This window comes from Rhineura floridana, chromosome 5, assembly GCF_030035675.1.
Source record: "Rhineura floridana isolate rRhiFlo1 chromosome 5, rRhiFlo1.hap2, whole genome shotgun sequence".
Taxonomy (NCBI): Eukaryota; Metazoa; Chordata; class Lepidosauria; order Squamata; family Rhineuridae; genus Rhineura; species Rhineura floridana.
In genome coordinates, this window is record NC_084484.1 from 152,055,563 (window position 1) to 152,199,741 (window position 144,179).

Consider the following 144,179-nt stretch of genomic DNA (forward strand, 5'->3'; position numbering starts at 1 on the left):
GCTTTTCACCTCTTCCACTGACTGAGCTTTGGCACTACTCATCCACTTTCCAAATATATCCATCAACTTTGCTCCCAGTTCCACAAAAGACCTCCCTGTCTGTATCTGGCAGTTTCTGAAAAGCTTTCTAAAATAATCAGGCCCCAGTCTGAATCTTTTAAACACTGCTTCTTTGAATTCAGCATAGGTGACGGGCCTGTCTGAGGGGAAATATTGGTATACCTCAGCCAATTCCCCTTTAATCAGGTTTGATAAATACTGCATGTATTTATCTTCAGGTAGCCCCCACAACTGAGCTGCTTTTTCAAAGGTGCTGAGGTAAATTTGAGGATCTTGACCAGGCTCATAGACAGCAAAGTCCTTTGGAGTAATTTTTATTTTTGCTCCATCTCTGTCTTTCCTTGTCTCCTCAGAGTGAAATTTCTCTCTATCAAATTTTAACTTTCCTACTTGTAATTCAGCATCCACTGCTCGTTGCTTCTCCCTCTCCTCAAACCCCAATCTCATTCTCTCAGTTTCCATCTTCAACTTCTCAGCTTCCATCCTCAATCTCTCAGCTTCCAACTCTCGCTGTTTATCTTTTTCCTCAGCCTCAAAGACCCGCTGCTTATCTTTCTCATCAGCCTCCCTCATCAACTTCTCTCTCAGGTACTCTATATAAGTGGGATTGCTTAAGTATCCTTCTGGGGTCTCTTCTCTGACAGGTTGTTTTTGCTGGGCAGTAGCAAATCCTATAAGTGCTACCCTCAATTCATCTACCCCTTTACCCTCGTGAGGTAAATTGAATGTTATGCACTTCTCCACCAGCTCCTCTCTTTTCATTTTTATGTATTCAGCCATGGTGTTTGAGTTCACTCACTCTTTGCCACACACTCTTTGCCAGTCACTCTCACAAGTAATCTTGTTTTGTTATTTCTGTTTGCCACACAACTATTAGGGATTGTCTAGTATTCATATCTCACTGCTACAGCCAACACCTGTGACGTAGTCTCCTTTGTCACCACGTGTCTTTGGGACTCTCTTTGGTTCGTATCTGGATTCTCTGTTGTTCGTATCCCACCGCTACTGCCACCACATGAGATGCGTCCTTCCCTGGCTCTCCCTGTCAGGTTCCTACCTGCGCGTGGCTACTGCCTGTCACTAGGCACCACCAGGGACTCCACCAGTCCGGACTGTCCTCTTGTATTGTTTCTCTCCCCGCTCTAGCACAGATCTCAACAGATCCCCCTGCTAGGCAACCACCAGTAACGTCCCAATACTAGTATTCCCAGAGACTCTGAATACTGGTATTGTTATTCTCTTCACCGCTGCCACCATTTGTTACAGTTCCCCTTCAGCCTTGGTCATTACCTTACCCTCCCTTCTGGTCTGTGAAACCCCAGCCAAGGATCAGGCCTTTGGTAAACCAAATTAAGTATTTATTACAGATAACAAAGCTAACAAGATTAACAAGATTTCTTCTTAAGGCACATAAGCATATGGTTTTACTCAATATTAATCCGAACTCCACCCCCCTCCTTCTTCACTCTCTCCTGGCAAACAACTCTCTAAACCCCACCAAGCAACCCACTCAGTTCACCTCTCAACATCCACCTCTTTCTCTTCTCCCCCCCTGATTCCACTCTCACTCTTCCTTTTATACGTTCAGCCATTTTAAACACTCAGCCAATCATCTAGCATTCTACTGCCCATTCACTCCCCCTCCTCTTTCACTACTTACCATATATCTTCTAAACAACCAACACTTACCATATATACATTAATATAGGAACATCACACTACTCCCTTCTGTTTTTCCCAGCATTATTATCTTTTCTAGTGAATCATGTCTTCTTGTTTGTAAGTATGATAACCACAGTTTCATCATTTTAGCTTCTAATGATAGTTCTGGTTTAATTTGTTAATACCCAGTTATTAGTCTTTTTCCCAGTCCATGGTATGTGCAAAACTCTCCTCCAACACCACATTTCAAATGAGTTGATTTTTCTCTTACCCACTTTTTTCACTGTCCAACTTTCACTTCCATACACAGAGATTGGGAATACCATGGTCTGAATGATCCCAACTTTTGTGTTCAGTGATACATCTTTGCATTTGAGAACCTTTTCTAGTTCTCTCATAGCTGCCCTCCCCAGTCCTAGCCTTCTTCTGATTTCTTGACTATTGTCTCCATTTTGGTTAATGACTGTGCCGAGGTATTGATAATCCTTGACAAATTCAATGTCCTTATTGTCAACTTTAAAGTTACATAAATCTTCTGTTGTCATTACTTTAGTCTTTTTGACGTTCAGCTATAGTCCTGCTTCTGTGCTTTCCTCTTTAACTTTCATCAGCATTCATTTCAAATCATTACTGGTTTCTGCTAATAGTATGGTGTCGTCTGCATATCTTAAATTATTAATATTTCTCCCTCCAATTTTCACACCTCCTTCATCTTGGTCCAATCCTGCTTTCCGTATATGTTCTGCATACAGATTAAATAAATAGGGTGATAAAATACACCTCTGTCTCACACCCTTTCCGATGGGAAACCAATAAGTTTCTCCATATTCTGTCCTTACAGTAGCCTCTTGTCCAGAGTATAGGTTGCGCATCAGGACAATCAGATGCTGTGGCACCCCCATTTCTTTTAAAGTATTCCATAGTTTTTCATGATCTATACAGTCAAAGGCTTTGCTGTAATCTATAAAGAACAGGGTGATTTTCTTCTGAAATTCCTTGCTCCGTTACATTATCCAATGTATGTTTACGATATGACCTCTGGTGCCTCTTCCCTTTCTAAATCCAGCTTGGATGTCTGGCATTTCTCCCTCCATATATGATAAGAGCCTTTCTTGTAGAATCTTGAGCATTACTTTACTTGCATGGAATATTAAGGCAATAGTTCGATAATTACTGCATTCCCTGGGATCCCCTTTCTTTGGAATTGGGATGTATATGGAACGCTTCCAGTCTGTGGGCCATTGTTTAGTTTTCCATATTTCTTGACAAATTTTTGTCAAAATTTGGACTGATTCAGTCTCAGTAGCTTGTAGCAACTCTATTGGTATTCCATCTCTTCCTGGTGATTTGTTTCTTCCAAGTATTTTAAGAGCAGCTTTTACCTCACAGTCTACAATTTCTGGTTCTTCATCATACGGTTCCTCCATGAATGAATCTATCATCCTTGCATCTCTTTTATAGAGTTCTTCAGTGTATTACTTCCATCTTCCTTTTCTTTCATCTCGGCCAGTCAGTGTGTTCCCCTGTTGATTATTCAACATCCCTACTCATGGTTTAAATTTCCCTTTCATTTCTCTAATCTTTTGGAATAGCGCTCTTGTTCTCCCCTTTTTGTTGTCCTCTTCTATTTCTATACAATAACTATTGAAATAGTTCTTTGTCCCTACGTACTAGTCACTGTATTGTTGCATTTAGGGTTCTGACCATGTTTCTATCTCCATTTGCTTTTTCTTTCCTTCTCTCTTTAACCATTTTAAGAGTTTCTTCAGTCATCCATTGAGGTCTTTCTCTCTTTTTCACTAGAGGTATTGTCTTTTTGCATTCTTCCTTGATAACGTCTCTGACTTCACTCCATAGTTCTTCTGGTTCTCTGTCAACTAAGTTGAAAGCCTCATCTGTTCCTTATTTGATCTTTATATTCTTCTGGGATGTTATTTAAATTGTATTTTGGCACAATGACTACTTTGTTGTTCTTCTTTAGCTGTACTCTGATTCTCGATACGACCAGTTCATGACCTGTATCGCAATCTGCTCTGGTCTTGTTTTTGCAGAAAGTATGGAACTTCTCCATCTTCTGCTGCCAAGTATATCATCAATTTGATTCCTATATAGACCATCTGGTGATGTCCACATGTACAATCGTCGTTTTGGTTGCTCAAAAAATGTGTTTGCAAGAAATAAATTATTGGTTTCACAGAATTCAATAAGTCTTTCTCCTGTTTCATTTCTGTCTCCTAGGCCCCATTTCCCCACAATTCCTAGATCTTCTCTGTTCCCTACTTTTGCACTCCAGTCCCCCATGATTATCATATCTTGTTTTGGTGTGTGATAAATTTCCTCCTGTACTTCTGCGTAAAATCTCTCCAGTTCTTCTTCTTCTGCGTTTGACGTTGGAGCATAAACTTGGATGATGGTTATGTTAATAGGTTTCCCATTTAATCTCATTGATATCACTTGCTCAGACCTTGTGTTGTAGCTCTTAATTGTTTTTGCTGCATCACTTCTCACTATTAAAGCAACCCTGTTTCTTCTTGATTTCTCATTTCCTGCATAAAATATTTTGTAGTTGCCTGATTGAAAATGTCCCATTCCCGTCCATTTTAATTCACTCACACCAAGTATTGTAATATTGATACGTTCCATTTCTTGCTTGATGATTTCTAAATTTCTCTGGTTCATGCTTCTCACATTCTATGTTCCTATTGTGTGTGTTGTACAACTCTGGACTCTCCTTTCGCATCTGTGTGCATCAGCCTCTGGGCTTCCTTTCGGCTTTGACCCAGCTGCGTCATTAGTCACAGTGCTACTTGTACTTGTCCTTTGTTCTTCCCTAGTAGCTCGGTGAGTGCCTTCTGACCTGGGGGGGTCTCATCTTCCAGCACTATCTCGTGTTTCATTTTGGATACTCTGTTCATAGAGTTTTCATGGTAAGAGATATTCAGAGGTGGTTTACCATTGCCAGGGACAGCTCCAGGAATGCTGGGGCCCTTGGGCATCAGCTTGCCCTGGGCCCCAGCATGTGTGCGCGTTCACATTCGCGTTCGCAGGAGTGCGTGCGTGCAGCCCACCTCACCCCCACCTACCTGTCTCCTGTCTTTTACTATTGCCATTAACCAAGATGGCGGCCACAGTTTCCCTAAGGGGATGAAGCCTCCGCCGCCATCTTTGTTGATGGCATGTATGCATGCTACGTGTGCGCATCTCTGCCATCAACTAAGATGGCGGCAGGGGCTTCAGTACCTTAGGGAAACCATGGCCGCCATCTTTGCTAAGGGCAACAGTAAAAGACAGCAGACAGGTAAGTGGGGGGGGCACAGATCACGGAAGGGGAGCAGAGGGGCCACTGAGGGGCCCCCTGTAGCTCCAGGGGCCGTTGAGGGGCCCCCTGTAGCTCCAGGGGCCATCAGGCCAGTGCCCAACCTGGCCGCCCTTTAGAACTGGCCCTGACCATTGCCTTCCTCTGAGTTTGGATGCATCTTAGTCTGGTGTCTCAGCTTTGACAATTCCGCCTTGGGTGCCCCTGCTAGGAGTCTAGCCTCTTGGTCTAGACTGACGGCTTCTTCAACACTCTCAAACCCCCTCACCATGTGAGGGGGCCTAAACAGCTTAGGTCCCAAATATCTGAAAGACCGCCTCCTTCCCTACAGACCCTCTTTTGTGCTGAGATCAACAGAGGAGGCCCTTTTGGTTGTTCCATCACCCTTGAATGTTTGGGGTGGTGGTGGTTCCGGGAGAGGGCATTCCCTATAGCAGCCCCCAAGCTGTGGAATTCCCTCCCCACCGAGGTGCTTCTGGCAACTTCATTGTACAACCTTCGGTGAATGCTGAAGAGACACCTCTTTACCCTGGCCTTTGGTACCTGAGAAGTGTATTTTTAGGACCCACCCTATTTTCCGTGATGTTTAGGTTGTTTTTAACTGGTTTTAGTTATGTATTCTCAAATTGTTGTAACCTGCTCTGGGACCTTTGGGTGAAAGGCAGGTAATAAATTCTAACAACAGTAATAATTACCACAATGCTCACACCTTTGGGGCAACTAATCCTGATCTTCAATGTATGTGGCTCAGAACCTTCAACAGGGTGTTTGTGTGTGCAGGTTAGAAATCTAACTTGAAAAAAAAGATGAGAGACAGAATAAATCCCCCCCCTCCCCCGAAAATTATTAACTGGATCCAGGCATGTGGATCAAGGCATGTTGCCTGGACATGTGCATCAAATCGAAGGAAGAAGAGCTGTACCGAAAGGATGGCTCGATATTTGTATTTTAACTTATGTTTTTCTTCTCATGGAGGAATCTGTCGATGTGGTCTGGGCGATCATGAACGCCAGGAAAGGATAAATTAGGTAGGCATGTTCTTCTTAGCTCACTCTTTCCCCCAATTTACTGATTTTATTTGCTGCTTCAAGAGCCTTAATTTAGTCTTCTATCCAAGTCATCACAAAGGAACATTTGTAGTCCTTTTGTAACATCTGTTTTGGAGAAAAGTCCCACAAAAATATATTAACATTCAAAATATCACAGGATTGAAATTTAGTACTTTCCTGGCAGAATTCTGAAACTAAGAGAGTCTCTGTGGCGCAATCGGTTAGCGCGTTCGGCTGTTAACCGAAAGGTTGGTGGTTCGAGCCCACCCAGGGACGATAAAGTAATTTTTCTTCCTTTCTCTCCTTGGTTATCAAACTTAGTCGGATCGTTAGGACAGAAGTTTCATTTTACCAAGAGGTTCGTGTTTGACAAAGGAAGCTTTTAATTAAGAGAATACATTCTGATATCTGGTTTTTACCAGGAAATGCGTTTACCAGGAGTTGCGTGCAGAGAGAATAACGAGGTTTCTGTATTTTCTCTGTGTCTTTCCTCCGTCCGATGTAGTTAAGAACCAAAGTTTGTGGAGGGTTTTGAACTGGTGTTTTAAAGGCATGAAGAAATGCATCTGTTTAACGTAGTACAGGAACCTTGTAGAGGAGCCATTTCCAACAGCAGTTTCCGTAGTGTAGTGGTTATCACGTTCGCCTAACACGCGAAAGGTCCCCGGTTCGAAACCGGGCGGAAACACTTTTGTTAATTACGCTGTTAGGAAACATTTAGATCAGTAACCAGCTCGGCTTGTATTCTTTCATACTAAATATCTCACTGCTAAACATGAACGTGATGAACGGTCAGTGAACTTCAGTCGTAGATTCTTAAAACTTGCACAGTTCAGTCACTCAGCAAACTTTACTGAACCACGCTGCTTTTAATTGTTTTCCTTTTGCTTTTGTTATCAGATGGGTGGAAAACGTTTGGATTATTAAATGCCTATTTTAGGAGGATTATGAAAACTGTGTTTGCTTCTGAAGTTTTAACTGCACAAAGCGCAACAGAATTCACGTAAAAAGTTCTAACAATATCTCAAGGCATAATTGTGCTGAAAACCTGCACTGAGTCACGAGGGAACCTTTTCCTCCGTGTTTGAGAAACAGACCCCCTCCCATCGATCCATCGATCACCTCTCTGCACTTCTGCTCCCGTTATCCCCAGCCCGGATAAAGCAACAAATGGCACTGAAAAGTTTGCATTTAGTAGCGTCAGCCTCTTTGTACAGTTCTGTAATAATTTTGTATCTAATTATTTTTCATGTAGATCAACACTGGGAGATAGGTGAACTCTAGAAACTTCCGGCCAGTTTTGCTAAACCTTTTGTAAAACTTCAAAGCAGCAACAAGGTGGCGACTTCTACATACTCCAGGCACTCTCCAGGCATCCCAAAGAATAAAAGGATGGGGGGGGAGAAACACCACCACCCCATGGCCCTATAAGCACCAGTGAGCTTCCACAATTTCCAGAATGTTGGTTACAGTTAAACAGAGATAATATAATATCAAGTCCCAATATAGGAGTAAGCCCCAGTGATTTTTTCCCAAATAAACATGCATGAGTATGTTGTTAACATTTCTTTGAGAGTGTGTGTGTGTGTGTGTGCGTAGTATGCAAGGGAATGAGGAACCTAACTCCAGCCAGCATGGCCAGAAGCCAGGGATTATGGGAGTGGTAGTCCAACAGTTGAAGGGCCCCACAGGTTCCCCAGCACTGGTGTAGACGTGCATGCTGGCTCTTCTCCCAACACTCCCATTTTATGTGTGCCACCCAACTTTTTTTGCAAACTATCCAGTCATGAATCCTGCTAGCAGAGAACCCTATCGCACAGCGGCATCTATCAGCATTCAACTGAACATGCTTGACAGCCCCCTCAGGAGTTTAGCAAGACAATTTTCATTGGAGGGGGGGAGACAAAAACTGCGGGGGGGGCAAAAGGGTTGGGGCAATGATCACTATAAAAGAGGTTTTTTATAAAAGGGGGAAAGTCTTCATAGGTAATGACAACAAATTCCAAAGGATTATATCAATACCTTGGTACAGTCATTAACCAAAATGGAGACAATAGTCAAGAAATCAGAAGGTGGCTAGGACTAGGGAGGGCAGCTATGAGAGAACTAGAAAAGGTCTTCAAATGCAAAGATGTATCACTGAACACTAAAGACAGGATCATTCAGACCAATCTTTATATATGGATGTGAAAGTTGGACAGTGAGAAAAGCAGATAAGAGAAATACAACTGATTTGCAATGTGGTGTTCGAGGAGACCTTTGCGCATACCATGGACAGCAAAAAAGACAAATAATTGGGTGTTAGAACAAATTAAACCAGAATTATAATTAGAAGCTAAAATGATGAAACTGAGGTTATCATACTTTGTTTCACCCACCTTTTTATTCTACAGCATACACATGTAGCCTCCCACCCAAATTTAAACCAAAGCTGTCCCTGGCCACATTCACACCAGACTGTTATTTCACTTTAGGCAGTCATCACTTCTCCCAAAGAATCCTGGGAAGTGTAGTTAGTGAAGGGTGCTGAGAGTTGCTAGGAGAGGCCCTGTTCCCCTCACAGAGCTTCAGTCAGAGTGGCTGACTGTTAAACTACTCTGGCCACTGGAGCTCTGTCAGGAATAGGAGTCTCAGCACCCTTCACAAAAGACACTTCCCAGGATTCTCTGGGGGAAGCCATGACTCTCTCATGTGAAATCTAAGTCTGGTGTGGGTGTGGCCCCCTAATTAGCCAAGCCAATCAGCTGTGAGTCTGGCTTTTAGAACACTGACAGTTGGTTCTTACTGAGCATGCCCAACATTATAGAGTTCAAGCCAAAATTTCTTAAATTAAAAATCAGCTAGGCACTTTTTAAACTTTTAAACTGCAGAAGAAGATCAGAGCATGGGGCACGGTCAGTAACAGGATTACAGGCACTCTGTGAACATGGCTGATTTTAATGAATTTCAATAGATTATGAGAACTCTGACAGAAAAACATCAAAAAGGGGTGTTTCCCCCTCTCTTTTTAGACTTTGAACTCTCAATTCTCTGTTTTGTGTATCACCATGAAAATTTACAGAGTTGTTAAGCAAGCGTTTCTGAGTTCAAGACTGTAAGTTTCGTACGGTTTTGTTTTGAAATGAGCTTATGGGAAGCATCAGAATGGCATGAGGGTATTTTCACGCTGGTCTATGACTGAAATTCACTAATACACAAAAAACCTTGCGGTTTAAGAACGTACCTATAGCCCACAGATATTTCTACCAGACTTTAAAAAGCAGGGAAATTGGGCAGCTATAGTGAATGCACCAGGGGAGAAGACCTGACCTCCTCTCTGAGATATTGTACTGCCCTACAAAGTTGTCAAAATGCAAACACCATTTGGGTTGGTCTTTCACAGTCCAATCCACTTGCTGTGAAGCTTGGAAGAATTTGGTAACATGTGCCTCTGAGCATACGGTGATTGGTGGCAACACCTGCCATTTCCAAAGATGGAGAATTATATTTTTGTATGTTTGTTGGTGTTCTTCTTACTTTGCTTCTTTCCTGTGTTACTAATGTTTCTACAGAGAATCTAAACCAGAAAATTTCCCCCCTCCTTATTCATCCTAGAAATCTGTGTCAAATGTATTTTTATTAATTTCAAAGCCTTTTTATTGGTCATTGTCATGTGATGGTGAAAACAGCCTTTTGTGTTTTATATTGGAGGTTATGTTCTATTTCTATTTTGGGTGCATTAACAGTTGAATCTGAAACTGCAGTTTGATGTAAAATCAGACTGATCACAATATGTTGCTACTTCAGCAATGACTCTAGCTGTTGGAAAAAAGAGGATGGATATTTTAAGCCTGCTATGTTTAAGCAAGGTGTTCACGATCAATTAAAAACATAGAGCACATCTAGAATTTTGCTAGAATATATTTCACCTTCCACTGTCTTATCTTATGCAAATTGAGATACTTCTGAGGTCCACTGGAGACTATTTTGCAAAAGTCAGTGCCATTATTCCACAATTATGTTTGGAGTTTTTTTAGTATAAATTTTGCAAAGTGTTGCTGTACTTCACATATTCATAGAAACAAAAGCAAAAGAAAATGATTTTGTGATGTTCCTATATTAATGTATATATGGTAAGTGTTGTTGTTTTAGAAGATACATGGTAAGTGGAGTGAAAGAGGAGGGGGAGTGAATGGGCAGTAGAATGCTAGATGATTGGCTGAGTGTTTAAAATGGCTGAATGTATAAAAGGAAGAGTGAGAGTGGAATCTGGGGGGGAGAGAAGAGAAAGAGTGGATTGCTTGGTGGGGTTTGAGAGAGTTGTTTGCCAGGAGAGCGTGAAGAAGGAGGGAGGTGGAGTTCAGATTAGTATTGAGTAAAACCATATGCTTATGTGCCTTAAGAAGAAATCTTGTTAATCTTGTTAGCTTTGTTATCTTTAATAAATACTTAATTTGGTTTACCAAAGGCCTGATCCTTGGCTGGGGTTTCACAGACCAGAAGGGAGGGTAAGGTAATGACCAAGGCTGAAGGGGAACTGTAACAAATGGTGGCAGCGGTGAAGAGAATAACAATACCAGTATTCAGAGTCTCTGGGAATACTAGTATTGGGACGTTACTGGTGGTTGCCTAGCAGGGGGATCTGTTGAGATCTGTGCTAGAGTGGATAGGTAAACCATAAGAGAGTGCGGTCCGGACTGGTGGAGTCCCTGGTGGTGCCTAGAGACAGGCAGTAACCACGAGCAGGTAGGAACCTGACAGGGAGAGCCAGGGAAGGACGCCTCACAGATTTCCTATAGGAAACTTCACTAAAATTGCAAAGTAAATCAGACATATTTAAAGTGACCATCTCAACTATATCAACTGTCTTAATAATGTTGCTTCCTCCCTGCTAAAACAAGATCAGCACAGGACATATCTTCTTTCTATTATTTGGATTACAAGTGTTGCCACCACTCACCATATGCCCAGAGGCACATGTTACCAAATTCTTCCAAGCTACACAGCAAGTGGATTGGACTGTGAAAGACCAACCCAAATGGTGTTTGCATTTTGACAACTTTGTAGGGCAGTACAATATCTCAGAGAGGAGGTCAGGTCTCCTGCTTCCCTGGTGCATTCACTATAGCTGCCCAATTTCCCTGCTTTTTAAAGTTTGGTAGAAATATCTGTGGGCTATCTTAATATCTTAAATATTTATTAATATTTAATAAATATCTTTAAATATCTTAAACTGAAAGGTTTTTTGCGTATTAGTGAATTTCCTTGCTTTTTAATCTGGGTGGTAAGAAATGGAATCCTGCGCAAGTTTGCTGAGAATGGATTGATCATTTGCATGCTTATTGAGTTAAGTGGGATTTACACACACACACGGCAATCATGCTTAGGATAGGTGAAACTGACCACAGGAGATGGGGAAGGGAGGAGGGGGAGGAGGGAGGGGTGGAAAGGCAGAAGGGAGGACTGGGATGGGAGCAGGCAGGAGGGGGAGGGGAGAAGGACAGATGTGGTCATTTGCATGTTTATTGAGTTCAGTGGGATTTACTCCTGTGCAATCATGCTTAGGATAGGTAAAAGTGACCGGGGGGGGGAGGGATGGAGGGATGGAGTGGGCAGGGGAGGCGAAAGAAGGAAGAGGGGAGGGGAGGAGGAAGGGAGAGGAAAGGGGAAGGAGGGAAAGGGTAGGTCTGATCATTTGTAAGATTGAGTTGAATCGGATATACTCCTATGCAATCATGATTAGGATAGGTAAAACTGACCAGGCTGGGCCTGGCAACCAAGACGTCTTCTGTATCTTTCAAAGTTGGGCAGGGGAAAGGGAGAATTCTGCCTTGTGGTTTTTCCAATGTGGTTTTTCCATTTTACAATGCTGCAAGAACACCTGCACTTGGCTGACTTTCTCTTCTCCTAAAGATACAGGATCAGTCTCAGGCCATGAACCTGGCAACCCTACTTCCCACCCAAATTTAAAACAAAGCTGTCCCTGGCCACATCCACACCAGGCCTCTATTACACTTTGGATAATCATTATTTATCTATTTATTTAGTGTATTTATATACCACCCCATAGCCGAAGCTCTCTGGGCGGTTTACAATAACTAAAAACATTAAAAATAAATATACAAATTTAAAAACACATCTTTTAAAAACAATTCAAAAGAATTTATCATGGCTTCTCTCAAAGCCATGGCTCAGCCAATCATGGCTTCTCTCAAAGAATCCTGGGAAGTGTAGTTAGTGAAGGGTGCTGAGAGTTGCTAGGAGACGCCCTGTTCCCCTCACAGACCTTCAATCAGAGTGGCTGACTGTTAAACCATAATCTCAGGGGAATAAGAGTCTCCTCTCAGCACCCTTCACAAACTACACTTCCCAGGATTCTTTGAGGGAAGCCATGACCGTCTCAAGTGAAATCAAGTCTGGTGTAGGTGTGGCCCTCTTATTAGCCAAGCCCAGCAGCTGTGAGGCTTTTAGAACACTGACAGTTGGTCCTTACTGAGCATGTCCCGCGTTATAATAGGCTTCCAGCCAAAAGTTCTTAAACTAATTAAAAATCAGCCAGGCATTTTTTTAACTTTTAAACTGCAGTAGATGAAGATCAGAGTATGGGGCAAGGTCAGTATTAGGATTACAGGTACTTTGTGAACATGGCTAATTTTTAATGAATTTCAACATATTATGGGAACTCTGGCAGAAAAAAGTCCAAAAGGGCTCTGAGGTTTTTCTCTTTTTAGACTTTGAACTCTCGATTCTCTCTGTTTTGTGTATCGCCATGAAAATTGAGAGGGTTGTTAAGCAATTGTTTCTGAGTTCAGGACTATAAGTTTTGTAAGGTTTTGTTTTGAAATGAGCTTATGGGAAGCATCAGAATGGCATGCGGGGGTATTTTCCATTTAACATTGCAGAATGTGAAAAATCCATGCTGGCTATAGTATACAGCCACTCTCGTGGCTGTATAATAAACAAAATCAATCAATCATCGGGGGTATTTTCCATTTAACATTGCAGAACGCAAAAAATCCATGCTGGCTCTAGTATACAGCCACACATATATATAGCTGGCTACCTGAGAACAGGATGATGGACTTGATGGGTCTTTGCCTGATCCAGCAGGGAAAGATGTATTGTTTATACGAGGATACGCATTGTGGAATCACCTTATTAAATACAAACAGCAGTTCCTCATTGGTGAGGCAAGCATATTCAGTGAATGCACAGACCATTTATTTCTGAGGCTTATAGTTCTAATCATCATATCTCCTTTGGTGGTGCTTAGGCTGCATCAGTTGATTGGGTAGAATATTGCCTGCACATTTTCCTTCTCAGTCAGCCAATTGGCAAGGTAAGTTTAGATACCTTTAAAAAATAAGCACACCACAGGATCTGGAGACTTGACTTAAAAATCATTCTGTCATTGGCTCATTGTGTTGTGTTGAGTAAATTATTCTAGTATCCTTTCAGTCAAAAGGGTAGCCAACTAGCCATGGCTTACAGCAGAAATGTAACAATAGTCAAGTAGTACTTTAGAGACTGTACATAGGAACAGAAATGTAAACAATGAAAAAAATACAAGAAAATATCCGAAAGTAGATTCATGAAATGCATAATAGCGGAGGCAGAGGGTGAAATTTAAGTATTTGTAAAAACCACCAGATTCTGACCACAAAATGTTTGATATCCACTTGATTTCCCACTAGAGACAGCAAAATTCACCACCAGACATGTGCCTAAGAACACCAGATTTTAGGGGGGAAATCATTAAATTGGCAACAATGGGGGAGATGCTGTGTAATGCATAATACTGTCCTTCCTGCCTTTTCTTCCTCCAGTTGCAAACACTTAGGTTTGCCAGTTCCCCTCATCAAGATGTGTTCACTTCATTCACATTTTAACTTATATTTGCTGCATTTGGTATTCACCCCCTTTTATCCACGAGACAAAGATACTGTGGATTCTCAAGAATTTTATTGATTACATCCAGTCCCATTCTTAGCCTAATCCCTCCTGCCCCTTTTTCCTCTTCTCCCAGCTCATCTTCTCAACTACTGGGCCCGGCTCAAGACAAACTTCTTAAACTCAAACTTATTATTAAACAGAATACAACACTGTGTTTGCATTCCCTCGGTAACTTTGCCCTGCCCCTCTTTGGATGCCTAAACTATTTCTAAAAGCTCTAGTGAAGTTTTAAGTTGCTGCAATGCTAGAAATTTGGGGACTGAATTAAAACTTCATTTGAGGTTGCAGAATTATCATTTGGGGGCAACACCCTCATTCTCCCCCCCCATTGCTATACCCCTGGACCCCTTCACATCTGCTCCATGCGCAAAAGGCTATGATGGAGATGGGGCCTTGCAACCCACTGCTGTCTTCATGCTTTCACTCTGAACACCTGAAGACAGCTACAGTCTGCCTAACTGCTGGTTCTTCTCTAGCCCTCTTGATATATATATATATTTTAAGTGTGTCTGGTGGTGGGCACCCCTCTGACCAACTGTCTTCCCTGCCTGAAGTTGTGTTTTAATACTGAGAACAAAGCTAATAATGCCATCATTCAGTGGCAGCCCTAAACATTTAAAGCCCTACATGGGGATGAGAAACCTCCTGCCTAATTAGGCCTGGCTGGAGTTCTAGCTTGTCCTGCAAGGCCATTTTCCCCAAACCATGCCTACCTACCTTATCCTGATGTTGTATGTGACATAGGTGTGAGGCAGGTAAAGGCATGGCTGCCATCATTTTGAAATCCATTTACAAGCAATTGTTACTGAAACTACTTGCAGACTTCAAAAGGCAAGCCCTTCAAGTTGTCAGGCAATCATGACGACATCAGGTGACTGACAGATGGGCAGCCCCACACCTGTCAAAGTTGGCCCAACAGCAGGTGGGTAAAAGGGTGGATGGAGCCTTCTGGCCAGATTCAGATCCCCACCCCTGCCCTACATGACATGCAACCTGAGTATCTGTTAGACTGCCTCTTTCTACATCAATCTGCCGCTATATTCAGATCTTTACCCAAGGCCTTTTTCTGGTGTCCCTGCCATCTGGTGGCAACTAGAAAGCCTTTTCAGGTGTAGCTCATCGACTTTGGAAAGCTTTCCCCAGAAAGGGCTACCTGGCACCCTCACTACTATATTTTAGGAGCCAGGCAAAAATGTTTGCTTCCCCAAGTTTTTTTATGACATCGAAGTCTACCACCTTTAACTTAGAGCATTGTTGATTTTTACTATTCAAATGCATTGTTGTGCAGTTTGCGTGTCTTATTTTCTATTTTTACTGCAACATACTACTATGTAAACTACCCTAGGAACATAAATTTGTTAAAGGTACAAGATATAGATGGTGCAAATATTTAAAGCACGGCACAGGACCAGAATACCTGTTGGAACGCCTCCCCCGTTATGAACCTGCCCGTACACTACGATCATCATCAAAGACCCTCCTCCGAGTTCCTACTTATAGGGAGGCTCAGAGGGTGGCAACGAGGAAGAGGGCTTTTTCTGTGGTGGCCCCCGAACTGTGGAACTATCTCCCAGAGGAGATACGCCTGGCGCCAACGTTACTATCTTTTCGGCGCCAGGTTAAAACTTTTCTCTTCACCCAGGTTTTTTAATGTTTAGTATGCGTTTGACATTGTTTTAACTTTTTAACATTTAAAACTTTTAATGTTTTATATTGTTACATGTTTATTGTATTTTTGATGTTTCTTGTCTTGTGAACCGCCCAGAGCGCTTCGGCTATGGGGCGGTCTATAAGTTTAATTAAATAAATAAATAAAGCGATCAGGTTAATGGGGGCAGGTCCCACTTGCAAAGAGCACTCTGTTCAACAATTGCTAACAGACTGATCCTAACTTTGGTTGCCCAGAAATCAGTCTTTTGGACTCAACTAGAAATTTCTCTTAACTATATATGGATAGGATCAGACCCGTAAGCTCCAATCCAGGGACTTTCTTCACTTACTAGAACGAGTTACATTTCAGTGACACAGTATCCTCTGCAATTTTCTTCTCACCGTGACATTCCATCTACAGTCTGATCTGATTCTCTTTGAACAGCCAGATGAAATATAAAAAAAGGTAACATAGTTCACCCCTTTATCCATCAAGCTTTAACGGGGCAGCAGATGCTAGGTTAGAGGAAGGTACATACTTTTCTGCTAGAAAGGACGAGGAAACAGTTCTGCACTGTGTCTAACACTGCAATAACCAAGGGGTCTTGATTCTGCAGTGGCCTGCAGACTTTAAACATTTTATTATCATGCAACCTTCTTGCCTTAGAAGTGGTTAAGCTCTATAGTAATGTTAGCATTACATAATAAGGATCTCAATTATGGAGCACATGCTTTTAGGAAGCATGAAGTCATGAAGTAGGGTTGAAGATCAGCTGACAAATAAATGCATTTTCATTCCAAGAAATTCTGTCGTCAAGCAGCTTAACAGTGAACCTTTTTGTGCACCATGAATAAAATAGCAATACAACATAATTATATGAAATATACAGCATATCTTCTTGGAAGGGTGCTTAAAACAAAGACAAGAGAGAGACATAGCAATTTTAGACTGCCACAGCTTTTGAAAACCATTTTATTTTCCCTTTGATTAAAACTCTGGGGAAAAGTAAACCTTGATTGAATAGGATTTGCTGAGATCACTGCTTTATCAAAACTGACTCAGAATTAGCAGTGCCTCCTAAATGAATCTTAACCTCATAACTCATCTGTACAGGAAGAGTGGTCTGGTTTCACACTAAGGCATCGTCTGTTTAGCCAAATTATAGTTTGTGAACATCCGAAACCAGCCAATTACACTAACTATGATCTGAGAGTCTGACTGAATCCAACAGTCTTGCTAAACCATGGATTGTTTGGCCAATCTATCTCAAGACACTTTGTCAAGCTACAGAGGCACAAGCAGCTGGAAAACAAACCAAGCTTTGGAGAAAGAAGCCATATTGTATTTGCTTATCTGTGAAACAACTCACAATTTGTTGAACAAACCATAGTTAACACACACGATGGTTTAGCATTATGCATAAACAGAGCATTCACAAAGGACTATTCTTTACTCAGAAAGGGTGAGCTCTAACAATTTATGGTGCGTTCCCATCATTTTAATGAACTTGCTTCCAGTTAGGTATATTTTGGGAACAGAAACTTGTTTTTCCTCAAGTGTAAGATAACAATAACAAAAAATTAACACAATTATAGAAAAGAAAAGAAATTTAACAGCTCTTTTTTTAAAACACTTGGCTATGCCAACTGGCAAGTATTTTGAAATAAGCATCTGTTAGCAACTATGCTGGCACACTACCATGAACATGTATGTGTGTACACACACTTAGTCATCGCTTACCAAATTTCTGTAGTTCAGCAACTGAGCATCTGAGTTCTTGTACAAATGCCACTCTGGCTCAGCAAACTTTACTGAAGTTTGTAAAAACTACCCTTTATCACCTCTATTTTAGACACAAGATTCAGATTATCTCTTCCAGCTAATACTTGTCTTAAAGGAAAAATACAAACTTAATTTATTAATAAAAACAACAACCTTGTAGTACAAATCTTTCATATTTAAAAAATCAAAAGTAACACCATGTGCAAAATTAGCTTGTAATATTAAGTTATGCTTTGTTTTAAAGCCAACTAATAGAAACATATGAAATTGTTAAAACACAATTCACCAAGTTAACAGAGTTTCATCAAAATGATGCAAGTCTTCAGTGTCAGCCATTATTGAATTCAACATTGAACTAGGTAACAGTTCTTCCAGAATATCTTGTTTTGTAGGACTATCGAAGTTGAGTTTCTTCAGGGGTGATTTAAATGCCGAAAGGTCTGTATGACCTTCATATCCATTTTCCTTTAATGGACTATAATTATGGTCATGATTTGTGTCCTGTGTGCCATCGTATGTCTTATTTGGCACTGGACTGCCACCTATTTCTAGATATCTACATTCTTCTTCTTGTGGAAGTTGTAAAGAAGCAACAGATGTAGCTGGAGACAGTAGCTCAGATAAAATATCATCATAACTTGAACTGCTGCACTGGGACATACTGGTGCTTGGAGAATTCTCAGATTTACCATCTTCAACATCGATCTGGTGCTGCAGTGCATTTAACAAGCTCTGCAGAGACTCACTTTCCTTCTGGAATCCAAGCTGTGACTGGTCCTTCATCCTTTTCTTAGGAGAATGCCTATTTCTCACCTGAGCCTTTGCCAGCCTATCTAGTGAAGCTAGCTTCTCCTTTTTAGCTTTAAGCTGTTGAAGAAGTTGTAGGCGCAGTTGATGTGCTCTGACAACACTTGACTCATCAACATTTTCAACAGATGTAAAGCTTTTATTTTCATTGTGGCTCTGTTTGGGCTGAATCTGGCTATGCGAAGTAACCAGTGAGCCTGCACTCTTAGCTACAGTTCCCTTACTTTCACCAATGTGATGCTTTTCTATAGAGGGATTTGCAATAAGAGAAGTGGTAGGGGCTGATGGAAGAAGAGCCTCATGAGAAGAACCAAATGCCCTTTCAGTTATTGTCTTACTTTGTTTGTTTGAATGTTTCACCTGGAAACCACGAAAGTGGCTTGCCTGCCTACCAAGTGAACTGGAGTTAGTCTCTTTTTTACTGGACTTTTTAGAGATCTCTATTGCATTATAGGTGGAGACACTCTTAGGTATAATAGGATATTTTTCAAGTAAACCCTTTACCCAACTGCCTACAAATGATTTCCTTCCATTTTTAGGGAGTGATTGAGAAGAATTACTTGAGGTAGATGGAGCACAAACCTGGGAATTTGCTGTTGCTTCTCTTGGGTGTTCTACAATATTAGGTGTTGTCAGTACACTACTCCCTACTTTTGTTCTGATGTTTTTGTTTTGTGGATTTGCTGCGTCCAACCTGCTGCTATCTTTGACAGGAGCTTCAGGTTCTGCTCCTTGAACTGATGTTTCTGGTGAGTAATTGCTATTGCTTAGAGAAACTACTGGCATTATAAATGTGTTACTTGCATTGTTTTGCTGTCCCTGATACAAGGGAGCATTGGTATTTTCTGGTAACGTCCACTCCTTCTCAGCAATGTCTCTTTCAGAAGTAGATGGAGGCACACTGACTTCACCTGGATCTTGCAGCTGCAATGTGTCTGTTTTGACCATCAGGTTATTTTCCACTACATGGCTGTCTTCCAGTGGTTTACCTTTCAAGTCAAGTGGAACACTTACAAGAGTCAAAGTTATAACATCATCATCGGCCAGATTTTCCAAGCCCCAAAGCAAATTACTTTTGTCATTACTAACCAACTTTTGTGTCTCATTTGTTTGTGCTTTCAACATATCCTCACTATGACAAATTAAAGGTGCAACATCTACAGCCTTGTCATCAACATGTTTGACAGGAGAATCTGGCTGCGCTTTCTTCAGCAGAGAGACATATGTAGCTCCTCCTCTTTGTAACTGCAAATCCAGATCATTTGATTTTCTTTCCCAGATGACAATGTGAACTTCTGAAGGGGGAACTCCAAAGTTTTTGTGCCTTCTAGAGTATGAACCCTTTAAGTCATCACACTCAAGCCACGTTTCTGAAAACAACATATGAACAGTTCAGAATCTTAGGAAACATAATCCCTCATCACAATTCCATGGAGATCATTGTCATATTCGTTTCAGAGAACATGTACTCTTTCACCACTTACTGGATAAGAGCCTTAATATTTTTTTTAAACTAGCCTGCCTGCTCACACATACTTGTGTAAGCCATTGATGGTCCTCAAGAAAGAACAAACTAATTATCTACCAGTTTACAACAGCTTTCCCACCTGGTTGCCTAGACACAATTTTTACTCATCACAGAAGATGAGAAAAGGCTGGTGTAAGCATCCATTAAGCTGCAGTAGGAAGTGTTTCTAATGATGGATATGAGAAGTACAGCTTCTTTTGATTAAACTGATTCAAGCAAGCATGGGATGGTGTTTTCTTTCTCCAATGACTAGTGTGCTTAGATCCACAATTGCATGGAGAAACTTTAGAGTGAATATTCCACTTACATGGGATGATGGACAGCCATTTCTGTGAATGCAGCAATCTGAAAAGGGGGGTTGAAAACAGACGTAGATGTGGCTTTCCTGGGGCAAGCAGCAGGTCTGTCTGAATACCCACGTAAAATTGACAACAGGTACTGCTTTTTTTTTGGTGAACCCTTATTCTGAAACTGTAGTCCAAAGTGGGAGCTTCCAGAGGTTGTTACAAACAATGCAATGATGTCTTGATGTAGCAACAGTTTTGGAGCTCCTTCTTAAACTAACCTGGGACCACCACACAGTAGAAGACAGTAAAAACATGTAATGGCTGGTCCTCTCTGTGAATGACTGGAGGACCCCATTACTGTGGGAGGCTCCCAGATGCTCCCAGATGCCCATTACTGTGGGAGGCTCCCAGAGGCTCCCAGATGCCTTTTGGTACAGGATGGGTGAACCCAATGAACATGGGTGTGCTAGAACTACCTCTTATGAAACTGTGACAGCTTATGTATGCTGGGATAGAAAAGCATAAAACTTCCCAAACCACACAAAACCGGCTATAATACTTATAGGTTCCTAGTCCTTTGATTTTAGAAAGAGAAAAGTGTAAGGTTATCAACCAGTACAGATAGGCATTTATTCAAAAAGGATAGATACAACAGAATACACTGTACTTACCATCTGAATTCAAGATCCATGTTATGAAGTGTTTTGCCTCCTCCTGATATTGAACAACAGCTGTTATTTGGTAGGTATCTTCTTTAAAGTGAAATGAGTAGGTCTTCAGATCATTATGTCGCAAGCCTTCCACAAAGTGCATCATAAGTACAGAGGAGACACTACCAAAAGACACAATTTGTAGTTTTAGAACTAAATAACTCATAATATTATTAATACTAATGACACAGTCAACACACAACAGGATTAACAGGTAACTGTACGATAATTGTGAATATTTTGACAGAAGCCTCAAAAAAATTCAAGAATTATTTATACGCCAACTGCCCAAATAAGACTGTTTTAGAGCTTATAGAACATTATCCTATCGAACATGGTTTTCAAACAGCAGAAACATGGAGGTAGACACAGATTCCCAGCTGGGAAATTCATATTTACACGATGGGACCCAGGAAGGCTACTATTGTTGTCTGAACTGCATTTTGGTATAACACAAATAGCAACTCATTGTTATTTTCCCAATAGCAATGTAGTTTTACTCACTTCGGGATCTTAATATGGTTCAACACTTACTTTTCTACAACCATTTTTCTTCTCTGAGATGTGTGATGACAATTATTACAGGGAGCAATATGAACAGCATTCAGTGGGTGCCATTCTGGGATTATATTTGTAAATGTTGTCAATGTCTTCCGATAGCTGAAAGAAAAGTAAGAACTGATACATTACTGTGAAAAAAACTCTTGCAAAGCTGAACTCGGGATAACCAGAAGAGTCACTCAAATAAATGATCCTCACTCAAAAATGATGTGAATCTGGCACAACCAGAAGGTTAAAGCCAATTTTAAGTTCAGGCTAAAGTAAGTGGCAAATTCATGCAAATTGTAGGGACTGTCAGATTGGGACAGTTTACTCCACACAGCAGTCCTACAATGCTACAGAAAGCTGCAGGAGAGAGCCTCCATATATTGCTTGCAGGTAGCTGGACTTCCTAGCACAGCCTAAAAAGGATTCACTGGAGCTGTGGAGAGGCTCCAACAGAAACTTAAAAGGTATCTATGGCTGTGCACATGATTCTCCCCTGAAGCTTTGGACTACTGCAGCCAAAGTGTGCTGGCTGTTTGGGCTGGCAAACAGCTGTTGGAAGGGACATCTGTCAACACGGGAAGAGATATGCTCCTGGGCTTGGTGTCTTATCAGGGAATAGAATCAGGTAGAATGGAAATAAAACTGAGTGTATCTGGGGGCCCAATTTATGCTGAGACTGAACATGATGTCTGGAGTACTGTCATTTTCTAGTGTTTAACTTTTTAATGTACACTTTAACTGGTAGGGTCAGTTCTGATCAACAGCAAGAAAAACTGACAAATTCTCAAGTATTGCAGAGCTAGCCTGTCCCTTCCCACAGCAAGCACAACATTTTATACTAACCTTTGAAAGAAGATACACAGCAAGCTAAATGCATGCATGTAAAACCCCATCAACCCTGCAAGGATTCTGTTTGCAAAAGTAAATATAAAGCTTTCCACACTGATTTGAAGATTAACATTGTATTAAGGAAGACAGAAAACAAAACCTCTGCAGAAACTAACCTTTCACTGACTTGGTGGCCACACTGTAAACATTCAAACTTCCATGAATAAGAATGGAGAAATAGTTTCTCTATTTGAGGATCATTCTGTAAAAGCAGAGGAAAAGCAAACACTGGACTTTCTTCCTTACCTTTGAAGAAAAAGAAAAAACACAGCACATGACAACCCCATACAAGAAAAAATATTTTTATTTAAAAGGAAAGAAAACCTTGCTGCACATAGCCATTTTATTCACCCGTAGCCAAGATCTACTGGCTCTTCCAAATATGTATTTTAAGATTTCAAAATGCAGTCATAAGGGCCAATTCTTACAAGTGTTTGTGCACAGGCTCAACTAATATATAAAGTATATTTTGGCCTCCATTCATACAATGTAAGTATGAAGGCCAAAAGGTATAGGAAGGTTTTTGCATTGAATTATACACCTTTTCAATAATAGAAATACTTGGGAATTATGTATTTTGCTTCCTATATTAAAAAAGGCATTTTATTATGACATTTTAGTAACTGTCAGCAGAAGCCTATGCACCTCTACTTAGAACCAAGTTCCACAGGCCTCCCAAGTAAGTGTGCACAGAACTGAAGCCTTAATGGATATTTCTTTTGATGCAGAGAAATGGGTTACACATTGTAAGAAACTGTGAGCACTTCCTACATAGGCAAAGATATCTTAACAAGGAACAGAAAGTAAGACTATAAAAAAACCTACGTCCCTACTAATCACATGGAAGTTTACAGCAACTATAGAATAAACATAAGAAAATAGATTTAACTACTTATTATTCTATTTCAGCTTAACACAAATTAATAATCAATTAGTCTGGTTTGTACGTCACAGTAAACCATAGTTTGAAACTTATTTTATGTGATTGAGTAGTAGGCTGGTGCATGCTACTCAGAAGTCCATGCTTTGCCCCATCTCTGTTCCTATTGTGCTGGCGAGTCTGGTGTATTGTTTTTGTGTGAACCAAGACTTGCGGTTTCTTTCTTTCCACACAAACCATGAACAGAAGCCAAGGTTTGTTCATAGCTTACTGTTTGGTAGGAGAAAAACAAACAGTAAGTATGGGTTCACGTATAACAAGCCAGACTCTAGTTTGTTTCCTCCCTGGTACAATAGTTGAGGAGGTGGAGCGAAGAGTGGACTTTTGAGCAGCATGCACCAGCGCACTGCTTGTTCATATTAAACCATAGTTTATTTTAATCATGGTTTAATGTGATGTGCAAACCAGGCCGTTAAATCAAAACTTTGGTTTCAGATGCAATGCCAAAACAAGGTTTGTGCTACAAGAACAAGCTCTGATGTAGTCTTGGGGTTTGGATGCTCCAACCCCTCCCTTACAGCAGTCAGCTCCCTCTTTTTTTAGTTTGCCATTTTGTTTGAACTGCGCTTCCCAACTCACCTGGATCAATCAGTGGTTTTGAATTCTGATTTGTGGGAAAAGCAGAAAATATAATTTGCTGCTTCAGCTAAAATGGCATACTATGGTGTGCCTCACACTCAGAAAGGAGGGTAGGATCACCATGTACAAAGGTAGGACAGAGGGTTTGGATTGTTCATGTAATGTCAAACCTTGGCGTTACAGCTGAACCAGTCCTTGTGGATCTGGATCTTCTGCTGTTATTTATCAGCTTCCTGTTTAAATGGCTTCTCTCCTTTCCAGTTGTTTTACAGGGTCAATCACCTCTCCAAATATTAAATACTACCTGCTTGCCGAATCATCCTTCTGTCATCTCAGCTGTTAAGCTAAAATCTTTATTCCTGTACAATAGCCCTGCAAGATGGCTCCTTATATTAGCAACAATTAACTTAGGCCAGTTTCCCCCCCCCAAATGCTACCTATCATGTCCATGACACAGCACAGGGATCCTGTGTGGGCAGACCAATGGAGAAATTGCAACAGCTCCATAGTAGAGCACATGCCTTACATGCAAAAGGTCCAAGGTCCAAGTATCTCCTGGTACTGTTGGGAGAAAAAATCCTTGCCTGAAATCCTGGAGAGTCACTGTCAGTCAGTGCAGAAAATACTGAGCTAGATGGCCCAATGGTCTGACTGTACCCTATGTTAGGGAAGGGTTGTAGCTCAGCAACAGAGCATCTGCTTTGCAAGCAGAATGACCCAGGTTCAATCCCCAGCATCTGCAGGTGGGCCTGAGAGAGAACCCTGTTTGAAATCATGGAGAGCCGCTGCCAGTCAGTGTAAACAATACTGAGCTAGATGGAACAATGATCTGACTGGGTTTAAAGCAGCTTCTTATGTTCCTAAATGCAATCTCCATGCTCAGAGGCTGCATAACATTCAATATTAGTCTGAGGGGCAAGAGCAGGGGAAAGGTATGGACTTCATGCTCAGTTTCAGAGCTTCCCAGGGGCATCTGGTTGGCCTTTGCTCTGATTCAACAGTATTCTCCTTATGCTTAACAGACTAATCAGCAGCATAGAAAACAGCTAAAATATTCATAGGTATTGTATCACTGAAACCAGAATCTTATTGAAGCTAATGACAAAGAAAAGTGGTTTTCATCTGATGGTCAGACCAAGAAACAGAATAATAGTATGAGCATTGTAATATTTTAGCACATAACTCTGAGAACGTGTCTCTCTGGAACCATAAAGAAATTAGACAGAAAAGAAAGCATGTTTGGCATTGGCCTAGTTTACCGCCACATGTTTAGAAATTTAGTTCCGTTATGTTAAAAAAAACCAAAAACCTAAAACAGTAATTACTTACCCAATGTACACTTAAGCTGAGGCTGAAGTTGGACAAAGATTGTATTTCTGATTTCATTCAAGTGTGATTCAGCTCTCCATAGAACATCCAAAGGAACACGTTCACCTGTACAAAATAGTTTGTTAATCTATCAACATGTGATCTCCAAAAGCTGCCATTTTCTAATCTGTACCAATAGCAACTGAATATTAGAGCATTTATATATTGCCTTCCAGGTTGTCTTTGAGGCGGTGATATAATTAAATAAATGAAATTATATAATTTGTTTTGCAGAAGATATGGCAATACAAGTAACCCAACTCCAGATATTCACCAATATCTGCTAATGCTGCTAAATCAGATTAATGCAGTCATCCTCAGAACAACCACCCAAAGCTAACTACATGAGCCAATCAGCTAGTACATCTCCAAAGCCAAATGTGCGTTTTACCTCTCATTAAGTGGTTTTCAAGCTGCATTCTGGAAAACCTTGACAAGCTTCACTGAAAAACAGCTTGCCACCACTACCAATCTTCCCCTGGAACATAAAGCTCCAAGAGTTGGGTGTGTTCTAGAGTGAACTCTCACTTCAAGCGGGGCTACAATGAGGCTCCACAGGTCTACCTAGTACTCTACTTTAACCAAGGCCTGCCTGCATTCTTAATCTTACAGACTACAAAAGAAACATCTGCACTTTCAAAAGCTCAGAGTTCTATACATCCCACTAAAGTTCTTCTTTTAAAAATTATTATAACAAAGGGGAAAGTGACTTGTGTTTAGCTTACCTTTTTGGCAAGTATTCACAAGTGCAGTTGCTTGGTTGTACTTTGCAAATAAACTCTGGATTACCGATACATTTTTTAAGACTGATCCATTCAGAATCATTTTTAGTGTTTCTAAATGCACTAGTGTGGTCAGAATACAATCTAACCAGCAGAGAGCATACGTATTCCTCCACTGAAGCCACAATGGCTCTGGCAGAGATTGTTTGTCTTGATGCAGAATTTTAGACACTGATGAACCAATTTCAGATTCTGACAAAAGCTGTGCCTGAACATTGAAGATCTCTGGTGAACTTTCTTGAACTGCCTTTTCCATGTCCATTTTCTGCTCCATAGACTCAGTTGCGCTATTAGAGTCCGAAAAGTCAGGTTGCCCTGACCGAGTCCCAAACAGACTATCTCCATTGCACTTGGAAGCGAGATCAGGTTTGAACATCTTCTCAGTGTCCATCAAGTTATCAGTCCTAGTTAATTTTAAGCATTGTTCAACAGGAGAGGTCACCAGGCTTGTGTCAAAAACCTTTCTTTTCCTACAAGTCCCCTGAGAATTAATGGGAATTATAATGTTGTTAAGTGGTTTAAACCCCAGAGGGTAGATGCACTGAAAGAGATGGGGGAGGGAAAGACAAAACACAAGGTCATTTGAGTAAATTAGTAAAATATAATGCAAATTTTAGGGATGAAATAGAGGACTGTCCATAGAAACAGCAGCAATGCTATGATACTATAAAATTGGCTCAATGAAACTGGAAACCTTTTTAGAAACATAATTGGCTCAGAAGAGGGTATCTATTCAAGAACGTTTGGGTTTTCTCACAACTTTTTAAAGGATTTTTCTGGACACTGATATTCTTATTGCTGCTATTGTGCCTTTTTATGTTTTACGTAGAGGAAGGACATTTCTAGCTTTGTTGAATTAGGGCTGGATTAAGCAGTGAATAGGCTATGCACCCTTACATCACCCACTGCCCTAAACTCTTACTGATTTAACCTGTCTTCCTCCCGCAACAGCTACTTTTCTCGCCATGTTCATCCCTAAGCACAAGCCAGAGATATGACTAGATGTTGTAAATGCTTTCTTTTTCTTGGAACCTATGCAATCCACCCTACTCTTATCAGAAGTGACAGAACAAAAGGTGAGGATAGGCTTAGGATCAGAAAGGTGTAGACACTGCCTCATATCCAAGCTTTTCCTCTCTCTCCTTTTCATGATTTTGTACAAAGCCACCTCTGAAACTTGTAATTTAGTACATTATGGAGGAGCCATGGGATAACTTCCTCTTCCTCCTGAAACATGAAAGACTCTCTTCCCACACAAGACGCTAGGACAGTAGCAAGTAAGTCGGAGGGACCTCTACAAATAGGCATTGTGACAAAGAGCAAGTATGCAGTGGTCATGATTTAGGGGTAGTATTTAGAATAAGGGACCCGTATTCTTGAATTTGGCAGTAATATTTTTACCTTTAAAAAAATCGATGGGGACACTAGTTTCAGATATAATCCAAAAACAGGCCTAGTAATCCCTGAGCATCAGGACCTGCAAATGGAAATGGTATAGGCTACCTTGCTTTCTGCATCTGCTTCCTTATATGTTGCATGACACAAAGCTTTCTTTGTGGTTATATGTATTCAGCCGTATTGTGCTTGCAGTTTAATGGAACCTGGATAACCCAACACTGGTTTTGTATGCCAAAGAGCCACCCTATTGTAAGTGTTATGGCAGCCACTTAGTAAATTAGCAAACAATGCCTACATTAATATGTGGTAGAGCAATATTGGACCAATTCCAACTCAACAACCAAAAAATGTGGAGGCACCTGTGGATTTTCACATAGGAAAATTGATTCTTTGAAACTGATGCGATATATTCTTAAAGCTTGCACCAGACCCTTCTTTTTGCAAGCTGGGCAGCATTCCTCTGGAGTTACTTCAGCAGAATTACAGTCCTAAAGTGATATAAAACAAACAACAGATGCATTATTCCTGAGGGGCCAAATATTTTAAACATAGCAAAATGACTTTCATACCAGGAAATCATTTATGTGTCGCAGAGTTAAATGTGATAGTACTGAAACATAAATCAAATATAGATATGAGAGTGATCCTAACATTAGAGCAAACAATACTATACATAACTTGACCTTTATTCTGCTGTTGGGCTATTTACACTGAATGAAAACAGCCTTTACCATTAGTTTGAACTCTAAAATATAACCAAAAATAGATCAAATGTTTTCATAAACTTATCCGTGATAGGAAATATTTGAAAATAGTAAATCTTTCGCCATTTCAGTAAAATTTCCGTGGAAAAATAAATTTACCAAAAGAATTTAGAGAGGTAATATAAATTAGACCAATAGAAATGAAAAACTCTCTCAAAACTGAGGAGGAGGAAAGGAGAAAAAAGAACTTTGCACAATTTCAAAGAGAACTGAACTGACTTTTCCCAAATACCCCACCATGTGGAGTGCAGATGCCCCTATACCAGTCACTTGCAAACCATTTCCAATCTTCTGGTAATCCATCATTCTGAGTCACTGGCTAAATTATCATGTCACTTGCAATTTTTTCAACAGTCCTAAGGATTTTTTCCCATATACCCTGAAAAATAAAAGTAAACAGGAAAAGTTAAATAAGCATTTTTTCCAATAGTAGTTCTCAGAAAGCACACTAATGAGGAAAGGTGATTTTTTTTTAAAGTCGGACAGAAGTAGATGCATTTACTTAAGTCAAGATTATAAAGGAACATAGAAGCGTTTGCGTGGACAAACAAAAGGATATAAAATAAACTAAATTTGAAGTTTATTTATTTATTAAATTTATATCCCGCCCTTCCTCCCAGAAGGAGCCCAGGGTGTCAAAGTTCATGTTTGTCATATAAACAGATTGATTAATAGCCCCAACAGCTCTTGAAAACATTGTTGCTGTTCCACTTGCAAAGCAGTTAAGCCACTTGCGGCACAAGCAAGAGAGGACGACAAGAACTGCATCATGTCATCCCAGCTATGCTCTACCAGTGCTCTATGAATACCGCGTGTGATCCAAACACGACACAATATAGGTTCACATTTTGAGCCTAGGTAAATGGGCTATAACGCCTATACAGTGCCACCGAAGTTAGGCACAAAGTCTTGCCTGTAGTGTATGCACCATAGAGCAAGGCCACTATGGGTGATGCAGATATAATGATGCTTGATCTCTTAACTATGGCAAGAATGGGAGCCCCTGCAGACATGATCACATGTGCATCCACTTCTTCCCTTTCCATTCTCTGGTTAATGATCAGCCAGCATTAAGTCCAAGCCACACTCAGCTGTGCTCAGCAACTTCTGGAAAAAGTCTGAGGAGGAAGGCATTTTTAAAAATAAAACAATTTAACAGACTTAACAGTGCAAGACATATAATGACTTTACACTGAGATTCAGAACTGCATTTAGCCTGGAGAGTTCACAGGACCAAGCTCTAAATAAGTTCTTAAGTATCCTAAATAGACCTAGAAGATACAGAGCTTCTTATTCTCTTCCATGTGACGGATCACCGCTATTACCCAATTTATGTCTAACCTGGGCCATTGGGTGTGTGCCTGGGGGGAGAGTACTTGAATATGCATTTCATCTCTCCCATGTTAAAATGCACTTAACACATGCACAAGCCAATGTGTATGTACCAATAGCATTCCAGCAATCAAGAGCATAGGTATATGCAGGCTACTGCCATGTTAGCTCATGTTACAAACATATGGGCTGGATAGTGTGATGTGGATTTAAATATGCTGGGGCAGCACTTGGAATGCTTACACAGGTAAGCACTTTTCCTGTTGTCTAGGTCACACAGAAACTGGGTCTTTAAGAAGTTAGGACAAACGTGACAATTCACTAGCTACTATTTAGCTCAGATAGTCTCTTTTCTTTCTATTGTACTTTGCCTTCCAATATTTTAATGGAAGGTCAGATATACTTTCACAGCATCCACTGCAGAGAGAAAAAGAGAAACAATAATAAAAATAATACATCTGTTTTGAAAGGATCTGCTTACAAACTGTGCACAAAAGCTAGTTAGTTCAGAGCTAGCTTGTACTACACTAAAGACACTGAATTCAGAAACAGTATGTGAGCTTATTCTTCAGCTTTTAAAATCAAAGTCAAGAGCAGTCACAAATTGTGACTAACAATCCCTACCATATAATTTGTCTTTGCCATTACAGCTATTCTGAGTAAATGTTTTCAGTGAACATTCACCACCATTCCAAGGCCACTTTCCTTGCCAGTTCAGACTTCATCAGTATAGATGTGAAATTTGAATTTTTTGCCCAAATGAACATCACTTGACACTTACTTGCATTGAATCTCACTTGCCATTGTTACCCATTCACCCTGGTTGGATCCTTCTGGAGCTGTTATTACCACCATCCTGAATAATTTGGAGTTATGTACAAACTTGGCCATCATTGCTGATTTATGAACAAGTTAAATAGCATTGCTCCCAATAAAAGTTCTTGGGGAACCTCACTTCTTACTTCCCTCCATTATGAGAGCTACTTTCTTGTACTTTAACCAGTTACTAATCCGTAAGAGGATCCATCCTTTTATCCATTGGCTGACAACTTCTAAGTGGGTGCCTTTGGTAATGGACTAAAATATTTTTAGAAGTCCACACTTCTAACATCTAACAGATTACCTTTATCTACATGCTTACTGACACAATAAGAACAACAACAAAAGGTTGGTGAAGTAGACCTTCCAAATGCAGAAGCTATACTTACTCTCACAGCAAGGCCCGTTTTTATTTTTAATCATGCTTTCCATCAGTTCCTCTGGGCAGAGGCTAGCTGGTCTATATGTTATTTTTTAACGTAACATACAGTGGTCTATAATTTCCTGGTTTCCCCCAGATCCCCTTTCAAACACTTAAGAGACCTGACAGCAGCCCAAGATGGTCAATTTGAACATTCAGAAGAGTTCAAACCCCCACTCCCCCCACTCTACCGAAATTACAAAGCCTGCTGGCTATCATTATACCAGATTTGTCTGCATTCATATCCAGTCAGCTTGGTCACATATGAGCAGACAGGAACAGAGTAGGCAATGAAACAGAAAGACCTGCCCAATCTTTATGTATGAGCGAACTATTTTGAAATATTTCATTATTAAAATAAGTAAAGTTCTAACAGGCATGGAACACAGTTCACAACTATGACCCCAGAGCTGCTTTCAACCAAGCTATGAAGCACTGTGCTAAAAATGATGTAACCTATGGAAGCACTTTCACTGAACCAACAGCACAAGCTATTTCATAACAGTCTAATAATGTACACATATTTTTATTTTAGCACTACATATGGAAGTAACAGCTCAGACACTGTTCCAACTAAACCAATGCCCTACAACCTTGATTCCTGGTTGAGTTCTATAGATATCAGCTATTCTGAAGATCCTCCATTCCCGTAGAAAGAGTCCATGTTTAATTTCAGGATTAGCAACATTAAATGGTAATTAAGAAATCATATTACTTTTTAACATTTTAATTATTTTAATTTATTCATTGATAATGAATCATTTCCCTCCCCAAGGAGCTCAAGGAAGCATGCATGGTTTCCCCTTTTATTCTCACAACACCCCTGTGAGGTAGGCTAGGCTGAGATATACACAATGCAGTCCTATGTCAATACACAACATAAATTTTGGGGTGTAAAAACAGTCTGGTAGCATCTGAAAGACTAACAAATGTATTGTGCCATTAGCTTGGGTGGGGCAAAGAGTCCATTTCTTTTGTGAAGGTACAGTTACATAAATATACTTTCTAGAAAAAAATTGCAATTATTAATTATGGACTCAGTTGTTGATGAATTCATCCACAGGATTTCAATCACCATTTGCATGAGTTATTGTGAAAGGATCTATGTCTTGCATTGCCAGCAATATTTGTATCCTGTCCGCTGGCAAATGTATTTATTTGCATAATACACAAATATTTATACATTTTTTGTTTTTTTCACTTCTTCTATTTTTATGAATCCAGACTTGTTAAGAAATCATCTGCAATTTTCTTTTTTATATAAAACCAGAAGGTTGCTGGATCTCATGGTCAAATGATACTGACCTTGTAACCAATGACCTCTATTACAAGGGAAATGTTTTGCTGCAAATCTCTCAAATCCAGAAACACTGGATTATTATAAAGCTCTTTCAGGTGTTTTAGGAATATTAATAAAACTGTTCTCCCACCGCCCCTACTTCAATAAAAAATAAAGAATTTGGAGGGTTTCTCTGAAGACAAGGGAGGAATACCTGAAAAATAGGTACAAGCAAGGCTTTTTGTCGATTCCATATATTTTGATGTGTTGAGTAGAAATCTATCAGGACCCACTCACAACTCCTTGAGTATATCAATAAAGATCAAATTTATTTATCATCCAGTACCTTAATATGTTACATGTGTTCCTTTGCAAGAAAGAGATATTATAACCCTTAACTTTTTTTTAAAAAGAATCTTTAAAAGAAATCTTATTTCAGTATACTTTTTAAAAAGGAAACATTTACCTAACAGCATGTAAGAGAAAAAATTACAGTATTCATTGCAGATCTGTAGCTGTATCACATAAATATGGAATATTTGGGCTCATCTAGATTAGTTTCCAAACTCTATGCTCATTTTGGGAAATATGCAGAGGCTTATGACCTTTGACACAATGCTGAGAAAATTAATATACTCTTCAGGCCTAAAGATGCTTTGGGGTATTTGAACTACACTGCCTAGCAGGTTTTCACACATTAGGGCATTATGTATAGGAGTAAAGAAAATGCTTTCACCTTTGATGCATGATGGCAAGTATATGCGACTTTGATAACTTGCTTTCACATCTAGATGGGTTGGCTTGATCAAGCCTATTCCTCAATGTGGCCAATTTCCAATGCTGTGTAAGTGGAAGACTGGCTAATGCAAGGAATCTCTCTTTCCTACCCTCTAGCTTTCTGTAACTCCACTCTCAGTAAAAGCCTTTCTAGAGCACCTGAAGGATTTACCAGTATTGTGGTCTGAGCTGTACAGTGCTGGGCAGAATAATCCTGCATCGGTGGAATACAAGAATCCTCTGCCCAATTTTCTGAGATTCCCCCCTTCTACTGCAGCCCAGTGCGACTCAGCCCACAAAGTCTAACAAGTCCCCCTGATGCTCTGGAGAGACTTTCCAACAGATAATGGTTGCTTCAGGAGAGGAAATGTTGTGTGAGCTGGTATTCTGCTCATGGGACACTGGATATCACCCACTCTATGTGCGCAACATGAAGCTGACTAATTTCTAAGTTTATGAACAATGGAAGCAACGCTGCCCTGCCTCTTTTGCAGCAGGACACTAGAACGATGCAAACTATCCCTTATGCTACCTTTAAATTATGGAGTATCTGGAACCAGAGATTTACAAAAGGCTCTTTATAATGCAGGAATGCGGACACAGAAACAGTTATGCTGAGAAAAAAAGTATTTACAGGTTTTGGGAAAAGTCCTTGATACAGTTATAGGTATAAATGTGCAATCATCAATAGTAAAAACATGGGTGCTACCAGTTCATACATGTGATCAATTTGCTAATGATACAAGACATACTAGCAAAGCTACAGATGAATCACACGGAGATTGCCACAAATCAATGAGAAAAGTAATGGATTTCACAAACGTTCAAACCTTTCAGCATTCCCACAGACCTGCATGATCATCACAAGCAAATCAAATGTTCATGTTGCTACTGCTGTTGTCCTTGGCCTATTAAAGACATTTGAAATATTCTGGCCACAAGGATTATATGTGCCTTGATAAAGAAGGTGCCACACAATGCAATCAACCAAGATAGAGCAAACAAATATTTATTAAGACTGAATCTGTCAACATAAGGCAGTGTAACTCATACTAAATTGTAATTAGCATGACTTTGCAACTATGTTTGGGTCGGAGATCTGTGCTGCTTTGGCCTCTATTAATGACAGAGACATGATCATGGCTCCTCAAAGCCTGAGAAAATAAATAAGGATCCAGGCATCTTTGAGGTGTAGACCCATTAATATAGCATTAATTACACTTATTGATACAAGCACTCTCATGTGGCATGTTCTTAAGGGTTAAGCTACAATTTTTCAACCTCAATGTGATAATGATGTTGTTTTCAAACAGCCTGCTTCTGGACCAATGGCCACCATGTTTTTAAATGTTTAAATACGAACATAGGTAGCTTACTCTGATAGAATATCACATATCTCCAGAACTGAAATTGGACCAAAGTACAGCAATTGTAGAGCCAGAGGTATGTTTTTCCATACATGACGGAGTTGTCCTAAAGTTTCAAATTTTGGAGGTGACATTTTGATTAAGATTAGTAGAATTGTGGCAGCTAGGTTTCTAAGGTTATAGGGATAGATGTTTGCTTAATGCTGTCGAAGAAGCATTGTTTTGTACATGTGTCTGTTAACTTTAAATCACAATAAAACATGAGATAGTAATAAAATATGCACCAAAGGCTAAGGAATATGCTAAAGGCTATGATATTTCTTTTAGAAAATGTTTGCAGTTACAACTGAGTGTGGATGTTGTCCAGAAATATATATGTACATGGCAAAGCAGAGGGGCGGTTATATTTAGTATCTATTAGTACAACAAATGGCATAATAGTTAAGACAGCACCTGATGGATTCAAATTCAGAACATTAAAAACAAATGGAAACAAGCACAAAAAGTTACTTGTACCTGTTTCTCAGGTTCACTAAAAAAAACCCCAGCATTTTATGCCCCAATTACAGTGTTCGAAAATAAGGGGTGCCCAGTGAAAATGAGACCCAAAGTCATGTTCATTAGCATAAATACAACAGGGGGTTCACACAACCTCCCCTGTACATTAAGGGATAGCAGATTGTGCTAGCCATGCCCCCCATTGCTGACACCTGTGCTGACTGCATGATGGGGCTTTATGTGTATACCAATTAATATGCATTAGGGGAAATTCTGGGCCAATCAGGATTCTCCCTTACGTGGAGGAGTCCTACAGTATGTACATTTGCACATGTGTAAGACTATTTCACATGGCCAAATGTGTGGCTGGTATGCATATAGTCAGCAGAAGGCAAGGCTAGCCCACGATTCCCTCATATATGCTTTCAGCATGGCAGAGTTTGTGTGAGTGCTCCCAGTACCACAAATTTGAACTTCTTGTTAAATAGCCTGGCATTATTACTGCCACCACCTGGTTCCTTATCACAAATTCCAACAGAACACTGTCACCATTCTATCATAACACACAATGAAAAAAGGAGAGGAAGCCTCCTGATTTTAATTCATTAACAACGCTGACTGTAAGTACAACAGAGCGGTAAAGTGAATTAATGCAAAACTTATGTTTGTTAAATGATCTGGAATATACCATTATAACTCTACAGCAGGCGTGGCTAATCAGTGGCCCTTTAGATGTTGTTGGATTACAACTTCTATTATCCTGGCTGGACCTGATGGAAGTTGCACTCCAACCTCTGGAGGACCACAGCTTAGCCCTTCAGGCAAATCATTAGGTCATAATATTATACAACCCTTTATTTATCTAATATAATTTATAGCCCACCTTTCCATTTAGCTACAGTGTTTGGAGTCTGAGGAGAACCCCCCCCATAATAAACTAATTTAATTGCAGTTGTTAAAGTCAGATCCTGACATGGCACCTGTCCCTTTAAGAGTAAAATTTAACTAGGTGTGGGAGTGGTATAGGTGTATGTGTTTTAAAACAGCCTTACTAATGTGGTAGGAAAGCAGGCCCTAACAAAATTATAACTCCTGCAGGCAGATCCTGTGTATATTCAGCTATTGAGACTTATGGAATTCAACAGGGTTAACTCCCAAGGAAGTGTATACAAAACATTGCAGGATCCCTCCCAGGATCTGGAGTTACTATCAACCTTATATCCAGTTTCATGACTTACTACTAATGGATTGTTAGATGAACAAGATACAATAGAAGCCCGTCCACTAGTTTTCATAGGAACACATTCACACATTGCCAGTTTGCTTCTAAGTAAGAATCTGTGACTACACTGTATGGAAGTATTTGTGTATACAGCAATGTGAATATTGTCGTGTGCAAACTGAAGCCACTCAACGCCCCCCCTAAAAGCCTGATAGAGGCGGTCCCCACGTGCAATCATACATACAGCGAAAAATACAAGTGTAGGATAGCCACTTTCACATATGACTCGTCAGACTCGGAACAAACTGAATATATCACCATGTGTGGAGCGGCCCAGCCACCTATAAACAAAGAGAATTAGGAGAGGCACCCCGACCTCGCCATGCAGCGAATAAAACATCGGAACGCTCATAACGTGGTTGGTACAATGCGGATGCCGGCTACCTCCTTCCCCCCCCCCCCGGAGCACCTTGTACCCGGGATGTTTAAAGCCTCACCCTCAGGCGTCCAGTGTGGACGGAAGGCAGAACTGGCGCCAGGTCGGGCTGCCCGCAGGGAATAACCTCCTCCGGCTCCTCAAGCAACGTTAGCCGCACGTCTAGGCCGGCTGAGGCCTTGTGTAGCTTCCGGCGCGTCCTCTTGAAACCATCCCCCGCTAAAGCGGTCCATGCTGCGGCTTGCTCCTCCTTCTTCCGTGCTGTGTATTGAGGCGGGGCTTCGGGAGCTTGCGTCGGAAAAATGGCAACCGGCGGGTGGTGCTTTGAGTTTTTTTCCCGGGAGGAAGAGTGTCTCTGTTTAGCGAAGGAGGGTGTCAAGAATTAGGAGCCTCGTCTTTTAGGTTATAGGGAAATGGTGAAGAGCTGAGGCGAAAGTCGAACTCTTTATTAGCTTTATGGCAGGGACAGTTCAGATCCTTGCCATGCAAACGCTGGAGTAGCGGGGAAAAAATCTCTTTGCGGAATTGATTGCTTGAGGCTGCAACGTTAGCGTTTGCTTGGGAGTGAGGCTTAGTGGCCTCAATAGAACTATTATAGGATGGTGCTGAGGCGTTTCCCCGGCTCCAGGCTGTCCCTTGCTCATTTTATCATCTCAAAGCTGTGGCCTTCCAATTTTACAGCAGATTGTAATGGTTATCCCGAATTTACACTTAAACTTTTCAAAGCGGTAGTCATGCGGCTCAGTGCAGAATCTCTTCATAGTAGTCACAGCCACACACCCTTCTGGGATTATAGAGTAATTTGGCGAGGTTTGAATACTGCTTCTCTGCCACTGTCACCATTTGACTTCCCTTTCTCACTGTCAGAGATACCGCTTGATTTGCTGAAATCTGTGTGCAAGTTTAACTACCTCTGCTACCAGACTACTTGATGGTGTAGATGGGATTTATTTTTTTATTTTATTTATTTATATCCCTCCCTTTCGCCTGGCAGGAGCCCAAGGCAGATGCTATCATCAGGGCAGAAATTACAGAATTCTCATTCTCCACATCCTGGCTTTTTGAAGTAGGAACTAATAAAGGCTTGCTTGCAATTGATGCTCATTGGTGCCTGTGTACCAGACTCAGAAAGCCCTACAGCAGTAAAGGCTCCCCCCTTCCTTTCTGTGGAGTCTTTTTTGCTGCTAGGTTAAAGACTAAGCCTGTTTTCCCCAAATGAAAACATTCTCTAAGCAGCCTACTCATTTTGCATAGGAATTTGTAATCTTTTGAACTTTACCACCTTCTAGAAGGTTGGAAGGGATTTTCCACCTCCTTTCTATCTCCCTGTGTCACTCCCTTCCTCCTTCCATACGTACCTAGAGTGTTAGAAAAGTAAGAGATTTTAGCCCATTCAGGCACTTTTTCACCATTATCATCATGTTGTAAGGCAAGGAACTTCATTTACTGAGTTTTCCTTCTTGACTGCCATGCTCAGACTCAGAGTAACTGTATTTGGGCAGAGCTTATGAAGTTTAGGAGGAAACTTAAGCATGGAAATTCCTGATCCTGACCTCTGGTGTCAACTGCACCACACACACATTGATTTGTATTTCACCTTACCGTGCACAACACAGATATTTACAACATCATTAAAAGCACACACACTCTCTCCCTCATCCTTGAATGTATTTTTCTCTATTTTCCTTCTCTATTCCTGACCTTGAGCTAGAACAAACCACACATCTCTTCCCTCCCCCTTTATTTTTGCTGCTGGGTTGAGAATGAGATCCTTATCAGCAAAGAAGCAAACTGGAGGATGTGCAGTAGAGAGAGAGAGATCCCTCTTTGGCCCAAGTTCTCCTCTCTCTCCTTTTCCACTTTCCCTTGTCTTCTGTTATCCTGGTTGTGCCCACCCACCTCCTGCACAAACTCCATTACTCACTTGCTCTCTCTCATTGTTTCTGTACTCTTCAGTCCTTCCCACGCGCACCTTCTCCCACAACAAGATTGGCCTAGGAGCCAATCGGCATGAAAAAGGAGTGTGTTGGGGGGACTTCCGGGAAGGGTGACTTCGCTTGTGCCTGTTTTTGAGACGGGCTCCCGCCTCAAAAGAAGCTTATTCAGATATAAATCAGTCAGAACATTTTTTTTTTTGACTGATGAAATTTCTCCCGGGCAGGGAGAAACGTAGAGATCAACCTCAAAAGCCTGTTTTTGTTGGGAGGACTGGATTTCATTAATTTATGAGAAAAGGTCCAGCCAGCAATGCCGGACGGACTTCCTAACAAGCTCTATCTGTTTAATGCGATACGTTTATCTTTTCTTCAAAGAGAAAACAGACTAACAGGCAAGCACCCTTCTTTCTATTATTTTTTTTTACTTGGTTTAAATTGTTGCAGCAAAAAGAGATTTGTCAATTTAATCAGCTTTAAAGAGCTTCTGGGTGAGCTATAACTCTTCTCTGTTATTCACGAAATTAACAGCTTATCTCTGTTTCTATTGCAAAAAGCTGTCCTGGAAGTGCATTCTAAAGATATACACAGAAGAGGGATTTCTATTCCGAGGAACATTATATTGTCTGGGACTATTCTCTTTTTGGTCTATTTTATTTTGACGAATCTGCTTCTTCACGACGCCGCTAACTGTTTTGATGCTGGGAACTAAATTTGTTTTGTATTCTTGAACATAGAGAGATAAGGCAGGCTGCTCTGTTTATACTGTGATGTCATCAAGCCTGGAATATTAACCCAATTGTTGCTGAAATAAGAAGTGGTTCTTCTTTATTTTTGTTTTGCTTTGTTTTCGTGGTTTTAAAAAATGGCAATTAAGAAAGTGGCTGAGAATCTGGAAGTAATTATGTTTCAGAAAATAATGGATGAGATTGAGATAACGAAACAAACCCTGCGACAGGGCAGTAAGGAGCTGAAAATTGAACTGAGCAAAATGACGCAGGAGCTTAAAGAAATAGGGGATCCTGTGAGAGAGGAGAATGAGATCAGAGATGAGAAAAGAAAAAGTAAAGGGAAGATACAAGCCCTGGAGATTGGAACAAATGTGGAATTGGAAAAAGATCTGGAGTTTATGGATATTAGAAATAAAATCTACTGTTTGGAATTTAACGTTATCTCTGAAGAAATTAATGAAGATATTAGAGATAAAGTTATCAATGGCTTGGATAATCTTCTGGACTGGAATGATGTGATGGAGCTTGATATAGAGAAAATCTATGGAATTAACAGCAGCCATGTGACAATGGAAAAACTCTCAAGAGATGAGCCAGTGCATTTTGTAAAAAAGAAGAACAGAGATATGACTTTACAACAATATTTCAGCAACTTATTCAGAATTGATGGCAAGAAAATATTTGGGATAGAGGAAATTCCCATCAGACTCTTATTATATGACTATGGCTATGACAGCAAGATTATTATGGAATACTGATAATGGAAGATTGGACACTGAAATTACTGGACTTAACAGGACTATTGAAGATGGAAGATGGAATTAATAGGGATAATGGAATAATGGCTATTGAAATTATTGGACCTAACAGATTTTGATGAGATGGATTAATCGAAATGTTTATTTGGACTATGGTTATGACAATAAGATTACTATTATTATTAACGAGATGGATTAATCGACATGTTTATTTGGAGAAAAATTGATAGATATATTTCTTAAAGAATTGAAACCTCTCTTTGACTTTTTGTGGAAAGAATAAAGTAATGTTTATGAGATTTGATGATTAATTAAGATAACTACTGGAGGAAAGTGATTTTATAATATAATTTAAGAGACAGGATTGTTATATATTGTAGACCTATAACTGATTTGATCTGCAACAAATGGGAAGTCAACATTTTTTTTTTGTTTAATCATTTTTGTTTTGTTTTGTTTTTTGTCTTTGAATGTTTTATGATTTTGTTTTGTATGTTTTATGAAAATTTGAATAAAAATTATTGTAAAAAAAAAAAAAAGGAGTGTGTTGGCTACTCAGCAGTGTCACCTCATTTCACTCTGATTGGCTCCAGTTAGCAGGAAAGGACAAGAAGCAAATTAGAAGACTCTTCTGAGTGGCTAACACAGAAGATTGGAGGTTGTCATTTATAAGAATTCTTCCACAAAGAGAGATTGTAAGTTTTGTGGTGTGAAATGTGACAAAGATTGTGTGTTTTAGTTTAAAAATAGTAGACAAATACTTCTTTCTCTGTGATACGGGGTGGAAGGCCATTGTGGCCATGTGTACAGGTATTTGTATGAAATACAAGTTTTCTGATATACCAGATTTGCACATAAAGCAGTAAAATAATAAAAGTAATATAATTTTTTTCATGTAGCTGTTTTGTGCAAGAGCAATTCTGCTCAAAAGAGCTGTTTTTAAAATAAAAATACTGTGAACATGCCTTCAGCAACAACCACTGGAAAAGGGCAGGCTGTATCCTTTCCTTTGGGCTGATGGAAACAAAAAAGAAGTGGTAAAGGGTGGTGATAGACTGCACCCAGTGAAATGTCACCACACGTAAAAAAATCTGCCCACACAATATGCTTCAGTACATCCACAGGCAGTTTATACTGGATTTCTTTCCCTAATCGGATTATTTGTGGATCAGAAAAATCCAAATTTAGCAGGGGAGGGGGGACTGCAAGCTGCCACTTGGAAGAGGAGGGCATTGTATGAACAGTGGACACGAAAACAAAAAACAAAAAAATAACAAAATAGTTTCAAATTCACATTTACATTAAACTCCAGTGTGACTGAGTACTGTGCAGTGGTGGCTGGTGGCTCCATGTCAGTGGGGCAGTGAAATCGGCTCCAGTTTTAGTCCGAACTTTCAGAGAGCTATCCAAGGTGCTTTCGGGATGTTAAAAACACAAAATGCTGCCAAAAAACTCAGACAACAAATCTGTTTTAAATGGCCATGACATAAGCCAGTGGTTTTATTTTAAAGATGTATGTGGCTCTAAAGTTTAAGGAGAAATGCTTATCATGATAGATATGCTGATTAAGTTACGTTTTGTTGTGGCTTTGTTTCCATTTCATCCTTTGCAAACGTTCTTGCCATTGTTGATTCCCCACAGTCACCAGTCAACCTCTGACCAAGAATCTATATAGGACCTGACTCTTACATGATCTCAGACAGTGTACCCTATAGTGGCTCCTTTACCTTGAATTCCTTTAATAGCTGCATCCCCCCAGCATGGAGTGAGGGGAAAGCAGCTCTTGTTGAATTTTTGCCTTTTGTACAGTTTGGGCACTTTGTTATGGTTTCTCTCCCCGCTCTAGCACAGATCTCAACAGATCCCCCTGCTAGGCAACCACCAGTAACGTCCCAATACTAGTATTCCCAGAGACTCTGAATACTGGTATTGTTATTCTCTTCACCGCTGCCACCATTTGTTACAGTTCCCCTTCAGCCTTGGTCATTACCTTACCCTCCCTTCTGGTCTGTGAAACCCCAGCCAAGGATCAGGCCTTTGGTAAACCAAATTAAGTATTTATTACAGATAACAAAGCTAACAAGATTAACAAGATTTCTTCTTAAGGCACATAAGCATATGGTTTTACTCAATACTAATCCGAACTCCACCTTCCTCCAGGTAAACAACTCTCTAAACCCCACCAAGCAACCCACTCAGTTCTCTTCTCCCCCCCAGATTCCACTCTCACTCTTCCTTTTATACATTCAGCCATTTTAAACACTCAGCCAATCATCTCGCATTCTACTGCCCATTCACTCCCCCTCTTTCACTCCACTTACCATGTATCTTCTAAACAACCAACACTTACCATATATACATTAATATAGGAACATCACAGTCCACTCAGCCTTCCATCCATCCATGGTCGGTAAAATGAGTACCCGGCATATGCTGGGGGGTAAAGAAAGGCCGGGGAAGGAACTGGCAATCCCACCCCATATATACGGTCTGCCTTGTAAACGTCGCAAGACGTCAACCTAAGAGTCGGAAACGACTCGCACTATAAGTGCGGGGACACCTTTACCTTTTACTATGTAATCATTGTCGTGTGTATACTAATACCAATCTCAAGTCTTCATGTGCTTGCGCTTATGTAGCCAGAGCCACACCTCTAACGCACAAGAGGAAGGTATCAACAGATGTAGGTTAACTCTGAGGTTTGCCGAAACATACACCTACAAAAAAACCCTTAAGGATAAAGCAAAGGGACATCCCCCTGTAAGCAGCCCAATGACAGCTGAGTGCACTCAGTGACAGAGAGTGTTCTTGCACTCGGGTCCTGCTTGCGGGCTTCCCCCAGGCACCTGGTTGGCCACTGTGAGAACAGGATGCTGGACTAGATGGGCCACTGGCCTGATCCAGCAGGCTCTTCTTATGTTCTTATGTTCTTAACGGAATGCTGAGGGATTGTTGGGGTCCCCCAGAAAACCGAACAGAAGGATGGAATGGAGTGGCTACAGGTCTGAATAAAAGCACTCAATAGTGCAACATTTTGTTGCAGGCCTCTCTTGTGCTTGGTTGAGCTGGAAGTATTAAAAACAGAAGGTTTCTTGCTGTCTGCCTCAGTAGCCCTACTATGTAGATTGCCGAGGCAGCTGTTGTGTGTGTGTTTTTTTTAAAAAAACCCAAACAGCTGAAATGTGGAGTATATGTTTTCTTAATAAAAATAATTAAATGAACAGGAGACTCTTTTGTTCCCTTGTAAGAGATTCTAGAATAGGAGTAGCATAGGTCTTTTGATGGACAGTGAGGGTTCTTTGGTAAGTACTGATTTGAGATGCTTTTCTTAGATCACACAATGCCTATATCAAAGAAAAAGGAGCAGAGGAGGACAGGTAATAAAGTATGTCTCTGTTTAAGAAAGTAAGATACTGGAGGCTTCAGTTTCATGTGTATGATCTCAATGTGTACAAAGTAAAACTAGTAATTAGTAGGATTCAAGAGCTACACATTAGAATAATGTGAATGAATCAAATTATCCACTCGCAGTCTTCTTTTGTAAGTAAAACTATTATTGACTAAAACAGTTAATTTGTTTTACATATTTTTCTCTTCCCTCAAAAACAAGTGGGTGGATTTATCCCATTTCTGAACTTGAAATATACTTTTGAATGTGCATAGCAAGCTTCATTTTATTTATCTATGTATTATTACATTACATTTATATCCTTCTTAAAGTAGCATACATAGTTCTCTCCCCATTTTATCCTCACAACAACCCTGTGAGATAGGTTAGGCTGAGAGAAGGTGACTGGCACAAGGTCACCCAGTGAGTGATTTGAACCAAGGTCTCCCATGCCCTAGTTTAGCACTCTTAATCACAACACTATAATACAAAAAAAAAAGTCACATTACAAACAAATAGTGCTGAACTCTTAAATTAAACCAAGGCTTGACATTGCTCAGTCAACAAACTATAAACATAGCATAATCTTTTTTAATATAGATTCACACAGCAACAAGGATACTTACGATTTTTAGTACTTCTTGTTGGCTATGCAAAGAACAGTTTCTTTAATAACTGTCTTACGCCAACTGGAGTTGTGTATGTCATAGTGCAGAGCTGCAAAATTCAAGGCATTTGAAAGAACAGTTTTTGCCAGGAAATAGTTCAGGCAGCAGAACAACCTTTGGTCAAGTTCAGGTATCATTCCTTACAATATTAAAATTGCATTATTTATTTATTTATTTATTTATTTATTGTACTTATATACTGCCCCATAGCTGAAGCTCTCTGGGCGGTTTACAGTAACTAAAAACATTAAAACAAATACAATTTAAAACACATCTTTTTAAAAACAATTTAAAACACAATTTAAAAATTTAAAACAATATAAAACTATTTTTAAAAATACATTACAACATTGTTCCAGTTTAGATATATTTATTTTGCTTGAAATATTTAATATCCCACTCTTCAATCGGGAAGAATGGTTGTATAATGTTTTTGTAAGCCATTTTAACAAGACAGTAGAATATAGGAAATTAATGCAATAAAAATAAAGAAGCAACATGTTCTATGTTGAAATGGAGTTTAAAACAAATAGGTCAAGAAAGATTTCAAAATCTTCGGAAATTAAAGGGTCTTCATCCAACGTCAAACAGACATCAGACTTTGTGCTAGGTGAGCTTCCTGTACATTGATCTTCCTGAAGTTCTGTTTCCTGTCATTTGACCTGGAGCGGCTACGAGATCTGGAAAATGAACTGGAAGGCTTATGATTTCTCCCCCTTGACAGTGATCTCTCTCGCCTTCTGTCTCTAGAAAGGGACCTGCTGCAGCTACGGGTGAAGCTTCTCCTTCGAGGAGATTAGTTTTTGGTTTCAACAAGCTAGAAATGGTGAGGTGAGGTTGCCGGACTGATATGGAGCCTATCAGCTTTGTAGTGAGCAAGCTAAGTATTTTTGTTTGTAAATTACAAGAAGGAACAAAAGCTACCCTCCCAAATGGCTTAGCACAGCTCATTGGCTTTCAGGTACTATGGAATGTTTAAGATGTCATTGGGGATGTGGAAATGGTGGGAAAACCTGGTTTCTTTGAGTCCCTAACATATGGGTCGGGAACCTTTTCAGACTGGCAGGCCAGATTTTTTTCTCCTCAGACCTGGCAGGTCAAATGTGATGTAAGGTCACTATGACATCTGCTGATGTTGTGCTTTGACGCCCCAATTGTTGGGACTTCAATGTGCAGCATTGGCTTTTTGCTATTTGCAAAAGGGCTTTCAAACCTTCCTGCCCTGCTGTATGAACCTCTGAATACAGGCAGATGGAGACTATATCAAGGCCAGCTTAATTCAAACTGTCCCATCTCTCCCACAGGGGCAGCAGACATCATCTGTCCTTTGGGAGGGAGAGAGTGGCGGAGACTAGCAATGACAAAATCTGGGCTTTCTTCAGTTGGACTGCTCCTCACAAGAGGGACAACGTTACATTGTATATAATTTATTTCTTGTAGTATTTTAAAATTGTAAACCGCCTTGAGTGTCTTGGCAGAAAGGTGGTATATAAATTCAATAAATAATTTTCTCGCTTGGCTAACATAAATAATATCATTTTGCTCTTTCCTTCTGCTCTCTGCTTCACAACCTGTGAGCCTGTGTCAATTTCAGCTAGTGCTGGAGACAGAACCAAGTAACTAACTGATTTTATATTTTCATAAAAATGAGAAAATAATCATTTTTGTTTCTGTCTCCAGGGAGGAAATAGGCCTAGGTGCATACTAGAATACTGCTTGTTTCAGTAACCCTGGATGCTTACTGAAATCTGTCTGACTCTGGCACATAGGCAGACATGACTACATTAGCTTCACTAATTCCTCTGTACTCAAATTTTATAATCTGCAGACTTTGTGGCAGCAACATGCACCACTACTACCACCACATCCAAATTTCTCTACATACAGCCTGATGAAGAGTTCTGGAGGATTTGAAAGTTTGCTCACAATTTTATGACATTTTGGTTAGTCCTAATAAAGGTATAACTATATTGGGACTCTTTTGCTAAGGGATTTTTTCTAAGGGATTAATACAACTATCTACAGTAGTTTTCAAAAGAAAGAGAACATGAAATTTTTAAACATTGTTGGGGAAGACAGTAACCTCCCGTTGTCCTCTAAGGATGAGGTTGGCCTTCCTAGGTATATGCAGGGACCAAATTTCTCTCTTGCCCTTTCCAATTATTGCCTTGGGTGGGTCAGTAGACAGAGAGTTAACATGTATTACTTTTATAATTGTTTTTGTTGTTGTTAGTGTTAGTGTTATTCACCTTCTACAATAGTCTCAAGGCGATGTACAATAAAAACAGCTATAAAAATAGTTAAAAACACAGATACTGGGTATCTGGCCCAGTAGCAGATTGACAGCCAGTGTAAATCCTAAAAGCAAGGGGTTGCATGCAGGTGATATCTTATTTTATTTATTTATTAAATTTATATCCCGCTCTTCCTCCCACTAGGAGCCCAGGGCAGCAAACAAAAACACTCAAACACTCTAAAATATCTTAAAAATATTAAAACAAAATATCTTTAAACACATTAAAAGAAAACATCTTTTTAAAAAAAGCTTTAAAAAGATCTTAAAAAGCAATTCCAACACAGATGCAGACTGAGATAAGGTCTCTACTTAAAAGGCTTGTTGAAAGTGGAAGGTCTTCAGTAGGCACCAGAAAGATAACATAGATGGTGCCTGTCTAATATTTAAGGGGAGAGAATTCCAAAGGGTAGGCGCCACTACACTAAAGCCAAGGTTTGTTTCCTATGTTGTGTGCAGCGGACCTCCTGATAAGGTGGTATCTGCAGGAGGCCCTCACCTGCAGAGCATAGTGATCAACTGGGTATATAAGGGGTAAGACAATCTTTCAGGTATCCTGGTCCCAAGCTATATAGGGCTTTGTACACCAAAACCAGAACCTTGAACTTGACCCTGTAGCTAATGGGCTGCCAGTGCAATTCTTTGCAGGGTAACATGTTGGCAATACCCTGCCCCAGTGAGCAGTCACGCCACCACATTTTGCACCATCTGCATCTTCCAGACCAACCTCAAGGGCAGTCCCACATCTTGCCCCCACAAGCAAGCTAGCTGCCTCATTCTGCACCAGCTGCATCATTTGATGCAGAGCTTGGAAAAGTTACTTTTTAAAACTACAACCCCCATCAGCCCCAGCCAGCATGGCCACTGGATTGGGCTGATGGGAGTTGTAGTTCAAAAAAGTAACTTTTCCAAGCTCTGATTTGATGCATTGAGAACTAGTGTGAGGGAAGTTGAAGCAGTCTTCTATTTTCCACAAGTTTTTTGAAAGCTTATGGTGCCTCCCATATGCATCTCATTAAAGTATACTATGATCTCATGCAGTTGTACTTGTTCCACGTTCATGTGTTGCATTTTGTCTCTCTGGGCTGAGGACAAGAGTGCACATTTTGGTCTTCCTGTCTGTTGTTATGCTAGGATAAGCCAAAGTTTGTCTTTCTTTCTTTTTTGTCTAACAGTTTGAGAATCTCTGGTCAAGTGTATTGGGCACTGTTACAAATAAAGCTTACAAAAGGAAATTGCAGCAGAGCATACTATCCAAAAAGTGACAATAAAACTTGTCTGTGGATGGATTGTGGGTGTGTTTATGAACATGAGAATTTTAGAGAGCTGAAAGGTAAGGATGGTGTAAAAAAATGCGACCTAGAGCTGCTTCTCCTTGTACAAGTTCAGCTTAAAAGCAGAAGGGATTGCAATAGAGGAAGTAAATAGTTGCAGACATGTCACCTCTAAATGGTACCTCTGCAGCTCTGCATAGTAGAGGGAAGTGTTTTCAATAGCAGGAGGTGCTGCTATATAACGTGACAAAAATAGATGTAGTAACGGTTCCTTATTTATTTATTTATTACATCTATATACCTCCCCTTAGCCAAAGCTCTCTGGGCGGTTTACAAAAAAAATTGAGAATCAGGCTGTAGTACTATGCACAGTTGGAAGTAAGCTCCGTGGAACTAATGTCATAGTAAAAGTAACGTCTTATAGCACTTTAAATACTAACAGATTTATTATGGCTCAAGATTTTGTAAACTAGAGCTCAAAAAATGCATAAAGTGTTATTCTCAGTGGGCTACACTTGTGTGTGCATGCACAAACACATTGGTTCAGAGAAAACAAACTAAGCGTGGGGTGAAAAAGGCCATGAAGTACGAGAGATAAGTCAGTCTGTGACATTTTTATTCAGAGCCCAAATGTATGAAAGATAAAAACAATATTCTATTCCAATAGCAGTCAATGGTGATACTAACTTCCTAGCTACATTATGCTAATTTAAAATGCTAATTTAATACCTGTAGTAGCATTCTGTTCTATTCAGACTTAATCAGAATTGTGGGTTTCATGCACAGCTCTGATTAAGTCCAAACTGAATAGATGAGAATGAAATTTGCTGATTAATTCTAATTCACCCAGTTGAGACTCCTTGTGCATTTTACTGCTGAAGTAGACTGACTTGGAGTTAGAAATAAAATGTCCTGGAAGCTTGAATATTCACCCACTGGTTTCTGAATGCTACTCTACAGACAGACAGACAGACAGAGTGGTTCTTGTCCATGGAAGCTTAAGCCACAATAAATATGGTAGTTTTTAAGGTGCCACAAAACTTTGTAGCTTTTGCTGCAACAGACCATTGTGGTTACCTTTCTAGAACTTGTCAATTCTGAATAAGCACAGAATCATAGAATCATAGTAGAGTTGGAAGGGGCCTATAAGGCCATCAAGGCCATCCCCCTGCGCAATGCAGGAATCCTGACAGTCGGGAATGGTTTGTTTGGATTCCTGCATTGAGCAGGGGGTTGGACGATGGCCTTATAGGCCCCTTCCAACCAGAGGTTGGAAAAGTTACTTTTTTGAACTACAACTCCCATCAACCCCAGCCAGCATGGCTACTGGATTGGGCTGATGGGAGTTGTAGTTCAAAAAAGTAACTTTTCCAAGCTCTGCTTCCAACTCTACGATTCTATGATTCTATAATTCTAGGACTCTTTGCTGGGTAAGAAAGCATACGGTCACTTGTGTGCAAGGAATTAGGAGAGTAAGGTGTTTATTTTATGGGTACAGTCACAAAATGAGGAATGGCATTTGTCCTTGCGTGGGCTAGAAATTATTTGTTGTCATTGTCTTAAAGAATATCCCAATTCAGAATGCTTAATATTGGGGTGAAGAAAGGTGCACAATATCATGGGATTCTGAGAAGCAGAGAATTTGAAACTTAAGAAGATTACCTGTATTTCTAGCAACGTTCTGAGAGTGGGGAGAAAGAGTGTGGAGACAAGACTCAGCGAGCCAAAGAGAAGGGACTTCTCAGATAATAAGAATGTTGCAGATGTGCTGTGCATCAATGGGCTTCTGTATTTTTCACTTTAGAGATACAGTCCCAGCAGACAGCTGTGTGGCACAGGACTGGGGCACTTCCAGACTGTCGCTATTTCTTGGGTGGAATTCAAACACACCCCAGCAAATTCAAGCTGTACAATTAAAGTTTATCTGGAGCTGTTGTGCTGCAAACGTGCTCCCCCATCCTAGACTTTTTGCAATAAGAAAAATGATGGGAAAATGCCCTGAAAAGTGTGGGATAACATAACCAGACAAAATGTTGTCCAACCTCCCCATAAACAAATTGAGATAAATGCTTAATAAATGGATTATCTGGAAGCTATTGGTGTATAGTTGAACAACACAAGAGTATTTTCTGCTTTCATCAGGAATGGTGACATTGTGTGGCTCTGCCCTCTTCCAGCCTGTCACTTTAAGACTGCCCAATGTCTTTAGTCCTCCATCATGTTCAAGTGGCGAGGTCGTGTTAGTCCCATCAAGTTCCCAATACACAAGCTGAGGAAAGAGTACTGTCTTAAAACTTTGACTGCCCCACTTCCCAGAAGAAGAAATAAAACAGGTCACCTTTTTATTTTTATTTATTCATTTAGCAAAATTTGTACACCTCTTGAATGTAAAGCCCTTTAAGCAGTTTACAAAAAAACATTAACATTATCAATAAAACAGTTAAAAGCAATTAAAACATATTTTAAACAATTAAAACAGCTACTAAAAAGGATTAAAATAGATCAATATCTACGTGTCTGGAAAGGCTTACCTAAACAGAAAAGTTTTAAGCAGGTGCCGAAAGGAATACAGAGGAGGGGCCTGCAATAGACAGGGAGTTCCAAAGAGTTGGTGCTGCCACACTAAAACAGCGGTTTCTTATAAGTGCGGAATGAATATTATGTGGCACCTGTTCCACAAATTGACGTGCTCGAGTGGGCATATATGAGGTAAGGTGGTCTCGCAAGTAAACCGGTACCAAGCTGTAAAGGGCTTTATATACTACTCTTAACATCTTGAACTTGGCCCCGTAACAAATTGGCAACCAGTGCAGATCTCGGAGTAGAAGAGTTATATGCTAACATTATCTCACCCCTGTCAGCAATCTGGCTGCAGCATTCTGCACTAGTTGCAATTTCCAAGTCAAGTGCAAGAGAAGCCCCACATAGAGTGCACTGCAATAATCCAGTCTTGTTACTAGTGGGTTACCTTACTGCAGGGATGGGGAATCTGTGGTCTATGAGCCAATCTTGGCCCATCAGGGATTTTCATTTTACCCACAAGGCCATTTTTAAAAAAACACTCCCATCTACTAATCAGCTGACATCACTTTGATGTGTACTAATGTGCAGAGTATGGGAAACAAAAAGGACAAACTTGAACTCTTAATACAGGAGGGTAAATACAACTTGATAGGTATAACTGAAACTTGGTGGGATAACTCCCATGACCAGAATTGGAGGATTTAACTTGTTCAAAAAGAACAGAAATGGAGGCGGAGTCACGCTATATGTTAACAATATATATCCCTGCACAAAAATACAGGAAGATGAACTTGGAGTTCCAGTATCTGGATTAAAATAAATGGGGCAAGAAATAAAAGGAACATGGTGGTTGGAGTCTACTACTGACCACCCAATCAAGAAGACAAGGATGAAACTTTTGAAAAGCAAATTACCAATGTTTTGAGGAGACATGTAGTAGTAGTAATGGGGGGACTTCAATTACCCCAATATTTGTGGGATACAAATTCTGCCAAACGCAGCCCCTATGTTGGAAATAACTTTCTCCTACAGAAAATGGGGATCAGCTAGAGGATCAGCTGTCCTTGACTTGATTCTAACTAATAGAGATGACTTGGTGAATGAAGTGACAGGATGGGTGGGTATTTCTAAAAAAGGAAATTCTAAAGGCACAATGGCAAAAAAATCCAAAATGGAAAAAAGGGAGAAGACAGCAAAAGAAGCCAATGTGGCTTCACAAAAAGCTTAGAGATGACCTGAAAACAAAAATGACATATAGAGGAAGTGGAAGGAAGGCCAGGCCACAAAGGAAGGTACAGGCAGGTATCACGGGATTGCAGGGATGGCATCAGGAAGGACAAAGCTGAGAATGAACTGAGGTTAGCGAGAGATGCTAAAAGCAACAAAAAAGCTTTATTCAGGTACATCCATAGTAAAAGACAGAGAAAAGAAATTGTGGTATAGCTACTCCTTGGGGATGGCAAAATGATCAGATGACAAATAAAAGGCAGAAATGTTCTACTCCTACTGTGGCTCAGTCTTCTCCCAAAAGAGTGTCTATGACCCTCCTGGGAAATGTGAAGTTGAAGGGGCAGAATTGTGACTTGAGGTTGGTAGACAAACGGTCAAGGAATACCTAATCACTTTGAATTAGTTCAAATTTGCAGGGCCCAATGAACTGCATCCTAGAAGGAACTGGCGGAAGAATTATCTGAACCAGTCTGCATCTGTGTTAGAATTGCTTAATATGTTTTTTAATAATGTTTTTATCCCTTTTTAAAATATTTTTTTCCTAAATGTTTTTAACACTCTTTTGTTTTCATGTATTTTAAGATCTATTTTTATGATGTTTTAAAGTGTTTTTAGCGCTTTGTTTGCCGCCCTGGGCTCCTGCTGGTAGGAAGGGCGGGATACAAACTAAATAATAAATAAAATAACTAAACCACTTTCTATTATCTTTGCGAAATCGTGGACGATGGGTGAAGTGACGGATGACTGGAGGAGGGCTAATGTTGTCCCTATCTTCAAAAAGGGGGAAAGGAGGAACCGGGGAACTACAGACCAGTCAGCCTAACATCAGTCCCTGGAAAAACTCTGGAGCAGATTATAAAGTGGTCATTCTGTAAGCACCTTGAAAACAATGCAGTGATTACTAAAAGCCAACTAATCCTATCTCATTGAACCTCCCCTTGTAGACTGTGGGGATGCTGTGGACATAATATATCTTGACTGCGGCAAAACTTTTGACAAAGTGTCCCATGACATTCTGATTAGCAAGCTAGCTAAATGTGGGCTGGATGGAACACTATCAGGTGGATGCACAGTTGGCTCCAGAATTGTACTCAAAGAGTGCTTATCAGTGGTTCCTTCTCAAAGTGGAGAGAGGTAACGAGCAGGTTACTACAGGGCTCAGTCCTGGGCCCAGTGCTTTCCAACATTTCTATTAATAACTTGGATGAGGAGGCGCAGGGAATGCTTATCAAATTTGCAGATGATACAAATTGGGAGGGATAGCTAATACCCTGGAAGACAAGAAACAAAATTCAAAGTGATCTTGACAGGCTGGAGCATTGGGCTGAATACAACAGAATGAAATTTAACAGGGATAAGTGCAAAGTTCTGCACCTAGGAAAAAACCCACCAAATGCACAGTAATAAGATTGGGGATACTTGGCTCAGCAATACTACATGCGAGAAGGACCTTGGAATTGTTGTTCATCACAAGCTGAATATGAGCCAACAGTGCGATGTGACTACAAAAAAGGCAAATGCTATTTTAGGCTGCATTAACAGAAGTATAGTTTCCAAATCTTGTGAAGTATTAGTGCCCCTCTATTCAGCCCTGGTTAGGCCTCATATTGAGTTCTGGACACCACACTTTAATGTGGATGTAGACAAACTGGAAGAGGTTCAGAGAAGGGCAACAAAGATGATTAGGGGACTGGAAACAAAGCCCTATGAGGACAGAAAGAACTGGGCATGTTTAGCCTTGAGAAGAGAAGACTGAGGGGAGATATGATAGCACTCTTCAAGTACGTGAAAGAGTGTCCAGGGAGAGCCAGGATCTCTTCTTGATCATCCCAGAATGCAGGACATAGAATAATGGGCTCAAGTTTGAATCTGTTGCTGGGAATAGGCATGGGAAGTCAAAGCTCAGTGTGGGATTGTTTGAGAGCCCTTTTGCAAACAGCCCCGTGCTGCTCTTTAAAACTCAAACAACCCAGAGGTTTAAAGATCAGCATGGGGCTGTTTACAAAAGGGCTTTGAAACAGCCCCACACTGCACTTTGAAGTCCTGACAGTCAGGACTGCAAAGCACAGTGTCACCTGATTTCTCTGATGTCAGGTGATTGACAGGTGGGCAACCCAACTCACCCATCAAAGCTGGCCCGCCAGCCAGAAAAGGTTCCCTAACCATGCTTTACAGTGTTGATCCTGGAGTAGGATTATTTCACCCACATCACATTCATGAATATAGTTCAAACAACAACAACAACAGAACTGTGGAACCTTAAAAGACTTGACAAATTTATTATGGTATAAACTCGGTGAAGTTGACTCTAGTACATAAAAGCATTTGCCATAATAAATGTAATAGTCTTTAAGGTGTTATAAGACAAATTGGTTTTGCTACATCTAGGGATGGAAGGATTTGTCAATTTCCATTCTCTCAGTTTCTCATTTTTCCAATCTTAAATTCAGTTCATGACATTTCTGCAACAATTTGTGTTTTTTTTAAATCCTCATGAAAATTCTCTAGCATTTTAGTGAGAATTTTTCCTACTAAACACATTTTTGTATGTAGGTTTGACTAATGTACACATTTTTGCAAACAATGTCTCCTAATATAATGCATTTTTGTAAGTTATTTTCATCAATATATTATTTTTTATGCACACTTCCCCCTAATATATCCTTTTTTTCAAACATAGCTTGGTTGGAGAACTGCATCACAAAATTCGGGTAAGTGCAAGTTTCAGAGGATGGCTGTTGTGTTTCAGTTCTCATGTTGTTTTGAAAAGTGCAGATTTGATAAATTTGGCTTTAAATGCAAACCGAATTCAATTCCTCCTCTGTTCCTAGCTGCAACAGACTAACATGACTAACCTTCTGCTGATCTAGTTTGGTACTTCTTAGCAGTTCTTGTTGCAGATTCTCATAACAGATTTATTTCTCCATGTTATCAAACACCATTACATAGATGTCTGTCACTGCAGAACTGCCTGGTCTTTGGTCTTCTGTTTCCAGTAGACTTGGATGGATTTGGTGTACTTGCTGCCTACATTCAAGTGGAGACTCTAGCACTAAAAGGATATACTCAGAACTTTGCCCATTTTGCATAGGCCAAACAGCTTGCAACAAGCCAAGCTACAGGGTGATATAACCTAGAGGTGATGCATCTTGTTCTGTGGGTGCTTCCAGACAACCTGTTTATTGAGCATGCAGATTTGTTTGTGGGGGTGTAGACACTGTTGCAAAGTAAGTGTTATCACACACTTTCCAGCACATTTTTCCATCACTTTCCTTATTGAAAAAAAGTCTGATCTGTTGAGAAAGTGGATTAGTTGCATAAGATCTCCCAATCAACTATAATTGCATAACCTAAATTTGCCAGTATGTGATTGAATTCCACTTGAAAAGAATTACAAAGAACCCTATAAGAGCCGAAAGCAAGAAATATGGATGGGCAACATAGTTTAGAAAGCTGGAGAAAATTGAAATATTTTATTTTTGTCAGTACCAAACATTATCATATTAATTGAGTTTGGAAATTATATAACTCTGCTTCCCAGTTCATCAGTGCACCTTTTAATCAATTAATCAATTTATAAAATTCAATCTAATGGATTAATGAATTAAACATTCCAGCCTTACAGATAACACACAAAATAGCCCCAACCAGATGATTTCATATAGGTGCAATAGAAAATCATTCTTAACATGTAGAGAAGCTGTTAAGAAATTAATGCATCCAGGTCTTCATTGTGCAAAAAAGTATTTCCTAGAGCAGCTTTTCAACCACTACCACCAAGGTAAAGGATCATGGAAAAAAATGGGGAGGGGCAATAACTTCATTTTATTTGTAGATTATGTTATCAAACTCAGTTAATACATCAGAAAGGCAGAATCCCTTATGGGAAATTTGACCAAGGAACACTTAACCTTGATCAAAATAATGCCCCTGTGGAGGTTTAGGTCACCAAAACTGGGTGAGAAGTTCAGGCTTAGAAAAGCCAAGATACTGTGGGTAGGGGTTTATGGATCATGAAGATTATATTTGACCTGTATCAGATGGGATTAAACTCTCATTTAAAATATTAGGTTTGTAATTTGCAGGTACTTCTAATTTCACCCAGCATTGCTTTTGGATGCATCTGACATCTGTGGCATGAAGTACGTTTCATCAGTTTTGCAGCACCAGTGCTTCTCATTCTGGAACACAGTATTATCTTGCCACAATTTCCCGTGCTTCGGTAATATTGTCTTGATTACTCTAATGCAGTGGTGGGAATACCACTGGCCCACAGGCTGGAGAAAGCGCTAAAGCCTTTCAATTTGTCCTGCAGTGACCCAACATGCACATCCCTCTCCTGCTGCAATTAGGCTTGTAAAAGGCCTTTTACTGTAGGTTTTTTCAAGCCTAATTCTGCTGTGTGGGGGGGGACTGGTTTTTTGGGGGGGATATAGCTGGAGAGGGAAGAGATAACTCTACCCTCCCCAGCACTCCTCCTCCATTGGCCATGCTGGCTAGCTTTGATGGGAGTTGGAGTCCAACAACATATATGTTCAAACTAATGCATTCTATTTAGGGTTGCCTTTAAATCATCTTTGGAAACTTCACTTTGTTCAAAACACAGCAGCCAAGTTGTTACCTGGGACTTGGCTTAATGAACATCTCTCTTCAGTACTTAATGATCTTTACTGGATTCAAGTTTGTTTGCTGTCGCAGATCAAAACGCTGGTGCTGATCTACAAGGCCGATGATCTGAAAGGCTGCTTTTCTCATATAAGCCAACCTAGTGATCGAAGTATGCATCAGAGGCTGTTCTCCAGGTGCGGCCATCTTCAGTTGTTTGACTAGTGGCAACCAGAAAGAAGCATTGTTCATTGGAAATTGTAGAATTTCCACCCAAAGCAGATTCACCCAGTGTTATCTTTATTCCCTCTTAGATTCCAGACGAAGTTGGCCCTGTTTGCCCAACTTTTACCACTGTTTAATATTTATTTGCTGAAAGTGCTTTATTGGTGTAGACCACAGCTTGATTGCATTCCTTACTCTGTTTTAAATTTCTTGGTGACAGTGGAAAGAGGGATATAATCATTTTTTTAAATTAAAAATTCTAAATAAAATTCTAGCTGTGACATTGCTCCTTGTCTTTCTTGATCTGTGTAGACATTTATTGATTGATTGATTATTGATTTATATCCTGCCCTTCCTCCCAGCAGGAGCCCAGGGCGGCAAACAGAAACGCTAAAAACACTTTAAAACATCATAAAAACAGACCTTAAAATACATTAAAACAAAACAACATTAAAAACATTTTTAAAAAGCTTTAAAAACATCTTTTAAAAAAGGGTTAAAACATATTAAAAAAAACATATTAGAAAGCAATTCTAACACAGACACAGACTGGGATAGGTCTCAACTTAAGAGGCTTGTTGAAAGAGGAAAGTCTTCAAAAGGTGCCAAAAATACAGCAGAGATGACGCCTGCCTAATATTTACGGGGAGGGAATTACACAGGGTAGGTGCCGCCACACTAAAGGTCCATTTCCTGTATTGTGCAGAACAAACCTCTTGATAAGATGGTATCTGCAGGAGGCCCTCACCTGCAGAGCGCAGTGATCGACTGGGTATATAAGGGGTATATATATATATATATAAGAGAACATGGCAATTTGAAGGTCATAGCTTAAAGTGCAGATTGTAGAATTAAATGTGGCTTACAAAATAACATTCTCTTGGATTAAAAGCACCACCAGCACTCTCTTCTGTTACTGACTCTGTAGAACCTGGATTTTCATAAAGTCTGGCATCATTGATTGCAGAGTTAAAATTAATAGAAAGTCTTTCCTTACCTGGAATCTCATTTAATGAGAGAGCAGAAGCAGAATGGGAGCAATCTCCACAATACATTGAAAGAGCCTGTAGCTGTTAGACATTTCTTAAAGATTTCTGAGAAATTCTGGAAATTCCTCATTCTTTCCATAAACTAAGGTTAGAGTGTTTGGAGCTTTCCAGCATGGGTTGCTGTTGTGCTGCCAGACAGAGAGCTGGTGCTTGCTGAGTTGAACCATTTTCACTGCCATTCTCTGCATAGAAATAAATGTCATTGAGTTTGGGCTGCTGCAGCAGTTTACTGAAATGCCATTTTGGAAGGCCCAGTTCTGATTCCTAGCATATCCATCTTGAATGTATGACTGGAAAAAGCTCACCTGCATGACAGGTACATGCAAGTTACTCAAGTGCTGTAAGCAAACACAGATTCTAAGACTTAAGGCGGGGTGGGGAACCTTTTTCGTCTAGCAGGCCAGATCTTCATCTCCCCCTGCCTCCATGGGCCAACTTTTGCAGGTTAATCATCTGACAACACGATGATGTCAAAGTGCAGTCCTTCCCAAGCACTCAATAATCAGCTGGTTGTGGGGCACTTAGGAAGCACTGCATAAGGGGCTTTGCAGGCAATGCTAACTGCCAATATTATGCCAGGTGCAGGGCAGATAGGTGCAGCTTGGCTGAAATGGCCTAGCGGGCCATATGGGGAGGCCTAGTGGGCCAGAGGTTCCCCATCCCTGATTTATTTATTTATTTATTGTACTTATATACCGCCCCATAGCCGAAGCTCTCTGGGCGGTTTACAGTAACTAAAAACATTAAAACAAATATACAAATTTAAAAACATCTTTCAAAAACAATTTAAAACACAATTTAAAAATTTAAAACAATTTAAAATATTTAAGGGTACAAAAAAAACTTGTGAACTTTTACAACACAATTCACTATACATCTACTGATAGTTCGTAGTATTTAACAATGAGTACTTTGGGAATACTTTCTAGTAAGTATATTTAGGACTGAATTCTGAGATGAGAATGAATTTACCGCACATCATCAGGCACTAGATGACCACCATGGTAGAAATGTCCTGTTTTGAAAATACTATATGCAGCCTAGATCTTAGAAATATTCCTGCAAACAGTATTGAGAGATGGTTTCCCCCCTAGGGGTTATGAAATATTCCAAGATATATGTGTGTATTTTCCAGTGATGCGTGCCAAGAATGGGACGGTCAGGTGGCATGCCCAGGAAGCTAATTGCAGACATGCATTGGGGCAAGGACTGATATTGAGCTGTGGAAGAGGTGACTACGGACTATTAATATCTTATTTATTTAAAATACTTATAACCCACCCTACATCACAAATCTCAGGGTGAGCAATGGTTTAATTTTGCAAACAAATGCATAATCCAACCTACAACCCCTAAATGTTTTTTATTTTGATACTAAGTGGATGCCTGTTGCAAGCTGCTTTGGGTACAGCTCACTGTGGAAAGATGGCACATGAATAAACTGAATAAAATCGAACATGAGGCCAGTTAAAATTCAGTCAGCATCAATCTTAAAGCTATATAGTAGTATCAGTTAAATAAATATAACAAATCCCAAAGCTGAACAATAAACATTTCCAAGCGCTTGGGGAAATAACTATGTTTCTGCTGGTACCAAAGCCAAAAAATAAATGTCATTGCCAGCCAGACCTCTGAGGGAAGAGCAGTCCTCAGCAGGGTACCACCATGGGGAAGGCTTTCTCTGTGGAAATTCTTAAGAAATTCTTGGAAGTTCTTAATATCCAAGCAGGATAATATAATTGCACTACTGAATTGAGAGGGGCTTTCTCATAGCAATGGAATAACTAATAAGGCAGACTGTGTTTATTTGTGTGTGTGTGTGATGTGTGTGTGTGTAAAATATATACACACACACAAATTGTTTTCTTTTTTTAGAACTTGAGTTGATCTAAATAAAAAGAAGTAGATGAAAAAGTGGACTTTAAAAAGGAAGCAACTGAAGAATGAATCAAGGAGTTATAATTGTACCAAAAAAGGTGAAATACACAGCATGAAAACATTTGACACCATCAAAAAATTGTGAGAGGACTGCCTGAAGGTTTGCCAGGAGAACATTGAGACTATTGTAGCAAACAATCCCATAAATGAAGGTTGGAGAGAAAATAAAGTTATAATATTTTTTTGAAGAAAGGAACGATTGCTAATATATACATAAATAAAATTAAAAATAATTGAAATATTTAATATCCCCCTAGAAGAAATAATGGGCTGTATCCAACTAAGTTCTAATCAGAGTAGAACCATTTAATGTGCCTACATTAACCATGTCCATTAAATTCAGTGGGCCTACTTTGAGTATAATACAACCCAATGTTTGGATCCTGCCCTGTCTCCCAGGTTTTTGGCAAAGCATACTTTGATTGATTTATTGATATGAATCGTACCTTTTTATTGAAAAGTACACATCTTCAAGCAGAGGGATCCTTTATCTATTGTGTTGCAGCCCTTTAAGGTTGATAAGTAGAAAAAAACACCATGCAGCAAATGAGAAACATGTACCCTGCACACCCTCAGAGAAGCATAATCTTTAATGATGTGACGTTCCAGGCCTGGCATAAAGTTATGTTTTATTATTGAACTTTAATGCCACTTTGTGAACTGTCCCAAAAAATTAAATTGAAGAGCAGTATAGAAATCTTTCATATAAATAAAATATGCTTTTGGCCCAGACATGATGTGACAAGCTTCCCCTTCCATGAATGATAGTGATGGGGGAAAGCTGAACCTGGTGGATTTCTGCCTGCCTCAATTGTCTTAAAGGCACAGGTCCTATGTTCAGAACCAACATCCTCAGACAGAACCTTGACATTCTAAAGCATGTTTTCTGTTTATTGCCCATAGAATGTTCTATTACAGGATGATAGATAAATGTAATAATAATAACTAATATATACTGTACCTTGTTTTGTGACATTTTTGTAACCTGCCCTGGGACTATTTGATGAAGGGCAGGCTATAAGTCATTTAATTAAATTAAAAAATAAAATTTAGTTTTACCACTGATTTCAGCTGAAGGACAAATTCTCAATTATGGTATATGGGAGAGTGCTAAAATGTTTTCGCAGTACAGACCTGAACTTACAAGATCTGAACAGAGTGGTTTATAACAGATGCTATTGGAGGTTGCTGATTCATAGGGTCGCCATAAGTCATAATCGACTTGAAGTCATATAACAACAAACAACTACACAAGGATTGTAATGTTTGAATTACCTCAACTGCATAGACAGTCCCTACTTACACTACTATTTCCTAAGAATGTGGGGTGCTGGCATAATTATTCTTCATAAAGTTATGGTGATATGCATAGTAATTAGTTTTGAAATGTTATGCACATGGGAGCCAAGGGCTGCATTCATATTGTACATTTATTTCACTATCATTCCACTTTAAACAGTCATTACTTTCCCCAAGGAATCCTGGGAAGTGTAGTTTGTGAAGGGCACTGAGAGTTGTTAGGAGACCCCAATTCCTCTTGCGGACCTGCAGTTCCCAAAGTTCCCTGGAAAGAGGGACTGATTGTTAAACCACTCAAGGAATTGTAACTATCTGAGGGAAATAGAGGCCTCCAAACAATTCTCAGCACCCTTCACAAACTACACTTCCCAGGATTCTTTGGGGGAAGCCATGACTGTTTAAATAGTGGAATAAATGTATGGTGTGAATGTGGCCAAGGTGAACCAAAGCTGGAATACACAGTAGGGCCCCACTCATGCGACGGATTATGTTCCAGATCCCAGCCTAAAAGCGAAACCCTCCCAAAAGTGGAACTCCGTCAATAAAATGGCACCTGATGCCCAAAAAATGCAGTAAAAGTGGAACAAGTGCCGTATGAGTGGGGCCTTACTTTAATTGAAAGCCGCCATGTTAGCGGAACGCCGAAAAGTGGGCCACCAAAAAGCAAGGCCCTACTGTAATTGAAGTAAAATGGTAGACTGTTGACTGATATTTAGTACTTTGAATAATCTTAACAAACTTGAATGTAGCCCCATAGCCAGGAATCTTGTGTGTCTGTGAAAGACAGTTGAAAGTTCATCAGGTGAATTTGGAATATCCTGTGGCTGCAGCTCTGCTACTGTGGCAGTAGTTTTAATCTTGTTCAAATGTACTGGCTTACAAAATATCACCATAGGAATCCAAATTTCTGAAATTCACACCTGACCTGCAGACCTGAGAGCCAATTATAAATGTCTTCTATAATTCAGTGTTTTTTGTATGTTATTATTATTATTATTAGTTTATTTATACCCTGCCTTTTGGCCAAAGGCCCTCAAGGCGGCTTACAAAAAACACAAATATAAAATACAATATAAAAATGCATCAATAAAACAATACAAAATATAAAATACAATCTGCAAAAATTAAATAACAATACACGTAATAGCTCTTAATGGTGGCTATATCTGTGGTACAGGTAACTCCATTTTCTGTGTTAAAATTCTGGTCTCCTCAAAGCCAGCTGAATTGCATTTGCAACCAGGTCTATAGTTTTGAGATCGTGCCCTGCGTGTCTGATCCAGCAGCCAGGCTCTTCTTATGCCCTCAAGAACCAGGATTAAGTTGGGAGCAAGGATTCAGCCAAAAGATCATATAAGGGTGGCCTATATTACAGCAAGGCATTGGCCACATCTAGTCCAACAATATCTCACTGTGGTGGGGAGGCTTCAAGGCTTGCAGGATCTACTTTGTATTCTACTATAACCTTGAGGTCCACCAGCCAGAGCCAGGTGCAAAATAGTGGCTCAGGGAGGCAAGCAAACATACCCTGAGGATGAAGGGCCGTGGTGCCTCTGAGCACCCACTCTGCCCAGGAATTTGTTCAGCAGTAACAGAAACAAGAGCGTAAGTTCTTCCACAGGAAAAAACATTATGCATATTCGCTTACTTTGTTGTAAAAGCTTGCTGTGAGATATTCTTGCAAAAAGTAGTGCGTAAAAAGCATTAAGAAAAGCATCTTATAGGTATATATAGAGAAATCTCTTTCTGATAAATGTATAATCTCTTTGGACCTCATTTATATAGAAAATGGGACTAGCTGTTACATGACTACTGTGCTACATTCTTTGCCTGTTGGGATATACTATAGAAGGTATTTAATTGGCATGTGTGTATGTTTCAGATCCATGGGCCATTTAATTAGAGTTAATACAAAAGAATGACCTTCAAGATTTATTTAGCCTTAAACGTAGGGATTAGGTCAGTGTATGGTGAAGTTTTAGGACTCTTTATACAGGCTATGGGAGTGCTTATTTGGAAGTGGGAATGGCTGTGCAGCTAAGGGAATGAACCTCCCTTTGCCTCTACTGAGAGTTATGTGATTGCCTATGAGCTGCTCTCTTCATACACAGCAGTACAGCACTAGTTTCAGCTTCAGAGCTGTACATCCCGCCTCAGCCATCTCCTTTCAGTCAGTTTTATATTTGCGCGCCCTTTCAATCCCCCGTGACGTGTATCCCGTCGCGTCCAATCAACGGCCTTCTCTGGTCAGGACAATGGAAGGTGTTCCTCCAACCAGCTTAGCTCCTGCCTCGGCGGCAGCCAATGAAAAGAGGGCTGTGTTGAGAGTAATGTTACCAGCGCTGAGAGAGTGAGGAGGCTGCGTATCGATCCCGCTCACAGCCATTGCAGTGCATTGGGATACATACGAGATCCAGGCAGCCTTGGTGGCCAGAGCGTGTGTTTGTGGCTTGTGTGAACTGAGATTCTTGCGTGCACGAGAGTGTGGCACGGGGTAAGTATTCTGCGGGGGTCGTCGGTTGGGTGGCCGGCTGACTGGGCAGGCCAAAACTCCGAGTCGGGGAGACGGTGTGAAGCTTTGGGGTGCGAGGGGCAGGATTAGCCCTCATAGACACACAAAGGGGGGGGAATCAGGCCGGGGCTGAACACACACTTTTCTCAGCGCCTTGGACGCGGAGGAGGGTGGTGGACAGACAGTCAAGTGTGCTTTTAGGAAAGAGAAAAATAAAAGCCCAATCCACACCAACTGGGGAGTTTGAGAAGTGGGCGACGGTGGATCATAAATGCCGGGAAAGCGGCCTCGTTCTGCTCGTAAATATATGTATGAATCAGGGTCGGGCTGAGCTCTATAAACCCGTGTACGTGGAGAGGGAAGGTTTGGTCTGGTGGCGAACCCGGGTGGTGGTGGTGGAGGAGGAGGAAAGCGGGCTGAGTGTTAATAAGCTGCTTACATAGCACAGCGATAGAGCCATTGCAGCAGAGTCGTGTGTGTGAGAGAGAGGCAGGCGAGCGGTGGAAGACGGACTTTGCAACACAGGCGCCGTGGCTGGGCAGGGCTCGAGTGCGGGAAAGCGGGGAGGGGTGCCCCTCGTCTAGGGGAGCCCCGCGATGCCGAACGGCGGGAGCGTCTCTGGGCGTTGTTGGCCTCGGGGCGATAAATCACCTCGGGAGCTGCGCTTGCTGTAACATGGCTGACGAGAGCCGTGTGGAAGGAGAGAGAAAACAAGGCGAGAGAGACTGACTGAAGCGCAGGCAGGGGGAGGCGCGAGCGGGCGGGGGCGCAGTTTAGGGGAACTTTTCAAGGCGCCTTTTCTCCCTGGGCGAGAAAACCTCCGGCGACCGTTTAAAAGCCCAGTCCACCGACTGGCCGGCCGCGGGTGGATTTTTTTTTCTTGGGGGGGAGGGTTCAGGTGGGCTTTTCCCCCCTCCCTTAAGTGGAAACGAGACACGCTTCTCCCCCGCCTTTCCCCTTTTGCTTGTAATGGCTGAGTGTGTGCGCCAGAGTATAGAGCGCACCGGCACACACACACACACACTCTCTCTCGCACAAAGGGAAGGAAGGAGCCATATTCTCTATGAGCAGCGGCCATTCCGAGAAGCGGCCTCGCTTCCTGCTAAGCAAGTACTGTAAAGCCAATGCAAGGGGGAGCGCTATTGCCATTGCCGTCACTGCCGCCGCGGCACAAGCGATCGAGGCTCGGGGTCCCGCGCACCCGCCGAAAGCGCGGCCTTTCCGCCCCAGCTGAGCGCCCGCGACACGCATTTCAAGGGGACTTTCTCTCATCAGCAAGGCATTCGCACAAAATGGAAGGAGATCCGCTGCTGCCGGCGGTGACCTTCTTAGGCAGAAGCTGCGCCATTATAAACCCTCCCTTTCTCGGCTCGCTTGTATAGATTAAAGCACACGGAGATCGAGAAGAATCCCACAGCTATACAGTTGTAGCTATATTGTCGTCGGGCGCCCTCGCCCTTGCACATCGAGACAGCTTTTGTAGCCAAGCTCATGGCAACGTAGCTTTTAAAGAGGGATGTAATTTAATTCAACAACCTCGAAATACCCGCTCCTTGATACTTAATTTATATCTGTAGTGTGGACTTCGCTGCTTTTTTTTTTTAACATCACCGAAAACTTTTTTCACTAAACAAAAGTGTCCATAATTAATGCGAATAAAACTCAATAAATAAAGCACTGCTTATGAAATAAAGTGTGAATTAAAACATTTAAACAATTCAGTTTTTTAGAGGGTGTAAATGGTGGTGTTTTTACATTAACTTGTAATTATGAAGGTTCAAACAATAATACAAGCATTATAAAGCACATTTGTGAGTTAGAGATTTTTTATCGGTATTTAAGGTAAATCACATACATTTTATAGCCTGCTTTAAACCAACCTCAAGTTCTTTTTCTGTTTTAATTAAGAAGTTAGTGCCATCAGCCTCATGTCTTAATTCTGAGACTGCCTTCCGTGACCCAGCATCCATTGTAGGCATGAGCAACTCTTGGCTTTCGAGTCTTGTTTACTTGACAGAAACTTTAGACCGGACATGTTTAGTCAGGGAGCACAAATCTTTTTCTGTCCTCATGCCAAACTGATAGGAAATTCTGCTTTCTGTGGCATTGCCAGTTAGAACTGTGCACGTTTCCCTAGTCAAGTTGTACAAGCTACAGTATGGAGAACCTGAATAAAAACCTAGTTTGCCCTAGCAATATTTATTGTCAAATGAGAGAAATTCTCAGCACAGATATGAAAACTGTTTGGGTCTGTGAAATGTAATACTACTTAATTTGAGAAATTAAGAATATGAGAAGAGCCCTGCTAGATCAGACCAAAGGCCTGTCTAGTGTAGCATCCTGTTTTCCATAGTAGCCAACCAGATGCTTATGGGAAACCCAGAAGCAGGACATCAAGGCAGTGGCCCTCTCCTGCTGTTCTCCAGCATGCTACTTCTGGTCCTGGAGACAGCAGATTACCATCATGATTAGTAACCATTGATGGCCTCATCCTTCATGAAGAATGAATGCCGTTTTTATAGCTGTCCAGATGTGTGGCTATCATCACATCTTGTGGCAGCAAATTCTATCATTTAAATGTGTTCTGTGTGAAGAAATACTTAACTTGTATTTTCCTGCATCTCCCACCATTCTGCTGTATCGAATGATCCCCATTACTAGCATTATGAGAATTTCCCCCCATATTCTTTCTCCACACTGTGCTTATGTTCCTGAGCCTATATCATGTCCCCTTTACTTGCCTTTTTTCTAAATTAAAAACCCCTAAACATTGTAACCTTTCCCCACAGGGAGGTTGGTCCAGGCTCCTGATCATTTTGTTGCTCTTTTTTGCACCTTTTCCAACTCTATAAATACCCTTTTTGAGACGTAGTGACCCAAACTCTACACAGTATTCCATGTGTGGTTTTACCATACATTTGTATAAAGGTACTGTAATATTGGCAGTTTTATTTTCAATCCCCTTTTAAATGATCCATAACATGGAATTCATGTTTTTCAGCTTCCACACACTGGGTCAATGTTTTTATTGAGCTATCCACCATAACCCCTATATCCCTTTCCTGATCATTCACTGTAGCCCAGACTTCAACAGGGTATATATGAAGTTAGTTTTATTTTTTATTGTGCTCTAATGTACATCATTTTACACTTGCTTACAGTGAATCGCATTTGCTATTTTATTGCCCATTCCCTCAATTTGGAGAGAGCCTTTTGGAGCTCTTCACAATTGCTTTTTGTTTTTACCACCCTGAAGAATTTAGTGTTGTAACAAACTTGGCCACCTTACTGCTCTATCTTAACTTCAGATAATTTGTGAACAAGTTAAAAAGTGCTGGTCCCAGTACAGCTCCTTGGGGTCCCTCTTCTTGCATCCCTCTGTTGTGAGAATTGTCTTGTTATTAGCTTCCTATTCTTTAACCAATTACTGATTCATAAGAGGACCTGCTGTCTTATGTCAAGACTGCTAAGTTTACTCAGGAACCTTTGGTGAAGATGTCTGTCAAAACCTTGGAAGTGTGAGTATACAGTGTCTACCAGAAGAGTCATAATTCCAGAAGAGTCATTGGGCCCTGTCATCGTATGCAAAAACTCGTGCACTGTTGCAGCAGTACTGTATTGTGCCATGTGGTGTTGTAGGCACTTATCCCATCAGATGATGAAGGAACTATTGTGCATAAAATCTCATCCTATAATAAAGCAGACTCTTCCATTCTTTAGCACGCTTTATATTGGTATTTGTAGTTAAATACCCCAGTCAAGCAAAAGTGACCTTAATGTAGACACATGCTTCTCTGCATAGACCTCCTTATTGCAGGGGTGGGGAATCTCTTTCAGTCAGAGGGCCACATTCCATTCTGGGCAATCCTCTGAGGGCCACATGCTAGTGGTGGGTGAGGCCAGAGATAAAAGTAGATGGAGAAAAATTGGAATTATACCTTTGTACAGTAGGCTATTTTTATACATACCCCCCCTTTATCCTCCATCCAGACAAGCAAGAGGCATTGGAGTTCACGGACACATTCCAGCCAGTCAAAAACACCTGGGGTTGAAGCGGGGCCAGTGAGGGGTGTGGGCTGGGGAGAGTTCCAAGAGGAGGGTTGCATCCAGCTCCTGGGCGTAAGGTTCTCCACCCATGCCTTATTGTATTGGGCCCCATGCTCATGAAAGAATTTACAACCCCAGATCTAGCACCTGATATGCATGCACACTGATCTCTGAATTAGGTTGGTGTGTCTGCTTCAGTCACTTGGAGGGGCCAGTTATTTGTCTCCTATCATTGCTAAACAGGTTATTGTCCTGTCAAAGCTGACTACTATCTGTTTAGTAGATTACCTGTGTGTAAGCCACTGTTGTGTAGGAAGATTTTTGTACTGAGATTATAGCCGAAGGAGAATGCTTTGCAACATAGTATAAGAATAAAGTACATTAAGAGGATTCACAAGATTTAGTGTTTTTATCTCTAAGAATAATAATTGAAAATATTTTTCATCTGTAATCTGGTATCAGTTTTCTGCAGTTCTTGTGGCACTTCATAGTTGTTTGTATGGAATACTTTCTGTTAGAGAAAGATAAATTACCTATTTAGTGAGTAATATTAGTTTACTTTTCCTGCTAGTTTTTTCCTAGTTTGTTTATTTATTTATTATTTATTTAGTTGCATTTCTAAACCGCCCTATAGCTAGCAGCTCCCAGGGCGGTGTACAACATGATAAAACCACAATATTTAAAATACAGCAAGTGTGTATTGCGCAAACAATATAAAACATTATATAAACAAAGTAAAAGAAAACTAGAAATAAAATAAGCAAGATTAAAAGCATAAAATACATTAAAATGCCTGGGTGAAGAGGTGGGTTTTTACCTGGCGCCGAAAAGATGACAGGGAAGGCGCCAGGCGTATCTCATCTGGGAGGGCATTCCATAATTCGGGGGCCACCACCGAAAAGGCCCTAGATCTTGTTACTGTTCTCCGGGCCTCTGTATGGGTTGGGACCCGGAGAAGGGCCTTAGACGGTGAGCGGAGTGAGCGGGTAGGAACATAGCGAGAGAGGCGTTCCATCAGATATTGCGGTCCAGTGCCGTTAAGGGCTTTATAGGTAAGGACCAACACTTTGAATCTGGCCCGGAAACATATTGGAAGCCAGTGCAGTTGGGCCAGAATAGGTGTTATGTGGTCGAATTTCTTTGTCCCAGTAAGAACTCTGGCCGCAGCATTCTGCACTAGCTGAAGTTTCCGAATCGTTTTCAAAGGTAACCCTACATAGAGAGCATTACAGTAATCCAATCTAGAGGTTACCAGAGCATGAATAACTGAGGCTAGGTTCTCCCTGTCCAGATAGGGTCGTAGTTGGGCTACCAGCCGAAAGCTGGTAAAACGCATTTCGTGCCACCGAGGCTACCTGAGCCTCAAGTGACAGAAGCGGATCTAATAAGATCCCCAAACTACGGACCTGTTCCTTTAGGGGAAGTGTAACCCCATCTAGGGCAGGTCTGACATCAACCATCCGAGCAGAGGGCCCTCCAACTAACAGCATATCAGTCTTGTCAGGATTGAGTTTTAGTTTGTTCGCTCTCATCCAGTCCATTATCGCGGCCAGGCAGCAGTTCAGTACAGCAACAGCCTCACCTGAAAAAGATGAGAAGGAGCAATAGAGCTGTGTATCATCAGCATATTGCTGGAAACGCACTCCATAACTCCTGATGACCTCACCCATCGGCTTCATATAGATATTAAAAAGCATGGGGGACAGAACTGAGCCCTGCGGGACCCCATACTGGAGCACCCAGGGACTCGAGTAATGTTCCCCAAGCATCACCTTCTGGAGACGATTCCCAAGATAGGAGCACAGCCACCGCCAAGCAGTGCCTCCAACTCCTAAATCCGCGAGTCGCCCCAGAAGGAAGTTCTGCTTCTGTTCCCACTTTGCCAGAACTTGAGAAATAGCTAATAGTAAGATTATCTGAAGATGGAAATTTTGCCACTGGTAGCATTTTCACTAGCATGTCAACATGCCTGCATATTAAGTTGTAATATTAAAAAATATGAGAGTAAATTATTGAAAGCTAATTTCCATCAGGAATTTTTCCTGAAGCTGAGGTGAAGGCCTACATAATAACTGAAAGTCATAATAAAACATAAAATATGGAACATGATACAGATTTGCAACCAATGGTCTATTTCACACATTCCTTTAAAGTTTAATGAGCAGCCAAAGCAACCATAAGTGGTAAGCCAAATATAAACCTCGCAAATCAACACTTGTGGTTCATTTCCCTCAAGCAAAGCATGAGTGGTAAGCCAAGAGCAAGCTATGGTGTAAAGTGACATGCAAACTGGGACACTGATATGCAACTATTTGGTTGCCTAGATAGTTGTCCACGAATGTTGCTTTAAAGTATTTAGGAAAATGGTTCAGAATAATAGTTTAAGCAATTTTTAGTCAGCTTCTCTTTCTTTGTCTCCCATACAGTATGGAAGATCAAACTAGTGCTCCAAGGTTTCTACTTTGTCTTTCAGAAAAAATAAAAAAATGGGCAAAGGTGATCCTAAAAAGCCAAGAGGTAAAATGTCCTCATATGCCTACTTTGTGCAAACTTGCCGGGAAGAGCACAAGAAGAAACACCCTGATGCTTCAGTGAACTTTTCAGAGTTCTCAAAAAAATGTTCAGAAAGGTGGAAGGTAAGTTGTTGGGTTTTTTTTAAAGTGGTACAATAAATACCCAAATACATACTTTGCAAGCAGCTATTTCTTAGGAACAGAAAGCATATTTGCTAATAAAATTTACAAATCCAGAATGGAATTGGGTGTAATCTGGAACTGAGAATGCACACTGAATTATTTTTTATAGACTATGTCTGCTAAGGAGAAAGGAAAGTTTGAAGATATGGCACGAGCTGACAAGGTTCGTTATGAGAGAGAAATGGAAAGTTACATACCACCTAAAGGAGAGTCAAAAAAGAAATTCAAGGATCCAAATGCACCAAAGAGGCCCCCGTGAGTAGTATTTATGATTAGGCTGTATCATACAGCAGTATTGCACTGACATGCATCCAGGGTAGTAATAGCTGAATGATTTGGAGGCAGCATTTAACTGTGTTTTATTTATTGGTCTGCTCTGTTATATAGTGCTTTGCGAGTAGTACCAAAAGCTCCCAACTTGCTGAATATAATCCAGTAATTTTAACCTTTATGTATTAATTGTTTGAAATTTAATTTTCAGTTCAGCATTTTTCTTGTTCTGCTCTGAGTATCGTCCAAAAATCAAAGGAGAACATCCCGGTCTTTCTATTGGGGATGTTGCAAAGAAACTTGGAGAGATGTGGAATAATACTTCTGCAAATGATAAGCAACCCTTTGAAAAGAAGGCCTCCAAACTGAAGGAGAAGTATGAAAAGGTAAATGCCAAATAGCCTTTTTTAATTAATTTAATTTAAATTTTTTTTAGCCATTCAGGCATATGTTCCTCTTTCAACAAGCCTTTTAAGTTGAGAGCTATCCCAGTCTGTGTCTGTGTTAGAATTGCTTGTTAATATGTTTTTTTTAAAAGATGTTTTTAAAGGTTTTAAAAAATGTTTTTAACGTTGTTTTGTTTTAATGTATTTTAAGGTCTGTTTTTATGATGTTTTAAAGTATTTTAGCGCTTTTGTTTGCTGCCCTGGGTTCCTGTTGGGAGGAAGGGCTAGATATAAATCAAATAATAAATAAATATGTTGTCATTAAATATATTGAATAATATCCAATGTTAGTCAGAGTAGACCCATTGAAATTTCAGCAGACTTACTCAGAGTATGACTAACTGGATATCGCTCATCAGGAATTAAGGCTCCATTCCTTTCAACATTATGTATGCTTGCATTTTCTCTGGAATGTTAAGTGGTACTGTGGTCTTTTATATTACCTAACATTTATTTCAAAAAACCAAACAAAAACACTCATCAGTGGAATATACTTCCAAGTAACTCTTTTTGGGAGGCAAAATATTGAAAAGACCCTTTAAAATAACGTGTAGCCTACTAAATTTAACTAAATCTAAACACTTATAATGTGTAATTACTAGTAATACACATTAGTTTATATATTTTGAAATAATGTGTATCAGTCTTAACAAGGACTGCTGTATCTTGTAGCCAGTGCGTTGCTTTATTTATTTTGTAATGCTTGTAGAATATTACCAGACAAGTGGGTTCTGTGCAGATTATAAATAGTGTGCAATAGAAAGAAGGTCAGACTCTCAAGTCAGTTTCATATACTTATTTCGTGTTTGGGGAGGGATACCCATATACAAAATACTTAACCCGCTACAAAATCAAGTTTGAAGGGGATACGCATGTAAAATTCAGCAGATGTTTCTCTAATAAAATATGTAGAGAAAGTTATGAGGACAGGGTGCTACTTCTGATTTGAAAAGGGTCATCCACTGAATTTGCACAGACTTCACACTTGATAGTGTGTTTTGTGCTCTGGTGTCCTCCTTTAGAGTACAAAATAATAGCCTATTGAGCCACCTTTAGTTTTTTTAATAAATATTTTGTTGGGTTTCATGCGTTTACAAAGAGAACAAAAGTAACAAAACCCCACCCACCCCCTGAAAAACCCCCAAAACAAAACATGGAGGAGAGGACGACCAATCATTTGTGTACAATTTGTCCCATAGTTACATAATCAGAAGTAACTCAAGTCACCCTTAGCTGAGATAATTAATTAAGCCATGGTGTAAATACCCTAACACAGTGTGGTACTGGGAAAGGTCTAGCTAATGGATCAACACCGTGGGTCATGGATTTGCATCGGCAAGATGGGTAGGAACACCTAATTGTTGGTGTTGTGTGCTATCATTTTAGATGTCATTGAATATTTGGACACTAAGGGGAATAATAGCTAAAAACCTGTTTGGAAACCTATATCCATTAGAACACAAGAGCTTGCTAAAACACCCCAGTGACCTGTATAGGAGCCCGCCAGCATGACCTGGTATTCAGAAGTATGCTGCCACTGACCATCTTGTTACTTCTTTTAGAAAACAAATTTACCATAACTAATGTAACCTGTTTACTTTTTTAAAATATATATATATATTTGAGGTAGGTGACTTGGTTTGTTGAACGTTACATGAAGTCAAAAAGATAGACTTACTGCATGCTGAAGGTGGCACTGTCTGCTCTTTAACTGAAGTGCATGAAATCTTTCAATAAGGTATTAGCATTCTTTACTGACATATAGTGTTGAACCGAGGTGTATACTACACATATTAGTCATCTGAGCAAGTTCTAGGCTTTGAATTACAATTTTGTCAAATATAGCTGGAATACACTTTAATTAAAGTGATATTCCCTTCCCTCTTTACCAAGGGGTGTACAGTGTAGCTAAACTCCTGCATCTTTCCTCCCAAGGATATTGCTGCGTACCGGGCTAAGGGGAAGCCTGAGGTAGCCAAAAAGATAGCTCCTCCTAAGCCTGAGAAAAGCAAGAAAAAGAAGGAAGAGGAAGATGATGAAGAGGAGGAGGAGGAAGAGGAGGAGGAAGATGAGGAGGAAGAAGACGATGAGGAGGAAGAGGATGATGATGAATAATCCTCTTAGATCAGTTTTTCTTGTCTATACAAGCATTTAACCCCCCTGTACACAACTCACTCCTTTTAAAGAGAAAAAAATTAAACATAAAGCTGTGTAAGATTTGTTTTTAAACTGTACAGTGTCTCTATCTCTCTCACTTTCTTTTTTGTATAGTTAACACACTACCAAATGTGTCTTGGTAGCCCTGTCCTTTAGTGGTATCTCAGTGGCCACTAACCTTGCCTAGTACAGTAAGGGGGTTGTAAATTGGCATGAAAGTTTAAAGCAGATTTCTTGTTGGTGCACAGCACAAATTAGTTACACATGCAGATGTAGTTCATTACTCATTTTCATCAGTTGTCTGCATAAAAAAAAATTGATCTGTTAACTAAATACCACTCTGTAATTGCAAAAAAAAAAAAAGTTGTAGCTGTTGACATTCTGATTGCTTCTAAGTAAATACATTTTTTAAATTAGTATTGTTGTCCTTTTAATAGATGCCCTTGTAAAGTCAATATTTTTCTCTTTCTTTCTGGAAAGCACGTCCCTTCTTTTATGCCCTTTTGCGATCACATCAAAATGGCATTCTTTTGTCTCTCCAATAAGTTGATGTAATGATACATACCCTACATAATCATGATAGGGTAGAAAAATATACAGGCATATGCAAAGGTTTTTTTTTTCTTCATGTAAGAGGCCACATTTTTTTCAAGAATCCTGTTCTTAGCCAATCTGTATTTGCTCAGCTTTTGCTACATACAATATTCTACTGAGTTGTGTAAATTTACCAGTTTTGGAGGGTTAAGAAGTATAGAATTCAGTTCAGTGGCATAGAATACCTCTAGGGGAAAAAGAACTTCAAATATGTGTCCTTGGAGGACCTGATGAGAATATATTCTCATTTTGATCTGTGAGGAATATACATATGTGACTCCATTGGCCAATAATGAGAGTTGTATTTGCAAATACCTGAACACAGAGGTGAGTGTACCCCTATCCAAGCAGGTAATGTTAAATGCTAAATTACTGTAATCCTTTTAGGATACCATGTCAAGTAATAGTTGTGGGCTTTTTACCATGACCTCTTGGTAGTAAATGTCCCACAGGAAAAGATTTTACTTTGCTAATGTTTTCTATAAGTGGTACCATTGTTTGATCTGTAAGAATTCATGCTTTCATAACTGCATTAATCCTACCCCATTTTCAAAATTTTATATTGTCTCAAAACTAAGATGAGATAAGATGTATCTTTTTCTGTTAGTCTTTTTATAATGCATTCTTGATATTTGCCCATTTTGTAAGTTAAAGATAGCTGTATGGGGAAAATACTTTTTTTCTCATTTAGGTGTGAGATGCAACATGGTATTCCATTGACCTCTGATTTGATAAAATACAGGTTGCTTTGAAAACCAAAGTTAAAAATTTGTGCATATTCAGTCAAAGTACTGGCATTTATTAATTCTTTCATGTTTACCTGCGGACTAATTTGGGAACTGATTGGCAATTCTGTAATTATAAATTATGGTTCTGAAGTGCCAGTGTTTAAAGATAGCATTCTTGTAACTTTACACACATTTTTGATGGAGTATTGTTTTGTTATACAATTTTGACTTTTAAGATTCTTACTTCAATTTTGCATTTGTTTATGTATAACTTCAGGAGAGTACTGAACATCTGGTTTCCTGGTTGATACTAATAAAAAATAATTACAGAGGTTTTATATATTTCGTTAAATGAGTTTACTTTAAATATTCACTCTGTACATTTAAATGGTTCAAGTCAAATGTGATTTTTAAAAAAGACCTTGGTAAGACTTTAAACACTTGAAGGTAATTTTATATGCAATGGTATTTGTCATGTTGGGAAAAACAAGGGAGTAGAAAAAGAGGAAGATCAAACGAGATGGATTGATTCAATAAAGGAAGCCACATTCCTGAACTTACAAGATCTGAACAGGGTGGTTTATAACAGATGCTATTGGAGGTTGCTAATTCATAGGATTGCCATAAGTTGTAGTTGAATGATCATAAGGCATTTTTAATTTTCAAAAGAAGTCATGGGTTTGGATCCTATGGGTTTGGATCCTAAGGTAGTCCACAGTAGGAAAGTTTCCCACCCCCTTCTCCCTCTTGCAGACACCTGCAACCCGCAAAGCCTCTGGAGGGTTGGGTGTCCCTTCTGAGCAATGTGGGATGGAGCATAGAAGACTACTGATGAGAGGACAGGAAACTTCCTTTTGACAGCACAATCCTATACATGTCTGCTCAAGTAATTGGGGTTCAATGGGATGTATTCCCAGATAATTTAGGATTTCAACCTATATCTACTTAGGATCCAAGCAGACTTTTAGGCTACTCCCCATCCTACATTGTCCTGGATCACCCACCCACCCTTCAGAGGCTTGGGGGGGGGAAGGGGAGGGAAACTACTTCTGTGGACTTCCTTTTCTTAGGATTGAAGCTATAGTAACCACAGTCACATTTGCCAAATGTAAACTTGGGGTTGTATCCAACAAAGTCCAGTTAGCACAAGGACTTCCACCTGCACATCAGGACTTCCTTTCTCCCTATGTGCTCCCCCAGAACAGACTTGGAGGTGAGGAAGTTGCACTGTGCGGGTGGGCATCCTTGCATTAATGGGACAACTTCGTTGGATAAAACCCATAATTTTCAAAGGAATGGGAAATCTCAACTAAAAATTTCCTTCCAGGCTTTCTGTAAACCGTTAATTTCCATGGGATTAGGAAAACTGATAAATAATAACCATACAGTACTGCAAATGTTTAAAATGAAAGGCTGAATCGTTCTCTACATAGGTCAGTGCAGTTAGAGGCCAGTTCTGCAACAAAGTTTTAGTCCTCAAAATGTTAGCAAGCAAGAACTGCATCCTGCTGTGACAAATAGTTTTAGGGTGAGAATGAGTGTCCTCTTTTTAAAGATGGTCTTGCACCTTTTGGAACTATAGCAAAGCTGAGTTTGTTAGCTGATATACCCTTGAAATGCTTCAGGTCAAATTTGACTTTTGGAAATGTTTGCAGATACTTATGAATTTGCTTCAGGACTTGCATGTGTATGCTAAGGCAAATCTTTATAACTAGGTTTCAAACTAGCTGAAAAAATTTGGGTGAAGCTTTTTTTAATGAGATTTCAAACACTTAAAATAGTTTAAAAACAGCTTTAAAAGTGAAACATAAAAAAAACCTAAAGGTGCCTCTTAAGCAGCACCATAGGAACATATTAAAAAATGGGGATTGTAGAGATAACATAACTTTTCTTTAAAATCCAGGATTTATGTGCTCAATGTTTCTAAACACCGAGTCCCAGTTCAGTCACCTGAGAAGCAGCAATCTGCATAGCTGAGAGGCAGGTGCCTGGCACTCCATACCACACACCTAATGTAATGTGTGACACAGGCAGTCCAGGCAGGTGGCCATTCATGCAGTTGCCCAATTTAGACAATTCTTACCAAGTGAAAAGGGCTGAAATATCCTGTAAGTCAGACATGAGCAGGGGGTTGGACGCGATGGCCTTAAAGGCACCTTCCAACTCTGATTCTATGACTCCTGTGTATATAAAGGCTTTACCTCAAGTGCATGTGTCATGGTATAGGAGGGAAGGGAAGGGGGATTAGCCCACTTCTGCAACGTAGACATGTAGAGGGAGAGGGCCAGGAGAGCCTGAGATACTTTCTAGTACCAAGCTTTGAAAGGTTGTCCTGATAAGTCAAAGACATGGGAGCAAACAATTCTCAGCTTACAAGAGTGACAGATAGATTTCACAAATAGCAAAAATATCAAAGCCTACATTTAATTCAGAAAAGCAAAAGTCTGGTTTTCACACGTGAGAATGAAGTGGAAGAATTTTTATATTTTATGCTGCCCCTTAAAGTTCTATAGGTGGCTTATAATATTATTTATTTATTTATTACAGCTTCACACTGCAGGTGGAAGATCCCAGTTTGAGTTCAACTACATTTTTTCCAGCTGCACCGGATTTTTGTTTATAGAAAGTTTGAAAAAAAAGACTAGTCTCCACATACATAGTCTGAAGATATATATGCGTTTTCATTCTGGTGTTTAAATTAGGTTTCAGTATCAATTACAGGTATCTTAACCCTAGTCTTCACATGCAGTAGAATGCTGATGTGGGTTGTACTACTTTGCTAATATCAAGCATGTCACGGAGAAAGGTTCTCACCAGCACACAGCACCATTGTGGTACTTTTCTTCTTGCTGTTTTTCTTGCAGGGGAGAAGGAAACTTAAAAGGTACTCTCCATTCTAACAATACAGTCCAGGGAGATAGACCTGCTATTCTGCAGCAGTAAAAACAAGTTTGTGGCACCTTACCATCTAACAAATTTGTTTTGGGATCAGTCTTCCTCCCCGACTCCTGTTAACAAAAGCATATGGCATGATAAACAATGACCAATTTATTATAGCTTAAGCATCATATGGAAAGTGAGATTGGACCAAGATGAAGGAGGTGTTAAAATTGGAGGGAGAAATATCAATAATTTAAGATACGCAGACGGTACCATACTACTAGCAGAAACCAGTAATGATTTGTAATGAACACTGATGAAAGTTTGTTTATATATTTATTTATTACATTTATATACCGCCCCATAGCCGAAGCTCTGGACAGTTCACAGCAATTAAAAACCAATATACAAATTTTAAAACAAAGAATTTAAAAACAATTAAAAAAAATAAAAACATATGCTAAAATGCCTGGGAGAAGAGGAAAGTCTTGACCTGGTGCTGAAAAGATAACAGTATTGGCACCAGGTGCACCTTGTCAGGGAGATCATTCCATACTTTGGGGGCCACCACTGAGAAGGCCCTCTCCCTTGTTGCCAGACTCCCAGCTTCCCTCCGAGTAGGCACCCAGAAGAGCACCTTAGATGTTGAGTGTAGTGTACGGGTGGGTTCATGTAGGGAGAGGCATTCCATCAGGTATTGTGGTCCCAAGCCGTGTAAGGCTTTATAGGTTAAAACCAGCACCTTGAATCGAGCTTGGAAACATACAGGCAGCCAATGCAAGCAGGCCAGAATCGGTTTTACATGTTTGAACTGTCTGGTCCCTGTTACCAATCGACGCTGCATTTTGCACAAGCTGCAGCTTCCGAACCAATTTCAAAGGCAGCCCCACATAGAGCGCATTGCAGTAATCTAACTTGGAGGTTACCAGAGCATGGACAACTGAAGCCAGGTTATCCCTGTCCAGATAGGGGCGTAGCTGGGCCACCAGCTGAAGATGGTAAAAGGCACTCCGTGCCACCGAGGCTACCTGAGCCTCAAGTGACCGAGATGGTTCCAGGAGAACCCCCAAGCTACGAACCTGCTCCTTCAGGGGAACTGCAATCCCATCCAGGACAGGTTGGACATCCACCATCCAGTCAGAAGAACCACCCACTGACAGCATGTCAGTCTTGTCTGGATTGAACCTCAGTTTATTAGCCCTCATCCAGTCCATTGTCGCACCCAGGCACCGGTTCAGCACATTGACAGCCTCACCTGAAGAAGATGAAAAATAGAGCTGCGTGTCATCAGCATACTGATGGCAACACACTCCAAAGCTCCGGATGACCACACCCAACGGTTTCATGTAGATGTTGAACAGCATGGGGGAGAGAACTGACCCCTGTGGAACCCCATACTGGAGAGTCCAGGGTGCCGAGCAGTGTTCCCCAAGCATCACCTTCTGGAGCCGAGCTGCCATGTAGGAGCAGAACCACTGCCATGCAGTCCCACTCCCAACTCAGCCAGTCTTCCCAGAAGGATACCATGGTTGATGGTATCGAAAGCCGCTAAGAAATCAAGGAGAATCAACAGAGTCACACTCCCCTTGTCTCTCTTCCGACAAAGGTCATCATACAGGGTGACCAAGGCTATTTCCATGCCAAATAATTATAAAACGATGTAAAAAATTTAATATGTATATGAACAGTCAATATAAAATCCCTATATTTTCATATAATAATAAAAAAGGCCAGCAAAATAATGGAAAAATCAGTGCCCGTATACAATAAAATACAAAATATATGATATCGTCAAGATAATATAAATATAGAGATAAAGGGCAACTTCTGAACAGTGGCCAATACGCATAACTCAATGCCCATATGTAATAAATTGCAAAATGTATAACGTAGCCAAACGCGTTTCGACAAGTAGTCTTCTTCAGTGGCTTTCATGATGAGTATACATTTTGTGTATTATGGTCTAAGATATGAACTGATACGTGGGCTATTCATTAACTCAATTGTTCATTTCCTTCTGTCAGTCAGTTGTAAAAGATATATTGACAATTTTGCCAACGTCACGTCACAGACCTGAACTTACAACAGGGTGGTTTATACCAGATGCTATTGGAGGTCACTGATTCATAGGGTTGCCATAACTTATAACTGACTTGAAGGCACATAACAACAAGCAGTTGTGGGGTGTGGGGAGGATGAGTCTTATGCCATAAGAAATTTGTTTATTTTTAGCTGCCTCAAGCCACTTTGTTGTTTTCACTGTTAACAGTCAACTTTAAAAACTTTCAGGACTAAGGCTGACAGGCCAGTGAAGAATCTAACAGCAGGATAAATAATTACAGATTACAAATGATACTGCTTCAGACTTCATAGTAAGACTACAAAGCTTTGCTCATTTATGGCAGGGATAGGGAACCTATAGACCTCAAGATGTTGTTGGATGACCATCAGCCCCAGCCAGCATAGCCAATGGTCACAGATGACGGGGGTTGTAGTCCAGCAACACCTGGAGTGCCACAAGTTTCCCGTGTCCAATTTATGAAAAGATGAAAAGCCACTTGGGGAAATGAGGGAATAGTATATTTTCTTCAAGTGCTTCAGGCCTGTTTCCTCAGTTTCTAAACAATCTTCCAAATTAAACTTTTGCATCTTGTCCATGGAGTACAGGGGACATGCATCCGCTTGGCATGTCACTATGAAGGTGGGGAAGCCCATGGCTTGTCAAGTTGTTTTAGACAAACCACAACTGGTTTTCCCTGGCCTGAAGTCATATATGACATCAAGCGTGGGAAACTTCAGACTGCGGTAATCAGGAGCACACAAAGCAAAGGAAGAACTGGGAATGCATTTAGAGTGTGCTTGCCCAGTTTGTTCCTTTGAAATTGAGCACCTGACATCATGGTCCTTCCTCCACCACCTATCCTGTCAAAGGGGCCCACAGGGGGTAGAGGACCCACCCCTGTGCTATGGGATGGGTTTGGGGAGAAAAGTGAAAGTTCCTCTATGGATATTGTAGGGTAGATGGAGAACAGGAAGGAAAACTTCTTCCTCTTTTAATATCTGAAACCTCATTAAGTTGCTAGCCTTGTGCAAGGCACAATATCTTGTCTTTAATTTCAAATTGGTATAGTGTGGACAATCATGGCCTACCTCACAGGGTTATTTGAGGATAGACCATATAACATAGTTGCCTAGTACTTTCCCAGTACTAACCTATTCATGTTTACTCAGAAGTAAGCCCCACTGAGTTCAAAGTGAGTAACTCCCAGGTAAGTAGAGGGCCAAACAATGGGACCAACAAGGGTATATTTTACTGAGGCCTTAAGATCCAAGGGGTTCTGCCTCAGGCCACAACTCCGTTACCATGGGGGAAAACAAAGGCTCCATTCTTGGGCCGTGATGGTAGCAAAGCCTCAGTGTGGCTTATGTTGTAATTTCAGAAATTTAGAAAATGTAATTTCAGAATTAAAGTCAACACTTTTATAACTCATATCGGATCACGGTATGTGTGTGGGAGAGTTTAATATTACGTATCAGTAGGAAAGGGACTGGAAATAAAACTACCAATATCATAGTGCTGTTATACAAATGTATGGTGCAGTCACATTTGGAATACTGTGAACAGTTCTGGTTGCCTCACCTCAAAAATAATAACGTAGAGTTGGAGAAGGTTCAGAAAAGGGCAACCAAAATGTTCAAAGGAATGCAGCAACTTCCCTATGAGGAAAGGTTGCCACATTTGGGGCTTTTTAGTTTAGAGAAGCGGCGACGTGATAGAAGTGTATAAGATTATGCATGGTGTGGAAAAAGTGGATAGAGAAAAGTTTGATGACACTCATCAACTTGGATGTTTTAGTCAAGAGGATTAGTCAAATTCATGGAGGATATGGCTATCAATGGCTACTAACCTCCAATGTCTGAAGAACAGTTGCTGGGAATCACAAGTGGAAAGAGTGTTATTGCACTCAGGTTCTACTTGCAGGCTTCCCATAGGCATCTGGTTGGCCACTGTGAGAACAGGATGCTAGACTTGATGGGCCTTTGGTCCAGCATTGCACTTCCTGTTTTTATGAGATGGCCTGCGTTGCAAATTTGTACTGCCCCCCCTGATGATTTGGCCCAGGGCAAGTGTGTGCATGATTTCTGCCTTAATATATAACATGTGCTGAGCTTGCAGGCATTTGTCAAGGTATTTTCAGGCTTATTCTAATGTATTTTCTATGAAGGAACATCAAGAGGAAAACTTGGTCAGGACTGAAAATGCAGATTTTCCAGGAAAGCTGTTAGCAGGATGCTGTCAGGATTCCTGTGAGCAATTATTTTAGATTTTTTCTTAATTTCAGACTGAACTGTAAGGCCTTTTACTGGTATTAAGTATTTTTAGAATGTGTTTTTCATTAAAGGCCGGCCTGTGGCCAGATGATTATGATAAGCACAGTTTCACAGGTAAGTAGAAGTTCTTCCCATTAGAATTACTTTCTTTGCAGTGGCTGAAACTCCACAGTTAAACAGGTGCAATAGTTTCTTCACTGAGATTCTGGAGGATGAATCCGTTTTCAAAATGGAAACCTTTGAATGGTTATTATATGTGGTTGGTCACCAAGCCACATGTAGAAAATAAGTGTTCCTTGTTGGAAAATGGTTTAACATACATTTTATGAAGGATGCAAAGATAAATTGCTGGAAGCTGTGCAGGAAACGTGCAAAAAGGAAATGGTAGCAAAGCAAAGTGATTTTGTGCCACCTGAATGCAACTGAAGGACTTGAATGAGTGTTTTCTTACTCATGTTTGAGCTTTCTGTCACTTCCTTTAAAATAAAAAAATGCACAATGAACAAATTCAGAGGGGAAAACTGGACAGAAATATGTAACCGAAAATTCCCCTACTATTCAATCCTTGAAAGGTTTGTTGTTTTCTTCAGCAGGTACAAGCAAGAAAGGTTGCAACATAGGAGGCACACACTGAATTTGGATCCTACAGCATCACGGTGAATGTGAAATGCAACTGACATTCATACCTCTGCTTGCCCATTAGTAATATAAATTCTAAAGGACTGCCATTCAGAGGTCACTCACATCCACATCTGAGCCCATGTAAGGATGGGGCCACAGGTAAGTGCCATATTGCTTCATATATTACACAATTCTACATTACTTCAAATTTTACATAACTAGGCATTTTGAAGGCACAAGCAGTTCACCATATAATACTTGCACCCATATAATCATTTCTGTATTGGCCCTATAGGCTCTGCATTGCAAGATTATTGTGGAAGACAAACCCCTCTCTTCTGAAGAGTTGAGGATGATTTATATCCCTCAGTGCTGTCCCCATAAAGCAGGGTAGGAACCTCCGGCCCTCCAGTAGTCAGGGATGATGAGAGTCATAGTCCAGCAACAATGCAGAGCCACAGATCCTTCATCCCTGCCGTATAGCATTGGACCAGATATGTATAACTGTAGCAGTAGAATAGCTCATGTGCCTTCAAACTGTTCTCCAGATGTCTGTCCATGTGTGCTCCAGAACCTGTAAGCACTTCATGTAGCCTATGTAGCTTAATTTCCTGAATCTGGAGAAGGTACCAGTGTTGCTTCCAAAGGTGCTAACTCAAATCCAAGCTTAAAACTATTTATGAATTTGCATGTCTTGGGATAACTGACTATTTATAATGGCTAATGAACCCGAACAAGGGAGGAAAGGCACTGGATACAAAAACAAAAAACAGAAGAGAGAAGGTTCTCTCAAAGTGCCCCCCCCAAGTTTACTATGGCTGTTAATACCTAATGCATGGGGGGGGGAGATCCTTCTTTGGAGGCAATTATTTTCGTTGGAACACTGCAGAAAAAATATGATTGAGGTTTCTTCCTTGATTATTATTATTATTTCCATTTATAGACCGCTTACTATCTAAAAGATCTCAAAGCGGCCTACAATAGATGAAAATGATGAAATGCAGCTCCTTTTTGCAAAACATGTTGGACGTTAACAACCATAATAAACTTTAGGGGGGACACTTTAAGAATCTTCCCTTTCCCCCCCTTATAATAGGTAATGGCTGTTGGCTATCTGCAAGAAAAGAGAGCTATTTGCATACTCTATTAAGACCATTACATTTTCTGAGAAGTAAACATATAGGAAATTAGCTAACCTCCAACTATCTGATAGTCACAGTGGGTTAAGGTAAAAAGAAATAGATTTCTGCTTATGTGAACCACAGGAAGGACATAGAGGGGTGTGATTTGATTTAAAATGCTGTTTTATTGCATCAGCTATAGTGTATAGGGAGGAAGGGTGGGAGATAAATAAATAAATAATATAATCTACTTTAAGTTTATGTGTTATTCTAGTTTCATCTAAAGCAGGGCCTCCCCAGCTATGGTCTGTGGACCACAGGTGGTCTGTGGCATAGCTGTAAAAATACAATTAAAAATCTTCCAACATCTAGCACAGTGCATTGCAATTTCTACAACAGGCAGAAAAAACCATTCAGTGGTTTACCAAGACCCTGCACAATTTTCAAGTGGTGAAGGTTGGGAACCAATGATGTAAAGCAAGGCATGCTGATTATTTAAACAGAAATAAAATCCAGCATGAAAAGATGTTCACTTACACACCATTACAAAAAAACGCATGTCACAGCCTTCCATATCTGCCCTGTCATCATAAATATTATTTTTACTTTTATCTAACAGCCAGGGACAAGTGGTATAACGTCTGTATTCTTTTTCATGTTCTTACTCTGAAGGACAAACAACATGCTATGTTTACCAGATGGCTGGCCTTAAGAAAAGGGGAAAGGGCATTGATAGCAGTGGTAGCAGGTTGCTCCATATCAGTGGAGCAGTGGAATCCACTCCAGGTTTTAGTCTGAACTTCCTGAAGCAACTGGGACAGCCCCTTGAAAGTTTGGACTAAAACCCGGAATGGATTCCACTACCCCATTGACATGGAGACATCAGCCGCCATTGATTGATAGACAAATAGAGGGAGGTTACACAGTGCTAGCTCCTGGGCTTTTGAGGGACTGATGGGCGGTAGGCAAGATGCCCAGTGAGACTGTGAGACCCATCTCTGACTAGACTCACTCTCTTGGTGCTGCTGTCATCTCTGCCCATTGGCTCACCCGCTCCACACGTCCATGCAGCCACTCGAAGGGAGAGAGCAAGGTCAATGGAGTCTGTTTCCTTTTCTCCTGTCACTGCTCAACATGAGCAGGCAGTGACAGCAAGAAGGGGAAAAAGCAGGGCTATGGGGCTTACATAGTTGGCACTGGGCCCTCTCCTGGGGTATGGGCCTCAACAGGTGCCTAAGGACACTAACCTCTGACGCTGGCCCAGAGATTGCACCAGGCAAGCTGCTACCAGGTAGCAGCGCAAAAAAAGGCAGAGAGGGCAAGGAACAAAAATGAGAGCAGATGCAGGTCAAAGCACAATCAGTTTATTGCAGCAGTAACAAGCTTCAATTTCTCCTTTGTTAAGTGCGGTCCTCACACCTACCCTCAAAGTTTTAAAAGTTATATAAGGCAGCTAATAATTACATTTCTGTCAAAAGAGACACCAAAGGCAAAGTACAATAAAACATACTCTTTTTAATGCACACCTAAGATGTGAAGCATACATCTGAAAATGTAACGAGTTATTTATTTAAATAATAATAATATAACAATACATGCATACAAACAAATGCAACAAATTAAAATAACAAACTAAAACAGCAACAGCCAGTTTATAGATGATAAAGTCACACTGCTCTAAGTTATAGAATGCTAACATTAGCAATCCTTAAAAAGTCTGGGAAAGCAGAAATGCTTTTGTCTGGCACTTAAATGAGAGTCATGAGGTCTCCAGGTGGAACTCCTTGGAGAGCGCATTTCACAATGAGGAGCCACCACAGAAAGGACTTTGTCTCCAGTCATCACCCACTACACTTCAGATGGCAGAGGCACCTGGAGAAAGGCCTCAGATGACAATCTCGTTGGATGGTGGATTGTTGGCAATCCAACAAATATCTGGGTCATAGAATCATAGAATAGTAGAGTTGGAAGGGGTCTTTTAAGGCCATCAAGTCCAACCCCCTGCTCAATGCAGGAATCCAAATCAAAGCATTCCCGACAGATGGCTGTCCAGCTGCCTCTTGAATGCCTCCACTGTCAGAGAGCCCACTACCTCTCTAGTCATTGGTTCCATTGTCGTATGGCTCTAACAGGAAGTTTTTCCTGATGTCCAGTTGAAATCTGGCTTCCTGCAACTTGAGCCCATTATTCCGTGTCCTGCACCCTGGGTTGATTGAGAAGAGATCCTGGCCCTCCTCTGTGTGACAACCTTTCATGTACTTGAAGAGTCCTAAACCATGTAGGGTTTTAAAGATTAAGATCAGCTCTTTGAATTGTGCTTGGAAACTCAATGGGAGCCAAGGGAAATTTAGAAATGTGACAAATGTTTGACAACACACATCTGAACAGAGAGCTGGAATAGGCTCTGGCTTGCTGTTAAGTATGTGCTCAGTTGCAAATGGGACTGCGTTTGCTGTGCTAAGTGTGAAACCACCCACAAGTAAATCTTCTGAATGTAAGCAGCCATGCCATATTCTTCTTTATGTGTAGTAATATAAGAAATTACATTAAACGTAGAATAAATGTAGGTCTTTATATGCTTAGGCATACAATTTGCAGAAATTGTCAATGTAATAAATAAATTAAATAATAAAAATAGTCTGATTTGCCAAATTTGTTTTCTGCGAAATTTATGCTTATAAACAGTGTCATATGATTAACTTTCTGTGTGCTGTGTAAAAGGAAATCTTTAATAGTTTTTTTGCTATGCTTCAGCTACTTATTCTAATTACTTGAGAGAAAAAAACATCTGCAGGCTTAACCACATTGGTAAGAAGACTGAAAATCAGATTCTGTTTATACTTCCCACAATACATTAAGCTGAATGAAATAAGGCAGCAAATCCAAACTGTGAAGCTCAAAAGGAGACACATTTATACTGCCATAAATTAGCACTACTAATGCATTAAATAATTTTAAGTTGATTTACCAATTAATCAGTTAAATAGGTGGGATCTGATGCAAAATATTGCAGTGTGCTTTAGCCTTTGAACAGGAGTGGTCCTGTTCAGGGTTACAGCCAGGCAACCTCACCCTCCTCCAGGATAATCCATTTCACACACACACTTTTCCACTTTTCTTTTCCGATTGGCACACAACATTCCATGGCTAGTCCTCATGCTTTTTGTGGGGAGGTCTGCAAACCTTGGAGGTTCCCCCAAGCATGCTGATACCTCCCTCTTATTTCTCAGTGCTCTGTTTTGGATACATTTCTATCAGCACTCACCACCTGAGTTTGCTATTGGAGGGAGAGATATATGTGCATACTATCAAAACCTCAATATAGGTGGCTTTTTGAAGATACTGAAAGCAGTGTGAGAGAACCTATTATTTAATAAATAAAAGCTATTTCTGATTGGGAAACGCAAGGCCATTTTTTAATATTTTCTTTTTCATTTACCATTACAATAAGACATCAGAACCAGGATAGTGTTAATTCTCAGCTCCACTAAGTGGATTATCACCAAACAAACTGTATATTGTTTGAGATTTATTGTTTGGTTTATGTTTTATAATGTGATGTATGGTTTTCTGTTCTTATTGTAATTGTTATATTTTCTTTTTGAAGATATGTATATTGCTTGCCATTTATTGTTCAGTTATGTTTATTTAAAATGTGATATATTTGCTTTCTTTTACTCTCAATTGTACCAAATGTGATGGTATATTGCTTTTATGTTGTAAACCGCCCAGAGAGCTTTGGCTATGGGGTGGTATAAAAGTGTAACAAATAAATAAATAAAATATAAATATGGGAATAAAAAAATTACTACTGATTAAAGTTGCCTCCACTCATTTAATCAACTAAAGCTTTACGTAGTAATTAATACACCAAGTGTATAAACTGATAGCAGAAATTGGGATAAAGTCTGCCAAAACTCATACAGTTATTCCTATTTACATAAGTGTATGCAACCACTACCCAGCTAATCATTAAGTTCTGAGGGACCAGGCCTCCTGCAGATAGCATCTCATCAAGAGGTCAGTTCCATACGATGCAGGAAACAGGACTATAGTGTGGCTGCACCACCCTTTGGAACTCTTTCCAATTATATATCAGTAAGCCACCTCTATTATCTTCTTGGCACATGTTGACCTTTCTTTTTCAACAAGTCTTTTCAGTGGGTATTTTTATCTCAGTCTGTATCTGTACTGGACTTGAATTTTTTAAAAATATTTTTTATTGTTGATGCTTTTAATTGTTAACTCGCTTTGGGATGTTTTATGGGTTGTTATGTGCCTTCAAGTCGATTACAACTTATGGTGACCATATGAATCAGTGACCTCCAATAGCATCTGTCATGAAACACCCTGTTCAGATCTTGTAAGTTCAGGTTTGTGGCTTCCTTTATGGAATCAATCTATCTCTTGTTTGGTCTTCCTCTTTTTCTACTCCCTTCTGTTTTCCCAGCATTATTGTCTTTTCAAATGAATCATGTCTTCTCATTATGTGTCCAAGGTATGATAACCTCAGTTTCATCATTTTAGCTTCTAGTGATAGTTCTGGTTTAATTTGTTCTAACACCCAATTATTTGTCTTTTTTGCTGTCCATAGTATGCATAAAGCTCTCCTCCAACACCACATTTCAAATGAGTTGATTTTTCTCTTATTTGCTTTTTTCATTGTTCAACTTTCACATCCATACATAGAGATCAGGAACACTATGGTCTGAATGACTCTGACTTTAGTATTCAGTGATACATCTTTGCATTTGAGAACCTTTTCTAGTTCTCTTGTAGCTGCCCTCCCCAGTACTAGCCTTCTTCTGATTTCTTGACTGTTGTCTCCATTTTCGTTAATGACTGTGCCGAGGTATTGATAATCCTTGACAAGTTCAATGTCCTCATTGTCAACATAAAGTTACATAAATCTGTTGTCATTACTTTAGTTTTCTTGACATTGAGCTGTAGTCCTACTTTTGTGCTTTGCTCTTTAACTTTCAACAGCATTAATTTCAAATCATTACTGGTTTCTGCTAGTAGTATGGTATCATCTGCATATCTTAAATTACTGATATTTCTCCCTCCAATTTTCACACCTCCTTCATCTTGGTCCAATCTCACTTTCCGTATATGTTCTGAATATAGATTAAGCAAATAGGGTGACAAAATACACACCTGTCTCACACCCTTTCCGATTGGGAACCAACTGGTTTTTTTTCTTGTCCAGAGTATAGGCTGCACATCAGGACAATCAGATGCTGTGGCACCCCCATTTCTTTTAAAGCATTCCATAGTTTTTCATGATCTACACAATCAAAAGCTTTGCTGTAATCTATAAAGGACAGGGTGATTTTCTTCTGAAATCCCTTGGTCCGTTCCATTATCCAACAAATGTTTGCAATATGATCTCTGGTGCCTCTTCCCTTTCTAAATCCGCTTGGACATTTGGCACTTCTTGCTCCATATATGGTAAGAGCCTTTGTTGTAGAATCTTGCGCATTACTTTACTTGCATAAGATATTAAGGCAATAGTTCGATAATTACTGCATTTCCTGGGATCCCCTTTCGTTGGAATCGGGACATATATTAAACGCTTCCAGTCTGTGGGCCATTGTTTAGTTTTCCATATTTCTTGACCAATTTTTATCAAACTTTGGACAGATTCAGTCTCAGTAGCTTGTATCAACTCTATTGGTATGCCATCTGTTCCTGGTGATTTGTTTCTTCCAAGTATTTTAAATTCACCTCACATTGTAAAATTTCTGGTTCTTCGTCATACGGTTCCTCCGTGAATGAATCTTACATCTCTTGTATGGGTAGTGATTTATAAATAAAATAAATATATTCTGCTGAATTTTTTGAGAAACTTTTTCAATGATCAAGTGGCTGTTACACACATGCTCCTCTTGCGTCCTAAATGTGACCAGGTCCAATGGCAGATGTCGAGGAAGAATGCCACCTCTCTTATTGTATGGGTTTTATCTGTTGTTAGAAACAGTCTTGTGAGGGCATAATCCTCAAAGGCAAGGTTATAACTCTTTTTATTTAGTTAGTTACTTATTTACTTATTTTTTACTTACAGCCCAGCCTTCACCAAATAGTCCGAGGACAGCTTACAAAAATGTCACAACTAAACACTGAACAAGGGTTTGGACTTGATGGCCTTATAGGCCCCTTCTAACTCTATTATTTTATGATGCTATGAAAACAAGTGCAATTTACATTAAAATTATACAATAAAACCACAAAGCAACAAATAACAAAACAGCAATACAGAACTGCAGTGCACAGCAATCAATCAATCAATCAATCAATCAATCAGGAAAGCCTCCTGTTAGTGGAGGTTGGTGGCTCTGATGTCAGTGGGGCAGTTAATCCACTCCAGGGTTTAGTCTGAACTTTCAAGGAGCTATCCAAGGTGCTGAGAACCTTGTACAGCTCCTTGAAAGTTTGGATTAAAACCCTGAGCAGATTCACTGCCCCACTGACATTGCAGCAACCAGCCTCCACTGCCTGCTGTATAGTACCAGATGTATGTACTGGGAACAAGCTTAAGTAGGTGTGCTTGCTTGTCCTAGAACAACCACTCTAGGAAATATGGGCTCAATGTGCATGCTGAGCAACATCTTTTATATGTTTGTGCACCATTACAGGATGAGGTCAACAAGGTACTCATGGTGTGTGTGTAGTCCAACAGTTTGCTTAGCCCTTTTTCCTCTGAGGAAAAACTTAAGGCCATCCCTTAATAGCCTTGGCTCACAGTGGTGGGGAACTTGTGGCCCTCCAGATGTTGCTGGACTACAAATCCCATCATCCAGGATACCTTAAGGACTGCCTGAGCCCTTATATCCCAGCTTGATCACCAAGACTATATGGAGGAGCGCTGTTACTTGTCCCCCATATTACAGAGGCCTGGCTGGCCTCCTCTAGAAGTCAGCCATATAGTGCCATTGGTCCCATGCTGCGGAACACTTCCAGCAGGAATTCAGCAAGCAGGCACCCTCGCTTTTTATTTTCAGGTGTCTCTTTAAGACCTTTATACGTAGACAGCCCTATGTAACTATATCTTTTTTTGTTTTGTTTTATACAGTCATTTTAATGATTTTTTTTTTACTGTTTTTATGGTGTTTTATATTTTGTGGTATATTTTGTTGTACACCGCCATGTTATATTGTATGAACTAGTGATATATAACTATTTCTATAAATAAATAAATCACCTATGAACGTTGGCTGTAGCTATTGTTTGCCTCTTAGGGTGGCCTCTTAGGAATTGCCAAAAAAGAGGAAATGCATCCCCCAAACAGGGACACAGTTCGGCATAAAAACTGCTTATGTTCATTTACGTGCATGGATGCAAATTTAGAAATTATGACTATAAAAAGAAATATATCTCACCATTGTGGGGAAGATTGTGACAGGGTGACCTGGGTGATTGTCGGCTCGGCTGATGAGCAATTTCAACGCCCCTCCTGCTCTCTCTCGTTATGGCTTGTTCTCTTTAATTGGGACTTGGACCTGGCAGCCTTTCAACTAACACTGCATCCACACCAGACATTTATGCCACTTTAAACAGTCATGGCTTCCCCCAAAGAATCCTGGGAAGTGTAGTTTGTGAAGGGTGCGGAATGTTTTTAGGAGGCTCCTGTTCCCCTGACAGAGCTCCAATGGCCAGAGTGGTTTAACAGTTAGCTCCTCTTCCCAGAGAAGTCTACGAATTGGATCTCTTTAAGGGTAATAGCAGTTTCCTAACAATTCTCAGCATCCTTTGCAAACTCCACTTCCCAGGATTATTTGGGGGAAGCCTTGACTGTTTAAAGGAGAATAAATGTCTGGTGTGGATGTCCTCTGTAAAACAGAACACATGGCCATCCTATGTCTGCCACATTTCCAGAATTGATAGAATTGCTAACCGAGCACTTCTGTCCTACAGTGAGGGAGTAGCTTGTTGGACGAGGCTATCAATGCTAATAACCCTGATGGCTGTGTTCCACCTCTACTATCAGAGGCAGTATGCTTCTGAATACTAGTTGCTGGAAACCGCAGGAAGGGAGAGTGCTCTTGTGCTCAGGTCCTGCTTGGCCACTTTTGGTTAGTATTCAGTGTTAGTCCTACTCAGAGTAGGCCCATTTAAATTAATAGACATGACTAACTTAGGTTCATTACTTTCAGTGGGGTAAGGCTTAGCTGAATCTTGTGAGAACAGGATGCTGGAGTAGATGGGCCACTGACCTCATCCAGCAGGCTCTTCTTACGTTTGTTTGTTTTAAAGATTTAAACACATGAAATCTCAGGACTGGGCTTTTCAGTTTATAACGCAAGCTGCAGCAAGGTTCTTGCAGCAGCAGTGCAGGGGAAAAATGAGTTCCTGTAGCAACTCAGCTGTGTGCAAACAAGGGTATTACAAAATGTGTCATCGGAGGCGGATGTTTCTACTGACTGCAGCCATATGATGAAGGAGTCTCTCAGACAAAACGGCATTTGCTGTCAGGCCAGGCCTGAGCCAAGTTTTCCTTGAGGTTCATGTATTCAGGGTTGATTCTGCAGATGTCCCAAAGTGCAGCTTAGTGCCACTCAGTGTCGGCAGGTCGAAAAAGAAAGGTTATGTTGGGTTACAACAACTGAGCATTGCTCAGTTAAGCACAGGAAAAAAATATAATCTTGGCTCTCACTCAGTGTGTCAGAGGTGAGCTCTTTTGTGGAAGCTATGCAGCTCTAGCGGAGCATGGAAGCACAGTTTCCACAAGACGCTGGGGCTTTGAGTCACTCTGTTTTGTTTTGCTCCTGTGGTTGTTAAAAATAAGATTTCCAAATAATTTAACATGTTTTGAACAAACCAAGTTCCTTTTATCATAATCAAGGTGTTCTGGAGCAAAACATACTCCTCCAGTCATCCTGGACTCTGAAGAAACAGTCGTGCTGAGGCTGCTTGTCAGAGGTTTAAGACTATAACTCAATAATGTTTGTAAATGGTTTAAGATGTCCATTTTGTAGGCTAAACAATCTCTCTCCACAGCCAAGATAAACAAGCAATTTCTCTCTCTCTCTCTCTCTCTCTCTCTCTCTCTCTCTCTTTTTCTCTCTGTCTTTTGTGTGTGTCTTAGATTTCCCCTGCAGGCCTCTTCACAGTGTATGATGTTCTTGCTTGCCATTTCAGTCAACAAGTACCTTTATAGGGTGAATTTTGTAAAAAAAAAAAGTAATTAACGCTCAATAACCTGTCTTTGATATTTTCTTTTTCAGTTTTTCTAACTAATTCATGAGAATACTTCTTTACACATGACAAACACCAATGCCTGTGTTTACTTGTGAGTAGGGATGGAGGAGAAATTATATTCAGTTCACATTTAAAGGCAAACTTAGCAAATTTGCACTTTCTGGAACACAGACATCCTTTGAAATTTACACTTTTTTGAATGTTGCAATACAGTTCTCCAGCCCAAGTAATGTGTACAGAAATGGATACACTAGGCTAAAGTGTGCATGTAAATGCACATATTAGCGAAAATAAGATACAAAAATGCATTATTTGCAAAAATGTGTATTTTTATATATTTATTTATTTGATTTATATCCCACCCTTCCTCCCAGTAGGAGCCCAGGGCAGCAAACAAAAGCACTAAAAACACTCTAAAACATCATAAAAGCAGATTTTAAAATATATTAAAACAAAACATATTTAAAAACATCTTTAAAAAAAACTTTAAAAACATGTTTTTTAAAAAAAGCTCTAACAATGCATTAAAAAACAATTACAACACAGAAGCAGACTGGGATAAGGTCTCTACTTAAAAGGCTTGTTGAAAGAGGAAGGTCTTCAGTAGGTGCCAGAAAGATAACAGAGATTATGCCAGTCTAATATTTAAGGGGAGGGAATTCCAAAGGGTAGGTGCCCCTACACTAAAGGTCTGTTTCCTATGTTGTGCAGAACGGACCTCCTGATAAGATGATATCTGTAGGAGGCCCTCATCTGCACAGCGCAGTGATCAACTGGGTATACAGTATAGGGGGTAAGATGGTCTTTCAGGTATCCTGGTCCCAAGCTGTATAGGGCTTTGTACACCAAAACCAGAAATTAGCCCAGTAGCTAATAGATAGCCAGTGCAATTCTTTCAGCAGTAGGGTGACATGTTGGTGATATCCTGTCCTAGTGAGCAATCTTGCTGCCACTTTTTGCACTAGCTGCACTTCCAGACCAACCTCAAGGACAGCCCCACATAGAGCGCAATACAGTAATGCAGCCTGGAGGTTATCAGTGCATGGACAACAGTGGTCAGGCTACCCCAGTTCAGAAACGGCCGCAGTTGTCTTACCAGTCAAAGCTGGTAAAAGGCAATGGCAGCCACTGAGGTCACCTGGGCCTCCTGCAACAAAGATGGATCTAGAAGCACTCCCAGACTACAGACCTGCTCTTGCAGAGGGAGTACAACCCCATCCAGAGCAGGCAACTGACCAATTATCCGAACTCAGAAACCACCAACCCACAGCATCTCTGTCTTGCTAGGATTCCGACTCAGTTTATTGGACCTCATCTAGCCCACCACCAAGTCCAGACAGCGGTGCAGGGCTTGCATGACCTCTCCCAATTCAGATGTTACAGAGAAATAGAGCTGGGTACCATCAGCATAGTGGTGTTACCTTGCCCCAAATCTCCTGATGACTGCTCCCAAGGACTTCATATGAAAGTTAGACAGCATGGGGGACAAGAAGGTACCCTGCGGCACTCCAAAGCACAACTGCCAGGGGGGGCAAAAGACAATCACCCAATGGTATTATCTGAAAACGACCTTGGAGATAGGATCGGAACCACTCTAAAACAGTGTCTCCAATACCCATCTCACCAAGTCGGCCCAGAAGGATACCAAAAGCCACTTAGAGATCAAGTAAGAGTAACTGGGTCGCACTCCTCCTGTCCTTCTCCCGATTAAGGTAATCCATCAGGGCGACCAAGGCCGATTCAGTCTTATAACCAGGCCTGAACCCAGACTGGAATGGGCCAAGATAATTTGTTTCATCCAAGACTCCTTGCAATTGCTGCGCCACAACACTTTTAATCACCTTCCGTAAAATATTAGGAAAATTGCATACAAAAATGTGTGTGTTACAACAAATTTGCACTAAAATGCTGGTGAATTTTCATAAGGACTTTTTACCAAAAGTTTGCAAACTTATGTGGAAAGATTGGAAAAATGAGCAATAAAGAGAAACGAAAACTGACATATTTGCCCATCCCTACGTGTCAGTCAGGCATGGATATGTTCAGTTATTCCTGGATACTTGGCTTACCCAGTTGTGTTAAATGAGTAAACAAAGCATCCTTTTCTAACATTAGGGCTTTTAGTCACAGGAATGTTTTGTAGAATGCATTCCTGTGAACATTATTATGACAATAATTTATATCCCACCTTTCAACAGAAGCTGTACCCAAAGCAACTCTCTTTCTTAAAAATATATTTTTAAAACAGCAGCAGCAAATATTATAAAAGGGGCAGCATTTAAAATCTGGCTGGAATAAAACAGTAATGTGGGCAGGGGTACATCCCGGAGTGAGGTGAGGGAACTGTTCTATGGTCCAGATGTGACAACTGAGAAGCTCCTCCTGCATGTCCAATTATTATTTTACTTTACTACAATTGCTTCACATTTATTACAAGACTCAGGAATGAAACAGTGTTATTGGGTTGGCTTGTATGGAAGGCCACAACTCTTGAGGGTCTTATTCATGTTAACAGTCATGGCTTCCCCCAAAGAATCCTGGGAACTGTAGTTTGTTAAGAGTATTGAGAGTGTTAGGAGATCCCTCATAGAAGGATCGATCACAAGCTGAATATGAGTCAACAGTGTGATGTGACTTCAAAAAAGGCAAATGCTATTTTAGGCTGCATAACAGAAGTATAGTTTCCAAACTGTATGAAGTACTTGTTCCCCTCTGTTCAGCACTGGTTAGGCCTCATCCTGAGTACCGTGTCCAGTTTGGGACACCACACTTTAAGAAGGATGCAGATAAATGAACAGGTTTAGAGTAGGGCAACCAGGATGATCAGGAGACTGGAAACAAAGCCCTATAAAGAAAGACTGAAAGAACTGGGCATGTTTAGACTTGAGAAGAGAAGACTGAGGGAAGATGTGATAGCACTCTTCAAGTACTTAAAAGGTTGCCACACATAGGAGGGCCAGGATCTATTCTCGATTGTCCTAGAATAATTGAATAATGGGCTCAAGTTACAGGAAGCCAGATTTTGACTGAATATCAGGAAAAACTTCACAACTGTTAGAGCAGTATGACAATGGAATCAATTACCTTGGGAAGGTGGTGGGCTCTCCAACACTGGAGACATTCAAGAGGCAGCTGGACAGCCACCTGTCGAGTAGGCTTTAAGTTGGATTCCTGCATTGAGCAGGGAGTTGGCCTTGATGGCCTTATAGACCACTTCCAAATCTACTATTCTATGATTCTGGAAATACAATTCCCCACACCCTTAACAAACTACAGTTCTCAGGATTCTTTGGGGAAAGTCATGACTCTTAAAAGTGGTATAAGTGTAGGTTTGCCAGGTCAGAAGCATCCCAAACCCTGAGATTTCAGGGGAGAGTCCTAGTTATGTCATTGGTAAGGTTGCCAGGTTCAGGGCCTGAGACTGATCCTGTATCTTTAGGAGAAGAGAAAGTCAGCCAAGCACAGGTGTTCTTGCCAGGCCCAGCCTCCAAGAGGTCTTCTGTATCTTTAAAAGTTGTGCAGGGGGAAGGGAGAATTCCACCTTGTGGTTTTTCCCATTACAGCATTGCAAGAACACCTGCACTTGGCTGACTTTTTCTTCTCCTAAAGATACAGGATTAGTCTCAGGCCCTGAACCTGGCAACCCTAGACATTGGGAGTGGGCCCTAGTGATGTCATAGGGGCAGGCCCAGAGCTTGGAAAAGTTACTTTTTTTGAACTACAACTCCCATCAGCCCCTGCCAGCGTGGCCACTGGATTGGGCTGATGGGAGTTGTAGTTCAAAAACGTAACTTTTCCAAGCTCTGGGCAGGCTGTAGTGATTTCATGATGCATGATACATTAAGCATCAACCACAGTTACCTGGAGCATATTATTCAAACAACAACAAAAATTCTGAATGGAAATTAAGATAGAAATCTTAGCTAAATGAGGGTGTTTCCAGGTCTAGCTGAAGTGATGGGATCATTCCTTCTCACCTGCTTAGAGAGCCTGGATAAGGAACATTTAATCTAGACTATTGGCTTCTGGCAAGAAGGGTTTAAGTGCCCTCAGGCCAGGCCAGTCACCAGAAGGCCACTGTAGAAAAAAGGGAGCTTAGTGTTCTGCAAATGTTAGATGGGAGCACTCAGGAGTAAAGATAGATGCCCCTGAAAGCTGCAATTCGAAACACATTTACTAAGCCCCATAGAACTAAACAGGACTTACTTCTAAGTAGATATTGTTAGGATTGTGCTATTGGTAAGGCTTGACTAGGGATCTGTCCATATCAAAGCAGGATTGGCAACCCCTGCATGGAATGCCTTGCTTTCTTTTTAACCCTCCAAATTTAAATGCTCCTAATTTCTTTACAGACTTAACCCTTCACTGCAGAAAGAGGTCTGATAAATAAGTAAGAGTTAACAAGGTTCTCTGCTCCTTCCTGCCTACTCTGTGGGCTGCTATAAACTCATTTTGATGCCAACCCAATTCCAGTGAGTAATAACTGACAGAGAGAAAACACACACGGTTTGGTCTACCTTCACAGGCAGTTGACTGGGAATAATAGTAGTTGAAGCCACACTTCCCAGTATGTGAATTCTCTTTTACCACTATTGGGCAAGAAACAAGCCATCAAGCAAATAACAAGGTGCATCATCAATGGGTTTAAGGGGGTTGAGGTGACCACATGGAACCACTGTTGTTGCTTCCATGGATGTAAGGGAGTAAGGTCAGAGGTAAATGAAATGTAAAAAGAAAAAGAAAAGACAGTGATGATTTCCTAAATGCAATACCACACCAACCAAAACAAGATTCCTATGAGTAAGACAGAAAATTCAGCATCCCACAACCAGTCAGGGTTCCTAACCAAAACTAAAAAAATCCTGTCAGCCTGTCAGCCAAGGTCACAGAAATCCCCATGCAGCACAACCTGACCCGGGTGCTGCAGTTAGTGCAAAATGCTATTGCATAATTGCTGACATGAGTGAGACATCACCATGTAATACCTCTGTTCTGAAATCTGCACTGCTTGACATCTTGCTACTAGGCCAAGTTCAAGTTCAGGCCAACTACAGGTTCCACATAATACTTGTTCTGCTCTTGTAAGAAATCAATCCTTTACTGTGGCAGCATCTACACTTTGGAACTCCCTGTGTATTTACATTAGGCAGGCACCTTCATTGTCCTCATTTGGGCACCTACTAAAAACATTTTTGTTTAGACAAGCCTACCCAGTCATGTAAAAGCTATTATGTCTTTCATCTGTTTTTAACTAATTTATTATTTTGAATATTTTAAATACTTATCTTTAACTGTTAATTAGAGAAATGAAAGGGAAATTTAAACCATGAGTAGGGATGTTGAATAATCAACAGGGGAACACACTGACTGACCGAGATGAAATAAAAGGAAGATGGAAGCAATACACTGAAGAACTCTATAAAAGAGATGCCAGGATGACAGATTCATTCATGGAGGAACCATATGATGAAGAACCAGAAGTTTTAGAATGTGAGGTGAAAGCTGCTCTTAAAATACTTGGAAGAAACAAATCACCAGGAATAGATGGCATACCAACAGGGTTGCTACAAGTTACTGAGACTGAATCTGTTCAAATTTTGACAAAAATTTGTCAAGAAATATGGAAAACTAAACAATGGCCCACAGACTGGAAGCGTTTAATATATGTCCCGATTCCAACGAAAGGGGATCCCAGGAAATGCAGTAATTATCGAACTATTGCCTTAATATCCTATGCAAGTAAAGTAATGCTCAAAATTCTACAACAAAGGCTCTTACCATATATGGAGCGAGAAATGCCAGAGGTCCAAGCTGGATTTAAAAAGGGAAGAGGCACCAGAGATCATATTGCAAACATACGTTGGATAATGGAACGGACCAAGGGATTTCAGAAGAAAATCACCCTGTGCTTTATAGATTACAGCAAAGTCTTTGACTATGTAGATCATGAAAAACTATGGAATGCTTTAAAAGAAATGGGTGTACCACAGCATCTGATTGTCCTGATGCACAACCTATACTCTGGACAAGAGGCTACCGTAAGGACAGAATATGGAGAAACTAATTGGTTCTCAGTCGGAAAGGGTGTGAGACGGGTGTATTTTATCACCCTATTTGTTTAATCTACACACAGAACATATCCTACGGAAAGCGGGATCGGACCAAGACGAAGGAGGTGTGAAGATTGGAGGGCAAAATATCAGTAATTTAAGATATGCAGACAATACCATACTACTAGCAGAAACCAGTAATGATTTGAAACGAATGCTGATGAAAGTTAAAGAGGAAAGCACAAAAGCAGGACTGCAGCTGAAGTTCAAAAAGACTAAATTAATGACTACAGAAGATTTATCTAACTTTAAAGTTGACAATGAGGACACTGAACTTGTCAAGGATAATCAATACCTTGGCACAGTCATTAACCAAAATAGAGACAACAGTCAAGAAATCAGAAGAAGGCTAGTACTGGGGAGGGCAGCTATGAGAGAACCAGAAAAGGTCCTCAAATGCAAAGATGTATCACTGAACACTAAAGTCAGGATCATTCAGACCATGGTATTCCCGATCTTTATCTATGGATGTGAAAGTTGGACAGTGAAAAAGGCGGATAAGAGAAAAATCAACTCATTTGAAATGTGGTGTTCAAGGAGGCCTTTGCGCATACCATGGACTGTGAAAAAGACAAATAATTGGGACAAATTAAACCAGACAAATTAAACCAGAACTATCACTAGAAGCTGAAATGATTAACCTGAGGTTATCATACTTTGGACACATAATGAGAAGACGTGATTCACTTGAAAAGACAATAATGCTGGGGAAAACAGAAGGGAGTAGAAAAAGAGGAAGGCCAACCAAGAGATGGATTGATTCCATAAAGGAAGCCACAGACCTGAACTTACAAGATCTGAACAGGGTGATTCATGACAGATGCTCTTGAAGGTCACTGATTCATAGGGTCGCCATGAGTTGTAATCTACTTGAAGGCACATAACAACAACAACAACAAGCCCCACTGAACTCAATGGGATTTAACTGGTTTTGCCAATAATTTTATTGTTTTAATTCCTTCTATAAACCGCTTTGAGTTTGTTTTTTTTTACAATAAAGCGGTATATAAATGTTGTAAATAAAATACATGAATAAATTTTGGAGTCACTGTGGTCCTTGGGTCTCTTTCCTCTTTTATACCGAGTCAGGCCATTTGGTACCATCTAGCTCAAAACTAATGACATGGACTAGCATTGGCTCTCCAGGATTCCAGGCAATAGTTTCTTCCAGAGATTGAAGTTTGGACCTTTGCATGCAAAGCATGTGCTCTACCACTGAGCTACAGCCCTTCCCGTTTAAAAAAGTATCTTTTCAAATTGTTCTTTTCAATTCACTAATGAATGCCCAGCATACTAGGGCAGATCCACACCATGAATTTAAAACACATTCATTTGAAGCACGTGACTCCCACCACAGAATCCTGGGAACTGTAGTTTGTTAAGTGTGGTAGGAGCTATAACTGTGAGGGGGAAACTACACTTCCCAGGATTCTTTGGGCAAAGTCATACGCTTTAAATACGAGCTGAATGTGCTTTCAATGTATTATGTGGATCTGCATTACTTCATAAACCTTGCTTGCATATAAATCATTTTAATTAAATTTTAAAATGGAAATAAGCTACAAAGTTTCCTGGGTGACCATGGGCTATGCACCATCTCTCAGCCTAATCTGCCCCTCAGGGTGAAAAAACAGAGGAGGACCATGACCACCCCAAGGAAGAAGGGCAGACTTAAAATGTAGAAGAAATAATAATTTACAACCATAGTGTGAAATCAGATACATATCAAGATATATTTATGAAGAAATATTTATACAGTATAAGCATGCAAGTCAAACATGTTTATTATTTACACAACCTGTAAAGATATTTATAGTGCAATCATATGCATATTTACTAGGAAGTAAGTCCCAATGTATTCAGTGGGACTTAGTCAGACAGAAAAGCATGCACAGGACTGCAATTCAGTGATAAGGAATTTCACTCACCCAATCCAAAATTCAGAGTCATGCCACTTTAAGCTGTTTTATATCTGTTTTATACTTGTTTTATGGTTATTGGATTTTAAATGGCTTTATTTCTTGTTGTGAGCTGCTTTGGTTTCCATCCCTACCTCACAGGGTTGTTGGAAATATTCCATAGCCACTGGAGATGTAAAAATACCTATACCCCATATAATAGTTTATTGTCAAAACTAGTTGGCCATTGCAGAGCATTGTTTTTTAAAGTATTCATGCCAAATAAAAGCAGTGACACCCAAGTAAGCCCTGCCTAATTGCTTAAAAAAAGGATTGGAGGGGGAGAGAAAGATTTGCAACGCAATCCTCTTCTATGTTCACTCAGATGTCCCATTAATTCACAGCACAATCCTAACCAAGTCTACTGAAAAGTAAGTCCTACTGAATTCATTGGAGTTAATTCTCAGGTATGTGGAATTAGCATTGCAGCTTTACTCCCAGAAAAGCTTCATATTGGGAAGGATTTCAAAACAGGTTATGAATAAGACAAATAAAGTGCCCTCTTCAACAGTCCAGTAAAATTTAAACTTGTTTGACTCCTTAATTAGAAAAGTATAACACTGCAGCATGTACACTTTTGAAAATTTCTATTCAAAAATTATTTGAAAGATAAAATGTATAATATTCCATTTTTTGCAAGTAATAAAAAAACTGCACGAACGCTTTTATTATGATTATAACTAAAATTGTTTACTGTGTATGCCTTCCAAGTCTGTTGTAGTATAATACTATGCATGTTTACTCAGAAGCAAGTCCCAATCCTGTACTCTTTATGCTGCTGAAAGCTATATATTTACTGAATTACTGAAAGCAGGAAAAGGAAATTGTTCTCAGAACTTGAAATGGGGTTTAGCTATTGCCTGGGGTGGTGGTGTCAACATATCATGTCAATCACAACACTGAATTCACTTATTGGCTAAAAACCTGAAAGGGAGGGGATTAGAGCAGCCAGTAGTAACAAGTTGTGGGGGGGGGGAGCTGATATTTTGGTTTATATCTTTTGAACCAGACCACCTGGAAACTTAATTTTTAAAAAAATGAAAGCTAAGAATCCAGAGATTAAGGTGACTAACCCACAGAGGACCCCCAAAAACCAGAGTCTCCAGGTGAAAACCGGAGACCTGGCAACCCTATGAGTGCTTTAAATGTATGGTGTGGTTGTGACCCCAGGCTGCTGGAGCTTTAAAAGTCAAAGCCAGCAGCACTTTATTTATTTATTTATTTAGTTGCATTTCTAAACCGCCCTATAGCTAGCAGCTCCCAGGGCGGTGTACAACATGATAAAACCACAATATTTAAAATACAGCAAGTGTGTATTGCGCAGACAATATAAACATTATATAAACAAAGTAAAAGAAAACTAAAAAAAAAAAAGATTAAAAGCTTAAAATACTTTAAAATGCCTGGGTGAAGAGGTGGGTTTTTACCTGGCGCCGGAAAGATGACAGAGAAGGCGCCAGGCGTATCTCATCTGGGAGGGCATTCCATAATTCGGGGGCCATCACCGAAAAGGCCCTAGATCTTGTTACTGTTCTCCGGGCCTCTGTATGGGTTGGGACCCGGAGAAGGGCCTTAGACGTCGAGCGGAGTGAACGGGTAGGAACATAGCGGGAGAGGCGTTCCATCAGATATTGCGGTCCAGTGCCATTAAGGGCTTTATAGGTAAGGACCAACACTTTGAATCTGGCCCGGAAACATATTGGAAGCCAGTGCAGTTGGGCCAGAATAGGTGTTATGTGGTCGAATTTCTTCGTCCCAGTAAGAACTCTGGCCGCAGCATTCTGCACTAGCTGAAGTTTCCGAATCGTTTTCAAAGGTAACCCTACATAGAGAGCATTACAGTAATCCAATCTAGAGGTTACCAGAGCGTGAATAACTGAGGCTAGGTTCTCCCTGTCCAGATAGGGTCTTAGTTGGGCTACCAGCCGAAGCTGGTAGAACGCATTTCGTGCCACCGAGGCTACCTGAGCCTCAAGTGACAGAAGCGGATCTAATAAGATCCCCAAACTACGGACCTGTTCCTTTAGGGGGAGTGTAACCCCATCTAGGGCGGGTCTGACATCAACCATCTGAGCAGAGGGCCCCCCAACTAGCAGCATCTCAGTCTTGTCAGGATTGAGTTTCAGTTTGTTTGCTCTCATCCAGTCCATTATCGCGGCCAGGCAGCGGTTCAGTACAGCAACAGCCTCACCTGAAGAAGATGAAAAGGAGAAAGAGAGCTGCGTATCATCAGCATATTGCTGGAAACACACTCCATAACTCCTGATGACCTCACCCATCGGCTTCATATAGATATTAAAAAGCATGGGGGACAGAACTGAGCCCTGCGGGACCCCATACTGGAGCACCCAGGGACTCGAGTAGTGTTCCCCAAGCATCACCTTCTGGAGACGATTCTCAAGATAGGAGCACAGCCACCGCCAAGCAGTGCCTCCAACTCCTAAATCCGCGAGTCGCCCCAGAAGGATACCATGGTCGATGGTATCAAAAGCCGCCGACAGATCAAGGAGAACCAACAGAGTTACACTCCCTCTGTCTTTCTCCCGACAGAGGTCATCATACAGGGCGACCAAGGCTGTTTCTGTACCAAACCCCGGCCGAAAGCCGGATTGAAATGGATCCAGATAATCAGTGTTATCCAAGAGGGCCTGGAGTTGGCGAGCGACCACGCGCTCTAGAAACTTGCCCAGAAATGGAACATTTGCTACCGGCCTATAGTTGTTAAAGTTATCAGGGTCCAAGGAGGGCTTTTTTAGGAGCGGTCGCACTACTGCCTGTTTCAGGCAAGGTGGGACCACTCCCTCTCGTAACGAGGCATTAATCACCTCCTTGGCCCAACCGGCCGTTCCATTTCTGCTAGCTTTTATTAGCCACGAGGGGCAAGGGTCCAGAGCGGAAGTAGTCGCCCGTATCTGTCCAAGCACCTTGTCCACATCCTCGAGCTATACCAACTGAAACTCATCCAATAAAACAGGACAAGACTGTGTTCTGGACACCTCATTAGATTCAACTTTGAACTGAGCCAGAAAACAAACGGTAACCAGTGAAGCTGATAAAGGATTGGAGGACTCTTTTCCAGTCTCCTAGCCCCAGCCAAACCCTTGTCTAAATAGTATTGTGGATGGGCTGAATTGACAGTGGAAAAATATTTCAGAATGTTTGGGGGGGGGGGTTTGTAAGCCCTTAGTTAATCACTGTGTGTTCTTAGGTACTATAGAATGCCTTCAATTTAGCAAAGTCTACTGACCTTGTGGCTGAATCTGGGTGCACCCTGTATCCTTCTTCAATGCCTCTGTTTCTATACAAAAGGAACGTCTTTTAAAATGGGGCAAGTGTAGACAAGCACATGCTTGAGCTGTATGGGGAATTGGGTGGAAATCATGCATGATTACCTAGCAGCTGGAGATTGTGCAAACACAGCACTTGAAGGAAAAAAAGAGTAGCGAGGAAAGCTGAAATCCTACCAGTATACTACCTGGAAGGGGAATCAGAAGGATGATGTAGATTCAGCCCCTCGGCCTCCTCTTCCCACCAAACAGCTGACTGGTAGAATTTCATTCCACTCACCCCCCAGGCTTTATGCATATATTCTTGAATGTTCTACCTGCACTGTTAGATCATAGTTGCTGTGTATTTGTGTGAGTCCACCCTATGGGCAAGAAAGTTACCAAGTCACTAAAAGAGCACCTTCCTCAGTATCAACTATCTCAGACCCTACAATCATCAAGCGAGGCCTTGTTGGTGGTACCACCACCAAGCACTGCCTGGGTGGTGCTGACCCATGACAGGGCCTTTTCACTGGTGGCTCCCCATTTGTGGAAAGCCCTCCACAGTAGATGTTTCCGTCTCCATTCCTTATTGACTTTCAGGATGAATTTGAAAACATCCTGTTTACCCAAGCATTTGATGGCTGAAGGGGACTATGACTGGCAACCCAATAATCACTGATGAAAGAATGTTTTTAATCTTTAGGGAAGGCGACTGAGAGGATTGTGGCACAGCAATTGCAAATATTCTTGGATGAAACAGATTATCTTAACCCATTCAAATCTGGGTTCGGCCTTGGTTGCCCTGATGAATGACCTCTATCAGGCGAAGAACAGGGGGAGTACGACCTTATTATTCTTACTTGATCTCTCAGCAGCTTTTGATACCATTGACCATTGACTCAGCCAGCTTGGTGAGATGGGTATCGGAGGCACTGTTTTACAGTACTTCTGATCCTCCAGGGTCATTTTCAGATAATAGCATTGGGTGATTGTCTTTTGGCCCCCTGGCAGTTGTGCTGTGGGGTGCCGCAGGGTACCATCTTGTCCCCCATGCTATTTAACATCTATATGAAGCCGTTGGGAGCGGTCATCAGGAGATTTGGGGCAAGGTATCAGCAGTATGCTGATGATACCCAGCCTTATTTCTCTGTCACATCTGAATCAAGAGAGGCCGTGCAAGCCCTGGACCGCTGTCTGGACTTGGTGGTGGGCTGGATGAGGTCCAATAAACTGAGTCTGAAACCTAGCAAGACAGAGACACTGTGGGTTGGTGGTTCCAGAGTTTGGATAATTGGTCAGTTGCCTGCTCTGGATGGGGCCGTACTCCCTCTGCAAGAGCAGGACTGCAGTCTGGGTTTGCTCCTGGATCCATCTTTATCACTAGAGGTGGTTAGCATTGCCTTTTACCAGCTTTGGCCGTTTCTGGACCAGGATAGCATGACCACTGTTGTCCATGCACTAGTAACCTCCAGGCTGCATTACTGTATTGTGCTGTTGGTCCGGAAGCTGCAGGTGGTGCAAAATGCAGTGGCGCAACTGCTCACCGGGGCAAGGTATCGCCAACATGCTGCTGAATTAATTGCACTGGCTGCCCATTAGCTACTGGGACAAGTTCAAGGTTCTGGTTTTGGTGTACAAAGCCCTATACAGCTTGGGACCAGAATACCTAAAAGACCATCTTACCTCTTATATACCCAGTCAATCACTGCGCACTGCAAGCGAGGGCCTCCTGCAGATACCATCTTATCAGGAAGTCCGTTCCGCACAACAGAGGAAGCGAACCTTTAGTGTAGTGGCACCATCCCTTTGAAATTCACTCCCCTTAAATATTAGACAGGTGCCATCGGTGTTGTTTTTGGTGCTTACTGAAGACCTTCCTCTTTCAACAAGCCCTTTAAGTAGAGACCTTATCCTAGTCTGTGTCTGTGTTGGAGCTGCTTTTTAAGATGTTTTTAAAGCTTTTTAAAATAAAATAGGTTTTTAAAGATGTTTTGTTTTAATATATTTTAAAGTCTGTTTTAAAGATGTTTTAGAGTGTTTTTAGTGCTTTTGTTTGCCGCCCTGGGCTCCTTCTAGGAGGAATGTTGGGATATAAATTTAATTACTGCTAATACTAAAACAACAACAATAATGATAACAACAATAACAATAATAATGTTTTAATGCAGTTGTGTGTTGGAATGTTTTCAACTGTTCTTAGTATGCTTTTCTTTTTCTTGTTAAATTGTTTTGTTTGTTTGCTACCATGGAGGAAGGGCGGGGTATAAATTCAAGAAATAATAACAACAACAACAATAATAATAATTAGTAGTAGTAGTAGTAGTGGTAGTAGTAAAAGGTTCCTCTAGGCCACATTATCAAGAACAGCCTAAGACATTTTTGCTGCCTGCAATAAAAAATCCAAATGGTGTTTTTTCTTGTTCCCTTCTCCCATTTAAAAAATAATAATAATTATAAATTCAGTAACTGACACTTTCCCGCAGCTTGGCCCTACCATTAGGTAGAGTGAGGCACTGCCGTTGGCAACTAATGCTAGGAGCAGGAATGGCTTGCCTAGTGAGCCACAGCATTAGCTTCCTGGCAGCAGCATTGCTGCCACTTACTGGGACGGGGAAGGAGTGATGAGGTCAGGACTACGCAGACATGATGTACTGGCACAGCCCATCTGGTACTCCTGCTGGTGTGTCCACATAGCCTCGACCTTGCTATCCCCTTCTGGTACATGGTGGCAATGCTGCTGTATCACTGTGGTATTGCTGTGGCTTCACCCCACTGGGTGATCCACTCCTGGCTAAGGGAGCAGGGAGAGAAAGCGAGATATTGGACAACAGAGCTGTGGGTGCCATGTGGCCTGCTGGGTGCCCCCTAAGCTAGTCTGCTGCCCTTGGGTGTGGTGGAAGATGCTGCCCCATCAGAAGCGTTGAAGTCAGATTCAGGCACCAAGCCAGCCAGCTACTGTATGTGGAAGGAGAGTGGGATGTCATCTTGTCTTTTGCCTGCCTCATGCAGCAAAATATCTGGGGGTGACCTTGATTCCTCACCCTTTAATGGTGCTCAAAGTCTTCTGTCCAAAATGGCTGCCTGGCCCTAAAAAGGGGGTGGGGAGATGCCCCCTCCTCCTCCTTGGCTGCAATCCCAGTCATTGAGCTGCGGTCCAGTAGGTGAATTATTTTAGCAGGACTGTGGCTGTAAGAGTTGCCTGTCATTACACAGCTGCATTGAAAATCTGCACTTCGGATTCCTAACGCTCAGCACACGCTGCCTCTCTGTAGCTCTAGGATGAGTAATACATTGCCTGTATTTGTATATAATGACTGGGTAGTTTCCACCCCCACCCCCCAGTTTGCTGGGAAAGAGTCTGCAGGGTGAAGTTTTGCTTCAAAGCATATCTTCAAACATCTGCTTGTACTTATTGCACAAGTATTTAGCACAGAGCGGCACATACTTGTCTGTAGCTTCAAGGCAATGTGAAGATTTTGTTTTTTGAAAGCTAGTAAGCAGCACAGTTGAGTTAAATAAAAGAAGAAGAAGACAACAGCCTGGACAATTTTGCAAGCAAGACTTGTTCTCTTTGGCTGTAGTGTGGTCCCACCTCCCACCTCTTTGAGATCTGAACTGAAGGGACAGCAATGGATTCCATTCTCAGGCACACAGAAGAGTTGCCTCTGAGTCCATCATGAACAAGTTATTTGCTGGCCTGAGGTGTGATGAGAGTCTTTGCTCCCCCTAGCGATAGGAATGCTCGGGTTTGAGGCGGTGCCAAAGAAGTATTCCCAAAGGCTGGATCTTCTGGCAAGGAACTAGGGAGGTCTTTGCTCAGTTTACTAGAAAGCTGTGTTGGAACTAAGCAGCAGTCACCCCCAGTTGTGGCCTTTCAACTTCCTACCCATTGTGACTTGGCCCAGTGGGTGAGAGGGGCAGGAAGAGGGGAGAAATGTGGGGGGAGAAGATGGCCAGTTAATTGTCACTTCCCTGAGAGTACGGATGGAAGGCTTTGTCAGTTTCGGTTCTGTTTCTCATTTTTACAATCTTAAATTTAGTTCTGCAGCTATTTGTGATTTAAAAAAAATCCTCATGAAAATTCTTCGTCATTTTAGTGCAAATTTCTCCTAATAAACACAATTTTGTATGCAGTTTTCACTAATGGGCACATTTTTGCAAACAGTTTCCCCTATTATAATGCATTTTGTATGTTATTTACATGAATATATTCATTTTTATACACCCTTTCCCTAATTTATTTATTTATTATATTTATATCCTGCCCTTCCTCCCAGTAGGAGCCCATTGTTGTAAGTCCTGGATGTTTGGAGAACAGCTTTGCAGAATTTGGATAAGTGCAATTTTTGAAATATTGTTGTGTTTTGGTTCTCATATTGTTTCAGAAAGTGTGGATTTCATAGATTTGCCTTTAAATGCAATCTGAATTGAATTTCTCCCCCATCCCTACCTGAGAGTAAGCCCTACTGAATTCAGTAGGATTTACTTCTGAGTAAACATGGTTGGGATTGTGCTAGAGGCTCTAATTCAGGAGTGGGGAACCTCTGGTCCTCCAGATGTCACAGAACTATAACTTCCATTAGCCCTAGCAAGCATGGCAAATGGCCAGGGATGGCAGATGTTATAGCATTAGCAATGCTGGCTGAGGCTGATGGGAGTTGTGGTCCAACAACATCTGGAGGCACACTGGTTGGGAAAGGCTGAATTAGAGGTTAGCCTTGGCTCCTCACACCTGCTCTAATTGTTCTAACAGCTTCGTTTGCTCTTTTGACTTGGTGGTGACACGACCTGCAGATTACCCTCTAGTAGCAACATGGAAATAGGCCCTCTCTTCAGTGGTGCCTGCCCTCTGGGATGTTGCCCTCCCTGTTCACCAGGAGGCACCAACTGCAGCACATTTAGGGTTGCCAGGTTCTTGGCCTGAGACTGATCCTGTATCTTTAGGAGAAGAGAAAGTCAGCCAAGTGCAGGTGTTCTTGCAACTCTGTAATGGGCAAAACCACAAGGTGGAATTCTTCCTTCCCCCTGCCCAACTTGTAAAGATACAGAATTTATTTTATTTATTTATTTATTTAGTTTAATTTATATACTGCCCTAAGCCTGAAGGCTCTCTGGGCGGTGTACAAAAAGATAAAAACAAGCACAATATATAAATACAATAAATACAATAAATAATAAAAAAACAAACAAACAAACAATAACGAACCAAACAACATCCAAAATACGGAAATGCTGTTTAAAATACACTTTAAAATGCCTGGGAGTATAAAAAGGTTTTCACCTGGCGCCGAAAAGATAGTAGCGTCGGCGCCAGGCGCACCTCATCAGGAAGACTGTTCCATAGTTCGGGGGCCACTACCGAAAAGGCCCTGGTTCTAGTCATCACCCTCCGAGCCTCTCGATGGGATGGTACTTGGAGGAGGGCCTTAGATGTTGAGCGTAGTGTACGGGTAGGTTCATATTGGGAGAGGCGTTCCACCAGGTATTGCGGTCCCATGCCGTGTAGGGCTTTATAGGTCAAAACCAGCACTTTGAATCTAGCCCGGAAACAAATACGAAGCCAGTGCAGACGGGCCAGAACAGGTGTTATATGAGCGGACCTTCTGGTCCGCGTCAACAATCTGGCCGCTGCATTCTGGACTAGCTGTAGTTTCCGAACAGTCTTCAAGGGCAGCCCCAAGTAGAGCGCGTTGCAGTAGTCCAATCTAGAAGTTACCAGAGCATGAACAACTGAAGCGAGGTCGTCACTGTCCAGATAGGGACGTAGCTGGGCTACCAATCGAAGATGGTAAAAAGCATTCCGTGCCACCGAGGCCACCTGGGCCTCAAGAGACAGGGAAGGATCGAAAAGAACTCCCAAGCTACGAACCTGTTCCTTCAAGGGGAGTGTAACCCCATCAAGAACAGGATGAACATCCACCATCTGAGCAGAGAAGGCACTCACCAACAGCGTCTCAGTCTTGTCTGGATTGAGCTTCAGTCTGTTAGCTCCCATCCAGTCCATTATCGCGGTCAGGCAATGGTTTAGCACGTTAACACCTTCACCTGAGGAGGATGAAAAGGAGAAATAGAGCTGCGTGTCATCAGCGTACTGATGACAACGCAGCCCAAAACTCCTGATGACCGCACCCAGCGGCTTCATGTAGATGTTGAAAAGCATGGGGGACAGTACCAATCCCTGCGGGACTCCACAATGGAGAGTCCAGGGTATCGAGCAATGTTCCCCAAGCACTACCTTCTGGTGGCGACCCACCAAGTAGGAGCGGAGCCACTGCCAAGCAGTACCCCCAACTCCCAACTCCGTGAGTCTTCCCAGAAGGATACCATGGTCGATAGTATCAAAAGCAGCTGAGAGATCAAGGAGAATCAACAGAGTCACACTCCCCCTGTCCCTCTCCCGACAAAGGTCATCGTACAGGGCGACCAAGGCTGTTTCGGTGCCAAAACCAGGCCTAAAACCGGATTGAAATGGATCAAGATAATCAGTGTCATCCAAGAGCCCCTGGAGCTGGCCAGCAATCACCCGTTCCAGTACCTTGCCCAAGAACGGAACATTCGCCACAGGTCTATAGTTGTTCAGGTTATCTGGGTCCAAAGAGGATTTCTTCAGGAGTGGTCTCACTACCGCCTCTTTTAGGCAGTCAGGGACCACTCCCTCTCTCAAAGAGGCGTTTATTATCTCCTTGGCCCAGCCGGCGGTTCCGGTCCTGCCAGCTTTCACCAGCCAAGAGGGGCAAGGGTCCAGAACAGATGTGGTCACCCGCACCAGTCCAAGGATCTTGTCAACATCCTCAAGCTGTACAGACTGAAACTCATCCAATAAATAAGGACAAGACCGCGTTCTGGATGCTTCGTTGGAACTCACTGTCAAAACATTGGAGTCTAAGTCCCGGCGAATGCATGCGATCTTATCCTGGAAGTGCCTCGCGAACTCATCACAGCGGGCTACAGATGAATCCATAATATCCCGAGGGCCAGAATGTAAAAGCCCTCGTACAATTTTAAAGAGCTCCGCCGGGTGGGAGAGAGATGCCTTAATTGTGGCAGCAAAATATCTCTTTTTTGCTGCCCTCACCGCTACTATATACCGCTTAGAAGAAGCACTTACCAAAGCATAATTGCATTCGTCAGGAGTTCGCCTCCATCTGCACTCAAGCCTCCTCCTCTCTTGCTTCATCACTCTCAGCTCCACGGTATACCATGGAGCTGTATGAGCTCTACATAGGAGGGGGTGCATGGGAGCGATCGTGTCAACCGCCCGGGTCAGCTCCGTATTCCACAATCCAACCAGGGCTTCGACAGGAGCGCCAGTCTTCTCAGTCGGAAAATCCCCCAGAGCCCTTTGGAAACCCTCAGGATCCATTAGTCTCCGGGGGCGGACCAATTTAATAGGTCCCCCACCCTTGCAGAGGGAAAGGGTCGCTGTGAGCCTAAACTTCAGCAAGCGGTGATCTGTCCATGACAATGGGGTAGATGACAAATCCCCAACCACCAGATCACCATCTCCATGCCCAGTGGCGAAGATCAAATCAAGAGTATGTCCCGACACATGCGTTGGGCCGGTAACAACCTGAGACAGCCCCATGGTTGTCATGGAGGCCATGAAGTCCTGAGCCACCCCAGATAAAGCAGTCTCGGTATGGACGTTGAGGTCCCCAAGTACCAAAAGTCTAGGGGACTGCAACAGTACCTCCGAGACTACCTCTGTCAGCTCAGTTAGGGAATTTGTTGGGCAGCAGGGCGGGCGGTACACCAACAAAATTCCCAGTCTGTCTCTCTGGCCCAACTCCAAGAGGTCGTCTGTATCTTTAAAGATTGTGCAGGTGGAATGGAGAATTCCACCTTGTGGTTTTGTCCATTACAGAGTTGCAAGAACACCTGCACTTGGCTGAATTGTCTCTTCTCCTAAAGATACAGGATCAGTCTCAGGCCATGGACCTGGCAACCCTAAGCACATTTCAGATGCTTATCAAAAACACATCTTTTTGTCTGGGCATTTGCTGACCATTAATTACTGGATTGTACTGACATTTTTATTGTGTTTTAATGTATGTTTTAAAGTTTTGACGCTCGTATTGTAAACCATTTCAATATACTTTTTATGGTAAGCAATACAATCCCTAGGAATATTAGAGAAATTTGATTGTTTGCATTTAAAGATAAATCTATCAATTTGCACTTTCTGAAACAAAATGAGAACCAAAACACAGCTATCCTTCAAAAGTCACACTTATGAAGTTTGCGATGCAGTTCTCCAACCAAAGTTTACAAAAATGGATATATTAGGGGGAAATGCGCATAAAAATGAATGTTCTAGTAAAAGTAACATACAAAAATGCATTATATTAGGAGAAATTGCTTGCAAAAATGTGTACACTAGTCAAAACTGCATACAAAAATGTGTTTAGTAGAAGCAATTTGCACTAAAATGCTGAATAATTTTCATGACTTAAAAAAATTGCAAATTACTGCAGAACGGAGGAGAACTGAATATAAGATTGGGAAAATTAGAAACAGAGAGAACCAAAATTGATAGATCTTTCCATCCCTTAAAGCAGTCTAGAAATTGATTAAATAAATAATTGCTTTCACACAGAGGTCTGAATAAGATATAACACACACAGAGATCAAATTCTAAACTTATGGTTTAGAGATTGGGAGCATGCCATAAGTTCACAGGCTACCACTTCCCTTTCCCTCTCTCCCTCATGTACAAATTCTCACCTCTGTTTAATGGATTGAAACCATTGTTTACCATCAGGACTAACATGAAAATCCAAGGTATGGGAATCCAATATGAGGCTCAGCTGCCAGTGATCTGCCAGCACAAAAACTGCTGCATCCAAACTCTGGTGGTGGCTGAGGACCCAGGCCAGAGAAGCCCCAAAGGCACACCTATAGTGTGCATTGCAATTCACTAGCCAATCAAATGACCACTCAGCAGCTACACTTTCCTGCCCAATACATACTTGACCGATCGTCAACACATGTGCACAACTCATGGACCCCAGGGCAACACTATAAACAAATGCACGTAGCTTCGCTGGCATCCCAATCGCATGGCTGGACTGCAGTTTCCATCCGCTGGTCAATGTGTTCCTGCAGCAGGGAATGCTGGGAATTGTGTCAGGGCTGCTGCAAGAGTCCTGCAGGGGTCCTCTAGCAGTGCAAGAGTTAATCCCCTATCTGACCCTGCCAAAGAAGAAACAAGGCACAAATTTGTTTTTTTTAATGAACAGAGTTTGCAGCATGTCTTGGTTCCTCTGTGGCGGGTGATGGTTGGAGGACCTCCTTCCCAATGCTGCCATGTAGGTAGCAGCCATACTGAAGGCAGTGAATCCTTGGCAGGGACAGCATCTGTGAATGCAAGACAATTGGGGTGGGGGAGATAAACACAGGGAGATAATTGTGCCTCACACAAGCATGCCCAGGTGCAGCACTGCCTGCAATGGTTAGTGTGAGGTGCTAGGAGTGAGGGATCTGGGTGGTGTTTCATGAGCACTGGCAAGGCAACCCAGTGTGAATCTCCATTTACACCATGGGGGAGGTGCGGGAGCATGGCCAGAGTGGCTGAAGACTTCCCAGGATATGTCTCTTGGGATGGGGCCTAAGCAACCCTGTAGCCAGCCTTCCTTGCTAGGTGGGGCAGCCATATTTCTAGGTGGAGCATTTGGAGTGGCGGAAAGGCACATAGTGCCAGCCAATCACCCCTACCCCGGTGGAGAGGACATGAGAGCTGGACCAGGGTAAGCGAAAGGCAGTGACCTTCCCCTCACTCCTCCTCCATCCAGAGAGTGTGTTAAGTTACGTGAATGAAGTTTCTTCGGTTGAACTGTCTCATCCTTTTTTGAGAGATCCCCAGGAATACCAGACTCAAAAGCTTGCCTTTGCCTCTAGCTACAGTCCTCTTTCACTTGTGGTCTGTCTGTCCCTGTGTTCTGATTCTTCATGAACTGAACTACTGGTAATGACAGAGAGCTTCTGAGCTTGGCTTTGATGCTGCATTAGGTATCTCAGATTTGGTTCCACCTGAAAAACAAACCTGTCTATACTACAAGTTAAGGGAAGGGCAGAGAGAAACTTTAGGGTGTGTTTGTTAAAACCTCCTTGTTGAGAGTCCCTCCTTCTAGACTTGTTCCTGAGCTTCAGATTTTCCTTTGTATTGGACAATCAAGGGAAAGCTTTTTAACTGGCTGCTATATAAAGAACTAACTAAGCAATTGAAAACTTATTGTGGAAAACAATTGGTTTTTTTTTTTACTGGTTGCTGGGTTGATTTTTCTGTTCACAAACCCTGAAAAGGTCTCATGCTGAGCAGCACATATAGGGAAAATCTAGGGTTGCCATATTCCAGTTCCACAAATCCGGGCAGGTTAATTTGCATATTATGCAAACATTTGCATATTATTTGCATATTATGCAAATATTTGCATTATGCAAACATTTGCATATTAATACTTGGATTGTCCAGTTGTTTTGTTTTTGTGCCTAGGAATTACCACCAAAAACTGGGGAAAGATGTGAGAAATCTTTTTTTTAAAAGCAACATTTTTAGCCTTAAATGCCTAGACTCTAGTTTCCAACACTAGGGAGTATTGATTGATTGATTAAGAGAATTTATATCCTGCCCTTTTGCTGTTAAAAACAGAGCTCAGCACAGCTTACAAATATAATAAAAACAATAAAAATACACAATCAATATAAAAACATAATAAAAACACAAAATAGCAACAAACATAAAGTAAGTCAGGGCAACAGTACGGTTAACCATATACGATATATTTCAAAGATGTGGTGGGTGGAGAAAAACAAGAAGCCAAAATGTTAGGAAAAGGAGTCTTTCACACCACATGCTCAGTTGTAAATACTGTTGCAGCAAGCTTTACAAGTTCCTCCAGTATTCCACTGGTGCAGGCACTCAGACATTCAAAGTATCTGTATGTTTCTTAGGTTTTATAAAAGCAGAGCTTTGCTTAACTCAAAATTCTCCCTTTGATCAACCACATCTACACAGGTTCCACCTCCATACTCAAAATGAAACTGGGCCTGGAAGTGTGCAACAACCCCACACATACCTTGCTAATTAGATTACCAATGCCAGGATGTCTGTCTTATTGACTACTCTCCTGCTCCACCCCCCCCCCCCCGGGCATCATGAAAGACCCAGTCCTGGGCTCAGAAAGAAAATAAATATCTGGTCCTCTTCAAAGTATTGATAAGCCTCTTGTTTTAATTGAAATAATAATTATAAATTCTTGTTCTTATCACTAATGGGAGTTAATTATCTTGCATATGCTGCTGTTGCTTCTATGGCTGTAACGGAGTGAGGTTAAAGACAAGTGAAATGCAAATAGGAAAAAAACAACACAAAAGGCAGTAACACTTTCCTAAGTGTAATACCATACCAACCACAACAAGATTCCTATGAGTAAGGCAGAAAACTAAGCATCTCACAACTAAAAATATGATAAATGAAGAAATATTTATATAAAAGCATGACTATCAAATATATTTATTATTTACACAAACTGTAAAGATATTTATAGTGCAATCCTAGGTTTATTTATTCAGAAGCAAGTCCCAGTGTATTCAGTGGGGCTTACTCAAACAGGGACAGAAATGCAACTTCAAGTGATAAGCAACTTCATTCACACAACCCAAAATTCCAAATCATGCCACTTTACACTGTTTTGCAACTGTTTATACTTGTTTTTATGGTTATTGGATTTTAAATGGCTTTATTTCTTGTTGTGAGCTGCCTTGGTTTCCAACCCTACCTCACAGGGGTGTCGGAAAGATTCCATACACGCACACGCAGACACTGCAGATGTACAAATACATACAGCCCATATAATAGTTTATTGTCAAACCAGTTGGTCATTGCAGAAAAATCAGTATTAGTTTTAAAAAAATCAGTATTACTTTCCTACAGAATAAAAACTGTAATACCTAAGTAAGCCCTGCCTACTTGCTTTAAAATAGGACTGGAGGGCACAAACACAATTCTTTTTTACATTCACTCCAAAGTCCCATTGATTTTCAGCACATTCATAACCATGTCTACTCAAAAGTAAGTCCTATTGAATTCAATGGGATTTACTCTGGGCATATGGGATTAGCATTGCTTTTACAAAAAGCAAGCATTGGGAAAGTTTTCAAAACACTGCCCAAGATCTGACTCCTGCACACAAGAGGAAAAAAAACTGAAATGTATATACTTACCCAATTTATGAGATTTTCAGATAAACAGAAACCACCGTTTTGTTTTCTAGACACTGCCTAAGGTCAATGAAACTGAAACACAATCCCTGATTGGCTGCAATCCTGAACGGGCGGGGTTAAAGCTACGAAGTGCTATACAGTACTGTTTAAAGAAAGATTTAACAGTCGGGGGGGCGGCTGATGTTTTTATGTATATCTCGAGAACCGGACCACCTAGAAACTTAATTTTTTTTTAAATTAAAGCTGAGAATCCGGGCCACCTAAAGGGCTAGCCGGGTGCTGGGTGGCATGCATAGAATCCGGGTAAAACCCGGCTAACCGGGCAATATGGCAACCCTAGGAAAACCAGAAATTAGGCCTGAGTCTAGGTGACCAGCCAGTCAGCCAGCTAGCTAGCTGGCCAACTGTAATGTACACAGCAGTATTTCTTTTCCTCTAGGGCTGTTTTCCTTTGCCATCAAGTACTCAGGAAAAAGAAGAAAAAATAGCCACTATGATTGTGAGTATAGTGAGTACTTTAAAAGACTAAAGCGTAGCATTTTTTCAGAGCACTTTAAGTTATCTATTTATTTCACCCTTTAGCAATAAGCACCCAATGCTGCTCTTTTCATTATAATAACTGCAGAATAAACAAACTCTTACATTTTACTGCAGGCAAAAAACATGCTTCTTTATTGCTAGCTGGGTAGGGAACACAAATAAAAATGAAGAGCAGAGCAATGGGAAGTCCAAGGGGTGGAGTCTAACTGTAGCCCATATTACAGAGTTCTAATATTTAACTCTTCAAAGGTCATGTCATTATACAGGCTGGTTTTTTTCTGGATTACTTAAGTGAGCAGACTTTTGGGAGCTCTTCCAGATGATGCTTTTGTTGTGCACTTGCCCTGCATTATTCACTGAATTTTTCAAAGGGTCCTATTCTTAAATTGCTCTTGTTCATAAAACAGGCTGTCATTCTTTAAATGGAGGTTGTCATTTTCTGTCAAGTCACAAATTAAAAAGACCATTTCCCCAAAAAAATCCTGGGGGGGGCAAAGCATTGCTCTAGGTGGGCAGTGCCCCCGATCCCCTCGCTGGCTACAGGCCTAAGGTCTGCAGTGATGTGGCTGCTGCTGCAGCCTGAGTGGCCATGATGCTGCAAAGCAAAACATACTTGTGGTGGCTGGTGACTGGTCAGGTTGCATACAGTGGACTGGTGGCCCCTTAATTCCACCTGTAACTCCGTGTTGTGTGATCTGGAATGACATACAAATGAGCATTTGTTTGTCAGCAATGTCATACATTCACATGTGCACAGAGAACCAGGTGTCAGAAAAGAGGCCTGGTCCTGGGCGGGTTGGGCTGTGTGGGGAACTGGAGTGGCTCTCGTTGAAGTGTGTTTTCTACTGGATTCAGTTGTCAGTCCTCCAGATAAGAGATTGCAGGGTGACCCAGCAGTTCCCAAGGGAGAGTTTCCCAACTTTACCAGACTAACCTTGTGGGTGGGCTCTGTGCCAACCTGTGGTGCTCTGCGGGAGTGTTTGGAGGTGAGCCTTGTTGTCCAGAGAGTTGTTGCTGGATGCCTGTTTGGGATTGAAGCTTGAGAGAGAAGTGTTACTAGGGATAGCTCCCCTGTACTGGGAAGATGAACTTTAACATAACATACTGTAAGAAGAGCCTGCTAGATCAGGCCAGTGGCCCCATCTAGTCCACCATCCTGTTCACACAGTTGCCAACCAGATACCTGTGGAAGCCTGGAAGCAGGACCTGAGTGAAGAGCACTCTCACCGCCTGCGGTTTCCAACAACTGATATTCAGAAGCACACTGCCTCCAACTCTGGAGGCAGAGCATAGCCCTTTCCTCCATGAGTCTGTCTAATCCTCTTTTAAAGCCATCCAAGTTGGTGGCCATCACTGCCTTTTGTGGGAGCAAATTCATAGTTTAACTATGCGTTGTGTAAAGAAGTACTTTATTTTGTCTGTCCTGAATCTTCCAACATTCAGCTTCACTAGATGTCCACGAGTTCTAGTGTCATGAGAGAGGGAGAAAAACTTTTCTCTATCCACTTTCTCCATGCCATGCATAATTTTATAAACTTCTATCATGTCACCTCTGACTTGCCTTTTCTCTAAAGTCCCAAATGCTGCATTCTTTCCTCTTATAGGAGTCACCCCATCCCCATGATCATTTTGGTTGCCCTTTTCTGAACCTTTTCCAGCTCTACAATATCTTTTTTGAGGTGAGGCAACCAAAACTATACACAGTATTCCAAACGCGCCTGCCCCATAGATTTATATAATATATAAGCAGTATGATATCGGCATTTTTATTTTCAATACCTTTCCTAATGATCCCTATCATGTAATTTGCCTTTTCACAGCTGCCACACACAGGGTCGACATCTTCATTGAGCTATCCACTACCGCCCCAAAGTCTCGTTCCTGGTCAGTCACTGCCAGTTCAGTCCTCATGAGCATATATGTGACACTATATATGTGACACCCAACACCATTGTCTCATCCACACACTGAGATTATGAAGCTGCACCTGTCTAATTTGCCCTGCTCATGAAACAGATAGCATTTCAGATAAAGCTACCATGGAGGTCCTGGCTTCCAGCATCCTACATAGCAACCTAAAGTTTGCTTCCAGGACCTCCCGACTGCATTTCCCCATGTCACTGGTGCCGACTTGCACCTCCCCAGCACTACTTACCAACTAGATGATGGGTGACATCTGCAACCTGCACGCCAGGCAGGCAAAATTACCCTGCGGTCTGCATGCCCATCACCCCCCCCTATTTATGTTCCTAATGATCGAATCACCTGCTTTAAGCCTCACTTTGAGCAGTGGCATTTTTTAATTTTTAATTTTAGATTTTGCTTTGCAATGTGCCCTGTGCTTGTGCTCAGGGATCCTGAGAGTGCATTGTGTCCCTTCCACCATGGTGCCCTTTCTCTGGTCCATGCTCTTGTGCTTAAAGTCCCTACATGGGGAGCTCATCCTGCACCACATGAGCTGTAATGTGAATTGTGTTTGGTGTTTGTGGGGTTTATATCCTAGTGGTGCCATGCTTTGATGGACAATAGAACTCCATCCCATCCAGAGCGCTCCCAGTGTAGGTATGGGGAACAGCCCATTCTTTCCATGTCAGGCCTGAACCATTGTGATCTATGGGGCATGTCTCCCTTCCACCATCCTTTTGTTTGGTGAAGGATGTTCCTGGTTGTGAGGGCATCACTATGGTCTGAGTGGGGTTTGGATGTGGTAGCCAGGTGTCCTTCCCTTTGCATGCCCCTTCCCCTCTCTTGGCACACCCGTTCTGGGGGTGTTCCACTGAGCAGAATAGCACCAAATGTAACTTCTGCCCATCGGACAGTCCATGGACAGGTGTCTTTCTGCTGCCAGCATGTATGTGTGTGTGTTTCTGCCAGTCTGGGCTACCCTCTCCTGGGAAGGGGGGGTGATTCTACCATAGCTTAACTCCTGCCCGCCTGGTGGATCCAGGGTTAGGATTGCATAATACGTGTGATTAAACATACCAGGATTGACTCAAAACCATGGTTTGCTTATCAACTTTTAAACCATGGTTTTAAAGTACATAGTCAGAAGGAGACGGGAGATGGCACGGGTGGGGCTGCGTTGCTCTTTTGGCTTCCCAACACCATGGGTCGCTGCCCCTTACTGAGAGGGAGAGGGACAAGGTGCAGAGAGCCTGGTATGGTGTGTGGCAGCAGCATCATTCAGTTTGGTCCTCTGTGCCATGCTGAGCTCCCCATGCTTCGCCTCTCCCCCTCTCGGTAAACGGCAGTGACCTGTAGTGTTGGGAAGCCAGGAGAGCAACACAGCCCCATCTGCGCTGCCTCACCAGCCACTACTGTCCATAGTAGTACTAGTATAAATGTAACACTATGGTTATAGCAGACATGGAAGCAGGAAGTTTACAAATTCCTGCTTGCCTTCCACCTTCATGGGACCATTATAGATTACCTCAAAACCTTGGTTTGAAGTTGATGGTTTGGAGATTGGGAACTTTACTGTTGAATATGTCTGTCTCTATTCATCTTTCCCCTCATTCCATATAGGAGCTCTGTGGTAAATTCTGCTCTGTTGATGCCTAGAAGATGACCCGGGGGAATAAAATAATAATCTTCATTCTCAGAAAGGGCTTGTTAACCCTGATTTCTTGATTCTGGAGGCAGAAGCACTCCTGCTGCCTTGGGCCAAGCTAAATGTTACATTAATCATGCTTTTGAAAAAGCTTGTTTAATGCCACCACTTCTAATTTGAAGGAACAGCTGTTCTGGGACACGGATCCACTGCCATGCTCCCAATTTATAACTAGGGCCCTTAGCCACTTTCTTACCAACCCCCATCCCCTGAAGCTGTTTCACCCAAACATGCTATTATTACACAGCAACCTGGCTCTTATTTTGAGGATTAGAGGTGATCATTGAATGCCATTAACCCCTAGACCACTGTTCTTCAAGCTTGGATCCCCAGATGTTGTTAGGCTAAGCTGGCTGGGATTAATGGGAGTTGTAGTTTGACATCATCTGGGGACCCAAGGTTGAAGAAGACTGTCCTAGACTACATGCAAATGAATACAAGATGTTTCAGCCTGAACTGGGCCCCTGACCATCCACAAAGTTGCCAGGGACCACAGAGATTCCAAGTGGACAAAGCAGTTTACTCTGGGTGAACTCCTGACTTCACAGTTGTTTTATATATTTATTTGTTTATTGATTGATTGATGGCCCTTTAAGAAAATCAAAGCTAGGGATGTAAGAAGGCAACTGATTTCCATTTTGTCCCATATTTGTTGCATGCAACACTGTTTCCATTCCGCTACAGTTTGGCTTTTGACAAAAACTGCATTATTTATCTTGCTGTCTGCTATGATGAGATTTTATGTAATTACTTACGTTCCACACCATTAATTTTGATGCAAAGGAAATGAAATGCAAATTGGGAGAGGGGAAGTCATCAATTACATATTGTTATGTAACGTTTGTGGACTGAAAACAACAATAATGAATACTGATTGTATTTGATGGATTGATTTCCGTTCTGAACATGGAATGAGTAAGTGAACACTGGCAGTTTCTGCTCCAGTTTTTGTTGCAATTCTCTGATATCCTTACACAAAATTATAATACGATCAAGAGTTGTGCCAGGAGAAAGAACACCTTACTCTTTCTAGCAGTTACATATTTCTTAATGAGCTGTTAGAATGTTTTTCTTTAAATAGAATACCTAAACCAGACCCAAAGAGCAAAGTGAAACTTTAAACTTCCAAATAACATACCAGTCAACAAACAGCAACTTCTCTCCTTCTACACACACAAAAAACCATACAAAATTACTCAAGCAAGAACAAAACATTTTTGTCTTGCCTAGAAGGTTGACCAAACATGTTTCCTGAAGCTTAATGATCTTGGTGCAGTTATTTCCATAAAGCCTCCTGTCTCTTAATGTGTTTTAACTGCCAAACGCTGGGTGGAAGGTTAAGTTTACTTTGGAATGCCAGTTTCTTATTTTTACATTGGACTTTATGTACTATTTCAAGAGATATCCAGATTTCTCTCTCTCAATTTTGTATATAGGTAACAAAAACATTTATTTGATTGACATATACTGAGGACATGTTGAAACGATAGCTTCCTGTGCTCTTGTCTTACCACTGTAGTGCCTAACCATGACTGCAGACAAAAAATGCTTTGGGAAAATACAAATATCTTTCCTCCTGGGAATAGGACACCTCTATGATCACTAGACCAACCATCTAGACTACACAACCTATATCTGGTTGCCATAGCTAAGTTGACCAGCAGGAGCACCACCTTGCCCTATTTATTTATTTATTTATTTATTTATTAAATTTATATACCGCCCGACTAGCAATAGCTCTCTGGGCGGTGAACATAAAATAGCATAAAAATACAATGAATAACAAAATAATACTAAAATACAATCAACAATCCAATACAATAAACATTTTTAAAAGTAAATCAGTGTAACTTAAAATGCTTCAGAGAATAGGAAGGTTTTGACCTGGCGCCGGAAGGAGAGCAGAGTCGGCGCCAGGCGTACTTCCTCAGGGAGACTGTTCCATAGTTCGGGGGCCACCACTGAGAAGGCCCTAAATCTTGTCATCACCCTCCGGGCCTCCCTGTGAGTTGGAACCCGGAGGAGGGCCTTCGTAGCAGAACGTAGTGCATGGGCCGGTTCATATCGGAAGAGGCGTTCCGCAAGGTATCGTGGTCCCGCACCGTAGAAGGCTTTATAGGTTAATACCAACACTTTGAATCTAGCCCGGAAACATATTGGCAACCAGTGCAAGCTGGCCAGAACAGGTGTTATATGCTCGGACCGCTTGGTCCTTGTCAGCAATCTGGCCGCCGCATTTTGCACTAGTTGTAGCTTCCGAACTGTCTTCAAAGGTAGCCCTACGTAAAGCGCATTACAGTAATCCAAACGTGAGGTTACCAGAGCATGTACCACTGATGTAAGGTCCTCTTTACTCAAATAGGGACATAGCTGGGCTACCAACCGAAGTTAGTAAAACGCATTCCTAACCACCGAGGCTACTTGAGCCTCAAGTGAGAGGGAAGAGTCTAAAAAGACTCCCAGACTACGAACCCGGTCCTTTAGGGGGAGTGTAACCCCGTCCAGGACAGGGTATATATCCACCATCCGATCAGAGAATCCGTCCACCAACAGCATCTCAGTCTTGTCTGGATTGAGCTTCAGTTCTCAGTGCTCTCTTACCATTCAAACATTGTTAACATTGGTAATGTTATAAGGGTAAGAGTGATAAGTACTATATATTAAATATGATCAATCTATATAGCCAGTAACCTGGAAAAGTTATATATCTTATCTAAAAAAAAGAAAGCTAGCCAGCTGCAAATGCCAACACTATCTATATTTGGTAGTCAAAAGCCAAAACCAACGATGCTTAAATTAGTGGACTTGAGCTATTTCAGTCTTGGGACACATGTCTAATCCCAATGTGCAATATGGAATCCACTTTTAGCTTTTTACTATAATGTGTGTATGTTCTTATGTGTACACATACCCCTTTCTGCCTCTCGGAAGACTGTGCACGAACCACTAGTACACCTATCTCAGATTATGGTGTGATGGTAAATTTTCAAGTATGGGAGCTCATAATAGCAGGCTCCACAGCCACATCCCCAAAGAAAGTCCAACAAACACAGGCAGCTGTGTTGATCCATTATTATATGTACACACACAGTTTCTTGGGACTCAAACTCTATTTAACTCAGCAATGGCTATTTCTAACTGCATAGGTTCAACTTGCAACACACACTGAGCTTTCACAAAAGATATTCAGCTAGCCAAAATGCAAACTTTCAACTTTTAATTAGAAATGAAAACAATCTTGCAAACAAGTGTTACCATTTGAACTGCTAGTGTTGAATAAGAACCCTACCAAATAAAAGAAAAATAGTAAGCAGCCTGATTATTTCCCTCATTCTCAACTAATTCAATGCTATCTGTCAAACAAAGCTGAAAGCTCTGTCACCACTTGCCAAAGCAAGGAGTGCCCATCAGTTCTGGCACTCCAGCAGATGATATCATCATTCCTGTTCTGAGAAGAGGACCAGAGCTGGACACCCCTCCATTCCCCCACTGATCCTCACTCATGCTGTAACCAAGTTCTAGGTCACAATAACCCACCAACTGCAGATAAGAGATCTTTCCCTTTTCTTTTTAGCACTCCAAGAGGTGCTTTTAAAATCAAAATTAAATCATTCCTGGCTACCGGATAGGTTTTAGACTAAACAAATAAAATTACATTAAAGGTGAAGAATATAAAGGAATACAAATAGGGCAACATTCTCAAGCAGTGTTATGAGTTGAAATATATATGTATCGGGGCCAAACATCTATGACTGCAACTGTTGGCCCACTTATTTGAGAGAAAGTTCCAGGAAAAAGTTACTTCCAGTAAAACACACAAAAATTGTGCAAATAATTGTAAGGGCGTTAAGTTTTCCAACAGTGCAGTCCTATTCATCTTTACTCATAAGTGCGTACATGTGTAAGGATGGCAGTCTGAGCCCCTCTCAACACAAGCATCACTTAATAACTCTAGGAAGTTAGTAATGAAAAATCAAAAATAACACTCAGATAGTTAATTCCGTTGATATCCAAAATCCACATCACAGATCTCTGGAAATACTGGAAGAGCATATCATCTGATCCCTTGAAGTCTCTTGAGGTGAAGGTTGGGCAGAAATTCCACCTTTCAACCAGTTTCCTCAAAAATATTCTCCCCCTGCAAAAAGTAGGGGATGATTTTTTGCTGCTTTTGGGGGCAGGGGAAGAAAAAAAACTTTGAAATTTTTGAGAGGGGGTTGCTGCTTACCTTAGTGGGTCTCAGCTGGCAGCAAGCGCAGCAAGCAGGAAGCTGTAAAGAGAGCCACATGCCGCTCCGTGCTGGCCACACTTCCCAGAATGCCTTGGAAGCAACAACAACCTATTCCCAGAAACATAGCTGGTAGGAAGCTGTGGACAGAGCCTTGAACTATTGTGATCTCTGTCTGTCTGTCTGTGTGCAGTGTCTTTTTTTTAAAGTTCAAAAAACAAGGAGAAAAAATGGAAAACCCATAACCATCTCGTAAGATAAATGGCAACCCTTAAGTGGGGGGGGAGAGGAAAACCAAAGTCTCCCCTTTCAGGAGGATTTTGTCTTATCCCCACCCATCCAGAAGTGGTTGACAAATTAATTTTTGGCACAGTTCTATTTAAACTTGTTTGAATGTACCTTTAATGAAATACGTTCCCTCAAACTTTTCTCTAGGCCATGCATTCTACACCCTTAGCCATATTTGTTGCCTTGAAATTCTCTCCCGTTTGCTATTATCTTTCTTCAGGCTGTGTCAGCCAGAGTACAAATCTGTGGGTTGATTGTGCAATGGAGTGATCATCAAGTGCCCCTAATGAAAGTAGGTGGAGGGAGACTATAGAAGATGGTGCTCATTGATGAGAGTTGTGGGATCTCCCAGGCCTTTTCTCTTGCATGATTGAGATGGTGATGGGTTTTTGGAACCCTCTAGTTGATTTAGACAATATTCTCTATGCCAGTGTGGGGAACTTTTGGTCCTCCAGATGTTGTTCGACTACAACTCCCGTCTTGCTTTCATTTTAAATATTTTGGCTACTGATTATATTGTACTGCATTGCTTTTACCTATACTGTGTATTTTTTACTATTGTTTTTATTCTTGTACACTGCCTGGATATGATTGCATGACAGGCAGTAAAACTAAAATACATAAAGTAAAATAATCCCCCTACAAGCTGCACAGTTAATACCAGTTAAGCTAATAATTGGTGAAAACTGGAAAAATGGATAGAGACACAGCACCAACCAAAATGAAATATTACAGAATGTATCTATGGTATATTGAGGTTACTGCATTCCAGAAAGGGAATGTTCGTTTCTCTCTGTTCGTAACGGACTATTTCCTTCTTTCCATCACATTAGTGTTGGCAACTGAGGAATGAAAGACTGGCCCTATAAACACCAATACAATTGCTGCTGATTTCTCCATCTAAACCAACTTGGAAATTAAATGTCTGTCTCCCACAGGACTAGGGTTTTAAACTTAAAAATAAATACCCAGAATTTAATGAAACTGAAAGAACAGAAACCATTAAAAGCCTGCACTGCTTCACCCTTCCTTGAACTTCTGAGAGAAATACAAAATGCAAAAGTACAAAATTAATAAAAAGTCTATGCAGATAAAGCTGGGTTTGCTCTATTGCATTAAAAAGTGTACTGGAGAGAATGAAAAAGGGTGAGCTGGTAGTTTACAAACTGAGGCAACCTCAAATCTAAAACGTATACACAGAGTGAAAGAACATAGGAAGGCAGGAAGCTGCCTTACACTAAGTTACACCTTTGGTACTTCTAGCTCAGTATTGTCTACACTGACTGGAGTGGCTCTCTAGGATTTCAGATGGGTCTTTCCCAGGCCTAACTGGAGATGCTAGGGATTGAACCCGAGACCTTATGCATGCAAGGTGGATGCTCTACTCCTGAGCTATGGCCCTTCCCCAAACAGAGAGAGATGTTTGGCATAGCCTCAGTAAATGGACTACTAGAATAAAAATAACTGATCAATCAACTATTTAAATGGCATTATTTCAGAATGATATATTTCTAAGGGAGAATCAATACAAGAATCAATTGGTGCTTTCTTTGGACTTTGACCCGTGAGATCTGGTTTCAAATCCCTACTCAGTCAATAAACTCACTGGGTGACAATGGGCAAGTCATTCTTTCTCAGCTTAATCTACCTCACAAGGTTGTGTGGATAAAGGGTGAGAAGCATACTTATTGCCTTGAGCAGCTTGGAGGAACAGCAAGATAAAGAGCAGTATATTTATTTACTTAAAATATTTCTAGGCTGCCTTTTAGGATTCAAACCCTCCTACAACAGCTTCAACCATACATATCCACATACATATAAAATCAATATGAATTTAAAACCTTAAAACATAATAAAAATATGTTTTATTTAATATTAATCATAAACAGTTTTTATCCCAGGAAGAATACCAAAGCAAAATAAGTAATTATAAACTACAGTAGCACCATATGTACTGCAGCCCAAGAACATCCTCATTCTAGAGAAGGTATGTGTAATCAAGTAGGTCTTTAGAGTCAACCTGAATGCCTGCAATAATGGGACATTATGTACTTCAGCTGGAACAGAGTTCTGTATAGGGTTGCCAGGTTCAATCCCTGAGACTGATCCTGTACCTTTAGGAGAAAAGAAAGTCAGCCAAGTGCAGGTGTTCTTGCAACATTGTAATGAGAAAAACCACCAGGTGGAATTCTCCTTCCCCCTTGCACAACTTTTAAAGATACAAAAGACCCCTTGGAGGCTGGGCCTGACAACCAAGAGGTCTTTTGTATCTTTAAAAGTTGTGCAGGGGGGAGGGAGAATTCCACCTGGTGGTTTTTCCCATTACAGGCTTGCAAGAACACCTGCACTTGGCTGACTTTCTGTTCTCCTAAAGATACAGGATCAGTCTCAGGGATTGAACCTGGCAACCCTAGTTCTGTAGGTGTGGGGCTGCATCTGAAAAGGCCCTATTGATCATGCCTGTGAGCCTGATTGCTGTCAGAGGTGGACACATAAGCAGGGTCTCTGAGCTTGATAAAAGTGCAGGATATGAGTGAAGGAGATCCTTCAAATAACCTGCTCCCAAATCATTAGGGTTTTAAAGGTTAAAACCAGCACTTTAAAGTGGGCCTAAAAACACTGGTTCCTAGGGTTCCAGGTTCTTGGCCTGAGACTGATCCTGTATCTTTAGGAGAAGAGAAGGTCAGCCAAGTGCAGGTGTTCTTGCAACTCTGTAATGAACCACAAGGTGGAATTCTTCCTTCCCCCTGCCCAACTTCTAAAGATACAGAAGACCTCTTGGTTGCCAGGCCTTGCCTCCAAGAGGTCTTCTGTATCTTTAAAAGTTGTGGAGAGGGGAGGGAGAATTCCACCTTGTCGTTTTTCCCATTACAGAGTTGCAAGAACACCTGCACTTGGCTGACCTCTTCTCCTAAAGATACAGGATCAGTCTCAGGCCATGGACCTGGCAACCCTATTATATGTCAGTTAATAGAGTACATGCATTTCTGCACATTACTTCTTTAGGTACCAGAGATAGGAATGACATGGAAAAAACAGGGATTCCTGCACCACAAAACAGAAGAGCAGTTCAACATAATTCAGCAAACTTTATATTCAAACCTAATAATACCCATGACTGAAATGAAACAACCAGGTCAGGTAAATCTTGAAGGCTTCTTCCAAAATGCATCCAGGGATGCCTGCCTTGTTGTTGTTTTTTAATCATGTAGCATCTTGCTATAGCAATGTAAAGTTTTGAGTGCAGTTCTCTCCATACACTGACCAGGCAGGCAAAGGGCAGACACTACCACCACTCTGTGCTTGGTCTCTCTCTCTCTCTCTCTCTCTCTGCCATCCTCCCCTACACTCGAGCAGATGCATCTGCAGTAAACAAGTCTTCCAGGGCACCGAAACTATTGTTTACTGCAGGAGTGCCATTCCAGCCATATGTGAGCGAGCAACTGCAGCAGCCATAGTCCAGTAGATAAGGAGCCATATTCTGACTACGTCAGAGTGTGTGTGTGTGTCCCCCCCCGTACAAAAAAAAAACTTTGTTAAAAGGAGCTTCTTTCCTTGAGGATTTATTAACTGAGATATTACTATATAGGCATCAAATATTCCAGCAGTCTTGCACCATTTTATTTATTTATTATGTTTATCCCACCCTTCCATCCAAGGGGAGCAAAAAAGAAGCAACAAAACAACATCTTGAAAGAAAAACATCTGAAAAACAATTCCACTACAGATGCAGACTGGGATAAATACATGAATGCTGGCACATTTTATACTAGTTAAACTTTCCAAACTGTCTTTAAAGGCAGCCCCACGTAGAGCGTGTTGCAGCAATCCAACATGATGTCGCTAGTGCATAAGTCACTGAAGCAAGGTCTGTCCTGTTTAAATAGGGCACAGTTGGCATACCAGCCTAAACTGGTAAAAAGCATTCCTGGTCACTGCCGCCACTTGAGCTTCTCCACTTAGCACTGAGTCCAGAGTGTTCAGGCGTTACTTACTAAACAACTAACACGGGTACAGTGAAGCTGTGAGACCACACATTTAGCAGTGTCCCCAGGATCAGTAGTTCTTCCTGGCCTCTCATGTGGTAACTTCTGAAGTGGGTCTTTTGTATCTATGAAGGCTCCCCACACAATTAAGAACCCTGATTTTATAAAACGAGTCCTTGTAAAAGCCACAGATGGCAAGCGTTATCTTAAGAGACGTTCTCCATTCTCTCAAGTCTCTCTCTCATGTTACTTGTGTGAAAGGGCAATGTGGATAGTAAGAGACCCTGGCCGATTACACCCCTGTTTAAAGCACATGACTTCTCCCAAAGAATCCTGGGAATTTGATAAGGGTGCTTTAAATGTGCATTAAATGTATGGTGTGTACGCAGCCTAGATCTCCTGGCCAACAGGATAACTGAAAAAAGGGTTTATCCAAGATCAAATTTAGAAATAAGAGTTAAACTAGAAAATAAAAAGGAAGGTAGGCTTCCTAACAGCTGCAAATGCTTGTTACAGTTGGGAACGTATATAAAACAACTCCCTCTGAGACTCTTAAAAAGACAAAAGACAAAGAAAAGTAAGGCACCCTGTGGGCATCATCAAGTGCCACAGTTCATTGTGTAACGTGCCAGTCAGTGAGTTGTACCTACATGTTACACAGACTTCTTACTGCAGCCATGGATTTCATCATTTTGCCTGAAAACAAGTAGTAACAGTTCAGTCATGTACCCATGCCACGTGGCGTAAGCTGCAATGAGAAAATGTGAACTGTTTAAAATAAACTATGAGGCTGGAGCTATGGCGACTGACTGAACTTAAGGTGATGTATTTAATTCTTGCCAATTCTAGGAAAATGCTCTCCTTCACAAGCATACCTCACCCGATTTCTTATATTCTGTGACAGGAACATAAGAAGCTGCCTTATGCTGAGTCAGACCAGTATAGACATTAGAATTGTCTACACTGAATTGCAATAGCTTTTCAGGGTTTGTAATACCTTGCTTGGAGATGCTGGGGGTTGAACCTGGGACCTCCTGCATTCAGAGCAGATGCTGTACCACTGAGCTAGCCCATGGCTCTTCCGTTACTGATGCATACTAGATATCTATGTCATGTGTCAGGTCTGCAGTTTTCGAGAGCTTCCCAAGCTTATTGCTGTGTTAGAGTTAGCTATCAAATCCTTAGACTACTTGCCAGCAGTGGCAGTTGCAATTAGGTAACCATTTGCTGAAGTGGAGTGGATGCTGAAAATGGGAGGAATAACGATCTGGGATTGGAAGAATGGTAAGAGGACACTGTGAAAGTGAATTGTTGTTGTTGTTGTTATTTAATAAATTTATTAAGTTGCATGAGGAGTCTCCAAGCAACTTATGTGTGCGTTATGTGCCTTCAAGTGGATTACAACTTATGGTGACCCTATGAATCAGCTATCTCCAATTGCATCTGTTATAAACCACCCTGTTCAGAACTTGTAAGTTCAGGTCTGTGGCTTCCTTTATGGAATCAGTCCATCTCTTGTTTGGTCTTCCTCTTTTTCTACTCCCTTCTGTTTTCCCCAGCATTGTTGTCTTTTCTAGTGAATCATGTCTTTTCATTATGTGTCCAAAGTATGATAACCTCAGTTTCATCATTTTAGCTTCTAGTGACAGTTCTGGTTTAATTTGTTCTAACACCCAATTATTTGTCTTTTTCGCAGTCCATGGTATCCACAAAGCTCTCCTCCAACACCACATTTCAGAGGAGTTGATTTTTCTCTTGTCCAAAATCAGAAAAAAATGCATTACAGTAAAAGCCACATAATAACACATCAAACAAACTCAATAACACAGCAGCAACAATGTCAGAAGCAAGAACACACCATCCATAGACAGCAAAATCATCATACTCCATCAAATACCTGGGAGAAGAGATACTTTTTACCTGACACCAAAATGATGTTAATGATGGTGGACCTCTCATTCCACAAGCAGGGAGAGCATTCCACGAGCAGGGAACCATAACTGAAAAGGCCCTCTCCCTTGCCTCAATCCTCCATACCTCCCTCACCTGAAGGAGGCTCTCAGATGAAGATTGAAGGGTCGAGGTAAGTTCATACTGGGAGAGGTTCTCTGAATGATATTGGGATCCTGAGCTGTCCAGGACTTTATAAGTCAAAACCAAAATGAAGAATGTGGGGTTAGTACCCAGGCTGCCTTTCGACTGGTAACACTGACAAAATATTAAAATCACCTCAGAGCATCTTCTTATCCATTCAGCATGGTTGCCTTTCTTGTCAGGCCCCACTAGGGTCTTGTTCACCAGAGTTCCCACAGCTTCCTTATCCCCCAGAAGTTTACATCTTTAGAAAAAATGGTCAGGGTGAAGAAATTATGTGAGGCAGGCTTGGCTTAGGTATTTTGTGCTGGAGGGCAAAAATAAAATGTGACTACCTGTCCAACACCAGAGCCCTTTGCCATCCATCCCACACAATACTATTGATAAAGAGACCTTATTAGGATCTTCTGTAGAGATGTAAGAAGGCAGCAATTTCCATTTAATCTTGTATTCATCATATGCAGTGCTGTTTCTGTTTCGCTGCAGTTCATTTCCTGACAAAAACTACATTTCATCAATGTTATTCAACACTTTTCATTTCAACACAAAGAAAACTCAATACAAATTGGGGGGGATCAATTACATATCATTTGCAGACTGAAAACAACAGCAAATACTGATGATATTTGCTGGATTGACATGGGACAAATAAGCAAACATTGCCAATTTTTGCTCCATATTGGAGCAAAAACCTTCATGTCACATATACACTGATGGGGTCTGAACTGACAGTGATTGACCAGGAACTAGACCTTGAGATCATAGTGGATCGCTCGATTAAGGTGTTGACTCAGTGTATGGCGGCTGTGAAAAAGGTGAATTCCATACTAGGGATCATTAAGAAAGGTATTGAAAATAAAACTGCCGATATCATAATGCAGTTATATAAATCTATGATGTGGCCATATATGGAATACTGTGTACTGTTCTGGTCGCCTCACCTCAAAAATGATATTGTAGAGCTGGAAAAGGTTCAGAAAAGGGCAACCAAAATGATCAAGGGGGTAGAGTGACTCCCCTATGAGGAAAGGCTGCAGCATTTGGGGCTTTTGAGTTTAGAGAAAAGACAAGAGGTGACATGTTAGGAATGTATAAAATTATGCATGGCATGGAGAACGTGGATAGAGAAAAGTTTTTCTCTGTCATAACACTAGAACTTGTGGACATCCAATGAAGATGAATGTTGGAACAATCAGGACAAAGTCGTTCTGCACACAGCTCATAATAAGACCATGAAATTTGCTCCCACAAGAGGAAGTGATGGCCACCAACTTGGATGGCTTTAAAAGAGGATTAGACAAATTCATGGAGGAAATGCTATCAGTGGCTGCTAGCCAAGATGGCTATGCTCTGCCTCCATAGTCGGAGACAGTATGTGTAGGCTGCTCAGAAGTGTAACAAGAAGTGTTTTCCAGAAAGACAGTGCAGAAATGACTATTAAAGAGTTAAACTGTGTGCAGGACTGCCAAGGTCAGCTCACAGCAGATGCGGCTGGCGAAGGGCAGTGTTAGCTATATAACCTTGATAGCTAAAGCACATAGTGTGGGGGTGTTGTTAGAAGTAAGGAGAAGCCAGGAATGCATTAACGTCTGTAACTGCTAGTCAGTAAAAGACTCTTAAACCTATTACGGACTTTGTCTATTTGTCTTGGGCACACATCTGGGCTAAACACGACTGGGTACAACCGGTCATTGGGCCTACGCTGGAATCACTGCTACAACAGGGGTTATGAGCCCAGCCTATGGCCAATAGTAGCCCAGCCTACAGAGCAGAATAGCCAGAATCGAACCCAGGATAAAGTCCAGAGTGGAGCAGAGCAAAGCAGCAAGCAAGCCAGAAGCTTGGGAGAAGCGGTAACGTGGCTGAGTGCTTGATCGAGAGAGGCGGGGAGGAGAAGTGTGCTGTGGAGATGGCAGTTTCACTTTCGGCCAGCATGCCTCTGGAAAGGCTCACTGAAAGTAATTATTCAAGCTGGAGACTTAGAATGCAGGCTTTCCTAACGAAAGAAGATTTATGGCAAGTAATTGAAGACGACCCACCAGGTGTTCCGCAGCAAGCGTGGATTCGCATGGATGACAAGGCAAGAGCATTTATTATATTGGCTTCAGACGACTCTCAATTGTTACACATGAAAGAACAGTCAACAGCAAAACTCATGTGGACAGCTTTGAACGAAGTTCACGTGAGACAGACAGAAAGTAGCAGGATTTTCCTAGCGCGTAAACTGTATCAAACGAAACTGGCTGAGGACAAGACTATGTCTGAGCATTTATTGGAATTACAAAGACTGTTTGCAGAGCTGCAGGAGCAGAACGTAGAGCATACACAGTTACAAAGAGTTTATATCATCTTATCAACATTGGATTCGTCTTGGGATTCGTTAGTCAGTTCTTTAGAGGCGATGCCGCTACAACAGTATGCTTCTGAATGCCAGTTATTAGAAACCATAGACGGGGAGAGTGCTCTTCCCTCAGGTCCTGCTTGCAGGCTCCCCAAAAGCATCTGGTCGGCAACTGTGTGAACAGGATGTTGGACTAGATGGATCACTGGCCTTATCCAGCAGGCTGTTCTTATTTTCTTATCCCCAAACTCTTTGCAAGGCTTCAGTTATAGATTGTGCCTCATGACATATAAACCTAGCCTGTTAACATTTTCTCACTTTCTGACAATTTGAAACACAGGATGCTGCTTTGTACCAGGTAAACTTCTTTGTCTATCTAGGCCAGTTGTGTCTACTCTGACTGGCAGGAGGCTGACCATGGGGTCAGGCAGGAATCTGTCACATTGCCTTCTACCTATTCCTTTTAAAAAGAGATTTGGGGTATGGAATCTGGGACCTTCCTCGTGCAAAGCATGCGCTCCATCCCTTCCCCATAGATTTGTCTGAGGACTGATAGTTATCCCTTTATGGATTCACGCCACCTGATTAGCTACAGTTTAGTGTTACTTCTGAATCATAAATTGTGGTCAGTTATAATTATGGCTTGTTGAAAGAAGCCAGCTTTATAAACCATAGTTTGAAGGTGGCTCATTTCAAGAAAACCATAGTTTAGATTGTCCACAGTTTGGTTTGGACAAAATGACAAGCTGTGGTTAATCAAATCAAAACAAAAGTGAAATCTTCTCAACTTCTCATCATCACTGCGCTGGAGGAGGGAGGGGAGGGGGAGCATACAAGCCTAAGACTCATTGCGGTTCATTACATGTCATTTACCATGGTGTCCTCCATATGCAGCCTCAATGGCTTCACTCAAATTACACAGAGCCACTATTTTGCTTTAAGGGCACTTGCCCTCCCCATGCAGTTAGACTTAGATTGCAGCAGTTGTATGATGCACATATTGAAAATGGAGAAAGATTTGGGGTTGTGTCCAGTTGTGTCCCTCCACTGATAGAAGGCTTTCTGATCCAGTGGAGGCTTCCATTAGCAACAAGGGCGGGGGAGGCCATTTTTGCTGGTTTCCCCTTCCCTCTGCACCCCATCCCCATCCGTTCAAGAGGGGTGGGAACCCTTTGGAATAATTCTGTAGGTGGCGTGAGGGACTACATGAGAACAGGGGAATTTGTAAAAATTACCTTACCTCCCCCACCCCCTTTCATCTCATGGAAATCTCTCCAGGATCAAAGAGCCTTCCATCAATAGAGGGAGAGAATTGGATACAACCTTCTATATCAGGGTTTCCCAAAGTGGTCAGTATTGAACCCCTGGCGTCAATAGGACTGTGCAGGGGGTGAATAAAGACCCAGGAGTAAAAAGGGGGAATTGTAAAAGGGCCTTGGGTGGAAAATAAGTTTACGAGGTATAATGTAAAAAATTTAATTAGAAATCATGACCCTCAGAAATAAAATAAAAGGCATGGAAATGTACAGAGGGTACCTTCCTTGCCAATGAGGAACAATCATTAAAGTTTGGGTTGGGGCTGATGACAACTTTATGAGCTCATCAATGGGTGACTGAACACAGAAGTTTGGCAAATGCTGCTCTATTGTATTTGGTATGGCATTCTCCAAGCTGTTCTGGAGCATCCAACACAAATAACAGTAGGATTCCCCCTGCCCTAAAGTGCCCTAAAGATTGGAGGTTGCTACTGAAGAAGAAGGTGACCTCATTATTTTAATTAGTCCAAGAGGTCAGAAGTTGTCATGTTACATCTTGGAGCTCTTTCCACTATTGCCTTTTTTTGAGGGTGTATGTGTACAATTCTGCAAAAATGCAAAACCATCTCTTATGGTGATTCTAATTGAAAATTACATGTAACATCTTTCCAAATTGCTTCTAATTCCAGGGTTCATATAGCAAAACTCGCTAATCACCACAGCATAGTAAATAAGCATAGTTATGCTTACTGTTTGTTTTTGTTGTTATACACAGTATTTCAAAGTTGCTACCAAAGGCTTCAGTCAGCCCCGCCTCCCATTGCCACTGGAATATCAATGGCATATCCATCAATATGATTGCCTATAGTCTTCATTCCACATGAACAGGTTTCTTCTTTGCATAATATACTTTATTTACATCAGTGCCATCATCCACTAAATGCTCTTTATTGAAAATTATCCTAATTTAAAATCCATATACTTAATATGTTATTAATGATTTATTTAATTGTACTCATTAAGCTATGTAACCTTATTTATTTCATTAAAATGTCTATCTCCATCCAATCATGAATTATATCCAGAACCGATCTTTTTAAAGGGAGGCTGTGATCACATTGTTTCATTCTCTGTATGAAGGGCTGTACATTTATGTAGGTTACACATTACTTAATGTTCCAAAGCATCATGTTTCCCAATCTTAGCAAAGACATGAAAATCCAAGCAAGGTAAGTCATTGGCTGAAAATCACCCTACTGATCAAAACCAGAACCAAATAAAATCTTGCTAGTTCATGACCAGTTTCATGTTAATGCTGGGCTAAAACACTGGAGATCTCAAAAGATCGTGCATAGGAAAAATAATAGTTCAGATTATAAAAGTTCCATGGGTGAACAATTTTGCCGTCATAATCACCTGTATCTATCCGGGGTGGTGGTGGTTTACAATATCGTTTTTACATGACTGGCCAAAGGAATTAAAATGTACCAAAACTTGGCCAAGATCCAAATTATTTCACATGAGCACTGCTGCTTCTGCAATTTCCTCTGCTGAGCTAATATGCCTCTGCAGAGAGGCCTACACATTCTAGGAGCTGCTTTGAGCCTGTGGTAGAAGAAGGTGAGCTTCAGAAACCTGTAACAATTTCCAGAGGGGTAGCTGCATTAATCTGTTGTAGCAAAAACAAGAAAGACTGCTTTGGCACCTTGAAGACTAACACATTTATTTATTATGACAAAATATGTTATGCCATAATAAATAAATGTGGTAGCCTTTACAGTGTCACAGCCAGTTTCTTAATTGTTTTAGAGCACATGGTGAGCATGCAGAAACCCCTCAGATCCCACCCGCATTGGGTTAACTAGTTCCCTTCTGTTTCTGCTTTTACAACTGCCTCCATCCACCTACTAGTCAATGTGTTACTGTATTCATAACTAAGGGATTTCCTGTTTAATCTTACAAAAATATTCACTTTAGGGCAAGGGTAGCCAAGACGGTCCCTTCTTGATGTTGCTAGACATCAACCACAGCCGACTATAATTTTATGCCTTCTTCGTTAAATTTTACCCTTGTAGTCTCCTTTAGTACCACTCCCTATATATATGTGTGTGTATCTATCTATCTATCTATCTATCTATCTATCTATCTATCTATCTATCTATCTATCTATCTATCTATCTATCTATCTATCTATCTAATCTAGTATTTTATGTATTTTAATTGTATTTTATGTATTTTAATTGTATTTTATGTATTTTAATTTATTTTAATGTGTTTGTGATTTTATTGTTTACAATTTTATTAGGCACGTGTTTGGTTTTTATTTTTGTAAGCTGCCTGAGTGCCCTATTATAGGGTAGAAGGGCGGGATAGAAATACACTTTAAATAAAATAAATAAATAAATAAACTAGCATAGCCATCAGAACATAAGAAGAGCCCTGCTGAATCAGGCCAGTATCCCATCTAGTCCAGCATCCTATTCTCAGTGGCCAACAAGATGCCCTTGGGAAGCCTGCAAGCAGGACCTGAGTACAACAGCATTCTCCGCTGATCAGGAACAGGGGTGTAGTCGTTTGGGGTCTCAGGGGGGTCTTAGACCCCTTACTTTTAGGGGAACAGGGTCCCAGTAGGGTCCCTATGTCTCCAGCATCCTGTGAGGCAATCAGCATGAAAGGGGGGCATGTTAGCCACTGAGAAGAGTCTTCTAACACGCTTCCTTATCCTGTCCTGGTGACTGGAGCAAATCAGAGTGAAAGACTCTTCTCAGTGGCTAACATGAGACCTAACATGTTCCCCTTTCATGGTGACTGGCTCCTAGGGACATCTGTGGTTGTTGGAGAAGGCATTAACAAGGATCTCATTCTCAACCCAGCAGCAAAAGAGGGGGGAGGAGGACTGTGGCTGTGACTAACGTGAAGGGACCTGCACTTCTGAATTTGCCACTAACTACTGGTCTGGAATGATATCCAACAGCATCTAAAGGACATCATGTTGACTGTACCTATTTTTGTAAATATCCTTGCTGATTAGTTCTTTTCCATCCTGCCTGAAGACGTATTCTGTATAATTCAAAAGCTCACATAAACAAATGTTTTGGTCCAGTAACAGGTACCAACACAACCTTTCAGGAAAAAAAATGTGGAGGAACAGCTCTCTTTGGACTATGGAATAAGATCCTCTCTTCTAAGGCATATGTACCCACTGACAAGACATTTTTTTCTCTTTTCTGTTATGAAATAAAAGCCTCTGAGCAAAGGGCCTGTTGCTTCACGGTTCAACTCTCTTCTGTCTCAGAAGGCTTGCTGTCTGATTTCTTGCTCTGAGGAGATTAGAGAGAGTGTCTTGAGGGAAATAAAACGACAACCACAGAGTGCTTTGCACATTGCTCAAAGGCTCTATTTCTCTCTCCCCCTGCCTCCTCTTTGGGGCCTTAAAAAGGAAAAAAGGAAGGAAGCTTGAGGCTGGTGGTTTGGCAGGTGCAAGCCTTTTCAGGCAAACATCTGTTTTAGTGGTAGGTCTGAGCCTGTGTGCGTGAAAGCAGAAAGCCTGCCTCCACTCTGCTCCCTTCCCTTCCCTTTTCTTACTGTTTAGAAGAGATGTGCCCAGCCTGCCATTTCCCTCAAGCTTGCACATTCAGACTTTGCACTGTCATATTTGTAAAGGAGGGTTACCGAGGGTGAGGATTCCTTCCTGTTAGGCCAGTAAACTGTTTAAGGCAGCTGTTATTGTGCTACATAATAATCAGACTGTTGTTACTGCATATGCAGTCGCAAAACTGATGTTTAAAAGCACTAAATTGGGGGAGATTTGTAACGGCTTTTATCTTGTTTTGAGTACAATTGGGTGTAGGGCAGTAAAACTGGCTGTGGAAATAGAATTTCCTTTAGTTTGCTAGATGGATGTTACCAAGGTTGATCTTTGAATTCAAGGGTTTTGGTGTTGGAGGCATTGTGCATGTGAAGTAGGACTCCTTTAAAAAGTGTGTTTCAGAAAGTAAAAGCAAAATGGCTGAATGTGCAGCACGTAAAAATGTTGCTATGTTCTGAAATATCTTTGTATTGTTATGAGCATGGGGGATGGGATGGATGATTCCTGTGTGTCCCCTTTCCAGCCTCTGATTTGGAATCCCATGCCTTGGGGCTGGCTCTGCTGGCCAGATGAATTTCCTTTGTTAACCAAATAGATTGTCCAGGTAGGATAATGGGTCTATCAGTTGCCTAGCAACAGTGAATGGGCCAGGAACACCCTTTTGTCATTGAAACTCTTCAGGAGAGGATCCCCCCCCTTCCTGGAGTCCAGCAGAGGCTTGTAGTTTAGTTGGGTCTAGAGAATGCTTGGAGACTGTAGGCAGGCAGAAAGACTGGCTCTCTGCACCATGGCATTTGGGGTGCCTCCTGCATCCCAGATGGAAAAGCTGGATATTGGACTGCTGATGCCTTGAACCCCCTCCATCTTAAGCTCAGGTTGGAATGTGTGTAAATAAATAAACCATATTTCATAAAGACACAGCAGTCTCCACTGACCTTCTTCCCTTGAAGTACGCCTGGCACCAACGTTAATATCCTTTCGGCGCCAGGTTAAAATGTTCCTATTCACCCAGGCATTTTAATTAATTATGTTAATCATTTTTAATCATTTAATCATTCAACATTATAACATCTTTGTATTTTATACTTTATGCTTTTAGTATTTAGAATATCAGTATTTTTAACGTTAGTATTTGTGAGTGTTCTAATTCTATATGTGTTTTAATTGTATAGTGATGTATTTATTCTGTTGTGAACCGCCCAGAGAGCTTCGGCTATGGGGCGGTATAGAAATTTAATAAAATAAATAAATAAATAAATCATTCCCAAAGGAAACCAAACTCTGGATGAGCGCAGGGACCCCGGAAATCTCACTGCTCGGAGATTGGGGAGGCGCGCAACAGTATTATCAAAGAGGCAGGTGACTTACATTAAACACAAATTGAAAAGAAATACAAAAAAAATTATTAGTGAAAACTGTATCAAACTAGGAACATAAGAAGCTGCCTAATACCAAGTCAGACTATTGGTCACATCTAGCTCAGTATTGTCTCTACACTGATTGGCAGTGACTCTCCAGGATTTCAGTCAGAGCAGGAGTTTATCTCACCCCTACGTGGCAATGCTGGGGATTGAACCTGGGACCTTCTGCATGCAAGACAGATGCTCTGCCACCACTGAGATTTGGCCCTTCCCATAAATTGATAATTTGCAACCTTTCTCCAGCCTCTTATTTCTTTACAACATTTGTTTACTACCAAGGCAGTTGACAGTTTAAAAAATTGCCCAGCAGTATTTCCAAATAGGCACACCAGCCAACCATTCTAAGCAGCAGGCACCACACTATTAATAACGGCTTCTTCTCAGGCTGCTCTCTAGGGTCACCCTCTGAGGAAGAGGGCCTTCTCAGTTGTGGCTTCCCATTAGGAGTGGAAAGATCTGTTAATTTCACTTCTCTCTGTGTCTCATTTTACCAATCTTAAATTAAGTTCTGCAGCAATTTGCAATTTAAAAAAATCCTCATGAAAAATTTTCAACAATTCAGTGCAAATTTCTCCTACTAAACACCTTTTTGTATGCATTTTTACTAATGTACACATTTTTGCAAGACATTTATCCTAATATAATGCATTTTTGTATGTTATTTTCACTGATATATACATTTTTATGCATATTTTCTCCCAATATATGAATTTTTGTAAACATTGTTTGGTTAGAGAACTGCAAGTGCAAATTTTGAAGGATGGCTGTGTTTCAATTTTCATATTTTTTTCGGAAAGTGCAAATTTGATTGATTCGGCTTTAAATGCAAACCAGATCAAATTTCTCCCTAGCCCTCCTCCCTGTCTATGGAATGCTTTCTCCAGCAAGGTCTGCTTGGCACCTTCATTGACATCTTTTTGTGACCAGCTTAATGCTTCATGTGGCGTATTTGTAGCACAGCTGTCTTTTGTTCTTCACCACTTCTTTGTGTGTGTACTACAAATATGTGATGAGTTGTGGAACAAGGGACAGAGAGTAATACATTCCAAGAGGCAAATCAAAGTGAAATGCACTGGAAGAACCACTGAAGCATAGTACCCCCTTATGAAATGAAAGTAGAGCCTCTACATTTGCAGCTTGAATCCTTACAACTTGCTTTATGTAATTTAAATGTTCTTCACAAACTGTATTTCTTGTTGAAATCACTAGGTGGCATTTTACTATGAGAGTTGGTTAAAAAATTAGACTTAACGCCCAATCCTACACCCATTTACATGGAAAAACAAAGTTACACAAACCATTAAAATATAAAGATTCTCAATTAGAATGCACAATAAAACAGTATTATTTTATTTTATTTATTTTAAACATTTATACCCCGCCCTATTTTCGAAGGAACTCAGGGCGGCTTACAATAAAACAGAAACAGTTAGAAAACATCACTATATTCAATTTAAACAATTTAAGTGAGTTAGATACAAAGTAAGTTAAAAACTAACTACTATAATTAAAAGCCCGTCTGAATAGAGCAGTCTTCACCTGTGCACGAAAGGCCGATAATGAAGGGGCCAGCCGAACCTCGCTAGGAAGAGAGTTCCACAGATTAGGGGCAGTGATCGAAAAAGCCCTATTCTGTGTCTCTGTAAGAAAGACTTGCGAAAAAGGAGGAGTGAGAAGAAGGATCTCGCTGGAGGATCTTAGAGTCCGGATTGGTTCATAGAGGGAGAAGCGCTCTGACAGATAGCCTGGACCTAAGCCCTATAGGGCTTTATAGGTCAAGACCAGCACCTTGAATTGTGCCCGGAAACAAATGGGTAACCAATGGAGCTGATACAGCATAGGGGTTGTATGATCTCTATAACCCGCCCCAGTCAACATTCTGGCTGTAGCTCTTTGTACCAATTTCAGTTTCCGAGCAGTCTTCAAGGGCAGCCCCACGTAGAGTGCATTACAGTAGTCTAATCAGGATGTCACTAAGGCATGTGTCACCGTGGTCAAGTCTGACAGATCAAGGAACGGACGCAGTTGGCGCACCAATCTTAATTGAGCGAAGGCACTCCCGGCCGCAGCAGAGACCTGCGCCTCCAGGTTCAAAGCCGAGTCCAGGAGCACCCCCAAACTGCGAACCTGTGATTTCAGGGGGAGTGTAACCCCATCCAGCACAAGTTGAATCCCTATTCCCTGATCCGCCTTCCGATTGACGAGGAGCACCTCTGTCTTGTCAGGATTTAACCTCAGCTTGTTCGCCCCCATCCAGTCCATCACTGATATCAGGCATTGGTTTAGAGTCTGGACGGCCTCCTTGGTTTCATCAGGCGGAAAGGAGAGATAGAGTTGGGTGTCATCTGCATATTGGTGGCACCGAACCCCAAAACTCCGGATAACCTCTCCCAGCGGTTTCATGTAGATATTAAATAACATGGGGGACAGAACCGAACCCTGTGGGACCCCATAGGTCAATGGCCAAGGGGTCGAACAGGCATCCCCCATAACCACCTTCTGGGTTCGTTCTTCTAGGAAGGACCGGAGCCACCGTAGTACCATGCCTCCAAGGCCCATCCCAGCGAGGCGGCCCAGAAGGATACCATGGTCGATGGTATCGAAAGCAGCTGAGAGGTCCAGTAAAACTAACAGGGACACACTCCCCCTGTCCAGTTCTCTGCGAAGGTCATCAACCAAGGCGACCAAGGCCGTCTCATTTCCATGGCCTGGCCTGAAACCAGATTGAGAAGGATCTAGATAATCTGTTTCATCCAAAAATCCCTGGAGCTGGGCAGTCACCACCCGCTCTATTATCTTGCCAAGAAAAGGGAGATTGGAGACTGGGCGGTAGTTACCTAATAATAAGGGGTCCAAGGAGGGTTTTTTCAACAAAGGTCTTATTACTGCCTCCTTTAGACAGGGCGGTATTCTGACCTGTCCCAGAGAGGCATTAATCATTTCCATGACCCACTTAACCAGTCCTCCTCTGGCGGTTTTTATAAGCCAAGAAGGGCAAGGATCTAACATGCATGTGGTAGGGCGTACCATTAAAACAATACAATTGAAAACAGGGGACTCAGGTCAAGAAATCAAGGGAATGCCTGTGTTAACAAGCACATCTTCAAAAGTCAATGGAATGGTAATACAGATGGGGACTCTTGTATTTAGGCAGGGAGTGCATTCCATAATACCAGTGTTACCAGTATAAACGCCTGTGTCTGTGTTACCATAAGCTGATAGTCATCAGGCCTTGACAAGGCTAACTAGGTTCCATTTGTTGATCTTACTGCCCTTGCTGGGCCATGGAGGGGAAGTCAGTCTTTCCGATAACCTGGTCCAGATTTGTTTAGGGCTTTATATGTAAGTAACAACAACATCACTGGCTCAGTGACTAACAGGCAGCCAATACAGGGCACTCAGCACTGATGTGATATGTACCTGGGCCTCCGTATTCTGCACCACCTACAGCGTCCAGGGAGGTCACACATAGAGCACATTACAGTAGTATCAATGTGAGGTTTCCAGTGCGTGTGGCCAAGTGTAGCATGGTTGATGCACCAGATGAGGCTGGTAGTAGGCACTCTTTGTCTCCATGGACAAAGATGGTTCCAAGCGCATGCCTAAATGTTGTACCCGCAGCAGGACATGAGCACAACAGAACTGTTCCACTTTTGTTTCATAGCAACTGGTATTCAGAGGCATATTGCCTCTGATACTGGAGGTAGTACACAGCCATCATGGCTAGTAGCTATTGATAAACTTATCCTCCATTAATTTGTCTGAACTAGTTTTGAAGCCATCCAAGCTGGAGGCCATTGCTACACCTTGCACTGCAAGAGAAGCCTCTATGGCAGCCTTTCCCAACCAAGTAGGGGCGATCTGATTTGCCTCATTTCCATGTTTGGACAATTTCAGAAGGGTGTCTTTTAGAATTGACAGTCGGGACAGAATCTCACACTGCTGCTGCTCAGGTAAAGCCCCAAAACTGTTTAAGAGTAAAAGTTATTTGGGAGTATAATACCCAGTGACCGGGGCCGGCTCTCCCTGAGGATGGCCCCTTCCGCCAGACTTATCCGGGCGGACCGTCATCCCTTGCTTTCCTGACTCGTGGGTATTGATTGTTGTAGTTTTGGCAAGAGGTGATCGGGAAACAAATGCCCCAGGGTAAGATCCCTGGGGCAGTTCTTCTCTTTCCAAGGTGGCAGAGACTATGGGCTTCCTCGGAGAGTGGTCGAATAGAGGTAGAGGGGGTGAATTGTCTTTAAAGACTCTTTTGATCCCAATTCCTCTGACCAAAAACGTCTCCTTGTGCGCAAGGATTATAGTCGCGGTGGAGACTGCAGAAAATGTAACTAAGGCGCAGGCCGATGTTAAGTTATAATAGAGATATTCGACCTTCTGGATCAAATCCGGGACCTTAATTAGCCCAAATGTTGCTGGTAAGAACTTCAAAAAATACAGTTTCCTCTCCCTCTGGAACATCCGGCCGGGTGGCTTTGGGTAGTTGGTAAAAGCTAAGGTCCTGTCCTCTCATTGTAGTCGCCATTTCTTTTGTCCTAAAGTTGTTGGCCTAGCTACTGCCTGTACTTCCTTTTGTCTGTCCTGAATCTTCCAACATTCAGCTTCTTTGAATGTCCACGAGTTCTAGTATTATGAGAGAGGAAGAAGAACTTTTCTCTATCCACTTTCTCAATGCCATGCATAATTTTATACACTTCTATCATGTCTCCTCTGACCCGCCTTTTCTCTAAACTAAAAAGCCCCAAATGCTGCAACCTTTCCTTGTAAGGGAGTCGCTCCATCCCCTTGATCATTCTGGTTGCCCTCTTCTGAACCTTTTCCAACTCTATAATATCCTTTTTGAGATGAGGCGACCAGAACTGTACACAGTATTCCAAATGCGGCCACACCATAGATTTATACAACGGCATTATGATATCGGCTGTTCTATTTTCAATACCTTTCCTAATTATTGATAGCATGGAATTTGCCTTTTTCACAGCTGCTGCACACTGGGTCGACATTTTCATCGTGCTGTCCACTACAACCCCGAGGTCTCTCTCCTGGTTGGTCACCGCCAGTTCAGACCCCATGAGCGTATATGTGAAATTCAGATTTTTTGCTCCAATATGCATAATTTTACACTTGTTTATATTGAATTGCATTTGCCATTTTTCCGCCCATTCACTCAGTTTGGAGAGGTCTTTTTGGAGCTCTTCGCAATCCCTTTTTGTTTTAACAACCCTGAACAAGTTCCCAGTTGAATACTGAGGTCTGCCCAGATTTTTGTGTCCCTTCTCCTCCAGGTCCAGGACCTTGTAAATTTTGTTAAAGTTCATTATATAAATTAAATAAAATAAATAAATAAATAAATTTTGGATCCTTTCCTGAGATAACCGGGACCTTTGATGTTTTTCGTTTTCTTTTTCAGTTTTGTTTGGGTCTCAGAGTTGCTCCGAGTTGGGCCCTTTTTAGGTGAGGCCATCACGTTGGTAGCCCGCTTTGTGGAGGTGGGAGCAGGGTTCAAAGTAATTAAAGCAGCTCCATTACGACGACGTGTATCAT

General features: G+C 41.2%; 2 protein-coding genes and 2 non-coding genes across 10 annotated transcripts; 3 read left to right on the top strand and 1 right to left on the bottom strand.

Annotated features, from left to right (window-relative positions):
- The first annotated feature begins 6,289 nt into the window (after window positions 1-6,289).
- TRNAN-GUU (transfer RNA asparagine (anticodon GUU)) lies at window positions 6,290-6,363 on the top strand. Its single transcript has one exon. It is a non-coding gene; the product is annotated as a tRNA-Asn (tRNA).
- A 339-nt stretch (window positions 6,364-6,702) lies between these two features.
- Window positions 6,703-6,775, top strand: TRNAV-AAC (transfer RNA valine (anticodon AAC)). Its single transcript has one exon. It is a non-coding gene; the product is annotated as a tRNA-Val (tRNA).
- Window positions 6,776-16,624: 9,849 nt separating this feature from the next.
- USPL1 (ubiquitin specific peptidase like 1) lies at window positions 16,625-36,628 on the bottom strand. 6 transcript variants are annotated; one of them, XM_061628469.1, is made up of 10 exons: window positions 36,265-36,625; window positions 28,966-29,170; window positions 28,272-28,431; window positions 27,648-27,776; window positions 25,834-26,431; window positions 25,070-25,174; window positions 22,338-22,467; window positions 21,319-21,444; window positions 20,746-20,906; window positions 16,625-19,629 (listed from the first exon to the last, which is right to left on the bottom strand). In XM_061628469.1, the coding sequence occupies exons 3-10, from the start codon at window positions 28,356-28,358 to the stop codon at window positions 17,735-17,737; spliced, it is 3,231 nt and encodes a 1,076-aa protein (XP_061484453.1). In that variant the 5' UTR covers window positions 28,359-28,431; window positions 28,966-29,170; window positions 36,265-36,625; the 3' UTR covers window positions 16,625-17,734. The 6 variants fall into 6 exon arrangements, with proteins under 6 accessions (XP_061484453.1, XP_061484455.1, XP_061484454.1 ...); XM_061628471.1 differs by lacking the exon at window positions 28,966-29,170 and having other exon boundaries at window positions 25,834-26,371; window positions 36,265-36,628; XM_061628470.1 differs by lacking the exon at window positions 28,966-29,170 and having other exon boundaries at window positions 28,290-28,431; window positions 36,265-36,626.
- A 25,813-nt stretch (window positions 36,629-62,441) lies between these two features.
- HMGB1 (high mobility group box 1) lies at window positions 62,442-73,906 on the top strand. Of its 2 annotated transcripts, XM_061628474.1 has the most exons (5): window positions 62,442-62,612; window positions 69,151-69,313; window positions 69,483-69,628; window positions 69,855-70,029; window positions 72,025-73,906. In XM_061628474.1, the coding sequence occupies exons 2-5, from the start codon at window positions 69,164-69,166 to the stop codon at window positions 72,202-72,204; spliced, it is 651 nt and encodes a 216-aa protein (XP_061484458.1). In that variant the 5' UTR covers window positions 62,442-62,612; window positions 69,151-69,163; the 3' UTR covers window positions 72,205-73,906. The 2 variants fall into 2 exon arrangements, with proteins under 2 accessions (XP_061484458.1, XP_061484460.1); XM_061628476.1 differs by lacking the exon at window positions 62,442-62,612 and having other exon boundaries at window positions 69,126-69,313.
- The last annotated feature ends 70,273 nt before the right edge of the window (window positions 73,907-144,179 follow it).

Coding starts and splice junctions, on each gene's coding strand:
- USPL1 (XM_061628468.1), bottom strand. CDS start 28,358: ATGATGGATTACCAGAAGATTGGAAATGGTTTGCAAGTGACTGGTATA. Junction 27,777..28,271: donor TGGTGGGGTATTTGGGAAAA/GTCAGTTCAGTT, acceptor ATATCACTTTAG/GACTGTAATTCTGCTGAAGT. Junction 20,907..21,318: donor AGAAAAATGGTTGTAGAAAA/GTAAGTGTTGAA, acceptor GTCTTTTGGTAG/TGTCTCCTCTGTACTTATGA.
- HMGB1 (XM_061628474.1), top strand. CDS start 69,164: ATGGGCAAAGGTGATCCTAAAAAGCCAAGAGGTAAAATGTCCTCATAT. Junction 69,314..69,482: donor AATGTTCAGAAAGGTGGAAG/GTAAGTTGTTGG, acceptor TATTTTTTATAG/ACTATGTCTGCTAAGGAGAA. Junction 69,629..69,854: donor AATGCACCAAAGAGGCCCCC/GTGAGTAGTATT, acceptor TTTAATTTTCAG/TTCAGCATTTTTCTTGTTCT.